Source organism: Silene latifolia, chromosome 7, assembly GCF_048544455.1.
Source record: "Silene latifolia isolate original U9 population chromosome 7, ASM4854445v1, whole genome shotgun sequence".
In the NCBI taxonomy this organism is placed as follows: domain Eukaryota; kingdom Viridiplantae; phylum Streptophyta; class Magnoliopsida; order Caryophyllales; family Caryophyllaceae; genus Silene; species Silene latifolia.
In genome coordinates, this window is record NC_133532.1 from 122260205 (window position 1) to 122387641 (window position 127437).

General features: G+C 38.6%; 5 protein-coding genes and 1 long non-coding RNA gene across 6 annotated transcripts in view; all 6 read right to left on the reverse strand.

Moving 5' to 3' along the window:
- The window catches only part of LOC141591338 (uncharacterized), a 3222-nt gene extending 3189 nt beyond the window's left edge, over window positions 1-33 (reverse strand). Inside the window, exon 1 of the long non-coding RNA XR_012520813.1 lies at window positions 1-33. This exon is cut by the window's left edge and continues 29 nt beyond it. This is a non-coding gene — a long non-coding RNA (uncharacterized LOC141591338).
- Window positions 34-63497: 63464 nt separating this feature from the next.
- Window positions 63498-79177, reverse strand: LOC141592885 (putative sesquiterpene synthase). Its single transcript, XM_074413767.1, has 7 exons — window positions 78601-79177; window positions 75526-75796; window positions 74741-75110; window positions 72677-72889; window positions 70714-70852; window positions 64211-64468; window positions 63498-64064 (listed from the first exon to the last, which is right to left on the reverse strand). Exons 1-7 carry the CDS (start codon window positions 78886-78888, stop codon window positions 63765-63767), a joined length of 1839 nt encoding a protein of 612 aa, XP_074269868.1. The 5' UTR covers window positions 78889-79177; the 3' UTR covers window positions 63498-63764.
- A 7902-nt stretch (window positions 79178-87079) lies between these two features.
- LOC141590676 (protein LATERAL BRANCHING OXIDOREDUCTASE 1-like) lies at window positions 87080-90788 on the reverse strand. Its single transcript, XM_074411245.1, has 3 exons — window positions 90310-90788; window positions 88846-89173; window positions 87080-87340 (listed from the first exon to the last, which is right to left on the reverse strand). Exons 1-3 carry the CDS (start codon window positions 90786-90788, stop codon window positions 87080-87082), a joined length of 1068 nt encoding a protein of 355 aa, XP_074267346.1.
- A 10955-nt stretch (window positions 90789-101743) lies between these two features.
- On the reverse strand, window positions 101744-105555 carry LOC141592867 (cysteine protease XCP1-like). Its single transcript, XM_074413738.1, has 4 exons — window positions 104918-105555; window positions 103415-103614; window positions 102370-102996; window positions 101744-102098 (listed from the first exon to the last, which is right to left on the reverse strand). The coding sequence occupies exons 1-4, from the start codon at window positions 105357-105359 to the stop codon at window positions 101964-101966; spliced, it is 1404 nt and encodes a 467-aa protein (XP_074269839.1). The 5' UTR covers window positions 105360-105555; the 3' UTR covers window positions 101744-101963.
- A 3363-nt stretch (window positions 105556-108918) lies between these two features.
- LOC141590677 (abscisic acid receptor PYL12-like) lies at window positions 108919-109416 on the reverse strand. Its single transcript, XM_074411246.1, has one exon. The coding sequence runs from the start codon at window positions 109414-109416 to the stop codon at window positions 108919-108921; it is 498 nt and encodes a 165-aa protein (XP_074267347.1).
- Window positions 109417-118699: 9283 nt separating this feature from the next.
- Window positions 118700-119176, reverse strand: LOC141590678 (abscisic acid receptor PYL12-like). The gene has a single exon (XM_074411247.1). It carries the CDS (start codon window positions 119174-119176, stop codon window positions 118700-118702), a length of 477 nt encoding a protein of 158 aa, XP_074267348.1.
- Between the last annotated feature and the right edge of the window lie 8261 nt (window positions 119177-127437).

Genomic DNA, 127437 nt, shown 5'->3' on the forward strand with positions numbered 1-127437 from the left:
GGAAATTGATTGAGGGGTTGGCAGGTGTGCGTGACGACGGGTAGATAGGGATTGTGGTGGCCGGATAAAGAGGAGGCGACGACCACAGAGCGTTGGTTTGTGTTGTGGGAACTGTGAAGCAAAGGGTTTTCGTGGGTGAAGGGTTTTGAATTGCGTGGGAAGTATGGGGGTAACTGAAAGGTCGGTCATACTATTACGTATTTGTCGCGTGAAGGACTCGTTTTAGTAACATCGGTTTCAACCGATGTATTTTAAAGATCCTTAAAATAATTGTTAATGGTTATTACCTCGGTTTTAAGAAAACTGATGTAATGCCAATATATTAACATCGGTTTTCATATAACCGATGTTAATATAATATAAATAACATCATTTTGATTTTTAAACCGATGTTAATAACTCTATTATGAACAATTACATCGTTTTTATTAAGAAATGATGTAACTAAGGCGATGTCAATAGGACTTTTTGTACTAGTGAGTTTTATGTTGGTTGTTGTGTCGGGAGTGTGGTAGTGTGTTTTGTTTTGTTGTGGTTTGAACTTCGGGGACGAAGTTCTTTTTAAGGAGGGAAGACTGTAATACTACGGTTTTATGAGTCTCTAGGTACTCTATCGAGTGGGCCTTACTCTGTCGAGTAAGGGTGTTTTGCAGTTTAAAACAGTTTCTGACCTGTAGGGTACTCGATCGAGTAGGCGGCACTCGATCGAGTAGGCGGCACTCGATCGAGTACGTCTGTTACTCGATCGAGTAGCCCGGTTTATGGGTGATGTTTTGTCGGGTTTTGTTAATAATGCGAATTAGTATTTAAACCTTTCCGTCACTTTCATAATACACTTTTTACAAACTTAATTACTTTGAAAAGAGATTGCAACCTACGTACTTCGCATCCTTCGCATTATTGACAAATCCCGGAGCTTGGGAGGTCGGAATTCATCATTCTTTACATTCTTGTGATCCTTGCGTCGAGGGTAAGATCTACGTACTGATTTTATGTTATTTTGTTAAGGTTGTTTAAACTCTAATTTGGGGGTTTGGGGGTTTTGTTGTCTTTTATGACTGTTAGTAATTGTATGATCGTATGTTAGGAGGAGGATTCGTAGAGGAGGTCTTTTGATAACAGCTGTTGAGACCGTCTGATTGTATTGCATTCCAGGTAGGGTTTCCCTACTCAGTATTAGTCACATGATGTTTTGGTTGTGTTTTGTGATTGTTGAATATTATCATACGAGCATTGTGACGGTTGTTTGTATTTCTTGTTGATAGTAGTTGTGGTTGATTGTATCTGTCTGTGTTCTTCGGGGTGCGTCCCTGGCTGAGTGGAGTCACTTGCGGGAGTGGCTTCACGCCCATTACTCGCCTTCTGTGGAACCCGCCACAGAAGGGATGTGCACATTAATGGATTTGGGTTTATCGCTCGACGGAGATGAGCGGGGCTTAGGTGGGAACGACTGCGGTCCCCCACTGGCGGCGAGGAGTAACCTGTTGCGATGGGTACTCTGGCAGGGCTACACACTTTAGTGTGTAGTCAGTATTGGGGAGTTGATGATGGAGTTCGGAGTATATATGTGACGATTGAGCTGTGTTGTTTGTTGTATCGTTGAGTTATATAAATTGTGTGATTAGTACTGACCCCGTTTATTGTTTTAAAAACTGTGGTTATCCATTCGGAGATGGTGAGCAGTTGCTGAGCAGGTATGAGTCGAGATACATGGGATAGCTGGGATGTCTCACCATCAGATGATAGAGTCTTCCGCTGTAGCTTGAGTAGTTTGTCAGACATTTCATTTAGTTGATTAGACAGATGTTTTGAGAATATGTAACCCGTATTTTGGGCATTTGGTTTTGGATTGTATTTATTCACTAAACTTATACTATTTAAATGTTGTTTCGTTATTGTCTTATGATTATCATTGCCTCGGGAAACCGAGATGGTGACATCTTTATACCTGAGTGGTCCTGGGAAGGCACTTGGAGTATGGGGGTGTTACACGTTTTCTAATTTTTTCTACAATCAAAATCAAGGTGTGAATCATTGGTAAAACAAGATATATGACTATAAAGAATATGTAATCTATAGTTTTATTGCTAATGTAGATCGTGCAAGGAAAGATAGCTTGGATTGAGATGTATGACTCCAAAAGGCAAACCATTCAATTGTTAAGTATTACAAAATTGTACTTCCCAAATGTTGAACTATTACTTCTCAACAAAATATCAAATGCGACCTAATATTTTTTTCTTCATATTACTACACTGCATTGGCCATCAATCATAAAGTAAATGGGTAAAAAAAGATAGATATACAAGAAAATATGATTGTAAGAATAAGATATTTACATACCCGATGGGTTAAATACCTTACATATGAAAACGGGATGGCGCCCGTGTTGCCTTCATCAGCATAAGATGCTGTCAATATATCGAATGCTACATCAGCATCATCGATCATCTTGTCAAGATTGGAAACCATAGCCTCCTGCATTTTGTCAGAACTCTTACAATGTTCAAAATACAAGTTCATAGTCTCATACAAAGCTCAACGTGAACAACAATTATAAAATGTTTTCCAGCTTTAAACCATTTCTAAAAGCCCTTATCAAAATTCTGACAAAAGTGAGCTTCGGCTTATTTACGCCAGAATTTATTCAACACATTACACATATATAACGAAGCAATCCTTATCCATGACATCACAAACCCGTAAATCATTTATATGAGTATGTACTAGTAATTAACATAATTAAACTAAACACTTTTGTTGAAATTCAAGCATGTTAAAATTAAGGTAAAACTAATGAAAAGTTCGGGATTTCACCAATAATTAAGCACGAGAGAACAAGACGGCGAAAGGAAGTTTTAAAATTAGCATAAACAATTATTCAAGTTTTAATTACTCTTGTCCAAAATGATCACCCTATTTTAAGACGACATCAATTAAAGCATGTTAACAGAATAAAACTTTGCTATCTTAATCAACCATAGAAAAAAAAAGGATCATTAAGAGGGAAATTCATGTTAGGGCGCATGTCAGTTGCATCGAACACAGGATTCAGAAAATTTGCCAAAAATCCCCTCGCAAAGTTATCGTCAGGTCGGTAAGACCCACCTTCGAGCCACCCAAACATCTCGTCAATCTTAGTAAAAGAGAGCTCATGTTCTATATTGAAAAATAATCATTGTCTTCTACAGTCATGGAACCAGGTCATATTTAGTAGGGCGTCATTGCCAGAATTCGAAGTGGACCGTGACAAAAAGCTAAAATTAATGGAAAAATCGATCTTCTATAAAATTTTAAAGACGCCTAGTCGGAAGAACAATATGCCGATTATTACACTATTGATTGAAGCTTACGATGAGAAAAAACAGGCTTTTTATATTGGCCAAAAGTGGTGCAAGTTATGTGTTGATGAGGCGGCATTTCTTTTGGGAATGAAAGTCGGAGGGAAAGTTTATATATTGAGTGACACATCACCAGCCCACGATTTCGTTCTGCAATTCATCACAGATATTGCTACGAGTACTCCCATAGTGCAAAAAGAACATCAATTGATGAATAAAAATGCTTTATATAAAATGCTTCGAGATATGACAATCACCGAGGAAAACACTGAAAATTTTAAGAAGTTGTTGTATCTATATTTGCTCTCGTTCTTTGTCAACATACACGATGACGGAAGGAACGGCGTCATCAAAGTTCATCCCTTTTCTGGACACGTGTCAGCATATCGAAGAGACGGATTGGGTGACCTTGATGGTTGATAATATCATCAAAACAATTGTTGAGGTGAAAAAGAAACCAGCAAACAGGAAAAGGGGGAAGAAAGCAACCATTACTGAGACCAACAATGCCACCACCACCACCAACAAGGAGAAAAAGGGTAAGAAAAAGGATAAACACGAGAAGAAGGTATATTTGAAGTTTTATACTCTATTACTTGAGGTAATTAACTAAGTACTAAAGCCTAAACTCTATATTTTCTTGTTTACGAGCTACATCAAATTTTGTTTTGACGTGCAGGCATGGTTGTTTTATAGAACAAACATCAAAGAACAGATGAAAAAAAGCCCAGATGAAATCCCATTTACTTTCTGCCACTTCACGAACGTGAAAACCCATAACGCTGCTTCAGAGATTTTCAGAAATATAAGTCCTGAAGATGTATGTTTTATTGTCCTAATTATTTTTCAAATAATTGTTGCATATTATTAAAAATAAATAATGATTATTGTGCAGGTGAAAATGTGCACAAAATGTGAGCTTTCTTCTCATTTTGGGTACTTGGATGTATCCATATCGTTTAATAGCATAGGGTTAAGAATGCTTCAATATTGTTCGGAGGCTGTTGAGTTGAGCTTGGAGTCGGATAGTAAAGCACTTCTTAATAGTATGAAAAAGGAATTATTAGTAAGTTCATTGTCTTTTAAATTTCAGTTGTTGTTAGTAAATTCATTGTCTTTTAGATTTCAGTTGTTGTTGTTGTTGTTGTTAATTGTTGCTTTTAACAAAGTGATGAGGCTCAGTGGCTAGATGGTTGGCCTTGGCTCTTACTCGATGTCTTGGCTAAGGGAGATTCAGAATACCTAAGAACAATGGAGCTTGAAATTGTGACAAACGTTGATCTTGAACATGAAAGTTCAATGGAGCAGTTAAAAGAGCCACACGTACAGGCACGGGGAGAAGAAGAAGTAGAACAAGAATAACCACACGTAGAGGCAGAAGAAAAAGATGAAGAAGAAGAAGAAGAAGAAGAAGAAGAAGAAGAAGAGGAAGCATAACACCTTGTGCCTCTACGTGTGGTTCTTCTTCTTGTGCCTCTACGTGTGGTTCTTCTTCTTCTTGTTCTACTTCTTCTCCTCGTGCCTGTACGTGTGGCTCTTCTAACTGCTCCACTGAACTTTCATGTTCAAGATCAACGTATGTCACAATTTCAAGCTCCATTGTTCTTAGGTATTTTGAATCGCCCTTAGCCAAGACATCGAGTAAGAGCCAAGGTCAACCATCTAGCCGCTGAGCCTCATCACTCTGTTAAAAGCAACACCCAACAATAACACAACAACAACAACTAAAATCTAAAAGACAATGAATTTACTAACAACAACAACTGAAATTTAAAAGACAATGAACTAACTAATAATTCTTTTTTCATACTATTAAAAAGTGCTTTACTATCCGACTCCAAACCCAACTCAACAGCTGTTTGCATAACAGCCTCCGAACAATATTGATGCATTTTTAACCCTATGTTATTAAACGAACTGGATACATCCAAGTACCCAAAATGAGAAGAAAGCTCACATTTTGTGCACATTTTCACATGCACAATAATCATTATTTATTTTTAATAATATGCAACAATTATTTGAAAAATAATTAGGACAATAAAACATACATCTTTAGGACTTATAATGCTGAAAGTCTCTGAAGCAGCATTATGGATTTTCACGTTCGTGAAGTGGCAGAAAGTAAATGGGATTTCATCTGGGTTTTTTTTCATCTGTTTTCGGTGTTGTTTGTTCTATAAAATAACCACGCCTGCACGTCAAAATAAACAAACATTGATGTAGCTCGTAAACAAGAAAATATAGAGTTTAGGCTTTAGTACTTAGTTAATTACCTCAAATATTGGAGTATAAAACTTCAAATATACCTTCTTCTCGTGTTTATCCTTTTTCTTACCCTTTTCTCCTTGGTGGTGGTGGTGGTAGCAGTGTTGGTCTCAGTGGTGGTGTTAGTAATGGTTGATTTTTTCCCCCTTTTCCTGTTCGCTGGTTTCTTTTTCACCTCAACAATTGTTTTGATGATATTATCAACCATTAAGGTCACCCAGTCCGTCTCTTCGATTTGCTAACACGTGTCCAGAAGAGGTATGAACTTTGATGACGCATTTCCTTCCGTCATCGGGTTGACAAAGAACGAGAGCAAATATAGATACAACAACTTCTTAAAATTTTCAGTGTTTTCCTCGATGATTGTCATATCTGGAAGCATTTTATATAAAGCATTTTTATTCATCAACTGATGTCCTTTTTGCACTATGGGAGTATTCGTAGCAATATCTGTGATGAATTGCAGAACGAAATCGTGGGCTGGTGATGTGTCACTCACTATATAAACTTTCCCTCCGGCTTTCATTCCCAAAAGAAATGTCGCCTCATCAACACATAACTTGCACCACTTTTGGCCAATATAAAAAGTGTTTTTTCTCATCGTAAGCTTCAATCAATAATGTAATAATCTGCATATTGTTCTTCCGACTAGGCGTCTTTAAAATTTTATAGAAGATCGAGTTTTCCATTAATTTTAGCTTTTTGTCACGGTCCACTTCGAATTCTGGCAATGACGCCCTTGCTTCAAAACATACGTCTTCCATGTCTTTAATTTGAATCTGTAGACAAGAACAAACTACCACAATTTCAGCAAACATGAAAATCCTCAATTGTAAAAAGAACAAAATTGGATATTGGCGGAAACATCACTCAAAAGAATAGTAAGAATAAACCCAAACAATGGCGCACATCACGATATCATACCAAAACAATAAGCAATAACGAAATCAAAACTTTGCTTAATTGCAGCAATCATACCTTGATTTGAGTTCATTTTAGAATGAACCAAAACAATGGAGGTAGAGAGAGAGAGAGGGAGAGGTGCGTTTCCTAGGGATCAACCGCTTCAAATTTTATTTTTTGAATTGTGCTGTGATGACTGATGAACAAGGAACTCAGCCGTTTCAAATCTTGTTTTGAATTTCAATTGAGAATGGTTGGTCATTATCCGGTTAAATCAGGAGTCAGGGTCAATTTATTGTGAAATAATTCCTCCCTCTTTTTTTACTGGTTGTTTCTCTGTGGGCCTTGGGCGTTAGTGAATTAGGGCTGTTAATGAGACGAGATAGCTCGCGAGCAATTCGAGCTCGGCTCGGTCAAAAGCTCGCTAGGGTTTTAAAGTGTATTTTTTGAGATTTTGGACTAGTTGAGTGGCGCTCGCCCTTGTTGCCTTTTATCCTCTTCCAACCTCCAAGGTTTTTAAAACTTAGACTAGTTTTTGTACCTGTGCGGCTGTTTTTAATATTAAGGTGAAACTAGGTTTGATTTCGTTATTAAACTATTTTGGAAACTATTTAAATAAGTGATTACTATCATACTAGTATTGGTGCCTGGTCCCGCCCGAGCTACCTCTATTAGCATTTAAATTTATTTTCAATTAAATAAAACTATTTTACAGTTGCATAACTCATAAATTTATCATTAATATATTTTTGTATGACATATCTTAAAAATTACGATAAATAAATTATGAGACAAATTCATTACTCCCGTCTCCTGCTATTAATATTTTACTTAAATCGATTGGTTAACTAATTGTTCATATATACTTTCTTTTGTTGTTAGTATTGTTACTTTTATTACATTCGTTATTATTAGTGTTACTGTCACTACTTCCGCCGTAATTATTGTTACTTTCACTACTGCCTCATTAATATTGATAAATTCACTACTAATACTGTTACTTTGATTATTCAAATGAGTGATTACTATCATATTACTATATCCAATAATACAATTTTTTTCACTACTAATAGAATTACTTTTACTATTTACGCATGTAATTTTAGGAGGCTTATATTAATACTAGATTGAATCCCGTGCTTCGCACGGTAAGTTTATATATGTTTTGTATATGTCTTAAATTTATAAAATCATTACTTTCACTATCTAATTAAAGATAAAAATTGATCGATTTTTATAATTTTTCAAAATTATTCCATCCATCTCAATCATTTGCTTATCTTTTATTAAAATATCCCTACAATAAATATAAAAGATAAACAATAATTGACAAAGAAATAAAAGTACTAAATATTAATATTAACTAGTATTGGTGCCCGGCTTCGCCCGGGCTACCTCTACATACCATTAATTTTTTTTTCCATTAAATAAAATTACTTAAAGCTGCATAACCCATAAGTTATGACATATTCTAAAATTACGATAAAATAAATTTTGAGACAAATTCACTACTCCCGCTATTAATATTTTACCCATATTAATAAAACAATAGTGATAACATTTCACTAGTTGCCCGTAATCATTATTAATTTCACTACTCCCGCCGTAATTACTGTTACTGTCACTACTGCCGCATTAATATTGATAATTTCACTACCCTCGCCGTAAGTATTGTTACTTTCACTATTGTCGCATTAATATTTGATTATTTCACTACTCTCGTTGTTGTTTCTACGCCTTAATTATTGCTACTTTCACTATTGTCGCATTAATATTGATTATTTCACTACTCTCGGTGTTGTTTATACCACTTTCACTAATCTCATTGATAATATTGTTACTTTTACTATTCAAATGAGTGATTACTATCATATAACTATATCCAATGTTACTACAGTTCTTTGTTTATTTACGAAATTACTTTTACTAATTAGGCTAAGGGTGTTCATTGGATGGTCCAGACCAAAGACCGGATCAGACCGCTCAATTTGGTCTGGACGGAACCGGACCATATTTTATTTGGTCCGGTCCACGGTCCACCTATTTACATAAGTTTGGTCTTCGATCCGGTCCTGGACCAAACCGAACAGACTGCGGACCATGGACCAAACTTTTGTAAGGAATATCTTTGAAATTGTATGATATACAAATATTTCTCCAATCTCGTAATATTACTTCGTAATATATTACTTTGACATTTTCTACTACTCGAACAAAAAAAAAAATCTAGGTTATTAATATAAATTAAAGTAATCGTCAAAATAATAAGGTAACAAAAAATATATTATTTGGTCCATATGGTCCGGTCCGGTCCATACATTCTTATGGTCCGGACCGGACCGGACCATTATAACTATGGTCCGGTCCGCGGTCCACTATTTTACCCTTATTTGGTCTTCGGTCCACTAAGTTTGGTTCGGTCCGGTCCTAGACCGATGAACACCCCTAACTTAGGCATGCAATTTTAAGAAGATTATATATTTATATTACATATATGCATTAAATCAAATCGAAAAAATTATGCAATATTATATATTATGGAATCTAATTTGAATTATTTATAACCTACTTATTATATTTTGGTATGTTAAATAACATCTCTATACATCTAATAAACTATAAAGTTTAATAAAATTGCATAGATTTTAAATTTAGTATATAATTTTATGATGATAATAATTAATAACATATTTATACTAATTAATTATTTTATTTTAAGGAAATTGACTATCTTCTAGTCTTCTATAAATATTTAGTAAAATTACCAAACATCTTTTTTCTTGTAGTCTCCTTATTGACCATCTTAGTTAATTATTTTATTTTAAAGAAATTGACCATCTTAATTAATTATTTTATTTTAATGAAATTGATCATGTTTTAGTCTCTTACAAATGTTTAAGAAAATTACCAAGCTTCTATTTCATTTAATTTTAAGACAAACTATACAATATTTGCGTTGAGATCTCTTAATCGAGTCCATCAGACGGTATTATTGATTTAAAACTATATAGTATAATTAATTTTTATAACTTTCTTTAATTCCATTGGAGTCCCTTGGTTTCTAAAATTAATATATAGTATTGATATGACAAAATTGTTTTCACCAACTCCGCTTAGTTTGTAAAATGTTACTCCCTTTATCCCGGTCATTTGTTGTCTTATTCCATTTTGGGATGTTTTAGTCAATTGTTGTCATTTGTATTTTAGGAATGCATTTGATGAGCAATGTGTTCCTTCACACTCAATTTTGTCAACTTGTCATTTAATAATTGGGTTGGTCCCCTCCTCTTTCCTTAGTCTATGTGCCAAACCAAAGGACAACAATTGACCGAGACAAAAGAAGTATATTTTGTTACAAAAATCTTGTTGTCTTCCATTCGTAAAACTATTGATTCGCTCCACATTTATGCAATAACATTTTGTATGTAAAGTACTACGGTGTATTATATTACAATGTAATATAACAATGTAAGAATTGTTTCGAAAGAAAAGTAGAGTCATTACAACATAAAAAACTAGAAGTGCATAAAAATAATTTATATTTTATTTTTAACGCACTTTACTATTTCATGTGTGTTTATATAAATAAGTCAATAAGTAAAATATTGGGAAACCCCAATTCTTATTTCAGACCAAGGTATCCGTCTTATTAATAAGACGGATACCATATTCTCTCACAAAATACCCATTTAGGGTGAGTGGAGAAGCACATGGGGGGTCCCACCTTTGTCCCCTCTACTCATTTCCTCTCACACAATGACCCGTCTTAAAATCCGACCCGTTTTAAGCAAGATACTCATTGGGAAAACGTTGGCACACATAGAGGCATCATTTTTCATCTAAACTGATATAGTGCATCTTTAAGCACATTATGTGGGGTTGGACATACATATGGACATTATTTGTAAGCTCAAATAAGTTATTGTCTATAATTCATAACTTGACTACTCAAATGAAAAGAAGTTTTGTATGATTTGTTGTTTTAATTCTATACTTGTTTCGTCTAGGTTTACAAAATTGTTATTCAATATCGTTTTAAAATTCATTTATTTTATCTATTCAAAATTACTAATTTTACATTATTTTTTTTGACAATTACTAATTTTATATTTCAAGAAGTTAAAGTGGATGTTTTCCCTTTATGTTTGTACATCAATATAAATAAAGGTGCTAAATCCTAACGTGTTTCAATTTTTACTCAATGAAAGAGACAATCTCATCTTAATGAATATTTGTATTCATTAATTTTCAAAATGCATCTATTTGATCTTTTTAATTTAAGAGTTTGAAAATGAAGTTGCATTAGCTTATGGGGAAAAGTTTTAAACACCTTCCATTTTATTGTGTATACAAACTTTTGTTTTCTAAGAATTGTATGTGAATCATAAAGATAACAAAAAGTTATCAGCAAATTAAACTTTACTCATCCTATATAGCTAATTTGCCTAATTCACTCTATTTTATAATGATAGAAAACGCCTAATAATCGTAGAAAAAAATTATGTTAACTATTTAGATAGATAGATAGATAATCCTACGTATTTTTTTTGTCTTCAATACTGAGTCCAATTAGTCATATTTTTATAAAATCGATTCATTCTTTAATTACCACGGTTATTGAATAAAATAAAATAAAACATTGTTCAATTGTAAAACAAATGGAAATAATTTAAAAATAGGAGCTTGTTTTTACCTTTGTAGTATACTAGTATTGATGAACCCATAATCTATATGGACGTCAAAAATCGTTTCGGTTGGTTTCCGTCTACACACGGTAAAATAAAACGGAGAAGGAAAAAAAGTTGTGAGGAACAAATTTCTTTTTGGATAATACTTCAACCTGCATGTATCAAATATTTATATAAATTTTTTTTGAATGTACCAATGATAATATATAAGGTTAATGTGAATAAATGCAAATTCGGTCAAAGGCTTTGCCTTGATAATTGAAGACACTTAATTACTTACCTCTATTTGGTTAATGCATTTTAAACTTCTATGCATATAGGAAAATTAACACTTAATCGTTTACGAAGATGAACATATACTTTCATCATAAATACATCAACGAATTGTATGCATATACTTAACTTAACTAATTAAAAGATGACAAATGTCGAATTCCCACGCTAAGTCACCTTGTTTGATATTTATTTTGAGATACATTTTTCAAAGGATTTGACATCCTTTATATAGTCACGTGAAAGTGACGTTATAACTACCCATCATAAATCACCTTACGTTATACACATATGAATTAAAACAAATTCATATGTTTTTCACTTTTCCACACGTAATGTTAAACAAATGTTTTAACATTCATTTAACATCACTAAATATAAAATGTTACATGTTCAACATAAATCCTTGTGTTGGATAATTGGGTGTTACCCAACAAAGTCAACAACTCAGCAGGAATCGATACAAGCTCCGTGAAAACAAGGTTGTTGACGTGCCTTCAAACTTATTCCAAGGATCAGGTAGTCGCCCCAAGAAAGTTGATAAACAGTAGCCAAGCCATCCACTTCAGATTTCCTCATTTGCTTAGTTATGATATCATAGTTTAGTCAATTGGTCTCCCTTGTGACGGGTTACCATTTATGACGGATATTTTGTGAGATAAAATGGTAACAAAATGGGTTAGTGGAGAAAGGGGACCACATGAATAGTGTTGCAGAGAGAGAAAAAGTGGGTACTTTGTGAGGTAAAATGGTATCCGTCTTCAGCTTGTGACGGATATGTCATTGCTTCAATGAGAATTTGTGTAGTTTAGTAGCCTGTGGTTTCTCTTTCAATTGTTAATTAGTAAACTCACTTGAATTCCTCGTCAATAAGATACACCAATAGCGAATATAGAAAAAATTCTTTCCGGGGTCCTGATTAATATTTAAAATCTATATACATATAAAACAGTTATAAATTTATTTTTTTAGCCTGAAAATTAGACAAAAAGCGCAAAAAAAAATCTGTTTCGGGTGTCTGCGCACCCCGGAATGTTATTAATAGATCCGCCGCTGAGATACACCCGACATTGACTAGCAAGGTAGCCTAGCTAAAAGGTACATTGGGCGATCCAAGTGGAAAGCCTCCATGAAGAGTTGTCATAAGTAAAACAATCTCCAACCCATCTTCCAGTCCTTACAAGCATGGTTTTAAATCTCGGTATCGGTCGTAGTCGCGGTATCGGTATAATCGCTCCTTAATCGGTCGTCACGGACGGATCGCGGAGAATCTCGGTGATTTCTCGGGCGATATCTCGTATCGGTAGAGTGAAAATCCGATACAACTCGGCCGATACGATACAACTCGGCCGAGATTTTGAACCATGCTTACAAGTTCATTCGTTTCATGAAGTAGCTCAAGTGCATCTTCTTCCCCTGCTCGTCCACTGGCCTTCCAAGATGACACTTGCACCGCGCTGTAAAACAAGAAGATTACTACCAATTGAGCATCTCAAAAGATACGTTACTAGCAATGATGGCAATAAAATGATCTATTTTACATACTCCTGTTCAATTTTTATCTCAATCTAAAGAGCACCCGACTTCTTAATAGCATTCAAAATTCCATCGGTAGTCATCACCCTCAGTCTAGTAAAGAGACTTTTACACGCCCTCCTCAAATTCTCGATCATATCATAATCAAACACTCCGCCCTGATACATTAAAAACCCGATCCGATCTAGTGGAGTATTATTATCAGTAAATTATCCAAGCTGCTAATTGACGTCGATAAATTACTAAAAAACGTCGATAATATATAATGAATTACAATCAAATTATCGAGAAACAATTTAATAGACAAATCGAAACTAACAACTAATATCAAATACGGTAACAAACAATTGAAGAACATTAGATTTGATCCACAAATCGAAAAACGTTAAACCAATCGACGGAAAACGAATCGTTTTTTTCTAAAATCAAAACAATGAATTACTAAGTGAAACAACATTATTAAACTACTCGTCGTAAAACGAATTGATTATTTAAAATTCATACAACGAATTACTAATCATGTCAATATAACTAATCGACTCAAAATGAAATCAACGTCAAGCAAACGAATCAATATTAAGTAACGATCAACTTTAAACGGTCCTAAATTAAGTTCTAGACATGATATCATCATATATTATATTAAAGCAACAACCGGTGCCTCTTTGATTACCATGTGTCATGTGCCACATGTCATTTGCAGAAAATAAGTCACACATTTAGTAAGATTCTAACCAAGAGTCACCATAATATAAATTTAAATTTAAATCTGACTTATATTCTATTCTCAATATATTAACTCCTAAAATCTCGACTATAATATCTTTTTTTTTTTTTTTTTATCTTTTTTCCAACTTGGTGATCAAAACGAAAATCATTCTCCATAAAATCTCCATTAATAAATGGAAATGATTTAGATTGACCATTTATATATGGTTTTTCTAACGTGTGCCCTTTATATAAATAATGTCATATATTTAGCCGATTCCATTTATTAATTTCTTTTTTTTTTCAATTTTGAGGATTTGAACGTTGATTTTTTTTATTGTGGCACTAATTTTATTTTGTTTAATTTTATTCAGCATAATCTATCTTTCATAACTTCTACATATTGGTACTTTGTGCTAAATACTCCATAGGTTTGTTAACAAAATCAGACTTTTTACCATGATATTGTTTGATGTGCAGGGTTTGCCTACCAAATTCCAATCCCAATTATCTTTTCTTTTATCTCATTATATAATACGGAGTATGTTGGTTTGAAATTTGTAAATTTAGAATGTAGAACCCCGGATCTCTCAACTCCGGCATTTCTGGAAGTTTCAAGGTTTAACCCGGCTACCACTGAACTAACACCACTTGATTAATTCCGTACCTCTTTTAAAAAACAAATACAGCCATTTTATCTTTAACCATCATTCATCCTTTCTCTGATCAGTTATCAGTCTATCATTAATACTATTTTCACTTGCCTAGATGATAGTTCTAGACTCCTAGTTCAAGTACATATGACCATCCTTGTTGAGCTGGTCAAATAACCTGGCCAATGAACCCAACCTAGTCCTTTTTTTGGGCTTAGGTCGCTTTTCTGGCCCAAAAAAGACCATGGGTTAATCCTGAGTATTTTCGGGTTGAGTTTAAGCCAAGCATCTGGCTCACACTTTTCCGGCATTGTGAAAAAAAAATACTCCCTCTCATTCACAATAAATCTCCCATTTCATTTTGGCACAAAAATTAAGGAAACACACTACCCCACCATATAATTAAATTTGGACCACACAAATACACTACCCCACCATACAATTAAATTTGGACCACACAAACACTTACCAAAAAAGGAAATAGGGAGGTTATTGTGAATAACCGAAAAAGAAAATGGGGAGGTTTATTGTGAATGGGAGGGAGTAGTTTTTTTGTCAAAAACTACCTAATATTTACCTCATTTTCATAAATACTACCTAAAATTTTTAATTTTGCAAAAAACTACCTAATTTATTTTTTTACTTTTGTCGAAAACTACCAAATTGAAATTAATGAGCAAATTCGACAATTTTTTTTTTCCAAATTAACTAAATTTCCGACAAATAAGTCAAAATGTCAATCGAATTAATCATAATTTTGTCCAAATTAGCCACAATCTCGGCCAAACTAGTCAAAATTGTAGTAAAAAAAATGAAATAAATGTGTTAGTAGCTAATCAAAACAGTTGGCCGTGGTTAAGTATAGTAAATAGTGTATGTTCAATGCCAAAAATAATGTTTTCGAGTTAGAATTTTGTCTAATTTGACCGCATTTTTCAATTTGATAGTGTCCGACAAAAGTAAAAAAAATTTAGGTAGTTACTCGCAAAATTAAAAACTTTATGTTATATTTATGAAAATGAGGTAAATATTAGGTAGTTTTTGACAAAAAACTGAAAAAAAAAAAAAAACCATAAATTAAAAGTCGATCTCAATCAATCAAGTTGTACATAAACCATGTTTTTCCTTATTACGAGTCCTTCGGCCACAAATCACCGCCGTTGCATCCTTATTTTTATCCTTATTTTTATTCTTATACTTATTCTTCTTCTTCTTCTTCTTCTTATTATTATTATTATTATTATTATTATTTAATTATTACAAAGCTTGAAGTGGATAATCTTTTGCGGACTGTTAGGTTTTGTGATATTTCCCTTGAGAATCGACGCACGAAATGTTCCAAAATTAAACTCTTTATATCTGGCAGGGTTTCGTTCATCGACCAACTCCTCCAAAGGCTTGACATTGACGTAGAATCCTGGGCCGAAGCTAGATGCAACAGAAAGCCTCGACTTCTCAGGGTTCAAGATCACTCTATGCTCTACACTTTCATACTTGTCATTGCTCCAAACCTACATTATTGATAATTGCATGTTTACCCAACATTATAAGATCGAATAATAATGGAGAGGATATGACTTGTAATGCGGTTATTTTAAGGTAAAACATAAAAAATAAAAAAAATAAAAAATAAAAATAAAAGTAGCTTGATCGTCCCGATAAATTAAATGTCACCAGTAAGTCTACCGAGAGCCAACCAATAAATATACTATAAAAAATAAAAATAAAAAATAATAGGATATTCTCTCGTGTACTCCTAAATTTTTTCGTTTTCTGAAGTGTATCGCTCATTTTTTCACATAAAAACTTTAACCTACAATAATACTCTGTTACGAGTTCAGAAAACGGTAATTTTTTTTTCAAACCAATTATCTCAAGGCCTTCAATTTGAAAAAAAAAAAATTCCCCGCTTTTTGAACTCGTAGCCGATACTTATGATTAGTCAAAACTTTTTTAACGAATAAACTTTAACCGACCATAATTCCCGACTATGGATTGAGACGTCGGTGAATTTTTTTTCAAGCTGAAGATCTCTTAAAGACGGTCAATTTAAAAAAAAAATTATCGTATTCTGAACTTGTAACCAAAAGTTATAAACGGTCAAAGTTTTTTTCGAGAAAAGAGGATACACATCTTAAAAAATGCAAAAATTAAGGGGTACACCGAGGTGGCAATCGGGTCACTCGGGTCGGTTACGGGTCGGGTCAAGGCGGGTAGGGTCATATGGGTTCGGGTTATGTCGGGTCAGTGATGGGTTCAGGTCGGTTTGGGTCATGCCGGGTCATCTTCGGTTCGGGTCATAAACGGGTGGCAATTCGGGTCGGGTCAGTGTCGGGTCAGGTTATCAACATATATTTTATCTTATATATTTAGTTTTAGACGGTAATTTTTTTTTTTTTTTTTTGAGAAAAACACCCGTAAGGGTATTAACTTAATAACGATAAATCAAAGATTACAGCATTGTTTGCGACAGTAGGTAAAACATTCGACCAAAACGAGCTACCAACAACCCGTGGAGTGATATGCGCTAAAGCGTGCGCAACACAATTGTTAACTCTAGGAGTATAAGACCATAAAACAGAATCAAACTCAATACAAAGATCGGAAATATCGTCCATGACTTGCGAGAAAATGCTCCTTCCTTGCTTCCGTTCCCGCAACGTATCCACAACCTGTAAGCAATCGCTCTCCACAACCAGGCATCGATGTCCCCTGTCCCTTGCAGCTTGAAGACCATCGAGCACAGCTACTGCCTCCGCCATACATGGTTCCCACTGTTGATCCCGTACAATCGCGCCACCCCACAAAACATGTCCTCGACCATCCCTGCAAACGAACCCCGTACTTACTCCCTCACTCTCTTTCACTCCGGCATCAACATTAACCTTTACATACCCTTCCGGTGCCGCAGCCCATCCACCGTCATCCCTCTCTCCCCTGTTTTGCCTCTCCATGCGTCTCCCCTCCCTCTCAGACCCCATATCTCCTACACCCTCGCTCATCACATCACACACCCTTCTAACAATTCTGTCCGGTTCCACCTCCACCTCATCAAAAACGACCTTGTTACGATGCTCCCAAATAGCCCAGCAGCCCACCATGAACTTGCCACATTCCCCTTCTCCCAGCTCTCTCCATCTAGCTTCCACCCACTGCGGTACGTCACTCTCCCCCTCTTCTTCCCATTCAAACCCCAACCCCTCCCAGACCCAGCGTGCCACTTGACAATCACGAAACAAATGGAGACTCGACTCGTTAAAATTATGACAAAAAGGACAAGAAGAAGACTCACCTCCAATTCGAGTAATGATGTTCGATTTCGTTGCCAAGGCCTCCTTACACAGCTGCCAGAAGAAGAGCTTGACACGGGGCCAGACCGGAATTTTCCAGAGCTTATTCCACAGCCACCTCCCCCTCTCACTATTCGATTGTTCCTCCATATCCATCCCCTCTCCTGCAAGCATTTTATACGCCGTCTTTACCGAGTAATTCCCATCCTTCTCCAATCCCCAATACCACATATCCGGGCCACGCCTCGAGCTCAATCGAATATTGAGAACTCTCTCCCTCTCAAAAGGTAGAAATAATTGAGTCACCTTCCCCTCGTCCCATCCCGTCCCAACACCGTTCAATAAATCCGCCACCAGCATGTTCGCATTCCCATTCGCACAAGGAGAAATAATCCTACCCGTTTGCGTGCTTGGGAGCCACGCATGCTGCCACACGAACGTACTCAGACCGTCTCCAATGCGTCTTCTCATCCCCTTCTCTAACACACTTCGGGCCTCCACAATGCCACGCCACGCATAACTCGGGTTATACCCAATTCCCGCATCCATAAACTCCCCCTGCGGATAATACTTAGCCTTCATGATTCGCGCCCATAACCCGTTCGTGCAAGTTACTAACCTCCAGGCCTGCTTGGCAAGCAATGCAAGATTAAACAAATGAAAATCTCGAAAACCAAGCCCTCCCACTCCCTTCGGCGTGCATATCTTCTTCCAAGCTACCCAAGAGATGCCTCGTTGTCCTTCCCCATGCCCCCACCAGAAGCGCGATACCATCGATCTAAGTTCATCGCAAAAGTTCGAAGGAATTTTGAACACACTCATCACATAGGTAGGAAGTGAATTGGCCACGGCCTTTATAAGAACTTCCTTACCAGCCCTCGACAATATTTTCCCTCGCCACCCTTGGAGTCTTTTGCTTAGCTTATCCCGAATGATATCAGTAATCACTTTTTTAGACCGTCCAATAACAGTCGGTAATCCCAAATAGCGCTTCTGTTCCTCCACCACATTTACCCCAAGTCTCTCGGCCACCCTATCCCTCTGTCCACCTGGAACTCCTTTGCTGAACGAGACAGACGTTTTATCAAGGCTCACTAGCTGACCCGAAGCAGCTTCATACCGGCGCAAAATATCATTAACCATATCAGCCTCTCCCAAAGTGGCCCGAACAAAGAAAATGCTATCGTCTGCAAATAGTAAATGAGAGATAGCAGGTGCATTATTTGCCACTCGAATCCCGTGAAGAACATTCCTCTCGACCGCACGTCGCATCAAATTTGATAAGGCCTCCGCACACAGAATAAAAAGATAGGGGGATAGTGGATCCCCTTGTCGTAGCCCTCTCTCCGGACAAAACTCCTCCGTGGGTGACCCATTAATAAGCACCGCGAACTGAACCGTAGTCACACAATCCATGACACGCTTCACCCAACTCCCATCGAAGCCCATCGTCTCCAAAACTCGTTTCAAAAATTCCCACTCCACTCTGTCATATGCTTTCGCCATGTCCAATTTAATTGCTGTTAGGCCCAGTTTAACCTGGTCTGACCATAACCTGGTCCGACTCAATGAAGCTGAATGGTTGAGACACAGACCGGACAAGACTAACTACTATCTGACTGGTGAAGAATATTGTGGCAAGAAGACTACTAAATCCTGGAAGAGAAGCCTGATAATCAGTATATCATAGCTTGGCGGACTCCTGAACATAGCCTGGATTAGGCAAGATAAACAAGAAATACGATTGTATAAGCTAAATAATCGTGCCCTATTCTCAAGGAAGACCAAGTCCAAACCTAGAACTATATAATCCATGAATCTGGACGGAAAGAAAGGAAAAGGCTAAGGATTGGTTGAGTTGAGAACGGGTCAAGCAAGCTAATAGGAAGCATGCCCTATTATTCCGGTGACAGTTCCTACAATTTGGGGAAGAGGTTGCTGATTATAGACGTTGCTCAATATAAACGTTAGGAGGGAGAAAAATATAAATAGGAGATTTCCAACAATTGTAAAGTCATTCATTATTGCTTAATTTTATCTATACTTTATCTTTTTTACTCTTGAGCATTTGAATATTCTTTCAACATTGTGCCCGGTATATCAAAACAATAAAAACGTTATCCTTTATACTCATTTCTTTCTTTGTCATTTATTCATACCATTCTAATCTTATTGAACTAGATACCCCGATCACTATATAACTAAGCCGGATCCCTCCAGAAAATCCTGCTAAAACAATTGGCGCCCACCGTGGGGCATCTAGTTCTTCAACCAATAAAATTCTCCTTATTATCTCTCAATTAATATTCACACACAAAAATGGTGGAACTCACCACGAACAACAATTAGCGGCTGCTCTGGCCAAAATCAAGGAATTGGAAACAATCCAAGAGAAAGCAAATCAGTCAAGCGTAAATCAACAGTCAAGGAATCGAGTCTAGCCTCAAGAAGAAATTGGAAAATCAGGCTTCGGGCTCCAAGACCAGATTCAACCAGAACCCCATTCTCATCCATCATCAAAAACATAGACTTCTCTAATTTTGGAACCCGGAGAAGGATACATTATCCGGACTCCAACTATTCCCAATGATGAGACAAACAAAATCAAGCCGCAATAATGATGGCTATGCTTCAAGAAATCCAAAAACTCCACAACAAAATAGAAAATATACCCGAGTACCGGACTCGTGGTCAAGTAGAAGTTGACAACTTTGGGATTCACCCTTTGCAGATGAAATTGCAAAGATTGATCTACCCAAGAAATTTACTTGTCCCATCCATGAGAACCTATGATGGAACTTCGATTCACAAAATCATGTTGCCATATTCAAACAAAAATGTTGGTCGCCTCAATACCCAGTGAACTCAGCAAGTCTCGTATGTGCAAAGGCTTTGGCACAACCCTGATCGGGGCAGCATTACAATGGTTCATCAATCTCCCAAATGGAGGTATCAAGAATTTTGCAGAATTGATCAATGCCTTCAATCAACAATTCGCAAGTAGCGAGATATGGCCAAGAGACCAAGCAACCTGCTCGTGATAAAGCGACTTTCAAGAATCTCTCAAGGAATTCCTGGCCAGATTTGTCAAAGAAAAGGTGACCATTCCAAGATGTGATGAAGAAACAGAGAGAAGCATTCGGCAAGGAGTCCCGCTCGATGTGATATTTATGCGGATCTGACCAAGAAAGCATGTCCAACCTTTGCCACCGTTCAATCCATCGCCTTAGAGCATGTCGATTAGAAGAAGACCTCAACTTCGGACGAACTCATCCGGAGGAAAGCGGGGCTATGGACATACTAACAGAAAAGCTCCTACCGAAAGGAAGCAATCCCGGATCGGCACCATATTCCGGACCAACGATCCGAAGTCAATATGGCACAAGAACATAAAGGTAACCTCTCTAGCCTCCCAACTATTCCTGAATATAACTTCTCTATTAATACTTTGCGGGATTAATCAAACGCTGAAAACCTGGGAGATGCAATCGATGGCCAAAGAAGTCCGACAATCCCAGAAGGATCCAACAAGATGGTGTGACTTCCATCGGACATCGGACACACCACGAAAGAATGCATTCACTCGGAAACAAGTGGCATATCTTCTAAAGAAAGGCTACTTGAAAGATATAATCCAACACCAAAGAATAAAGATGAAGGACAAAATAAGAGAGACCCGGAAGCGGAGAGACCCTCCTCCTCCTCCTCCCATCTATGAAGTCAAATTCATAAATGGAGGATCAGAAATCTGTGGCCTGACCAGCTCTGCAGCCAAGAGGATATCCAGGGAATCCAGATTTCAACCTCCTCCCAAGCCCGTGTCATTGCCTATCACCTTTGATGACTCGGATCGCAAGGAATATCAGTCTACACCATGACACCGGTAATCACTATGCAAATCGGCACGACCAAAGTATCAAGAATCCTGATAGATGGAGGAAGCTCAATCAACCTGGTGATGCTTGACGTCCTTAAAGCTATGAAGATAGACGAAAGCAAGATCATAAAGAAATCCACCGTCCTGGTTGGATTCAAGGAGAAACAAAAAACACCCAGGAGAAATCACTTGCCTACCTATGTGGAGGGCGTGGCTTCATATGAGAGATTTGGAGTAATGGATTGCTTATCCTCGTATAATGTAATCCTGGGCAGACCATGGATCCACAATGTCAAAGCAATCCCATCAACATATCATCAATGCGTGAAAATTCCAACAGAATGGGGATAACCACCATCGAGAGGAGAACAAAGGACTCGCTCGAATGTTACACTCATGCTTTGAAACCCTCAAAGTCAGGTAAGTCCCTTGCATAGCAATTAAAGTCACCTGTCAGGGAAGAATACATAGCACAAACACAGATGGAAACAGGAGAAGTCATATTAGACCCAGAATTCCCCTGACAGAAAGTACTTGTAGGGTCGGATGCACCCGACTCAATCGGACCAAATCTGGTCACTTTTCTTAAAACTAAAATGTCTTGTTTTGCTTGGTCACATTTTGATATGACTGGTATAGATGCTGATGTTATTACTCATAAGTTGAACATTGACAAATCCTTTAAGCCTCGTACAAAGAAAAGAGAAGAAAATTTGCTGCAGAAAGGCACGAAATTATCAACCAAGAAGTTGACAAGCTCATCGGACATGGGAATGATCAGGGAAGTGATGTACCCTGACTGGCTTGCAAACGTGGTAGTCGTCCAAAAGAAAAATGGCAAATGGAGAGTCTGTGTAGATTACACCGACTTAAACAAAGCCTGCCCAAAAGATCCATTTCCCCTACCACACATCGATGCAATGGTAGATGCCACCGCAGCCACGAAATGTTGACATTCATGGATGCCTCAAAGGATTCAATCAAATAAAAATGCATCCAAAGCAGACCAGAAAGCACAGCTTTCATCACCGAAAGAGGTATATATTGTTATACTTTGCTATGCCCTTTGGATTAAAAATGCAGTGCAACCTACCAAAGGCTAGTCAACATGATGTTCAAAGATCAGATAGGAGACACCATGGAAGTCTATATAGATGACATGGTAGTCAAATCAAAAAAAGCAGAAGACCATGTCAAAGACCTGGAAGTAGCCTTTCAAATATTGGAAAAATTCAATATGAAGCTCAACCCACAAAAATGCCACTTCGGAGTCTCAGCAGGCAAATTCTTGGGCTACATGGTGACAAAGAGAGGAATAGAAGCCAGCCGAAGAGCATCAAAGCTATCCTGGAGCTAGAACCACCAAAGACAGTCAAAGATATACAAAAACTGACTGGAAGGATAGCAGACCAAAACAAGTTCATTTCAAGATCATCGAAAGATGCAAATCGTTTTATAACTCGCTAAGGAAAAACAAAGACTTCCAATGGACCCCGATCATCAGTGCCTTTGAAGACTTGAAAATATATCTATCCTCCCCCTTTACTCGGCAAAACCAGTCAAAGATGAACCCCTGACAAAGATATACCTGTCGATCCACAAATCTTTGTCGGTGCGAGTCCTGGTCAAAGAAGCAGACGGACAACAAGACTCACCTGCCTACTATGTAAGTAAAAGTCTACTGGATGCGTAAATCGGTATGGATTACTAGAAAAATATGTTTTAGCTTTAATAATGAGTTGCACAAAATTAAGACCATATTTTGAGAGTCACCCTATAATAGTTAGAACAAATCTTCCTATTAAGTCCGTACTTAGGAGACCGTAATTGTCCTGGACGAATGTGCAAATGGTCATCCAGATTAAGCACATACAATATAACGTTTGAACCAAGGACAAAGAATTAAATCACAAGCACTAGCAGACTTTGTGGCTGATTTTAGTCCAACCCTAGAACCCGACCTAATAAAAGAAGTAAATAAACCGACCAACCAAACAGGACCTAGAATGGACCCTATTTGTCGATGGAGCAGCCAATACAAGGGGCACAGGCCTAGGTGTAGTACTAAAATCACCACAGGGGGATAAAATAGTACAGGCTATAAGTTGTGCATTTGAGGCCACCAACAATGAGGCAGAATATGAAGCCCTGATAGCCGGATTAAAGGTATGTATTGATCTTGGTGTGCAAAATTTAAAGGTACGCACTGATTCCCTTCTCGTCTCCAACCAGGTAAATGGCATATATACTGCAAAAGACCCCAAAATGATGCTTTATCTAGATGTTGTTCAAATGCTAAAATCAAAGTTTAAAAACTTTAATATTGACCAAATTTCCAGGGACTTAAATACCCAGGCCGATGCCTTAGCCGGCCTAGGGTCCAACTTTAGTCCCCTTGATTTTGACAAAATACCCATTGTGCATTTATTAGAACCTGCAATAAACAAACAAGATGAAAGTTTCCCAATCTACATTGCTAATTCTTGGACGAAACCTTACTATGATCACAACTACAACAGGGAATCCTACCCTTAAATAAACAAGATGCCAGAGCACTGAAAATAAAAGCTGCTTCGTATACTATTATTGACAACGTGCTTTTTAAGAAATCGCAGGCCGGACCTTACCTCAGATGCCTGGAACCACAGGAAGCTGAGCAGATATTATCAGAAATCCATGAAGGATACTGTGGAAATCACAAAGGTGGAAGAAGCCTGGCAAGCAAAGTACTCGAACAGATATTATTGGCCCACCTTAAGAGCCGATTGCCTGGATTTCACTCTAAATGCAAAGCCCGTCGATTCACGGACCATATATCCATCAGCCATCTGAGGAACTACATTCCATATCCGCACCCTGGCCGTTTATGAAGTGGGGCATGGATATAGTAGGGAAACTACCTCAAGCACCCGGACAGAAAGTTTTCATGCTAGCAATGACTGATTACTTCTCCAAATGGATAGAAGTGAATCATACAGCAAGTCAAGGAGAAAGATGTCATAGCATTCATCAAACATAATATCATATGTAGATATGGCATCCCCTCCGAAATAGTATGCGACAATGGCACACAATTTGTGGGAAAAAGAACAAAGACCTTTCCGTGCTCAATGGAACATCAACTGTAACATCCACGCCAGGATATCCAAAAGCCAACGGTCAAGTCAATCCAAGAATAAAGTGGTGATCACCGTATAAAGAAAAAGTGGAAAGAAGAAAAGGTAGATGGGTCAAGAGCTCCCCTGGTCCTTTGGGCCGACAGAACCACGCCTAAAACATCCACCGCCAAACCCCTATTCCCTGGTCTATGGATGTGAAGCGATATTCCGGGCCGAGGTGGACATTCCATCACCAGTGTAGCCTAAACACAACAACAAACAACATACCTCTAATGGAGGATAGCCTGGACTTAACGGAGGAGCTAAGAGATGCAAAGAAGCATCGATTAGCAAAGATACCAAAGAAAGAGTTGCGAGAAGCTACAACAAAATCACAAAGCCAGGGTATTCAGGGTAGGAGATCTCGTTCTCAGGAAAGTTTTCCAAAACACAAAAGAAAAGAATGCTGGCAAATTGGCCCCAACCTGGGAAGGCCCCTATCTGATTGATTCAATTGTTGGCCAGGGAGCTTATAGACTACAAACCCTGGACGGCGAAATGATCCCGAGAGCCTGGAATATTACACATTTAAAACTATTTCACATATAGAATATATCGCACAATCCAGGTATAACTTTTTACTTCAAATACTTCTTGCCTGGAACCTACATGTATGATACTTGCAATTACATGAATAAATGCCGTATATGATTTCTTCAATTTATATGTCCAAACACTTATTTATATTCTCATATTCATTTAGCGAAATCTTCAACACTTGTTTTACATATTGCATTTTAATTAAAACAAATCTCAAAGATTGGGGGCCACCCCCACCAAATATCCAACTGATACCCAAAATTCAGTTGCAAAATAGGCCTTTAAATACTGAGCTCAACATACAAGCCCGGAAAATCTATTCCTGAATTGTATGACATAGGTGGGTCATAAGCCCTCCAGACAGGCAACAACCCCACCCATAACACATTAAACTGGCCTGATCCAGTCGAATAACTGGCCTGATCCAGTCGAATAATCGCTGATCCGATCGGATAATCGCCCGATCCAAAATCGCCTGATCGATCGAATAATCGGCCAGATCCAGTACATATCCAACATCAATACCTTATCAAAACACAAAAAGAAACAAAACAAAGACCAAATATTTATTCACCCAAAATACTGGTCCCACCTGATAACCATCCATCCCAGGGACATTCCCCCTGGATGGGCCAAAAAAATTCATTAAAACTCTAAAAATTCATTCCAGGGACATTCCCCCTGGATAGACCAAAACCCAAAAGAAAAAACTAAGTTATTTTTGAGCCAGTAACCGACTCACAACCATCCACCATCTCCTGATCACCAGACTTTGCCTTGGAAGGAGGGGAATCCACTTCTTCTTCTTGACCCATATTGGCCAAATCAGGATACTGAGCATCCAGAGCTGTCTCATCTCGGTCCGGATTCCAATCAGCCCGATCAGATTCTGGGTCCCTCATAGCATCAACCCGACCTTTTCCGAAGAAGTACTGAGCTGCATCAGCCAACCTCGCCTCCACTAACTCCTTTTCAGCAGCAAGCTCTTCATTCTTTTTCAATTGATCCTGCATTGCCTGCTTCTCAGCCTCCAACTCCAGCCTGACAGCCTTCTCAGCATTTTTTGCAGCCACCTCACAAACTATAGCAGCCCTAGTTGACTCCTTAGCTGCCGCCAACTGAGATTGGAGCACCACTTCGTTACCCCTGGATGAGTGCAGGTCACGGTTTAGCTTATCCAGCTTTTCCTCCAAGCTGGTAACCTTGGCCTGGGCATCCCTAAGCTGACAAGCAGTAGCCAGCCCAGCATCCAACCCCTGCGTACATACAAAATCAATTAGGCAAATACAAGGTAAAACAAAAAGCATATAAACTATAAAATCCAGATACAACTAACCTCTCTAGCCTGAGAAGCGAGTTCAGCAGCCCTTGTTACAAGAAGAGTCAGAATAGAAACCACCCTGGTAGACGAATCAAGAGTACTAGCAGACAACAGTTGGTCGCTCATCCTTGCAGAAAACTCATCTATCCGAGCCCGGGCATCATCCATGTCATCAATCCTAGCAGGCACCTGCCTTATACTCCTGAGCGGCTGAGCCGGGATAGGCTGTTTCCCTCCTTCCTCCTCTTCCAGAATATCATCCTCTCTCTTCCTTTTTTGAGCCTGGACGATCTCTGGTGACACTATCCTGGGCGGATCTTGAGGAGGCTGGACATCAGAAATCAGGATATCCAAAGTCTTGTCACTCCCACTAGTTTCCTGGCTCTTGGACTGTTCAGCAATCCTAGCCACCCCAGCCTTCAAATCCTTGGCGTAAAAAAGCTAGCCAGCCTAGCGAGAAGACCTAAACACCGGATACATAAAAATATACGTAAATATCAAACCAAAAAGCGACAAGAAGACAACAGCCAAAATAAAAGCATGCGAGAAGACGTACAGAAAGAGCGAGAACTAGGCTTGCCTTTGGGTACTCGACCCCATCGGCTTGGTCTTCATATACCGGGCAACAATTCCCCGCCTGCCAGCTGGCAGTCCTCTTTCCTCGGAATGGCAAGGAAAGCATCTATCCTTGCAATAGCCTCTTCATCCAGAGGATCGTGATTCCAATCAGGAGCTACAAACATTACAGAAACAAAATATACAGGTAAGATTTATATACCTCACTCTCACTCAATATAACTGCAAAATAAGAATACAGAAACCTACCACTCTCCAAAGGAGGATATCTCGAGTAATCAAAGCCCGATCCCGAGTCTCGGTCCGGATAAACAGAAAAGTCTTTGCCCAACTCTTGTCGTCTCCAGAATCCAGGTTAGTAATTAATGGAGTCATCTTTGACTTAATTCTCAAATTAAAACGACCAACAGAAGGATTTTTAAAATGATATAATGCCTTAATATCATTAAGAGTAATCACAAGATTGTGTTTAGCACATAAATTTTCTATGGAATGAACAAGTTTCCAAACCATCGGCATAATTTGAAAAGGTGACACTTCCATAGCACGGATGGTGTCAATCATTAAGGGAGTAAAAGGTAACTTACGGCCGCTTTGAATGCCCATTCAAAAATACAGAACCAACCAGGTGATACCCGATTAGCCCTAATCGGACAAGACTCGAGAATCCATACCTCGGTCGATTCAGAATTATTTTCTTCTCCCTTAATATCTTGTCATAATTTGTTTTCAACAAGTTCTCTTCAGAAAGTAAGGATCCAAAGATTGAAGGGCGGTGAAAATGGAATCCTGGTACTTAAAAGCAACAACAGCGAGGAGGATCAATCTCCATCACTTCTTCTTCCGGACATTTACGAGTTCGGGCTCGGCAGCAGCAGCTTTCTGGGATGTAGGGCGTTTCTTTGCTCCCATGTTCTTAAGTGTTTGATTTATTATAGAAATTGTTGAGAAAATACGAAAGATTACTGAGAAATATGGAAGAATTCCGGGAAGAATTTTAGAAGAATATTTAGCAAAGAAAGTGGAGGAAATTTGGTGGAAGATAATCTTGCCCTAAATACCGAATTTATAGAAAAACCTATAACGGTGTGAAAACCCTAGGGATTGTAAAACACTCAGCATGACATCACCTAGCCGTTATAGTGTTCAACGGTAACTAGGAGTCTAAGAGTCATTAATTAAGTATAAGTCTCTTTATTGTTTAACCGGTACAAATTGACATTTCACCCCGGCCGACCCGACGGGTAAAATGTCAAGGGGCAATTGTTAGGCCCAGTTTAACCTGGTCGACCATAACCTGTCCGACTCAATGAAGCTGAATGGTTGAGACACAGACCGGACAAGACTAACTACTATCTGACTGGTGAAGAATATTGTGGCAAGAAGACTACTAAATCCTGGAAGAGAAGCCTGATAATCAGTATATCATAGCTTGGCGGACTCCTGAACATAGCCTGGATTAGGCAAGATAAACAAGAAATACGATTGTATAAGCTAAATAATCGTGCCCTATTCTCAAGGAAGACCAAGTCCAAACCTAGAACTATATAATCCATGAATCTGGACGGAAAGAAAGGAAAAGGCTAAGGATTGGTTGAGTTGAGAACGGGTCAAGCAAGCTAATAGGAAGCATGCCCTATTATTCCTATGATTCCTACAATTTGGGGAAGAGGTTGCTGATTATAGACGTTGCTCAATATAAACGTTAGGAGGGAGAAAAATATAAATAGGAGATTTCCAACAATTGTAAAGTCATTCATTATTGCTTAATTTTATCTATACTTTATCTTTTTTACTCTTGAGCATTTGAATATTCTTTCAACATTGTGCCCGGTATATCAAAACAATAAAAACGTTATCCTTTATACTCATTTCTTTCTTTGTCATTTATTCATACCATTCTAATCTTATAGAACTAGATACCCTGATCACTATATAACTAAGCCGGATCCCTCCAGGAAAATCCTGCTAAAACAATTGCCATATGTCCCTCGCTTGACCTGGAATTCTTCATATAATGAAACATTTCGAAGGCAATTAAAATATTATCCGTGATTAATCGTCCGGGCGTAAAAGCACTCTGATTGTCTGACACAATCTCTCCCAAGAAAATCTTCAGTCTGTTAGCAAGAACCTTTGAAACAAGTTTATAGACCACATTACACAAACTGATTGGTCTAAATTCCCTCATTTTATCCGGTGCTTTCTTCTTAGGGATCAAGACAATATTAGTCTTATTATACTCAGCTGCGGAAGACTCCCCACGTAAAATACCGAGAACAGCACTCACCACATTGGGGCCAATAAGGTACCAGTAAGATTGATAAAATAACCCGTTCATTCCATCCGGTCCCGGAGCTTTAAGCGGATGCATTTGATTAAGCGCTTCCACCACCTCCTCCTCACGGTACGCAGCTCGCAACACCAAATTCATACGGTCAGACACTCTTCCCTCCAACCCTTGAAGCACATCATCAAACTGTGACGGTCTCGATGTAGCAAAGAGTTCACGGAAATAATCCATAGCCACCCTCCCAATAGCCTCGTTCCCAGTCCGTGTCACCCCCGTCTCATCGACTAGGCTCCCAATAAAGTTCTTACTTCTCCTCTCCCCAGCTCTCATGTGAAAAAATTTTGTATTCCGATCACCATCCCGAAGCCATAGTGCACGCGAGCGTTGCCGCCAATATTGTTCCTCTTGTCGACCCAACTCCGCAATTTCCGCCACAAGTTTTCGCCTTTGCCTCACTTCGTTCTCAGTTCGAGCCCCCTCATCCAGCCGAGCCAATTGTTTGCGCTTACGCGATATCGACCATCCAATCTTCCCAATGCTAGTCTTTTTCCAAGCCTGGAGCTCCCTCCCACACTCCCTAAGCATACCCCCTAGATTGCCGTTCCCTTTCTCCATTCCCCTAATCACAGCTTCCTCGCACCCCTCCTCCCCTACCCATATTTGCTCAAAGCGAAACACCCTTCTCGGCCCACTATCCTCCTCCACACGGTCAAGAACAAGCCGGATTGGCGCATGATCCGACCACTCACGAACAAGATGAAACAGCTTAGCATATGGAAACATCTCGAACCAGGCACTCGTCCCCATTGCTCGGTCCAGAACACATTGTCTATTAGCTTCCCCACTTTGTCCATTGTCGAAAGTAAACTGGTACCCTTCCCAAAGCACATCCCTCAATCCACATTCATCCACCGCTGCATGAAAATTATTCATCTGCCACTGAGGTCTACTCCCTCCTTTCATTTCAGTCGAATACAAAATCTCGTTGAAATCTCCAATACAAAGCCAAGGTAAATCCGATTTAGTGTGAAGCAAACGAAGCAAATCCCAAGACAGATGGCGATCAGAAGCATCTGGCCATCCATAGAAACCCGTCACACGCCACTCTCTATTCTCCTCTTTCACCGAGAAGTCCATATGATGGACTGAAGCCGACATAAACTGACACTGATATCACGACGCCACAAAAAAGCGAGACCCCCCGACCGACCCATACTATCCACTTCCATCCCATTATACCCATCCAATCGCTCCCTCACCCTCCTCATATCACGACCACACAATTTTGTCTCGCAAAGAAAAAGTATGGCCGGGGCTTCCCTTCGCACAAACTCACGAAGGGCACGAACCGTGTCGGGGTTGCCCAATCCCCGACAGTTGAGGCTTAAGATATTCATTTTGCCGGGCGGGGTTGAGCTCCCTCAACCTCCGCCTCAGGTATTAAGACGCCCCCGTCTATCAGCAGCCTTGATTTCTTTCCCCCCTCCATCTCGTCCCCTTCCTCTCGCCCTCTTTTTCCACCACTTATTCCAGCAATCTCCGCAGTCTCCACCATCCCAACCCGTTCAAAACGTCGCCAAGTCTTCCCCACCACCCCACGGTTTCTCCCCTCCACTCCGTTCTCCTCCATCTCCCTCTGTGCTGCCTGTCCCTCCTCATACTGTACTTCGCCTTCCCCTCCTACTCCCTCCCCGACAATACCTTCCCCAGCGCACCCATGCAACCTCCCATCCACCACCCTGCTCCTTTGCACCTGCTCCTGCTCAACATTCATAACCCCCCTGTCCTCCCTTCTGCCCAGTTGCCAATTACGTACCTCCTGCATCTCCATCATCTTCTCTCCCCCCCCCCCCCTCCACCACTCTGTACCCCCTTGTCTTCTGCAGCCTCCCTCATCGAAGCCAAATGCTTACTTCCATCGCCTTTCCCACCCTTCTTGTATTTAAAGTTAAGAGCAATCGACTGCAATTTTTCAATCATTCTATTGATATCAGATTCCTCCTCCGCCTTCCCCATCTTATCAAACTCCGCATTTAAGTCCCTCCTCGCTTTCCCAGATCCCTCCGTAGCAGTCTTCGTAACTTTCCACGGTGAGGCCCGAAGCCATTCCCCGAACTTCAGGTCGCCTTCATCATATGGTCCCTCATCACAATCTTTCTCCCCATGCCCCATTACCCCACATCCGTAACAAAAAATAGGAAGTCGTTCATATTTCACAGTGAAGTCCACCACCTTTCCTTCCTTCATTTTTATTGGGACCGAGTCCTTTAAAGGTTGCCTTACATCCTGGAGTATGCGAATCCGTATAGCTCTATCGATATCAGGATTAGGGCCAAACTCAGCATTGATAAAAGTTCCAAGACACGAACCAATATTTCGAGCATTTGTCACACTAGTTCTTCCGCCGACAGGTAAATCATACACCCGAGACCAAATAGGGAAATGAAATAGAGGCACGTCTGTAAGTTTACCTTGCTCGTTAGGTTCATTAAAACACCACACAAACTTGTCGAAGTGCCATGGTTGCCCCTCCAAAACCCTAGCTTTATCTTTTTCCGCACCAAATTTGAAGACGAACAACTTCTCTTTAGCATCGACCACGTTCCCTATAACCGGCTGTGACGGATTCCAAAGGCGAGTCATGGTATCAATTGCCGCTCTCACGTTAATCGATTTCGACGCCCAGATCTTACCCACCAATAACAGCTTACTCCTATTCTCCACCGTATCTGCATCATCATCCCACTCTATTGCCTGGCTGCCCCCCTCCCCCATAGGCTCTTTCCCATTCCGTGTCCGACCCGATGAACCACTCCTCTGCTGGCCCTGCATAACGAAACAACAAACAACAAAAAAGAACAAAAGAAATCTAATCTCACGATCAAACAATCGTGAGAGGAGACCTCGAGAAGAAGGAGAAACTAAGAGCAAAGGTAGACGGAAGCCCTAGGAATTTCGTGAAACCCTAGACTACTCGCCCTATACTTTTGGATTATTTTGAAATATCCAGTTTTAGACGGTAATTTTATGTTTAAATAATTAGTAGGTGTATTAATTGTAGTTTTAAGTGAAAATAATTAAGATGAATGTTAATTTGGTGTCATTTAAACCTTTATTAAGCTAGTTCATCTATCGGGTTGAGAAAATATCGGGTCACGGGTCGGGTCGGGTCGGGTCGATTCAGTTTGGGTTCGGGTTGTAAAAAATAGGACGACTATCGGTTATCGGGTCAGGTTTGGTTCGGGTCAGTTCGGTTTCGGTTCACCCACTTTTCGGGTTGTATCGGATCGGGTTTCGGTCAGGTCGGATTTCCCAGGGCGGGTCAGCTTTTGCCAGCTCTACATACACGAGAGAATATCCCAAAATAATAATTATCTCTTATGAGATTATTGTGTCCCAATGACCTTAAGATTATTGAACTTATTTCCATACCTGAATAGTGTCACCAATGTTGACAATAAAAGCCCCGGAGACGGGTTTGACGGAGATCCATTCACCATCAGACTTTCGCCTCACTTGTAGACCGCCAACGTCGTCTTCACTAATGACAGTGAGACCTGCGGAATCATTGTGTGCGCCGATACCAAGTACCAGATCAGGATTAGGGCATGCCATATAAAGATTGAGTCGCATAAACAATGCCGGATCCTTATAGAAGTCTGTCAAACGATTTGCACGCACTCCAAGAATTAGTTCTATCAACTCCAGAAGCTTATAAACCATTTTCGTCATTTCCGTAGCATAATCTTGTGCCACATCCCTGATTATGTGGTATATTAGTCCACATCCATATTTAAGACGGACACTATAGCTTAAGACGGATTAAATAGCTGTCACTTTTATAAATAAGACAAAAATAAAAATGACTAGGTATTAGCAAAAAAGATTTGTCTTTAACTATGCAAGTAGGCATGTATTTGACCTTGGTAACCCCACGATAAAGTCCTTGGTAACCCAACGATAAACTCCATAGAGATCGACTCCCACTTCCACTCAGGTATCTCAAGAGATTGAATCTTACCATGTGGTCTCCGCTGCTCACCCTTGACCCTCTGACATGTCAAACATCTAGCCACGAACTCAGCCACATCCCTCCTTATATTAGGCCACCAAAAAGTTTTCTTGAGATCTTTATAGAGCTTGTCACCTCCTGGTTGAACCGAATAAGGAGTGCAATGCGCCTCTGTCATGATTACTCTCCTCAAGTCTGCATCATCAGGAATGCACCATCTCCCATCGAAACGAATTAACACTCCCATTTGTGTGGATAGAAAACCTGAAAATTGTGCCACGCACTCTCTACTCTCGACTTCCACTCTTGGATCTTAGGATCAAGCTCTTGTTTTCTCTTGATATCCTCATACAAATCTTGCTCGATCATCAAATCCCCGATGGTATCCCCTTTCTGAATTATATGGATCTCCATCTTGAACATTTCATCCCTCAGCTTCAGCAAAGACATAGTTGTACACAGCGAATGAACACTTTTCCTACTCAAAGCATCTGCAACCATGTTAGCCTTACCCTCGTGATAGATGATCTCCATGTCATAGTCCCCGATCAGCTTCATCCATCGTCTCTGTCGCATGTTAAGCTCTCTTTGAGTGTAGATATACTTCAAACTCTTATGATTTGAAAACACCTTAAAGGTTGCCCCGTAGATATAATGCCTCCAAATATTAAGAGCAAAGACAACTGCACCCAATTCCAAATCATGAGTAGGATAGTTCTCCTCATATAGCTTCAACTGCCTCGACGCATAAGCTATAACCTTTCCATTCTGCATCAGAACACATCTCAACCCATTCTTTGAAGCATCAGTTTACACTTCAAAGTTCTCACAACCCTTTGGTAAAGCTAGGATATGAGCTGTGGTCAAACGCTCCTTTAAAGCCTGGAACGCCGTCTCACAACTCTCATCCCATCGAAATCTGGTCTCTTTTCTCATCAAAGCGGTCATAGGTCGTGCTATTGTAGAAAAGTCTTTCACGAACCTCTTGTATAACCAGCTAGACCCAAGAAACTCTGAATCTTAATTAGCAACATTCTTCGGTGATTCCCACTTGGTCACTGCCTCAATCTTACTAGGATCCATGGACACACCCTTTTTAGATATCTTATGACCCAGAAAAGCCACTTCCTCTAACCAGAACTCGCACTTGGATAGCTTGGCATAAAGTTGATTATATCGCAAGGTCTGCAAAACTAACCTCAAGTACCCCTCATGCTCTTCCTTAGTCTTAGAATAGACTAAGATGTCATCAATGAATACGACCACAAGCCTATCCAAAACCGGACTAAAAATCCGATTCATCAGATCCATGAAAACTGCTGGTGTATTCGTCTAACCAAAAGGCATCACTACATACTCATAGTGACCATAACGGGAGCGGAAAGCTATCTTGGAAATATCCTCTTCTACTATCCTAAACTGGTGATAAACTGACCTAAGATCGATCTTAGAGAACACCCCTGCACCACTAAACTAGTCAAACAGATCATCAATCCTAGGTATAGGATACTCATTCTTCACCGTGACACAATTCACCTCCCTATAGTCGATGCATAGCCTCATGCTCCCATCTTTCTTCTTCACAAACAACACTGGTGCTCCCAATGGTGACACTAGGCCGGATATATACCTTGTCTAACAGATCATGTAATTGTTTCTTCAACTCTTCTAGTTCTTTATGTGCCATACGGTATGGTGCTTTAGATATAGGACATGTTCTCAGTTTAAGCTCCACATTGAAGTCGATATCCCTCTTTTGTGGTAATCCCGGTATCTCATCTGGAAAGACATCACTAAACTCTCCTACTACATGTATATCGGATGCTGTTAGTTGTTCCACGCGTTGATCTCTCACCTGACAAAGAATCAAGGGACACTTTTTTTCTCAAACATGACTTTAAGGTCATTGCCGCGATGAACTTACACTTAGGCCTCACAACTAACCCCTTATAAGACACTCTTATACCCTTAGGACCCTTTAAAGACACTTTCTTTTGTCGGCAATCTATCCTAGCATCATACTTACCCAACCAATCCATCCCGACAATGACCTCAAACCCATCCATAGGGAACTCTAGCAAGTTGACCGGTAAGTCTACCCCTCCAACCAACATGGACACATCCCTATACAACTTGACACAAGACACCGACTCCCCGAAAGGTATAAACACATAATATTTTACAAGCTCAAACTCCCCCAAACCCATAGACAAAGCATGGCCTCTAGACACAAAACAGTGTGTTGCCCCAGAGTCAAAACAAAACAAACGACGGTGTATTATGAACAAGAAAGGTATTGGTAACTACATGAGCATCATTCTCAGCTTCCTGCTTGTCCATCATGAAGAGCTTTCCACTGCTTTTACGACCTCCACCCTGGACCGAGGTGTTAGAAGTACTCGGCTTAGCTGCCGAATTCTGAGTCACATTGTTGTTCGGGCGCTGATAAGATCCTCCACCATTGCGGTTGAAGGCGCCATTGATGTTCTGCCCTCCACGGTTACCCTACGACCTAGATGGCCTAATGCTAGCAAAGCTCTGACTCAGACCCTGTGAGAAACTTCCTTGATTAGCCCCTGAGGCTTCTCCAGCTCTGGCACTAATACAGTCATACCTCTTGTGGCCCATTCTTCCATAGTTGAAGCAAGTAAGATTGGAGTTATCACTAAAACTCCGTCCACCACCCCTTCCCCATGCTCGTGATCCTCTAGATAACCCAGCTCCTCCTGAAAAAGCCCTTGACTGGCCAAAGTTGCTCTTCTTGTGGCCCGATTGGTTTCTACTCCCACTCTCTACTTTCCTCTTCTCGGTAGCTGTCCTCTGTAATACCCCGTAATTATAAAGGTTTATAAGTGAATAATTTATGTAATTCAAATAATTAATTAATTAGTAATAATCATATTTATAATAATAATTGTTGTGAGACGAAAATTAAACGAATTAAATAATAAGGTAAGACGGGCTTATTGCTAGTGTCGAATTGGGCACGTGGAATATGGAGTAACAATGACATTAGTAAACTAATTTACATAATTTATTATAAGGAAAATAATATTGGTAAAATAATAATAATAATAATAATAATAATATGGTAATTAAATATTTTTTTCTTAATTAATTTCCATATAAGCTTAACCTACCTATATAAATAGAAGATAACCTACAATAATAGACTTTATTCTTCATAAGAATCTGAAAATAATTTATTTAAGAGAGAAAGGAGACCTAAAGACGGAAAGAAGGAGGAATTTAGCGAAATCAATTTATCGCCTCAAGGTAATATTCTAAGACCGTCTTAGGTATACACCTTTACTTCCTTATAACTCGTTAAATAGACAACCGTTGACCGACCCGATACCATGACATTGACCGTGGGACACCAGGGATTGACCGAACCCACTTTAGACCACCTTTGACCGACTGGAAGGAGTTGTTTTCTGGGTGTTTACGAGGGTGGTTTAAAGGGGTTGTAATATGGGTTTACACGGGTTTAAACCCTTATTCGTGACTAGTATTGACACAGACCTGGGTTGGTTGGTCATGGTGGGAGGATTCGACCACCGTGGTGGTGTCTTGGTGGTCGAGGACGGTGGTTTGCGGCGATGGTGGCTGGAAACAGACGAGAACAGGGGAGGTTGCTTGTGTTGTTGTTGCCGGTGTGGGGTTGTTGCTGGGGTGTTGTTATTGGGTCGGGTTTGGTGATAGTGGTTCGTGGCATGTCAGGGGCATGATGAGTGGCTTTCGTGGTGGCCGGAGGTAGCGTAGAGTGGTTGATAAGAGGGCTGCTTTCTTTGAAATGGTACCCACAATGTGACGGAGCAGTAATGATGGCGGCAACATGACGTCGTGGTGGTGTTGACGAACGATTGAGCAAGTGAGTGACGGAGGCGAACGATTGAGGGATACAAACTTGGGTGTTGTCGGAAGTCATGGAGGGCGGTGATGGTGACTGAACAGTGCTGAAGGCCGACCACGGTGGCGAGTAAGCGGCGGTGGCAGAGCTTTGCGTGATTTGTAGATGGGTATTAGAGAATAATGAGTGAGAGAGTAAATTGAGTTTGGGGGTAATGTTCTAGTATGAAATATGAATGAAAGCGCTAAATGTTGGAGCTTGTGTCCTCCAGTTAGTGCGGATAACGTCATTGCACATACACTTGTACGGACAAGTGGGAGCTTGTTGGGGTTGGTGTCCTTAACAGTTAGTGCAAGGACTTATAAATCTCTAAAAGGATCAAAGGGCATACTTTTGGTATTATTATCAGTTGATCCACGTTTATCAATAACGGTTGGCTTGCTAGATAAGTTTGACGTTATTGTCATACAGATGGCGGTGATCAACTGGTCCCTAAAAGTCACACCTATAGGATACGTTTGAGAGATGTGACAGTATGAAAATACAGTCATGTAGATGCCAATTTTGACTAACCAGTTAGTCCGAGTTATTTGACTAGTAATTAGTCAAAATGTGATGTTGAGATATTATATTTAATACGGATTAAATAAAATGGGCTAAGGCGAATTAAACGGTTAATTCGCAAATTAAATATAAACGGTTATATTTAATTAATGTATATTGAATAAGTTATACAATATCGTCTTTGTCGGACATGTATTAATAATTCAACTAACCCGTATTATTAGTTGATATTTTAATAGCCGATAACCGATGACGATTTATAATGAAAATCGCGTCATATACATTTTAGCGGAATTGGTCGGACTACGAGTTAAAAAGAAGGAGGAAGTGAAAGCCCACTCCCTCCCCTAGGGCTCTCGGTTTGGCCGAACCAAACAAAAGGAGAGACTCCCTCTCCTTTTGACCGTGAAAATTTCATTTTACAGAAAACTAGGGTTTTGGAGATCATTTCTCTCTGAAACCTAGATCTCACATCGGTAAAACCTCACAATAGCTTTCTCAATATTGCAAGTCAATTAGAAAGCATTTCTAGCACAAGGGCATAGTCTCAGACGGTCTTGGGTGCAACAATTAGGAGGAAATCTCTGTTGATTTCTGTTCTTTACGCCGCACTACAAAGGACCCGAGGTTGATTCTTAATCCTTATTGTTTCTTTGTTGTTTTTCGTTTATGACAATATTTCACATGCTAAATTTACGTTATAATCCTAAATTTAGAGGGTCTTATATGGATATTACCCCACAAGTGGTATCAGAGTGAGGCCACGTAAATTTTCATTGTGATTTTTCATAAAACGATTTGAAACGGTTGTTTTTGTCTCGAAAACCGTGCCTTGTTTACACGGCTGAAATTTTTTTGGAAACCGTGACATGTTTTACACGGTTGTTTCATCTTATTTTCGATTTGTTTTTTTTTTTTGCATATTGTTGTTTTATACGGAGATTATAACAATATGTCACGTTTTGTCAAATTGTAAAATTGTTTTGATGCGGTTTTGATCAAAATTGCAGTAGGTTTTGTTTTGTCAAACTGTTTCACGAGGGTCTTAAGTTTTCCAGAAATTTTTGTACTCGATCGAGCAAGTTTTTAAATCGATCGAGTGGTTTTTCTGTCTTGTTTTACTCGATCGAGTCCTTGCACGCACTCGATCGACCGCTTAGAACCTCGATCGCTTGATCGAGACCTCCTCGTACTTTCGATCGAACGTGTTGCCAATAAAGTACTCGATCGACCTCCAGTGTAGTCGATCGAGCACTTTCTGTTTGGCAATCCTCTCGATCGACTAGCGTTGATCGATCGAGCTCTTTTATTCCTCGGTCGAGCACTTATGTCCCTGGATCGAGTGATTTTTGGATTGGCAGCTTTGAAAATTTATTCTTTTGTTTTAAATTTTCTTTTGGCCTTAATATGTACTTTATACGGATATTGTACACTCGCTATGATTGTGAAACGGTTCACACACGTACCATTGAGTTATTTTAAAGCGTATTTAAAGTAACGGATTGTAATGGATTAAAATTAAATTGATAGAAGCGGTTTTATCACATAAATTTTAATCGGTAAAAGGTGGTTTGGATAAATTTAACATAATTACGGAATTATGTCACGAATGAATTTGTTTTAGTTGATGCATTTTCTTTTATCGTTGTTTTGAATGACGTGAATGCTTTTTATTACGTATTTATTTATTTTACAAACAGTTGTAACTTAGTGTGGCCTTAGTAGAACGTGTTACCGTAATGATGGAACACGGACTTGGTTGTATTTTGAGATCTCGTATCTCCGTTTTGGTTTTTTCACTTGTAATTACAGTTTTTAATTAGAATGTAAATAGGTTTATATTTTGTAATTTTAATTGTATTTTTTGAGAAGACCAAAGATGGAGACCGGATGCTCACTCCCGCTACATGGATCAAGATGGAACATCAAGACAAGCTTCTCGGGTCCAACGGTGGATTCCAAAGTTGTTTTATGTTCTTTTTATTAGGATAGGCCACACTAGGAATTTTATTTACGTATTGCATTCTTTTATTTATTTTTCGCAACGATAATATGCATCATATTCCGCCTAAAAACCAAACCACCTATTTATTGCATGAAAACTGACACATATAGAGGTCACGAGTTAGTTTTCTTTGGCATTCTCATGTCACACGATCTATGCTAAGCCATCACCTAAATTAATTCATTCACGCAGACGCTAGTTATTCGTTCACTTAATATGAATTGTAATTAAGTTGATGGGATCTTCCTCGTATAAACCAAAATTGAGAACGGTCTTTATAGGTCAAACTCCAATGAGTCCCTTCTTCGTCGGTAGGCATAATATGACCCCTTCTACGTCGGGTAAGTTGGAACCGATTGACCTATTTTATCTCAACACTATGGTCACTCGTACGATCCAGTGATCATGGTGGACTATAGATAGGATTTACGGAAATCTATCGACCAAGAGTTCTTACGGAAGAATTAGCTAAACAGTTGGCTTATCAATTTACAGAAATTGAGTCTTGGGATCACTTGTATCATTCTTGAGGGAGATCAATTATGCAAGTGCAAGAGTCTACACATTAAAATGAATTTTTAAATAGACTTAAATCACCTCGATGAGTTGCTTATTTCGTTTTTGTTTTTCTTTCTTTTTCAGTGTAGAACACGAACTTTTAAATCCGCTACAAACAAATGGTGGTTCTACCGATAACCCAATGCCAAGTGCCACATTGGACCGTGAGTCCTGGCTTCGGATCTTCATGAATCGGATGAATCACTCTACTCGATCAAGAATGATGGATCAAACTTCGCGGACCGGGAGGCGGCATTACGAATGCTTTGCCGCCGGCCGACGGAAGCTCAAATATCTATTAGAGCCCATCCCGGCAAACCCAGGTCCCACGGCTAGAGCTGCTGAAATCACCAAGTTTAATGATTTCTGTTTGGAAGCGGGTGCGATTAAAAACGTACTCATTTTTGCAATGGAACCCAATTTGCAGAAACGCTTCATAGCCCATGGTGCAAACAAGATTTTCACCACGCTCACTAAGGAATTCTCGAAAGCACCGAGAATCGTGACCTATGAGCATACCACTCGCTTCTTTGATGCGAGACTCCAGAAGGGCCAACCAATTAGCCCACACATTCTCAGCATGATTGAGAATGTCGAGAAGCAGGAGACCTTTAATTGTAAGATCAGCGAGAACATTGTGATCGACCGCATGCTTCATTCACTCCACGATGGTTTTGCGCTTTTTAGAGCGAATTACTATATGAATGATTTGAAGAAAACTCCCCATGAACCGCACTCCTTCTCGTACAGACCGAGAAGGACATGAAGTTCAGTGGGAGCATGAAACAAGATGTTCTCGTTGTGTCAAACAAAGGCAAGGGTAAGGGCAAAGCTAAAGCGCACCTAACAGAGGTAAGGCGAAGTTTAAGAAATCGGGTTCAGGTAAGAGTGGTCCTGGTGAGTCGAGCAACTCATCAGGCGCGACAAAGAGCAAGGATGGTAACATGGAGTGTCACCATTGCCACAAGATTGGGCATTGGAGGCGTACATGTCCCGTATACCATGAGGACATAAAGGCAGGTCGTGTTAAACCTGTTGGTATGTTTTCTTCCTCTACTACTTTTATTCATATGATTGAGATTAACCACGCAAGTTACGGAACTTGGGTACTTGATACTGGTTGTGGTTCTCATCTGTGTAATCATGTGCAGGGGCTCCGAAACATCGAACCCCTCGTAAAGGGTGAGGTGGACTGCGTGTCGGGAATGGAGCACGAGTGGTCTGCCGTCTCGAGGGGAACATACGTGATCCAAACTTCCTAGCGGATTTGAGTTATTTTTATATAACTCGCTATTATGTACCCAGTCTTTCGAAAAACATTATTTCGTTTCGCACTTGATAAACTTGGTTTTTCATTTGTAATAGAGAATAATACTTGCATTTTCTCATTACACGATATGATTTACGACAAGGCGAGTCTCCATGAACGGAATTTATGTTTTAGATCGTACCACCAAATATTACACGTAATGAATAAAAAGTTAAAGGTTGGTGACAAAGATCAAACGTATCTATGGCACTGCCGTATGGGACACATTAATGAGAAACGCGTAAAACAGCTCATCAAGAATGGAGCTATCTCGGCCTTTGATTTTCAATCATTTGGCACGTGTGAATCATGTCTCATCGGTATGATGACTCGTATTTCCTTCAAAGGTGTTGGAATGCGCGCTGCTGACCTATTAGGACTCATACACATGGATGTATGTGGACCTATGTCAATCACCGCACGAGAAGGCTATAGGTATTTCATCACTTTCACGGACGATTTAAGTAGATATGGCTGTGTCTATTTAATGAAGCACAAAAGTGAATCCTTTGAGAAATTCAAAGAATACCGAACAGGGTGCGAACCTCACTGGGTAGAAAGATTAAAACACTACGTTCGGATCGTGGTGGCGAGTATCTTTCTCACGAGTTTGATCAACACCTTAAAGACGTGGGATTGCCCTACGCTTAACTCCACCTGAACACCTCGGTTGAACGGTGTGTCCGAACGGAGAAATCGAACTCTACTTGATATGGTTCGATCCATGATGAGTCACACGGTATTACCCGATTCATTATGGGGTTATGCTCTTATGTCACCGCTCTAATACTTAAATCAAGTCCGTCTAAAGTCATGTGACAAGACTCCATATGAACTATGGAAGGGAACGGTCCCTAACTTGTCCTTTATACGGGTTTGGGGCTGCGAGGCTTATGTCAAGTGGAGACACGAGGATAAGCTCGGCCCGCGATCGGTCAAGACATACTTTATAGGTTATCCTAAAGGAACACTTGGTCATTACTTCTATTCGCCAACCGAACAACGTGTTTTTGTTGCGGCTAGTGCGACATTCTTAGAGAAGGAATTTCTCGAGAATGCAAAGAGTGATAAAACCTTCGAACTGTCGGAGATTCCAGAACCAAGTACCGAGCAACCATTGGAGGAACCAGTTCCTTCAATCCCTACCGCGTTAATATTTCGAGGAACCTAGGAGGTCGGGAAGAGTCTCTATTCCTCCAGACAGATACATAGGTATGGTCGAGGAACATGACATAGATGACGTCCTACTCTTAACGAGTAGTGAACCCGCAACCTATAAAGGTGCCATGACTAGTTCCGACTCAAAGCTATGGCTTGAGGCCATGCAATCCGAGATGGACTCCATGTACGAGAACAACGTGTGGGATCTTGTTGACTTACCTGCTAAGGTTCGTCCCCTTCAATGCAAATGGCTTTACAAGATAAAGCATTCTGGGAAGGTCGAAGATATCTACAAAGCACGACTAGTTGCTAAAGGTTTCACCCAAGTGCCAGGTTTGCACTACGATGAGATTTTTGCACCCGTAGTCATGCTGCGTTCCATTCGGATTATCTTAGCGTTGCCGCCTTTCATGACTATGAAATTTGGCAAATGGACGTGAAAACCGCCTTCTTAAACGACTTTTTGGAGGAAGAGTTGTACATGGTACAACCCGAAGGTTTCATCGATCCACAAAATCCTAAGAAAGTGTGCAAGCTTAAGCGTTCCATTTATGGACTTAAGGAAGCATCAAGGAGTTGGAATCATCGCTTCGACCAAGTGATAAAAGAAAATGGATTCACTAGATCGGTCGAGGAACCATGTCTGTATATCAAGTCGAGTGGGAGCAAGATTGTCTTCCTAATATTGTATGTTGACGACATACTCCTGATTGGGAATGACATACCTCTCTTAACTTCGGTGAAAGTATGGTTGAAAAACCATTTCCGGATGAAAGATCCGGTGAGGCACAAAGAATTCTTGGCATCCGTATCTATCGAGATAGATCACGTCGGATGTTATCTCTCGCCCAGAGTCTTACATAGACAAAGTCCTAGAGAGATTCAGGATGACTAACTCCAAGAAGGGGTTTCTTCCTATGGCTCCAGGGGTGCATTTGAGCAAGTCTCGGCACCGAGACACCGGAAGAGAAAGAGCGCATGACACGGATTCCTTATGCCTCGGCTATAGGATCAATCATGTATGCCATGATATGCACACGTCCGGACGTGGCATATGCATTGAGTATGACAAGTCGATTCCAACAAAGATCCAGGTGAATCACATTGGATGGCTGTCAAGAACATTCTTAAGTACCTACCGAGGACTAAAGATTGGGCATTGACTTATGGAGGCGATCAAAAGCTATGCGCAACCGGTTCCGCAGATGCTAGCTTCCGAACGGATCGAGATGACTCGAAATCTCGATCCGATTCGTATTTACTCTTAATGGCGCCGCAGTCACCGGAAGAGTTCCAAACAAACTGTTACAAAGAGATTCTACGACCGAGTCCGAGTACTATGCCGCGTCCTGGCTACAAAGGAAGCGATATGGATGCGTCAATTCTTACATGGACTATCTGTAGTGCCTATTTCGAATGACCCGATCACCATCTATTGCGACAATAGTGGTGCCATCTTCCAAGCTAAGGAGCCAAAGTCTAGCAACAAGTCTAGACATGTACAACGGAAAGCTCATCTAATCCGAGATTACGTGGAGCAAAAGGAAGTAGTGATAGAAAAGATTGCTACAGATGATAATATAGCAGATCCTCTCACTAAACCATTACGGCAAGATAAGCATGAAGGGCACGTTAATTCCATGGGAATTAAACGTGTTCCTAAGTTGTAGTACTCTTTTATGGATTAGATTCATTTCTTGTCTACTCTATACGACATCATCGTTTTGATATTTATATATTTTGTTTTTCATGTGGAATTGTACGACAATTTTGAACACCACAAAGTGAACTAAACAAACATTATATTTTTAGTCCTTAATTGCCCACATGAGCTGATAACTCTGGCAATTATTTTGTGACGTTGGTTGATGGTGGGTTCAACGAGCCATAAGTCAACCGGTTGACTGACCAATCACAGAGGCGAGTTATACGGATATCTCGTAGGACACCATTGTGACATCGACGTGGAGTCCTAAATGTTTTATAACATTCGCTGCCCGGTCGTGGATAGGACCTCCATGGTGATCCTAAGAGTCGATTCTTTTGACTATCGACCTCTCTTGAGACTACGGCCGATTTTGGGTGACTTTGGTTTCTTTCTCACGGTCATCCGTAACAGGGGCCAAGTAGATTTTTTCTGGGTCATTTCATGTTGTGCTTAGATCGGAAGGAGTCGAGTTGAAGGAAATATTCAGCCTTTATCGTGTACTCGATATTTCTCGGGGCCACTCGAGGAGTCAGAATCGAAATGCATGGCCATGCTCGGATACGGATTCGTTTTATCGCTTATGTTACTCTCTAGTCGGGGAAACCACTCTTGATACTGATCGATTGTAAAATACGACCTTTGCGGATCCGGATCTGCAAATTGTTTTACATTGAGTGGGAGAAATTTTAAATGAATATGAGAATCGGTTATCGCACATACACTTGTACGGACAAGTGGGAGTTTGTTGGAGCTTGTGTCCTCCAGTTAGTGCGGATAACGTCATTGCACATACACTTGTACGGACAAGTGGGAGTTTGTTGGGGTTGGTGTCCTTAACAGTTAGTGCAAGGACTTATAAATCTCTAAAAGGATCAAAGGGCATACTTTTGGTATTATTATCAATTGATCCACGTTTATCAATAACGGTTGGCTTGCTAGATAAGTTTGACGTTATTGTCATACGGATATGGCGGTGATCAACTGGTCCCTAAAAGTCACACCTATAGGATACGTTTGAGAGATGTGACAAAGATGAAAATACAAATATGTAGATGCCAAATTTGACTAACCGGTTAGTCCGAGTTATTTGACTAGTAATTAGTCAAAATGTGATGTTGAGATATTATATTTAATACGGATTAAATAAAATGGGCTAAGGCGAATTAAACGGTTAATTCGCAAATTAAATATAAACGGTTATATTTAATTAATGTATATTGAATAAATTATACAATATCGTCTTTGTCGGACATGTATTAATAATTCAACTAACCCGTATTATTAGTTGATATTTTAATAGCCGATAACCGATGACGATTTATAATGAAAATCGCGTCATATACATTTTAGCGGAATTGGTCGGACTACGAGTTAAAAAGAAGGAGGAAGTGAAAGCCCACTCCCTCCCCTAGGGCTCTCGGTTTGGCCGAACCAAACAAAAGGAGAGACTCCCTCTCCTTTTGACCGTGACAATTTCATTTTACAGAAAACTAGGGTTTTGGAGATCATTTCTCTCTGAAACCTAGATCTCACATCGGTAAAACCTCACAATAGCTTTCTCAATATTGCAAGTCAATTAGAAAGCATTTCTAGCACAAGGGCATAGTCTCAGACGGTCTTGGGTGCAACAATTAGGAGGAAATCTCTGTTGATTTCTGTTCTTTACGCCGCACTACAAAGGACCCGAGGTTGATTCTTAATCCTTATTGTTTCTTTGTTGTTTTTCGTTTATGACAATATTTCACATGCTGAATTTACGTTATAATCCTAAATTTAGAGGGTCTTATACGGATATTACCCCACACTAAAGTACTAAAAAGTTGCCGCCTATAAATTTTTAGATTAGATATACATCGGTTTTTAAATGCTCTAATGTATACTTCCTCCATTCTCATATGATGTACCCATTTTATTAAAATACTACACTCGTATATTCAACAAATGGGTACATTATATAAAAACGGAGGAAGTATAATGTAAGTTAAAAATACATAAATGAATAGGCATGGGCTTTTCCAAAAATCAGATGTCTACATAAATGAATAGACATTAGATATTTGCAAATATCTGATGTATAAATATATACATCAGACTTTTTGAAATATCTGATGCCTATTAAGAGATGTCTATTACGTGTTTTGTAGTAGTGCGATATAATTATATTAGCAAGTTAGGGCTCCCATGTAGGGTGCAGCTAGTGTGGATCGGGTCTGATGACCACCGTGGCGGGTAAGGAGGGGTGGTGGCCACAGTTGTGGTGGGGTAAGTGGGACTGCCAAGGGTGTTTGTGAGGTATGTATGGATGTGTTGCATGGAGGGAGTCGTGCGTGTATGGTGTTGGCTAATAAGATGGGTTTTAATTTTTGTTAGACGGTTTGAGCACAAGCTATTCATAGGTTTGACCACAGACCCGGGTTGTTGATTTGAAATGAGTTTATACTTATTAAGTTACGTAATAATATAATTAATATAACTAGATTTATAATTAGTTTAATTTATTTATAATAAGTGAATCGAGTAATTAGTAATTAAATTATAAATATTATTATTAGGTGACGGATTTGTTGAGGAGCATTCCTTATTGGATTCGCTTTGCTAATTACTTGGATTTGCTTTACATTTATTGGACTTACTGATTAGGTAGGATAACTACTCAACTGGTTGTTATTATTGTATTTCACATGAGTATTGTGGCTGGAAGTATACTTGTTATATCGTTGTTGAGTATTGTGGATTATATCCGGCTGATTATTATTATTTATCTTTGCATTCATATAACCATGACATTTACTTTAATTATCAGATTTATTCTAGTAGACATTATTTATAGTAATGTATAGTGGTTAACAGATTTATTCTGGCAGACGATATTTATCGTGTTTACTCGAGGCAGGCCCCAGATTGGTCTGCAGGCCATCTGATGGATATTACTCAACTATGAGTTGTGGCAGACATTACCTTATGGTAATGTAGTGTGTGGTTACTCACCTTCGGGTTGAGGCTGCCCCCGCCAGGGATTGGCGGGATGATTAGTGTAACGAGTAGAGCTCGACTGAAGTGTGCTAATAAGTAATATTGCGGAGTTATATTGTCGTTGTTATTTACTGTTGTTTAGTTTCCTACTCAACCTCGTGGTTGACCGTGTATTCGTGAACACCTGTGATGAACCATAATGGGGAGTACATTTGACAGGTACTAAAGATTAACTGACTTGGGAGCTTATGGGAATGCGTGAGGACTTGGCCAGTCTACCTAGAAGTCTAGATCACATAGATAATTTAATCACTTTATTTATTTCCGCTGCGAGTTGTATCTTATTTTGTATTAAGTTTTAGTTGATTAATTTGTAATAAATATGTAATCGTTAAAATTTTAATTAAAGTACTTTGATTTGTTGTACTTTGTTATTCACTACCTCGGAAAACCGAGATGGTAACAATCCTATTTATTTGGGAATGTCTTGCTAAAGGCTCTTTAATAAATGGGGGTGTTACATCATCTCCATAGCTTCCTTGGATAGGTCTACTAACCTCTCCATTTGCCTAGCCCTCAAGTACACATCCTTCAGATCGGTAATAACCCCGGATGGTAACCGGTTCATGATCTTGGGTGTCAACCCCCTCTCAAAACGAAGAGCCAAACCCTTTTGCCCTAACTGCATGTCTTTCGCATAGAGAGATAACTCCAGGAACCGGTGATAGTACTCTGTGACCGTCATGTCATCAGTCATGGTAAAAGAATCGAACTCGGATCTCATCTTGTGATGGATGTGTTCCGGCACAAACTGTTCCCTCCTAGAGCTCTTCAAACCCGACCACGGTATATTACCGAGCCTCTCATCCTTGTAGTAAGCTCTGACATCTTATTTTACATTATGCCACCACACATCAGCCTCACCCCTGATGTAGGACACTACCTGCTCAACAGCTAACTCTGGCGGACACTTCACCACTTCAAGGAGACTCTCCATCTCACGGTGCCAGTTATCGAGCAACTTAGGCTCCTCGGTGCCCTCATAAGTTGATGGGTTGACGCGGGCGATGATAGTGCTCAGGTGGGTAGCATCCACCGGTTTCTCAGCCCCCTTACCCACATTCTTAAGAGCTTCAAGGAGTGCATCCTGCTGCTCGATCATACGAGCTACCTCATCTTTGGTCATCTCGGATGCTTGAACATACAAAGCAGACCTCTTTGGAGGCATTTTGAGCTGATAAGAAGTAAGGAAACGTAAGCACAAAAGTCTACGACTCAAAATAAACATGACCCTCCGCCAAAGAAGCACTCGGCCGAGTATGGTGAGATAATCGATCGAGTACGGATTACTCGGTCGAGTATCACTAATACTCGGTCGAGTAATCCACTCCAGTAGCCAACGTCAGAAACACACAAAACACACTCGGTCGAGTATGCATGATACTCGGTCGAGTAGTCACAACCAGAAGCTACTGCTTCGTACCCTCAAACAACACTCGGTCATGTGCCTGGTTACTCGGCTGAGTACCCCCTACTCAGTCGAGTACCCGCCCTGCTCGGCCGAGTCATGCCAAAACGAGCTACTACTAACATAAGCATACTTTAATTTACACATGCTTTTCTACAAAGATATATACGATATGTCACTACCCTTTTGAAAGCCACATAATAAACACCTAACATGCCAACATATTCCAATCTCAAAGTTTAACATCAACAAATTCTCGATACATCTTTCAACTACTATTACGTTTCACTTCTTTCACCATTTCATCCAACCATGCATAAGATTCAAGTTACATGTACCACACACACATGACTCGACATACAACAGTTTCCCCCCATGTGACCGGCTTGAGATCGTAAGGGCCTTAATGCGACTTCGGGACGTCTCCCAAGTCTTTGCGGTAGCTCCAAACAACTCTCCCCGGGTTCATTTTATTTAGATTCTCTATTGGGTTCATTAGTTTTGGTGCCAGAATCGTTGCTCTGATACCACTTTGTGACACCCGCGCATACCAAGGTGCCTTACCAGGATCACCCTAGCATGAGAGACCGTCATCATCTCAGTTGCCCGAGATCAGTAGATCAAAGTTAACAATCCAAACACAATTAATAAAGTATAAATGATTAAAGTTTACATGTTCTCCAAACCAAAACCAAAGTGCAACTGTGAATGTTTAACAACTAAAAATGAAAGCAAAGTCTCTTGACGGCGGAAGCTAGACTCGAGTGATGACTCCCCATGACTGTCCCATAACTAAAGAACTGCATCACCTGTCACAATCTGCTCACTATCCCCGAATGGATCACCACAGATTTTATAAAATAACAACGGGGTCAGTTACTGAATAATCAAAGTAAGACAAGTACAAAAGGCAACCAGTTGATCATCATCCACCTCCGGTCTCCCGATCTCACACAGTAACCAACTACACACCGAAGTGTGTAGCCCTGCCAGATTACCCATCGTAACAGGTAATCCTCGCCGCCAGTAGGGGATCGCAGCCAATCCCCACCTAAGCCCCGCTCATCAACGAGCGATAACCCTGTTCATTAATGTGCACATCCCCTTCTAGGGCGGGTTCCATAGAGGGCGAAATTAGGGCGTGAAGCCACTCCCGCAAGTGACTCCACTCAACAACCATCACCACAACCACACCAACACTCCAACAATGATAAGTAGACAATCAATAATCCTACACAATACAACATAATCTCAAATCAATTAAACATAAACTGAGTAGGGAAACCCTACCTTAGCACAACTACAAGAGACACAAGCAAGCTAATCTAGAACGGCTTCTCTGCGAAGTCCTCACCTAACAACAATAACATAAACAACAATCACCATATACAAAATCCATTTTCCCCAATTCACAATTCAAGTCAAAGAACAAGTGAAATCAAGGACTTACTGACACCGACAATAGAATGAAAGATGAAGAAACTTGCTAACAATCACGCACTAGAGAGAGATTTGGAGAGGATTAGAGCGTCGTTGAAATGTTTAGGTTTTGTAAAAAGTGATTAGAAATTGATTAACGTGTTTTATATAACTTTAACCATCTCTAAATCAAACCGCGGAAATAACACTCGTCAGACCGGATACTCGGTCGAGTATAGAGTATACTCGGCCGAGTACCCTCTACTCGGTCGAGTATTCCACATACTCAGCCGAGTATTTCTGGGCAGTAACCTATTCAGGATACACGACACCCCTTACTCGGCCGAGTAGGCCATACTCGGCCGAGTACCAGCTTAGGAAATCCGTAGTATTACAGAGAAACCGGGTCGAAAGTCTAACTGGTTTCTTATCAATGATCTCTTTGATGTTTTTTGTATTAGTGAAAGTCAATTGGAATTTTTTTATTCGGTTTGATTAAATAGAAAAACATCTTAAAAATATTATCAAACGACATTTTCAAGGAAATTTTAAGATAAACAATTTCAAGTTAGCTCTAGCTTTTCATAAATATTCCAAATTTTAACAACCCATGCGATCGCACGGAACATAAGATTAACTTGAATGTCAAGTAATACACTAAAAACGGCCTCTAAATGATCTCGGGTAATAAAACCAATACACACCAAAAGAGCAGACAGTTACATTCATGAGGAATAAGGAGGGGCGTAATAAATTGGGTTAACAAGTGTTTGAGGTCAAGTTTTAAGAGTGTTGGCAATAGTGTAACACCCATGTACACCAGAATGCCTTACCAAGGACCATCTCAGTATATGGAGGTGTTACCATCTCGGTTACCCGAGGTAGTAGATCAAATAGATAATAAAAGAACATTAATAACTATAACATAACATTATCGTACTCTTTACAACTCGATACAAATCTAATTACATATACTGATATAAACTACTATAACTCGTGATGCGGCACTTCTAAACTGGTAGAGTGATGACTCGATCCCTCAAGCCCAACAGCTACAAACCAACAATACCTGCTTAGCCAGCTGCTCACCATCCCCGAATGGATCACCGCAGATACAACAACATAGCAACACGGGGTCAGTACTGACTAATCAATTTAAGACAAGCAAACAAAGTAACCAGCTGATCATTCTCCACAGTAACCGACTTCACAACGGAGTGTGTAGCCCTGCCAAATTACCCATCGCAACAGGTAATTCACTCCGCCATTGGGTGACCGCAGCCCATCCTCACCAAGTCCAGCTTCTCAACGAGCGACTAACAATCCCTGACCCTTAATGTGCACATCCCCTCCCGTGACGGGTTCCACGGAGGGCGAACTAGGGTGTGAAGCCACTCCCGCAAGTGACTCCACCACAATGACACACACAAAGCATCACAGCTGTCACAGCACCACAATCGTCACAACACATCCACCCCAACACCGTCACCACAACACCCATCCTCCGATAATCAGCAGATAACAACAATTATGAAACATATGCAATCTCAATCAATTAACAGTACTGAGTAGAAGAAACCCTACCTCGTCGCAAATCATGAAAGACATCCACACACAGCCAAGCAAGACTCCAATATGCATCCTAATAATGCGAATCAACAATGACACGGACGACGACCACGCACGCAATGTGGATGATGCTCTTAGAATGATAGTGACGCATGCTAAAAAAAGGTGAAACAGACAAACCTCAAGAGGAGAGGCTAACATTATGTAGGAGTATTCCCCCACCAAGCAAGCTACAAGAAAAGAAAATTACGATGCTTGGTACATGTGGAACATAATCATTTAAGGTTGGCCATGAAAATAAGGGTAAGGTGAGTGTAACACCCCCATACTCCAAGTGCCTTACCAGGACCACTCAGGTATAAGGATGTCACCATCTCGGTCGCCCGAGGCATGATAATCAAATAGACAAAACAGAAACAACATTTATTATAAATAGTTTAATGAATAAATACAATCCTCAAAACCAAACCAAAGGTACGGTACATTATTTCAAACTGACTGTCTAACTGAATTATAAATAAACTAAAGGCTACAGCGGAAGACTCCTATCATCATGTCGTGGCATCCCAGCTATCCCAGTACTCATCTCAATACCTGCTCAATATCTGCTCACCATCCCCGAATGGATCACCGCAGGTTTACAAAACAACACCGGGGTCAGTAGTAATCACACAATCATCATAGATAACAATAACAAGATACACAGACAGCTGAACTGTCACACACACACACCAACTCCCATCATCTCAATACTGACTGTCCACTGGACCAGCCCTGCCAGTGGGGGACCGCAGCCGTTCCCACCTAAGCCCCGCTCATCATACGAGCGATAACCCTGTCCATTAATGTGCACATCCCCTTTCGTGGCGGGTTCCACGGAGGGCGAAACTAGGGCGTGAAGTCACTCCCGCAAGTGACCCCACTCAGCCGAGAACGCATCTCGAGAGCCACAGACAACCAATCACAATCACAATCACAATCACAATTATCAAACCAAACAACTAATTACAGCACATCACCAATATCCCATTATGGGACTAATACTGAGTAGGAAAATCCTACCTGGAAAGCACAACACGCAGACGGTATCTACAGCTGTATCAAAACGGCTCCTCTACGAATTCTCCTCCTATCATACAGCACATAAAGACTACCAATCACTCACTATTCATAAAACCCCCAAACCCTAAATTAGGGTTTCATCAACCTTAACAAAACATTATAGAAATTATATTAAAAGCTTACCCTCGACGCAAGGAATCCAACGACACGAACTACGATACGAACTGTAATACCCCGTATTTTATTATTGTTCGGGCGAGTTTTATTATTTTATGGTAGCGTAAAGGTAATGGTAAAAGCGTAAAAAGAATTGTTTAATTTATATCGCGAGATGAGTCGGGTTTATAATCGAGTGACATTTTGGGTCGAGAGGTCATAGCCCATTTACCCACTTACTACCCATTTACCCACCTACCATTTTACCTCACCAAACCCTAAAAACAAACCCTAATTCACCTTTAAAACCCTATCCCTTCCCCCTACCGTCATTTTGACAACACAAAACAACAACCCTCCTTCCTCTCTTGTTTAAGCTTTGTACACGGCCAAAGAGGGCACGCCAGTGAGGGTGGAGGTAGTAGGGTCCGCCAGAGTCCGGGGAGTCTTTACTGGTGGTCGTTGGTGGTTGTTCTGGCCGGAAAAGCTCAGGTCGACGGCCGTCATAGGTAAGGGTTCTCGTTTTTTTTTATTTACATCCCCTTTGTTTTGTTTTGTGTTATGCGTCTTTTAGGGCCTGTGGTGGTGGTCGTGGGGTGGTGAGATGTGTTGTGGGTGTAGAGTCGAGTCGGGTGGTGGTGGTTAGAGTGGTGGTCGTGGATGGTGGTGGTTGCAGTGGTGGTGTTTAGGTGTCGGGGTCGATGGGGTGTTTTTTGGGTAGCATTTCGGACATAGGAAAGGGTGGCACCACCGTGGACTCGGGGAGGTCGAATCGGTGGTGCCACGTGTGTCAGAGTCGCCATGCGACGGTGGTGGCAATGGTGGTGGTTAGTAGGGTGACGGGGAGTGTCGTGGTGGTTGTCGGGTTAGATAAGGGGGGTTGTTTCGGGCGTTTGGTGGCGGCAGGGACGCAGGCAGGGGGGTTTTGTGGTGGTGGCCAGGACCGCCGGCGTGGGTCGACCACGTTGGTGGTGGTGGGTAGTGACCAGGCCAGACCTGGTGTCAGGCCTGGTGGTCGGCGGTGAAGAGTGGTGGTTGAGGGGCGGTTTGTGACGGGTTGGAAAAGGGGGGTGCGTGTGTCTTTGTTTTCGAATTAATTTTGTTGCGGGTTTTATTTTAATGAGTCGGGAATGCGTATACTTATAATATTTATATTATTAGTTTTGATTATTAAGTTAATTTTAAGTAGCGGTGACGGAATAATGTATTTAAGCTTTTGAGTCGGGATTTTATTTTGGGAAAGTTACTATTTTTAGTAACTTGCTATTTTGGTAATCGCTACTTTGGGAAACTTCCCATTTTAGGAAACCTTCTATTTTGAGTAACTTATATTTTTAGTAATTTCTAAATTGGGAAGGTTTCTACTTATAGTAGCTCTTGAGTATGGGAACGGGAATAGTCAATTGAATTAATTATATTATATATATGTTTAGGTGGCGAGTTTCGGGTGGAGTACTTCTGATCTGCAGTTAGCCTTTATCGCTATTTGAGGTAGGGGAATACACTGGACTTGATATCGTGTTATGTGATGGATTGGTATCAATCGGTGATTTACATGTTATAATATGATTGTCTGATTTAATTCCGTTAAGTACTATTGTTGAACTGTTTTATTATATTATTACCGTGGAGTTGGTGGAGGTGGAGATGATGACGTTGTGATAAGGCCCAGGCGGGTTCTGCAGGACTTGCCCTGGTGTCCTCAGCTGCGAGCTGGCAGATCGGCTACGGTCGATATTTATAGTCTACCGGGGATCGGTATGGCTGGGTTGTCCGGGTTGTGAGTTGTGATGGCGGTGTTGGTGATGGAGGAGTATGTGTTTTGTGTTACTGTTTATCGTATTACCTACTCAGCTTCGTGGCTGACCCCGTGTATTCGTGTACTGTGATGATCCAATTATTGGGAGCAGATTGACAGTATTCGAGACTGATGGGAGCTGGCCGGGAAGAGAGCTTGGATGACCGACTTAGTGCCTAGCTCACCTTAGTCTTTTGAGTAGTTTTATCAGACTTATTATTTGGTCGTATTTGGAGACTTGTTTTTATTTCAGTTGTAATGTCACTATAAACATTATAATAAAGTACTGTGTTTCTTTCCTTTGTTATCTACTGCCTCGGGCTTCCGAGATGGTAACACCATTATTTATCTGAGGAGTCCTAGTCCAGGCCCTTAAATAAATGGGGGTGTTACAAAGTGGTATCAGAGCGAACGATCTTCAGGCCTAAACCAATGAATCCAATGAATATAGGAAGAGTCTAAATAAAATGAACCCCGGGACAAAACTGTTAGGAGCACACTAAAGGTAAGGGATGAGTTAGGGGCCCCCTCACACCGAACCATTGGCCCTCTCAGTTTGACCCGGGAACCCTGAGTGCATATGAGAGGAAGGGTAGAGAAGTTGCATGATACTGAGCATAACTCCATATATTATTGCCTAAGTATTAACTGATTGATATGATAATTGTTGCATAAAAGTTGATAGGAGGTTGTGGCATAATACTTGGCATGTTTTAAGATTGATTTATACTTATACATCTATTAAGTTGTGTCAGAAGGCTATGCCTAGTGATATGCGGTTATGTGATCCCTAAGCCATGCTAGATAGACAAGTAAGATAAGAGTAAAAGAATTGGCTAGAATTACCAAGTGTTTTGTGTTGCAGCTAATCCCTAAAATTCTCTTGTAGTCATGCCTCCAAGAAGGAACACGGCTGTAAACATCACCCATGAAGAGTTAGATCAACTACTGGCTGAGAATGAGGCCCTAAAGGCCAAACGGTTGGATCCGGGAAAGATGAGTACCATTGTGGCAAGGCATAACCCCACAAAATTCACTGGAGAGGGGGAACCACAGTTGCTGGGGGAATGGTGTAGAGAGTTCACCAATCTGTTTGAACTGTTAGCATGTCCGGAAGAGCTGCAGGTGGACCAAGCTGCCCACTATCTTAGGGCCACCGGTGGAGTGGACCAGGAACAAGGTGGAGATACGAGAGGTTGCTAGGGATCTTGAGACGGGACATGTATCTTGGTTGGAATTCCAAGAGCTTCTGAAGAATGAGTTTATGCCCGAGTTCAAAAAGCCAAACTTCGGGAGGAGTTTGACACCTTCAAGATGACAGAAGATATGACGGTGGAGACTTATCATCGGAAATTTCGACAGTTATCCTCATACATTGATGACTTTGGGCAGAATGAAGCTATGATGGCTATGAGGTTTGAGCGGGGACTCACTATGGACATCAAGAAGAGGCTCACGCAGCTCCACCCACTACGATTCAGGACATTTACTTGAGGGCTGGTCTTCTTGAAAGACTCTCGGAGCATCAAGGGCCGATAAGAAAGGCAAGGCCGAGAAAAGGAAGTCGGAGACCACAAGTGATAATCTTTCAAAGAAGCGAGTTCGGGCGGATATGGTGGGTACTCCACTAACAATGCCCCGGGGGTATGAGAGCTCGAGTGGAGGTGGCTTCGGGGGCACGGTGGGGAGGTAGTTACGCGGGGCTTACTTGTTTTGGGCTGTGGAAAGACAGACACAAGAGGTTTGAATGCCGATCATCCGGGGCGAATCGGTCTGGTGGATACAGGGCACCCGTGTGCGGGTTCGATGGCTCTCGTTCGGTGGGGTCCGGGTATAACGATTTATCGCACACCTATGTCTGGCTATGGGGGAGGTGCGAGGTGCGGCTAGTAACGACTACCAAGGAAGCTACAACAACTACAAGAACCGTAATCAGCAGAGCCAGCAGAGTGGGAGCACCAACTTTGTTGCAAATGAAGGGAACAAACAATCTGGAGCGACTTCTTCAAACCAGTGTGGGGCTAAGTCCGGTGGCAAGCTCTTCGCCATGGGCAAGGAGGCGACTAAGAATGACTCTCATGTGGTGACCGGTACATTTCCCGTTAACTCTAAACCCACCTTTGTGTTGTTTGATTACGGAGCTACACATTCTTTTATATCGGGAACATGCCGAGTCTTAAACCTTAAGTCATATGATAGAATTGCTGATTCGGTAGTGGTACCTTCGGGGGAGTCGGTATCTTGTGATAGAGTCTACACTGGGGTACCAATTCAGATCGGAGAGGTTGTGTTTCACTGTGACCTTATAGAGTTTCCCTTGGGGGGTTTTGAGGTGATTACGGGGATGGACCGGTTAGGGAAGTACAAAGCTTTTATCGATTGCCATCGAAGAAGATCTCTTTGAGGGGACCTAAGGGAGCTAGGGTGTCTTATAAAGGGTATGTGGTCAAGCCAAGAGTCAAATTCATATCTGTTAATACCCTCAATCGAGTCGAGGAAAGGGGACCGATTAATCTTGTGTCAGATGTGGGATAGTGAGTCGGAGACCCCTAAGGTGTCTGAGATTCCAGTGGTGAGGGAGTTCGAGAATGTATTTCCGGAGGACATTCCAGGGTTACCACCGAAAAGAGAAGTGGACTTTTCCATTGATCTAAAGCCAGGAACTGGGCCGATTTCTAAACCACCTTACCGTATGGGGCCGAAAGAGATGGAGGAATTGAAGAAGCAGTTGGATGAGCTAGCAGAGAAAGGTTACATACGGCCTAGTGTTTCACCTTGGGGAGCACCAGTGTTGTTTGTCAAGAAGAAAGATGGAAGCTTGAGACTTTGCGTGGATTACCGTGAGTTGAACAATGTGACCGTCAAGAACCGTTATCCTTTGCCAAGGATCGATGATTTGTTCGATCAATTGAGTGGAGCCGGAGTTTTCTCTAAGATCGATTTGAGGTCAGGTTATCACCAGTTGAGAATTAAGAACGAGGATATACCTAAGACCGCTTTCAGAACAAGATATGGGCACTATGAGTTCGTGGTCATGCCATTTGGGTTGACTAATGCGCCAGCCGTGTTTATGGACCTGATGAATCGGGTGTTCAGTCCTTACCTGGACAAGTTCGTGGTTGTATTCATCGATGATATTCTGGTATACTCCAAGAATGAGGAGGAACATGAGGAACATTTGAAGTTAGTCTTGAAAACCTTGGAGGAGAACCAGTTATATGCCAAGCTGAGCAAGTGTGAGTTCTGGTTGAAGAAAGTTGCTTTTCTGGGCCATGTGATTTCCAAGGAAGGGGTGTCGGTTGATCCTAGCAAGATTGAGGCAGTGACGAGATGGCAGAGTCCTAAGAATGTGGGTGAGATCCGAAGCTTCTTGGGGCTAGCAGGTTATTACCGAAGGTTTGTCAAGGACTTCTCAAAGATCGCAAAGCCATTGACGTCATTGATGCGGAAGGAGAACAGGTTTGTTTGGGATGAGAGTTGTGAGGAGGCGTTTCTAACCCTCAAAGAACGACTCACTACAGCTCCTATCCTTGCACTACCAGATGGGAATGATAATTTCGAGGTGTATACCGATGCTTCCAAGAAGGGTCTGGGGTGCGTATTGATGCAAAACGGGAAGGTAATCGCTTACGCTTCTCGACAATTGAAGACCTATGAGGAGAATTACCCTACTCATGATCTGGAGTTGGGGGCAGTGGTGTTCGCGCTCAAACTATGGCGACATTACCTTTATGGGGCTACCTTCAAAGTGTTCTCCGATCACAAGAGTTTAAAGTACATTTACACACAAAAGGAGTTGAACATGAGACAGAGGAGATGGATCGAATTGATTGGCGACTATGACATGGAGATACTTTATCATGAAGGGAAAGCGAATGTCGTAGCCGATGCCTTAAGCAGGAAATCCATCCATGCTTTGAGCAGTGCTAGATCTAGAGTGAGGATGCATAATGAGCTGCGAGGGATGGGAATCCACGTGATCCGGCAAGGAGAGACTCTTGGGGACTTGACCGTTGAGCCAGAGTTATATGAGGAGATCAGAGAGCTACAGAAAACCGATGCTAGAATTCAGAAGTGGCGCAGCACAGTAGAAACAGGAGAAGGCCGGGGTTGATTCCGGGTTTGTTATCCATGCGATGGTAGTCGAGGTTTGGGGGACGGTGGTGTGTTCCGGATAATGATGAGCAAGAGGAAGATTCTTGCGAGGCACATGCCACGCCATACTCGGTTCATCCTGGGGAGATAAATTATACAAGGACCTCGGGAAGACCTTTTGGTGGCCGAATATGAAGAGGGAAGTTCTTTGAGTTCGTAGCTCGATGCTTGACATGCCAGAGAGTGAAGGGTGAACATAAGAGGCCGCAAGGGAAGGTTCAACCACTAGAGGTGCCAGAGTGGAAGTGGGAAAGCATTTCCATGGATTTCATTGTTGGGTTGCCTCGAACTCAGAAAGGTAACAATATGATTTGGGTGATCGTGGATAGGCTAACCAAGTCGGCTCACTTTATTCCCATGAAGGATACTTGGAGTAAAGCGGAGTTGGCCAAGGCTTATGTTCGGTATGTGGTGAAGGCTGCATGGTGTACCCAAGGACATCATTTCCGATAGAGACTCCAGGTTTCTATCCAAATTCTGGCGGGAGTTACTGATCACTAATGGGTACTCGATTAAAGATGAGCACCGCTTTTCATCCAGCTACAGATGGTCAGACAGAGAGGACTATTCAGACGCTCGAGGACATGTTGAGGGCTTGTGTTTTGGAGTTCGGCGGGTCTTGGGAGGATAGACTGGGGTTGATTGAGTTTTCATACAACAACAGTTACCACGCTAGTATTGGGATGGCTCCATTTGAGGCTTTGTATGGCAGGAAGTGTAGGAGCCCTGTGTGTTGGGATGATAGAGCTGATGCGGTAGTTTTGGGACCGAGAGATGATTCGGAGATGGTTGAACAGTGCGAGATCATTCGACGAGAAGATGAGGGCTGCCCGGGGCCGTGAAAGAGCTACGCGATGCTAGGAGAAGCGACATTTCTTTCCAGGTGGGGGAGAAAGTACTTCTTAGAGTGTCTCCGATGAAGGGAGTGATGAGATTCGGGAAGCGGGGAAAGTTGAGCCAGAAGTTTATTGGGCCATATGAGATCTTGGATAGAGTTGGAGAAGTGGCATATCGACTAGCTCTACCACCAGCTTTAGCCAGGGTACATAATGTCTTCCATGTTTCTCAGTTGCGGAGATATATGAGTGACCCTTCGCACATTTTGAGCCATGATGTGGTCGAGGTGGACGAGCAGTTGACTTACATCGAGACGCCTAAGGAGATCTTGGACAGGAAGGTTAGAAAGACCAGGCACGGAGAGACTGCCTTAGTGAAAGTGTTGTGGTCTAATCATAAAGCGGAGGAGGCTACCTGGGAAACCGAGGCCGCGATGAGAGAGAGCTATCCACATCTGTTCGCTTGAGGTAAGTTACGGGACGTAACTTTCTTTTTAGGAGGGTAGAATGTAACATTTCGTGTTTATGTAGTCTAGTAGTGTGCTTGACCGTGTTAGTTATACGAGATGTCTTTTATATTTTCGTATGACATGTTTGGTATGGGGGCGAACTTCGGGACGAAGTTCTTTTTAAGGGGGGAAGACTGTAATACCCCGTATTTTATTATTGTTCGGGCGAGTTTTATTATTTTATGGTAGCGTAAAGGTAATGGTAAAAGCGTAAAAAGAATTGTTTAATTTATATCGCGAGATGAGTCGGGTTTATAATCGAGTGACATTTTGGGTCGAGAGGTCATAGCCCATTTACCCACTTACTACCCATTTACCCACCTACCATTTTACCTCACCAAACCCTAAAAACAAACCCTAATTCACCTTTAAAACCCTATCCCTTCCCCCTACCGTCATTTTGACAACACAAAACAACAACCCTCCTTCCTCTCTTGTTTAAGCTTTGTACACGGCCAAAGAGGGCACGCCAGTGAGGGTGGAGGTAGTAGGGTCTGCCAGGAGTCCAGGGGAGTCTTTACTGGTGGTCGTTGGTGGTTGTTCTGGCCGGAAAAGCTCAGGTCGACGGCCGTCATAGGTAAGGGTTCTCGTTTTTTTTTATTTCTGTCCCACTGTTTTGTTTTGTGTTATGCGTCTTTTAGGGACTGTGGTGGTGGTCGTGGGGTGGTGAGATGTGTTGTGGGTGTAGAGTCGAGTCGGGTGGTGGTGGTTAGAGTGGTGGTCGTGGATGGTGGTGGTTGCAGTGGTGGTGTTTAGGTGTCGGGGTCGATGGGGTGTTTTTGGGTAGCATTTCAGACATAGGAAAAGGGGTGGCACCACCGTGGACTCGGGGGAGGTCGAATCGGTGGTGCCACGTGTGTCAGAGTCGCCATGCGACGGTGGTGGCAATGGTGGTGGTTAGTAGGGTGACGGGGAGTGTCGTGGTGGTTGTCGGGTTAGATAAGGGGGTTTCGGGCGTTTGGTGGCGCGGGGACGCAGCGGGGGGTTTTGTGGTGGTGGCCAGGACCGCCGGCGTGGGTCGACCACGTTGGTGGTGGTGGGTAGTGACCAGGCCAGACTGGTGTCGAGCCTGGTGGTCGGCGGTGAAGAGTGGTGGTTGAGGGGCGGTTTGTGACGGGTTGGAAAAGGGGGGTGCGTGTGTCTTTGTTTTCGAATTAATTTTGTTGCGGGTTTTATTTTAATGAGTCGGGAATGCGTATACTTATAATATTTATATTATTAGTTTTGATTATTAAGTTAATTTTAAGTAGCGGTGACGGAATAATGTATTTAAGCTTTTGAGTCGGGATTTTATTTTGGGAAAGTTACTATTTTTAGTAACTTGCTATTTTGGTAATCGCTACTTTGGGAAACTTCCCATTTTAGGAAACCTTCTATTTTGAGTAACTTATATTTTTAGTAATTTCTAAATTGGGAAGGTTTCTACTTATAGTAGCTCTTGAGTATGGGAACGGGAATAGTCAATTGAATTAATTATATTATATATATGTTTAGGTGGCGAGTTTCGGTGGAGTACTTCGATCTGCGCTTAGCCTTTATCGCTATTTGAGGTAGGGGAATACACTGGACTTGATATCGTGTTATGTGACTGGATTATGAATCGGTGATTTACATGTTATAATATGATTGTCGATTTAATTAGTTAAGTACTATTGTTGAACTGTTTTATTATATTATTACCGTGGAGTTGGTGGAGGTGGAGATGATGACGTTGTGATAAGGCCCGGGCGGGTTCTCGGACTTGCCCTGGTGTCCTCACCGCGAGTGCGATCGGCTACGGTCGATATTTATAGTCTAGGGATCGGTATGGGGGTTGTCGGGTTGTGAGTTGTGATGGCGGTGTTGGTGATGGAGGAGTATGTGTTTTGTGTTACTTGTTTATCGTATTACCTACTCGGCCTTCGTGGTCGACCCCGTGTATTCGTGTACGCTGTGATGATCCAATTATTGGGAGCGCGATTGACAGTATTCGAGAGACGATGGGAGCTGGCCGGGAAGAGAGCTTGGATGACCAACTTAGTGCCTAGCTCACCTTAGTCTTTTGAGTAGTTTTATCAGACTTATTATTTGGTCGTATTTGGAGACTTGTTTTTATTTCAGTTGTAATGTCACTATAAACATTATAATAAAGTACTGTGTTTCTTTCCTTTGTTATCTACTGCCTCGGGCTTCCGAGATGGTAACACCATTATTTATCTGAGGAGTCCTAGTCCAGGCCCTTAAATAAATGGGGGTGTTACACGAACCGACCGTCTGAACTCCGGGAATTGTTAAGGATGCGATTAGGAAGATGACTGACTGCTTTCTCTCTTAAACAGGTTTTAGGTTTTGGTAAAAGTGTTTTAAAACAATGACGATTATGTTTAAATACCTTAATCGCATAATTAACAAAACCCGCGAAAAACACCCCGTAAACCGGACACTCGATCGAGTACCCAAGGTACTCGATCGAGTACCACCCTACTCGATCGAGTGCCCCAGCTACTCGATCGAGTACCCAACAGGTCAGAAACTATTTTATTTCGCAACTTACCCTTACTCGACAGAGTAAGGCCTACTCGATAGAGTACCCAAAGACTTATAAATACGGAGTATTACAGTGAGTGTAAGAGCCCTCTTTAGAATAAGATATGTCTAAGGAGAAACTTTTAAAATAGTACCGAGAGTTGATATAACAGTCACAATAGGGTAAAAAGAAATTGAGTAAAATGAATATTTTGATGATGAAAAAAGAGCACATTAAAGTCACTGTCAGAAACATTTCAAGAGACATTGACAATAATAAAGATATGAACATGGTTGCGGTGGGGAGGATAGGTCCAAAAAGAAGGGATTTAAGAGACTTAAGGGTATAATGGATGACTGCATCTATATTAGTTGTTTATCATACTTTAAATTTAAAGATCAAAAGTGAGGAGGCGTATACATGTTTTATGTAACACATGCAATGTTAAACGAATTAAAGTAGAAATGTATTGTCATCTTTTGCTTTATTTTACCAATTAAACCTCTACAAACTACTATCTAAGGGAAAAATGTGTTATCCAATAAGTGTCGATTAGTTTAACATTAACTACTATCTAAGCAATATTTATTGTTAATCAAATATGGTAGTATTAAAATTGATCTAGAGTCCCCTTTACACAATAAAGGCTTAAACATCCTTACGAATTTTACATTTATTTAGACAATTATTTTAGAATCGGTGCAAAGCATAAGACCCGTTATAGTGGGACAGGGTCAATGAGGATTGACGCAATCTTTTGTTGTATAGTTTCGTTGACAAAAGTGTATCCATCGGTTCTTCCTTTGTAAAAGGTATCAGTTACACGAGCCAAGAAGAGTATCCGCTCTAATAAAGCCTTCGGGATTGCATACGGTTTAAGCATACCTTCATTTATATCCTTCCAAGCATCCTTCACATGATTCTCTAACTCATCATAAACTTGAATTTCATTTGAAATACCATGTTGCTTCATGTAGCATTCAACGGAGGATGCAACATGTTCTCTGTCTTGCTCAAACTGCAAATGTTAAATCTTATTTATGTCATTGTCGTTGAACATACAAGAAAAAGGAAACGTAAATAATCTATTGAACATAAGAAAAAAAATGTAAAAAATCCGATGAACAAGATAGGGTAGCATTTATTGAGAGATTAGACGGGTACCTTATGTCCTCCAATATCGTTCATCAGCCTAAGGATAATGCTACAAGCTTTTACCACTTTAGGCATAGGACTATTCTGAGACACCCATTCATATGCCTCTTTTGTTGCTATTTCGCCCATGCCGAGATATGCAGCGATAATTATTGTAGTTTGAGCGACAGATACAAGAGCAACTTCAATATACTCATCATATGTAGGAATGTGGTTACTTTTGCACCATTTTGCTTCTTGGAACCATGCCTCGCAGTTTATCTTCATCTAACAAGTCAAAACTCAAACAATTAGCATGACAAGTGAAGTGAGATGGGGTCACTAGCCTTGATACCACCCTCTAATATTTAAGATGTAGAGTCGTCCATGAGGGCATGTGAGAGAGATTTATCTGCTATGTGTACCACCCGATGATGTCCTATCATTGTCCTTTTATATACTATGAGAGCATGACTTACCTTAGTGGTGTTAGTTTCAGATAAATCTTGAAAGTCTCTTGGTTTTTTTTAGGGGGTGAGGGGGAGGGAATGTAAGTATTTTCATTAAAATCATAATCTCTATACAAGCAATTTTAAGGCAAAGTCCTCAGAATTTTTATCCTTAATTACTCCTAATTACATTCAGCCAATCTACTACACTTACGTTCATGCAATTAATCTTACAATTCTTCAGTCTAGCTTTTACATCATACCTAACTTGATCAACCAGCTTCTCGGGTCTTAGCATAACCTGATCAATTCTACACTTATTTCGACACATCCATAGATGATACATCAAAGAGGCAAGGATAAGACCAAGGACTTTCTTCTGGGTAAGTGTTCTGAGGCACAATCTCGTCCACCAAGAAATGCAGTTCATTAGTGGGAGGTGAAAAGAGCACCAATCAGAGATCAACCTGCAACATCTAGCACTGTAGGTACATAAGAAAAATAGGTGTGCGTGATCCTCTGGCAGTAGTCCACACAAGTAACACCTATTCTGCTGCGTAATGCTCATGTTCTTCAATCTGTCTTGAGTGAGAAGCCTTTGTTGTGCAATAATCCAGCAAATGAATCTATGTTTTGGCAAGATCCATCTGTTAAGTTTCCGAGGATACCAATCCACATTATGAATATCATGGAGCAGCCAATTATACCCAAGATTGATGGAAAATGTGACATTCTGAGACCAAATGCAATCCTTCATTATATTCTTAGTTTGACAGATTTTGCGCCATGCGTAACTAGAGTATGAAGGAGGTTCATAATCTTTCCATAGCGCACCTTTGATATAAATGGCATGGACCCACTTGACCCAAAAATGATATTCTTTCTTCTCAATCCACCATACATATTTGGCTATGGCAGCACAATTCCATAATTGAAGATCCTTAATGCCTATAAATCCCCTTTTTTTCTCAGCTCTGAAAATCTTAATCCAAGCTACCAGAGCAGGTCTGCTACCACCTTCTTTACCATGCCAAAGGTAGTCCCTACAGATGGCTTCAATATGCTTGATCACCGTTTTTGGGAGGATAAAAATACGAGCCCAATAACTATGGAGAGTGATAAGTACTGATTGAATGAGCACCACCCTCCCAGCATAAGAAAGCTTGTTGGATCCCATACCCCTTATTCTATCAACCACTTTGTCCATTAAACAGTTACAGTCCATTACTGAAAGTCTCTTGGGAGAAACACTTACTCCAAGATATCTAAATGGAACATTTCCTCTGCACATACCAGTAGCTCTCTCAACTTCCTTCTCCAACCCTTCATCCACACCATTATAATAGAAGTGTGATTTACCTCTATTCAACTGAAGACCTGAAGCTTTGGAGAAAAAGTTAAAAGCATTCACCATTAATTCAATTGAGGCTCTATCACCTTTACAGAACAGGATCAAGTCATCTGCAAAACACAAGTGAGAAATCCCATTCCTTTTGCAGAGGGGGTGGAACTTGAACTTATCATGTTTCTGGACAGTCATTAGTATTCTACTAAGGTATTCAAGACAAAGGGTAAAGAGGAGAGGGGATCCCCTTGTCTAAGGCACCTTTGTCCCTTAAAAAACCTAAACACCTCCCTATTTAAGGCAATTGAGTAAGATGGGGTGCTTACACATTGCATTATTAGTATCACCATCTTCTCAGGGAAACCCATAGCTTTCAGCATCTCTTCTACAAAAGACCATTCTATGGAATCATATGCTTTTTGCATATCCAACTTCATCAACATTTCGGGGGAGCATGTTTTCCTTTTGTATAACCTGATCAGGTCTTGACAGATTAAAAATATTCCCAACTATATCCCTACCTTTGATGAAAGTACTCTGGGAAGGGCTAATAACATCAGGTAGGATAGCACTCAGTCTATTGCATATTACCTTGGAGATACACTTGTAGATAGTGTTGCAGCAGACAATTGGCCTGAACTGCAGCATATTGTCAGGTAGAGCAGTCTTGGGCACCAAGGTTATAACAGTATTATTACACTGTTTCAGTAATTTACCACTCTTGAAGACAGACTGTATGGCCTCGGCCACCTCCTGGCCCACAATGGTCCAGTTGTCTTTGAAGAATTGGCTGCTGAAACCATCAGGGCCAGGTGCTTTAGTACCAGGGATAGCGAACATTGCAGCCTTAATTCCAACAGCAGTAACAGGAGCCAATAATATCTCAGAATGGGATACAGTTAAACAATTGCCTTGCTTCACCACATTCACCTTGACGTGATCCACTGGCTTGGAAGTACCCAAAAGTGATAAGTAATACTCCTTAAAGGCAGCTTTTATATCATCATAGTGGGTGCACAGCTTACCCCTCAAATCTCTCACTTGATACACCTTGTTATGAGCTCTTCTCTTTTTTATACTTGAATGGAAAAAGGAGGTATTGTCATCCCCCTCTTTTAGCCAAGCTTCTTTAGATTTTTGCCTCAAAAACTCAATCCTAGCTTTTGTAAGGAATTCTAGCTCCTTAGAGCAAGCTTTCTCAGCATTACAAAGATCCTCATTTAAAGGATCCTCTCTAAGTTTAGTCTAGAAATAATGCAGGGACAGCTCATTAATTATGGTTAGGTTTTCAATATAACTGAATTGGTTAGCATTCAATTTTCTAAGTTCTTTTTTCATGCCCTTGAGCTTAGAGACAACTTGATACATAGGTGTCCCCTGAACATTCTTCTCCCATCCCCTGATTACAGCATCCATAAACCCTTCAGACATGGACCACATGTTATAGTATTTGAATGGAGCTTTGCTCCTCTCCCTAGTCTCCTCAAATTGGATAAGACATGAGCAATGGTCAAATAACCCCTCAAGTAAGAAATTGACATAACTACTTGGGAAGATAGTTAGCCAGTCCTCATTATGAAACACCCTATCAATTTTACTATACACTTTTTCATCAACTTCATGCTTGTTGTTCCAAGTGTAAAAAGAAACACAGCCTTTCAATTCATAGAGTTCACACTCCTAAACAGTTTGAATCAGGGGTTGAATATCAGCATTTGTGACTGAAGCCCCACCAATTCTCTCATTAGGTGCCATGATGGCATTAAAGTCTCCAAATACTATCCGTGGCCCCAGGCACACCCTGTAATAATGTCTCATTTTCGGCCATAATAATCCTCTCTCAGCAGCTTTGTTGAAACCATAAACTACAGTCAGCCCGAAGGTAATCCTCCTTCCTTTGTCAAACACTTTAGCATGTATGCAGCGAGCTGTGATGTCCTTCACATCCACACAAAAGGAGCTAGGGTCCCATAGCAGCCAGATCCCCCCTCCTTTATGTAGACTAAAGTTAGTGCAAATTGCCCAATGCTCACAAATATTATTTTTCACCTTAATCCAATTACTACTTCTTATTTTAGTTTCTAATAACCCAAATAAACCTACTTTATTATGGTTAAGGAACCATTTTATTTCATTCTGCTTATCAGTACTATTCATACCACGGATATTCCAGAATCCATAGCTACCCATTATCAGGTGTCTGTCTGCTGGATTCCCCTTTCTCATACATTACTCTCTCAATCGATCTAGCCTTGGAATTTTGAATAGAGAGTGACAAAGCTTCCATGAAAGATAGGCTACCACGTGTAAACACCTTTTTCACCCAATTATCCCCTTCAACATTTTTGAGATGAATCTCCTGGCCATAGACTGAGTCACCACTGGTACTCCATTCTCAGATACTGGAGGAGAAGCATTCCTTGATAGTAGGGTCTGCTGAGTTGGAGTAACTGGCTGACAAACAGGCTGTGGAGCCTTGTCTTTCCTCTGCATCTGTTGTTTCAGAGGCTGCTGAACCTTTTGAGGAGCAGGTCTAGGCTTCTGAGTTTTCTGTGCAGGAGCTTTCGGCTTCCACACTTTTTGTCCCACAGTAGTCCCTTTCCTTTACACTTCAGCAGTATGCCCCATTCCTTTACAGCTATAACACGTAGTAGGTAGCCAGTCATACACTATCCAGGACCTCTGAGTACTCCCATTCTCATTAATGAATTGAACAGATGTGGGGAACTGTTGGCCAATTGTGACTTCAACCATAATCCTGGCATAACCCAAGAAAGTTTTGTTGGTTGTAGCCTCATCACACATGATGTATTGACCCACAGACCCACGGATTTTTTTCAAACTTTTCTCACCCCAGAACTTGATATCCAACCCATATATTTTCATCCACAAAGGAATTCTCGACACATCATGCTTTAACAATTCTGAGTCAGGTTTCCATTCATTAATAATGACGGGTTTGTTATCAAAGATCAGGTGTCCATTTTGTAACACAGTTCTATGTTGTTCTTTAGTTTTGAATCGAACCGGGAAAATTCCATTCGGGAGGAAAGAAACCCTATCAACACCATTAGCCGACCAAACGCTCTTAACAAATCCACTATGTGGACCGAACAAAAGTTATGTGGACCGAACATATCCAATATTTATTTGGAGGGTCGAATTTCAACAAAAGTTATGTGGACCGAACATATCCAATATTTATTTTTATTTTATGCCGAAAGGAATAAATGAGTGTATTAAGGTATAAATCGATTTATCAAGCGTAAAAAAGATGTAGTTTTACGAAATTACTTTATACAAGACTAATTATGTTAGTAATACATTAAGAGGTCGTTTCGTTCAATAAAACGGAATAGAATGGAGTTTGATAGTACGAGGGTATGGGGTTTTTACTAAAACCATACATGCTAATGTTGTTGGTTCACCGTAAATTCGTAGGAGGGAATGGAGTTTGATTCCAAGGGAGAAGGGTGGGCATGGATTTCCAAGGAGTTGAGGTGGAGTTATAATCCATTAAGTACTCCCTCCGTTCTGGTCAATTATTGTCCTTTTATTTTGGCACAAAGATCAAGGAAGGATGATGGAGCTAATTAAAATAGAAAGGACAACAATTGACTGAGACACTCCAAAATAGAATAGGACAACAAATGATCGGGCGGAGGGAGTATCTAACTTCATTCCAAATCACCTGAACCAAAGAATGAAATGAATCAAATCCATTTAATTCTATTCCAAAGTAGCTAACCAAACAATCCCTAAAATAATTTGACAAGTGGTGTTTTAAGGATGCAGACCTGCCAGGGGCGGATTTAGGGCTAGGCTACTCGGGCTTAAGCCCGAGTAGTTTTCTGGAAAAAAGATAAATATTATATCCATTACTAGAATATCACTTATGTCATTGTGGTGTGGTGGTTGTGTACATGTTTTTCACATAGGAGACCTGGGTTCGAAAACCCATAAATGAAAGCAGTTTTTGGCTTTTTGCTATTAATTAATAGTTAAAGATTTTCTTTATATTTATTGTTCCTTAATTTGCGTTAAATATTTTCTTTAGTGGAAGTTTTTGCTATTGCTGTGGTGAATATTTTCCTTATATTGATTATTGATTGTGTCTTCCTTAATTTATGGTGGAAATTTTCATTACTTTAATTGTGCCTTCTTTAGTTTGGTTCTTCCTATTTCCATATCCATTTGTTATAACATTAAAACTTAGGAGAGACGGTCTCTCAATAAATAAGTTATTGAGAGACCGTCTCTCAGGAGATCTACTCATTATGGTATGAAAAAAACTCTTCCATTACAATGATGTTTATACATTTTTTTTTTCAAAGATTCCGTCCTAATTTAAATATTTGTTTTTAGATTGGAGTATCACTACATCAATTTAAAAGAATTTTACTAAAATCTTTTAGGAGTACAATAAATAATTCGTCACTAAAAAATTGTTAGAAGAATAAAAATTAGTTATATTCAACATACATAAATAAATACGTAGTAGTATAATATGAATAAAAATTAGTGGCTTGTGCTTAATATTTTTATATTTGGCTCAAAGAGGAGTGAAAAATATTATATATCCACAAAATCTTTTATAAACTAACATCTTACCATTTTTTATACTTACCTTATATTTTAAACGTCAAAAGAATTATCTTTTTTTTTTTACTCGATCTCACTTCGCAATATTGTACTATTTAGCCCTAGGTAAATTGAATTCCTGGCTCCGCCCCTGAGACCTGCTCTTTACAATAACGTATACCAAATGATTCTCCTTGTTTTTCAACATCTTGCTCAGCTTCAACAAAAGAATCCAGAAGTGTTTTATAACACTCATTAAAATATTTGGGCAGCTGATCCACATAGCTATAATCCCACCTGTAAATTTGGATGTTTAATAATTTACTGTGACTGGTTTTACTAATTATAGTCCAAGCACTAATTAAATTACACATTGACGGAGTAATAAGTAGTTCATCATCACTCAACTACTCAAATTACCTATTTAATCTTGGAAAATGAGATGGCGACACTCGCTATCACAAGATTTCGGTGACACCCATGGCATATTGGTAAATTTACCATCAAATTTCAATATCTTTTCATATTTTTCAAATTCAAATTTATTTAATCAAAAAAGGTATTGTTGGAAATTCATTATTTAGTTTTGGAAAATTCAAACACCGACAACAAAGAATCAAAAGATATCTAATTTATCACCTCAAAAAAAAAAAGATACGAGTATCTAATTTATAGTTTGCAATTTTCATAAATTAGGGTACCATCTTGGTGTTAATGTGGATGAACATAAATTGTTGTGTCATCAATATTTTGGTTTTTGTGCCTATGGTAGATGGCCATTGCACTAAGATGGAGGAATTAATAATTGTTCATCCAATTAAGCAAACACGCTTTAGATCGTTAGCGGCTAGGTATGTAAAATATTAAGGTTCATTGTTTACCACCAATAGTCACCATAATCATATGTTTTCTTTCATCATCATGGTTCATGGCCGATATTTTTTTTTTTTTGATTAGGTAATAAAACTAGATTGATTATCTAAGGTAGGACCAACCTATCTCATCTTTTCGAATGATAGAGGTAAGTTAAAGCCACCGGCTTTCTAACCACTCGAAAGAGTTGGACATGAATGTACAATAGAAGCCATAAAGTTGGCAACTTTGTTGGTTTCACGAAAGCAATGTTTAATTATCACTTCATATCTAATTTTACATTCTTGATAATAGTAGAAATTTACCAAGGAATTTGCATATTACTTCGGATTGAGTTGATAACACATAATTTATCACCTTCTACAATTAACTTCGAGATTCCTAAGTAATTAACTGCTAAATGCCTTCTTTTAAAGCGAGAGCTTCAGCAACAAGAATACTATTAGATCCGCACTTTTTTGCTCCTAGCAAAACGACTTTACCATTATGATCTCTTATAAAATATCCTAGAGAAGCTTTATTATCATCTATTTTTGATCCGTCAAAATTTAGCTTTAGAAACTCATTTTTAGGTTTCTCCCACCAAATTTCTTCCTTACTAGTAGTATTTCTAACTGACACGTCTTTATCAGGATTGTTAAGATCCTTATGTCTTAGTCTCATTCCAAATCTTGATGCTATTATTACATAAAAGGATAATTTTGCTAATATCAAAATGAACATCATTAAAAATAATGTCATTTCTATGGAACCATGCATTCCACCAAATAAATACAATATTAATGAAATTGGCTTGTGGAATTAAAATTTTAAAATGATTAAGTTTCTCCATAAAGCTCTGACTTGCAATATTATCTTATATTGCCAAAATTTGTTAAAGCTAATGATATTCATGTCTTGGATGACCGATACAATCAAAGAACACTTGAAAAAGAAATGATTTCTATCTTCAATTGGATGATTGCACAAAACACATTGAGGTGGAACTCATGACCGATGATTTAATGGGCATTGAGGTTTAATACTCTAAAATCATTTTTAGGGAATCAAAGGATTTTTCCCTTTATTTCAAACCTTATGACATTTTTACCCCTGTGATTTTGGCAGTAAAACCAAAATACTTAGCTTTAAATCAATTACTTTTTTAATTTTTAATTAGTGATTTATATCGTAGGAAAGTAAATGAGATGAGAAAGTGAGACAATGTAAATAAGAAAGTAAATGTTAAAAATGTGTGGAATTACGAACCTATAAACTGCTTGGACAAGGAGTTGTTTTTCTTCAATAGTGCCATATGAATCAAAGAAGTCGTCAAACATTTGCAGTATCATGTTCATTCTGCTCAGTATTTTTCTGGCAAGTGCGTACTTGGGTTCATAATAACAACCCACTACCCAAAATTGGCATTCGACCGACCTGTCTCTTGTAAATGGTAGCTTTGCATGTACCCCTTTCCACCAACTAAATTTGCACGTAAACAACATGAAAATGGTCAAACTTGTGGGAAAATCATGTTCGTTGACCTTTGTTCAACTTGGTCAACATTAATATTTAATAATAGGAAAAAATTTCTACACTATATTTACATGTTTATTTGACCAGTATGGTATAAAAATTAAAAGTAAAATACTATGGAGAATTGAAGAGGTCTTAACCTAGTGGTTAAGACAAAATATCATGACAATAGGATCCGTGTTCGAATCCTCCAACCCTTTGAATTACACAAAATCTCATTGAAGACGGGCGATATCCGTCACAAGCTTGTGACGGATACCGTTTTCTCTCACAAAATACTCATTGAGAGGTAAGTGGGAAGCACATGGAGGGTCCCCACTTTGTTCCCTCTCCCTATTTGTGAGAGGTCCTCAGCTTGTGACGGTCCCGTCACAAGCAAGACGCTTTGTTTGAATTATACCGTCAATAAACTATACAACCAGTTGTAGTAGAACTGACAGTGTAGAATCTGAGCTTTATAATAATGTTTTCGAGTTTTAAATTTGTTTAAGTAAGTCGAGTTATACCATAAAGTTTATGCACTCACCCACTTAAACATTTAAAAAAAAAATTAAGAAAGCTCATAAAAATTAATGATAAGCTCAGTTAGATATTGATTGTACGATGTTATTGTACTATGGGAGGTATAGTGTTATTTGTGCTGAAATTATATTGGGCTTGCGTCATTTGATGCCAAAAGAAAAAAGAGTAGTACAAAGTAAAATTTTACAAAATTAAGGGGGTGTTTGGTTGGAGATCTATAAGAAAGGAAAAGGTAAACAAAGTTATTGATTTTCTTTTTTTGGTTTTTGTTTGACAAAAACAAAAAGAATGCAATTTCTTTCCTTACCCTCAATTCATCTAATTCATTACCCCCCACCCCTCTAAGATATGAGATTTCATTACCCTTATTACCCTTCAACCAACTTATTTACCCACCACCATACTTACAACTTTCATCACACTAGTCACCATCAAGACGCCATCGCCACCACCACCACCACCAAAACCACACCACAGTCACCCCACCTAAACCACCATGATGCCACCACCGTCCACCGCCACAACCACCATGACGCCACTGCCACTACCACCACCACCACAGCCACCCCACTGCCACCACCATGACGCCATCGCCACCACAACCACCAAAACCAGGCCACCACCACAGCCACCCCACATAAACCACCACCACAACACCACTGCCACAACCACCATGGCAAACCTACCTGAAAAGTTAGCTGAAACTTGAAAATGTAGCTGAAAACTGAAAAGCTAACTGAAACCTGAAAAGCTAACTGATAAGGTAGCTGAAAATTAGGAACTGATAAGGTAACTGATTATATAAAAATGTGTTTGGCAAACTAGTTGAAAAGGTAGCTGATTTTGGTAAAATGACGTCAAAGGATATGAAAATTATTTAATATTACAGAATAAAGGGGTACAAAATGCAAAATAAATCATTTTAGATACCTGATTTCTCAAATGCTACCTGAGGTAGCATTTCATTTCAGGTACCTTATTTGACCAAATAAGCTACTTACCAAACATTTGCAAAAAAATCAGGTATCTGAAATTTTGGTCAAATAAGCTACTTTGGTCAAATAAGCTACCTGAAGTGTCGTGCCAAACGGAGCCTTCATTTTCTTGATGTAACTAAACAACTAGTTAAGTTTTAGGTAATCCCTTACCTTTCCCCCTCTTACCCTTTCTAATTTCCTTTCCCTTTCCCTTTTTCTAACCAAACGCCCCCTAAGATTCTAACTAATTACAAACAAAATGAAATAGAGAAATAAAAAGACGAAAAAAAAAACTTACCGAACGAGCTCTCTGAGTTCCATCTGGTGCAAAGATTGGATTAAATTGTAGTCTAACTTAGCAAGTCTCAAAAGAGTTTTATTATGCGTAGGATTTTGTTGATAGAAAGAAATGAAATGCTTCGATTCGAGTCGGATAATTCCTTTGTGGAGAGGCTGATGAAGGGCATGTTCTATTTGATCGGCCATGGGAGACTTGAGTTGATCGACCAAAGATCTAAGAAGAGTAGTTGTAAGCTCTAGGGCTTCTTGTAGAATATCATCCTCATGTATCGCAACATGGCAAGCTTCGTACATGCTTAGTATGCCCTCTATATCGTTGGATATGTTGTCTTGAAAGCCTTCGTTAGACATAAATCTTTTGAAAACATCTGTGTTCAAATTACATATAAATAAACAATTCTATGAGTTTTGTGTCACCGGTAAAATCGTTGTGTGAAATACAAATTGATCATATTTTGTATAACCATAAGTTACTTCGCACAACGATTTTACGATTTTACCAGCCAGAAAAAATGATCAATTTGTTTTACGGGTTTATGGCTGGTAAAACCGTAATTTACTTCACAAAAATAATCAATTTGAAATGATTCTATGTGATGACCTTTACTTATCACCTTGTTAAGAGAAATACACATCAGATGACTAGTGTTCTTCTACAATACAGACACCAATTTACCAAACCCTATTATGACTTCTTTTTAAAAAAATCGCAACACAAAATAACCAGATGACTAATTTTTTTCATCCACCTTCAAAATGACTAGAAAAGGGTCTGAATTTTACCGCATGACACATTAAAACCATGTTGCCTAAAGATACGAAATCCCAACGAGACGTGATGTAGATTATACTTGTCATTTTCCTTGAGATATGTCTTGTAGAGTTGATCTAAAATTTCTTCAATATTTGTTTCGAAATGGTATGCCACCCCAAGACGTTCGATTGCATCGACAAGCTCCAATTGCTTTGTTGGTTCCTCAACGGTTGCCAAAAGCTCTTTTTTCACCTCCTCTCTCAGATTCCCAATTTCTTCCTCCATTTCTTGCTTAGTTGCCTACCAATTCCCAATTTCATAGGGGAAGTAGAAATAATTAACAATCAATCTTGTGTAATAGGGTTTACGTAATTAACGTAAACAGTTGACGATATATTAGAGGGTACTTACAGAGAAGAGAAGTGTTATGCTCCCTTCGTCCTAATTTATCTTTTCTATTTTTTATAAGGGGTATTTTAATCAACTGTAAAAAAATAACTACAATAAAGACATTATTTTAGTAGTAGTGATCTACTGAATGAGATTGAAATGTAATAACTACAAATAAAATACACGGTTCAGTTTTAAAACTATGATATACCTAGCACTCTATTCACCCGTCAATTATATTATGTGTATAGATTTTCCATCACTTATTTTAAATTGTATGATGTACGCACAAGTCATAATGTTTTGTATTTTTTCTTTTAGCCATCATATTCGACGAGAAGCTCTTAATCTCTCACTCTCTCTAAATTCTAGCTCGCATTAGATGAATGAGCTTTAGCCTTAATTATTTTGTCTTTTTTTCTTTTAATTATACTTTTTATTATTGACACATTGTAAATTTATAATGGTTTATTATTTTTTTCAATGACTATGAAATTAAATTTTTAGGAGGCAATGGTATTTAAGTAGGTAAGTTTAAAGATCATATCAATTTTATGGAGTTTGCAGTGGGTGGCAAATGCTCGAAGCACTTCATTTTTTTGAAGTTTATGGCGAAGGTGGAGAATTTGGGGAGATGACATATATAACACATTTTTGTATAATATCGTTTTAATAGATGAAGTAGTAAGCCTTAATAATTCAGTTGTTGTTCGAGTTGTTCCTTTAGAATTCTTAGTATAGGAATTTATTAGTTTATTAGCTACAATATTATGGGTGGTGGGAAATGTTAGTTTTGTCATAACAATTCTAATCGCGTGTTTTATATTATTTCCGGAATTGTTGATACAATTTTATGCTTCATCTTTGAGATCTTTATTTGACAATATTATGCTTTTGTGTAGCAATTAAATTGTTGTACAAAAGATTAACTGACTTTATACAAGTATACAACCCTTAAATGTTTTAATCAAAAATATAAAACCATAAGTTGAGTTGATCGATGTATGTTGTGATATAAATCACTAAAAATATTACAGTAGAAACAAAACATGAAACATCCCGTGAATTTCACGGATCACAAAACTAGTTAAACATAATAAAACAAATCATTTTAACTTCAAATAAAAATCTAATTAAATACATAATCTTAATAGTAGAAATCACGGATACGTCTTAATAATGTGTTAAATCTGAGAACAAGAGTTAGCTCGAGTGGTAAGGGTTCTCCTACTCCAACTATGAACTTGGGAGTTCGATTCTCATCTGCGACACAAGTTCGCTCATTTGAACAAAAAATAAAAATAATGTGTTAGGACTACTATATAAAATAGAGAAAATTTCAAAATGTATATTTTGAAGATTTACTAAACTGTTTTATATGAATCTAAAAATTACTAGCTAGAGTCTCATTTTAATTATTAAACTATAGAATTAGAGCTTAAAACATAAATAATAAAAAAACAGATAAAAAATTAGTTTTGTTTTACACCAGTAGAGAGAAAAGTCCAAAATACAAAAAAAAATATGTGAATTTTTAAGAAATATTAGAAAAAATAAAGAACAACAAAATCTTACTTGAAGCACACAAGTTTAGAGTTAATAGTGTCACAAAAGGATGGATGCAACTATGCAAGTATGCAACTACATATCTTGCATTAAGTCAAAACCAATTGAAGATTTAGTGAAAAAATATAAAGAGTTTGAGAGTGGTGGACGGTGGTTGATGGTTATGTTGAGTGAGCGGAATTTTTCTGAACTTATAGGATTTGAACGAACTGAATTTATAGGATCTACAATTTTATAAGCTGAGCTATAGAATATGAACTAGATTATAAGGGGTGAATTTATAGGGCTTAACTATCTTTTGACAAAATTATTTACTTTGACAAATATATAGACATATTGTGCATTTTTTTTTAGTAGTAAAGTCCGTATTTCTTTTGATAAAATTCGTGAATACTTGTGAAAAATATTGTGATTTTCTTACGTTGTTTTCTAGGGTCCTAATTTAAGATTTTGTCCGGACCCCCAAAATCTCAAAGACGACCCAAGTTTTAAATAAGAATTTGTGTAATTTGTATGGGTTTAGTTTTCATTAAGATTCTCTCCATTTCCTAAAAGAAATGGAGAGGTCATTTCCTATAAACGGTCTAGATTTCATCTTGCAACGATCTAACGGACCCGATTTTAGTATGAAAAATAAAGGTAAAAGCAAGTGGAATCAAAACAACAATATTAAATTGCGTTGTGAGAGAGAAATGGACTCTCCATTACTTTTAGGAAATAGAGAGGATCCTTGCTCGTTTAGTTTGTAACAATTTAACTATAATCATACATCATATTCTTCTGTTATTTGTTAAGAAGAACTTCATATTGAATTATATTTGCATTAGTTAGTCAAATATCCAAAGCCTTTTACTGAGGACAAAGAACACAGACACATAACAGAGTTTTTAAAAGTAGATCCGTACATTTTTATACGGGTATAAAACTACTTCAATGGAAAGAAAAGTATTATTGTACGGAGTATCGTTTTACGAAGACATAATCCCTAGATAATCACCTCTTGACTTCCGAACAACTACGAAGTAATTCATACAAAAAGGTTCTACTAGAACATTAATTTTTTTCTGCATTCAAGTATATATAAATTAAAAAAAGTATTATATGAATTCACTTTTACCAGAAGAAAGCAATAAAACGAAATGATGCACCTCATCAAGGGGAATGACATGAAGAAAATAATCACCCCAGCAACTTGGTTGAAAATCGACTGAGGCTTGGGTAGACCTGGCAAAAGCAACCGGATTGGATTGAGCCGACCTAAAAAGGCTGACCCGAGACCCGAAATTATCCTGAACTACAGCATCCGAATGTGACCCGAAACCCGAATTGACCTGACCTGGTCCGAAAATGACCCGAGCTTTCTTGACCCGTAACAGACCCGACCCAAAATGACCCGTTCCGAAACCACCCAACCCAAGAATAACCTGACAAAACATAACTTTAATTGACCCAAAAAAAACTTAAAATAATTTTTCCTCTCTTAATCATTGACCCAACCTGACCCCAAATAACCCGAAAATGTAACAAACCCGACATAAACCCGACCGTTTGCCAGGTCTAGGCTTGAGAAACATCAAACATTCCTTATTGTTGTAGACGACATGTTCTGACGTTTATCTATGTGCGTTCAATTGTTGGGCTTGTGCAGCCCTATTTATAGTTAAAAAAAATTCTTAGGCTCTATTTTAGTGGACTTTATTTTGCCGAATTTTACTGAATTTAATTAATAGAATTTAAATTTTTCTGAAAATCAGAACTTTTCTGAACTTAGATCTGAACTGAACTGAAATTATAAAATCACTGAATTTACAAGATCTTTGTTTTTATAAACTAAACTTATACTATCTAAACTTTTCTAACTCAACTTAATTATAAAATCTTAATTAATTTAACTTAACTTTATCACCTTTTAATCTTTTATCATCTATTGAAAATATTCATTTTAACCACTCATTCCTACATACTTCGTAGTTTGTTAGATACACAATCTTACTTCATCTGTTAACAAGTATTCCATATAATCAAGTGTGTTACGTAGGTGTTAACTTTGTTCTAATGTTTTTCCAGTTTGAAAGTGCAAGTTTGTTATGGTCTTTCACTCTTTGAAATTGGAGCTTTACTTGAGAGTTCTTGAAATCTAGCCTAATCAACCTAAATATAAAATTTTAGGGTAGCGAATTATTGTCATATTATTTTATATTTATGCTAACGTCTCATATATAATCATCTTAAGGTAACAAAAATTGATAATCTTAACCGCGCTGTCATTTATAAGACCTTTCAGAAAAAAGGCTAAGGAAGTTCATCGACCGAGCCTAACTCCATACAAATTCAAAGAGAGAAATCAAGAAACTTGCAAATAAAAATTCTAACAAGTCATTAACAAATTACTATAACGTGTATTAAGACAAGAAATTGAGGACAAGGCTAACAAACATTTTACTGAACTACTCCCTCCGTTCCGGTCATATGTTTACACTTTTTTTTATTTTGTGAAGGGAAAATAAAGGAAGTGCAAACTAATGACTGGAACGGAAGGAGTTAAAATTAAGGGAATTGTTCAGACAATGCCAAAGGAATCAACAGACAACAGTAAATAATGGAAGCTAACAATTACGGAGTAGAATGTATTCTGATAAGATTATATAAGATTTAAAAACAAGATAAAATGTGATAAGAGAACCCTTAAAAGGGTACATTTGGTAAAATGTACTTAAATCTAGATAAACTGAATTTTACGAAATCGAACTAAACTTAGATGAATTAACTAAATAAAACCAAATTTATTGGATAATAACTACACTGAATTCAACAAAATTAATTTTCTAATAAGACCAAAACAAGCAAGGCTTAAGTAAAGACATTCATATACCTTAGTTTTCAATATCGAAAGTTTATTGTTGTCAAAAAAAAAATATATATATACCTTAGTTTTGAAAATTATTAAATATTAATTCCATCCATACATTGCACAGGAATCAAAACTAGTTATCTTCGAGAAGTGTCTAAATAGTCGACAATCGACATTGGACAAAAATACAAAGGACAGCTAATTTTTGAGAGAACCATGATGCCAACTAGTGACCCAAAATAGGCCCCGATTCTTTGACAGTTTGTATAACTTGTTTAACGTACGAGGAGTATTTAATAGAGTGAAAACAACATTTTTTTTATTTAGAGTATTCCCTACCGATAGTTGGAGCATCTTTTGATCCTGAAGGCAATTTAAAGGGTTGACTCTCTCAAATTTGGCTTTTCATTCGCAAGAGCCAGGTATCAAACCCTAATCACTTATTTAAGAGATGAAAAACCCTTAGCACTCACACCAGCCAACTTTAGTTGAAAACAACATTTTGTAGGATGCTTTTTTGCCACTTAATTAGCCCTGAAAAAGGCCCTAGTGTCTTTAATAGGGTGAAAACAACATTTTGTCAAATGCTTTTATTTCTTTTAAAGAAAACCGCACATGAAAAATTGTTAAGTTTTCGTTAACTGAGAAAATATGAAGCAGGGAAGTAATAAGATGAATGTTTTATTCTACTTGCCATGAACATCGTTACAGGGATGCATATATACACCTACACCAAAGATATGATCCTATGAATATCTTACAATAAAAGGCAACTATATAATCTACTTTACTTATATTTACATATCACCAAATCAAAGAATATCATGTAAATCCCATAGTATATTCCATGATATTCTTATACTCCCCCTCAAGTTGGAGCACTTGGAAGTCCGAGTCCCAACTTGAACTGTAGATGGTCATAAGTCTCTCCTCCTAAAGCCTTTGTGAACAAATCAGCTATTTGCTCTTTACTCCGAACATGGAACATATTAATCGTATTAGAAACCAAATGTTGACGCACGAAATGACAATCAATTTCAATGTGCTTCGTCCGATCATGAAAAACGGGATTTCTTGCTATATGGATAGCGGCTTGGTTATCACAAAACAATCTCATGGGTCGAGTATGAAAGACACCTAACGATGCCAAAAATGCTTTTATCCATATCATTTCACTCGTGACGGCCCCCATTGCTCGATACTCAGCTTCCGCAGTCGATTTTGCTACTGTCATTTGCTTCTTTGCCCTCCACGAGATGGGTGACTGTCCTAGGGAGACAAAATAACCACTTAATGACCTTCTAGTCAACGGACAACTCGCATAATCCGAGTCACAATATCCACGAACATGTAAATCCGAATTCCTCTTGAATGATATGCCTTTACTCGGATTTCGCTTGATGTATCGAACCACCCTTAAAGTCGCGTCCCAATGTTCCTTGCGCGGTTCATTCACGAACTGTGACAACACATGGACTGCGTACACAAGATCCGGTCTCGTTATAGTCAAGTACACCAACCGTCCTACCAACCGACGATATTTCATTATGTCCTTTAAGACATCTCCGTTAGCCAAGGCCAAACTGTGTCGTTGCTGGATCGGTGTTGAAGCCGTCTTTGCTCCCTGCATACCCGACTCTTCAATGATGCTAATTGCATACTTTCGTTGGTTTAGAAACAGCCCAGTTGCTCCATGGGCTACTTCTATTCCTAAGAAATATTTTATTTGTCCCAAATCTTTAATACCAAAGCTCGTATCAAGAAAAGCTTTGAATTTTGCACATTCTTCTTTATGGCTACTGACCACGATCATGTCGTCTACGTAGACGAGAACTCCAATGAAAACTCCACCTTGGTTGTATGTGAACAAAGAGTAATCGGCTAATGACTGTATAAAACCATAATTCTTCATCGAAGTAGTTAATTTGGCAAACCAATTTCTGGACGCCTGTTTTAAACCATAGATCGACTTAAGCAATTTACATACCTTGTTCTCTCCCTTTCTTTCGAAACCTTGTGGAATTTTCATATATACTTCTTCGTCGAGATCGCCATGTAAAAAGGCATTGTTAACATCCAATTGTTCAATGAACCAACCTTTGATGACCGCCACTGCAAGCATACATCTGACACTAGTCATCTTTGCCACCGGCGCATAAGTTTCATGAAAATCGATTCCCTCAACTTGAGTAAATCCCTGCGCTACGAGTCTTGCCTTGTACCGTTCCACCGTCCCATCTGCTCGGTACTTGATCTTATATACCCATTTACATCCAATGGGTTTCTTTCCTCTAGGCAGTGGAACCAATTTCCAAGTTCCATTTTTTTCCAAAGCATCGATTTCCTTGCTCATTGCTTCTCGCCATCGTCCGTCCTTAGCAGCTTGGTGATAATATGTGGGTTCAATATTTCTGTCGATTGCTGCTAGGAAAGCTTTATGAGAGTGTGAGAAACAATTTGTTACAACATAATTTTCCAAGGGATAGCGCGTACCTGACCGGGAGGACTTAGCTTGGTCGTGGTGAGCATTTGAATTCGGGGTAATTACTCTTGTCGATTTGCAATAGTAGTCTTTCTTCCATGCCGGTTCGAATCTTTGTCTCGCTCCACGACCCATGTTTTCCTCAGTCATGCTTATACCCGTCATCTCCTCCATTGGTTCATTTTGTACCTCATGTCGTTCATTACGTATCACTCCCCCCAGTATCCATGCTTGGTTGTTCATCAACAACCTCATCCAATTCATTAATTTCATTTGTCTCATCCCCTGCTCTTTCATCGCCCTTTAACATATAGGGCACTTCCACGCAATCAATGAAACCATGTGTGGTATTGCTGGATTCTTGTTGTGATACTGACTCATTATTCGAAATAGCATAAGGAAAGACATGTTCATAGAAATGGACATCTCGCGAGACAAAAACTCGTTTTTCCTTTAAATCATACATTTTCCAACCTTTTTTACTATGTGGATACCCAATGAAAATACACCGTCTTCCCCGTTCCCCAAATTTGTCTCGTGGCTTCTCTTTATTGTGGGCGTAACACAAGCACCCGAGTACTTTTATATTGTCATATTTGGGTTTCTTTCGGTATATAATTTCATAGGGTGTTTTTCCGTCTAGTAAAGGTGTTGGCGTTCGATTTATCAAATAAGCTGCAGTTAAAATGCACTCTCCCCAAAAATCTAAGGGTAAACCCCCTTCAAAACGTAAAGCTCTTGCTTTCTCAAGAATGTGTCGGTGTTTTCTTTCAACTCTACCGTTTTGTTGGGGTGTGTCGACATTGCTAGTTCGAAAAAAAATTCCATTCTCTTCATAATAACGTTGCATAGGCCCAGATAACAATTCCGTACCATTATCACTTTGGATGATTTTAACGTGTTTTTCAAACTGAGTTTTCACCATTTGACAGAACATTTTTATCAAGTCCCCTGCCTCACTCTTATCTTTCATTAAGTAGACCCATACACCCCGGCTATGGTCATCGACTATAGTAAGAAAATAGTGTGCACGTGTCAAACTAGCAACCCGATATTTGCCCCATATATCACAATGAATAAGACCGAATAAAATATCACACGTTTTATGATTAAGCTTAAATGGAGTACGTGTTTGTTTTGCTCTATTACACGAATCGCAAACATCATCCGAATTCCAAATCAAATTGCTACCAATTAAATTAGTAAAACGAGAAAAAATACTCTTTGATGGATGTCCAAGTCTTTTATGCCATAATCGACTTTCTTTCGATACTGCTACATGATCCACCACCTCGGTTTTCTTCGACATGTAGTAATATACCCCTTGTCGATGCTCACCCCGTCCAATCTCCGTCCTCGTAATCCGGTCCTGTATTTCACAATGATCAGAAGAAAATGTTAGCAAACAATTGTTTTCATGTATTAATTGTCCCGACGGAAATTAAGTCACGTGTAAGCGAGGGCACATAAAGGACATCTTTCAAAACAAAGTGAGTATCCAGTCTGACTTCGCCATGTAGCGTCGCCTGTACTTCTCGTCCATCAGGTAAACTAACCGTCGAAGGTTCTTCGACCCAAGTTTTCGACAAATATTCTTGCTTTCCCGTCATATGATGCGATGCTCCGCTATCTATCAACCATTCGACATCTATAGTTAGTTTCATACCTTGTAATTTTTCGTTGCCATTCGGACTCGCATTCAACAAGGTTCGAAGTCTTTCGATTTCATCATCAGTGAACGGGATATTCTGTTTTGTCGACTCTCCTGCCTTCGTTCCTGAACTGCTTCCCACGGCATTGGCTTGGTAACCAGTTTGTCCTCGTCCTCCGTTTTTGACAGCACCGGCCCACAAATCATAATTATTGCCATCAAAAATAATTTGTGTAACATTCAAATTCGGATTGTCGGAAGGATGAACATAAAGCGGTGATGTTATGGGAATTGTCTTTGGACCACCCCCGTTTCCTTTCTTTTTGTCGTCACCTGTCATGGTGAATTGCTCGGATTTTTTTTTTTTTTTTTTTTTGTTGTTATTTTTGAAAGAATTTGATGTGTCTGGATCGTTTTAAGGCTCACGATACCATGAGAAAATATGAAGCAGGGAAGTAATAAGATGAATGTTTTATTCTACTTGCCATGAACATCGTTACAGGGATGCATATATACACCTACACCAAAGATATGATCCTATGAATATCTTACAATAAAAGGCAACTATATAATCTACTTTACTTATATTTACATATCACCAAATCAAAGAATATCATGTAAATCCCATAGTATATTCCATGATATTCTTATATTAACGCATCTGGACCGCACTTGCACATAAGAGAAAATTGTTAAGTTTTCCTCCATTTGAGTGAGTGTGACCCACCCATTTACATGATTTAACAAAAATAACATTAATTCTAGTTAATGTTGATCAAAAGGCCTAGTTAGATCCAGGGCGGCCAATGAGGTGTGCATTTCGGTTCGTTGAACCGGGGCCCAAAGGGGTTAAGGGCCTCATAATATGTATTTTCAGACTGCAAATTATAACAAGACAAGGATAGTGGCATAGCGGTTCAGTATGTTCGTTTGCATGGTTGAATGAACTGTGCGGGTTTGAACCTTGTTAAAGGCATTATTTGTATTAAATTTTCAGGGATTTCCTTATTATGTTTAAGTTCCAACATTCTCAAAATTAGTCTTGTTTAGAGTCGATCCCTCTACCAAAGGTTTAACAAAAATTGAATTTTATATAATTCGTACATTAGCCTACTATTAATACACTAATGACCATTTTAAAACGTGTAGAGTATGCATTTTTTAAATAAAATTACATAGAAAATAATATACAATAAATTGTTAATTATAAAAATATGCAATTGATAAAATTTAATGGTCAGTAAAAATAAAATAACATGTTTATTTTGTACGACCATATTATATAGGGCCTCTCAAGGAAATTTAGAACAGGGCCTCGAGATTTCATGGGCCGCCCCGGGTTAGATCTCAACATACATCAACTTTGGTTAAAGTGGAGTATTATCAATAAATTATCCAAGGTGCTAATTGACGTCAATAAATTACTAAATAACGTCGATAATATATAATGAATTTCCTAATTTACCTCTCATAACCCAAACATTTCAATCAAACTATCGACAAACAATTTAATAGACAAATCGAAACTAACAACTAATATTAAATACTGTAACAAACAATTGAAGAATATTAGATTTGATCCACAAATCGAAAAACGTTAAACCAATCGAAGAAAAACGAATCGTTTTTTTTAATCAAAACAATGAATTACTAAGTGAAACAACGTTGTTAAACTACTCGATGTAAAACGAATTGATTTGAGGGGGCCTTTTACGATTAAGTTCATAAATTAAGTTCTAGACATGATATTGAAGTAATTCCAAATGGAGGTGATGGCTTATTATCCTTTTACGATTCTAACACTAGGTCATACGCTCCAAACAGACAAAAAACGAGAGAGATATGGTTGTTTTATGAAATGCGACGGTGCATTTTCTTTCATCAATTTAGAATCATAACCAAAAAAATTTATCCAGATCAAAATCCATCTTCGTTTAACATGCTTTAATTTCGGCAACAAATTAAATCATAACTAAAAAAACCAATGAGAAGCAAGAAAAAGGGACTTCTAGTATGTTCATCAATAGAGCAATAATACCCAGGCCATAGTGCAAAACTAAATACCATAATAGGAATAAATATAATTGTTGGGTCTCAACCATTATCTTAAGGTTTTGGTTGAGATGGTTCAAATATCATGGTATGATTGGTATCAGAGCCAACGTGACCACGAGGTCACGGGTTCAAATCCTGACAGCCTCCAATAACTCACGAAGTGGAAATTCAGCACTTGGTATGAGGGGGTATGAGCACTAACCACTCTTCGAGCTCAATGGACACTCGAGTGAGGGGCATAATAGGAATAAATATAATTGTTGGGCCTCAACCATCACGTTAAGGTCGCTTTTCTGGCCCAAAAAAAGACCATGGGTCAATCCTGAGTATTTTCGGGTTGAGTTTAAGCCAAGCATTTGGCTCACACTTAGCCGGCGTGAAAAAAAAAAAAAAAAAAAAAAAAAAAAAAAAAGAATAATTATAAGTCGATCTCAATCAATCAAGTTGTACATAAACCATGTTTCTCCTTATTAAGAAATCAAGCTTATATTTCCACGACTCTTACAACAAGACTCTTCGTATTATGAGTCCTTCGGCAACAAATTATCGCCGTTGCATCTTTATTCTTATTCTTATTCTTATTTTTATTTAATTATTACAAAGCCTGAAGTGGACAATCTTTTGCGGATTGTTAGGTTTTGTGATATTTCCCTTGAGAATCGACGCACGAAATGTTCCAAAATTAAACTCTTTATATCTTGCAGGGTTTCCTTCATCGACTAACTCCTCCAAAGGCTTGACATTGACGTAAAATCCTGGGCCGAAGCTAGATGCAATAGAAAGCCTAGACTTCTCAGGGTTCAAGATCACTCTATGCTCTACACTTTCATACTTGTCATTGCTCCAAACCTACATTATTGATAATTGCATGTTTAGCCCACATTATAAGATCGAATAATAAGGGAGAGGATATGACTTGTATTGTAATGCCGTAAAAAAAAAAAAAAAAATAGCTCGATCATCCCCATTAATTAAATGTCACCTGTAAGTCTTCTGAGAGACCGTTTTTCACTACACTAATGAGATACAAGTCATATAGACAATAAATATACTAAAAACTAACTAAAAATAAAAATAATAATAACTCTTAATAGTAGAGCTGGCAAAAGTTGACCCGATCCGCTTGAAACCTAACCCAATACAACCCGAAAATTGGGTGAACCGAATTGACCCGACCCGATACCGACAGTAGCCTTATTTTTTCCAAACCGAACTAACCCGTGACCCGATATTTTCTCAACCCGATAATGAACTAGTTTAATAATGGTTTAAATTAGACCTGGCAAAAGCAACCTCACCCGAGATCCAAAGTGACCCGAATGTGACCCGAAAACCCGAATTGACCCGACCCGAACTTTCATAGACTCGTATTAACCCGGCTCGAAATGACCCGACCCGAAACTAGCCAACCCGAAAATGACCCGATAAAACATAACTTTAATTGGTCCCAAAAGACTTGAAATGGCTTTTTCCTTCTTAATCATTGACCCGAAAATGACCCGACCCGAAATTACCCGATCCGCTTGACCCGAAACAACCCGAACAACAAACCCGAAACAGACTCGTAAACCCAAAATGACCCGACCTGAACTAACCCAAATATTTTATAAACCCGAAATGACCCGACCCGAATTGGCCTGACCCCGACCCGTTGTCTCAATTTGTCAGGTCTAGTTTAAATAACACAAATTGACATTCATTAATTATTTGAACTCAAAACTACAATTAATACACATACCAATTATTTAAACATAAAATGACCCAACATAAAATGACCCAACATAAATTGACCCGCTAATGGCCTGATCCCACTTGCCACTCGTTAATGACCCGACCCGAAGATGACCCAACATAAACTGAACCGAAGCGAAGCGAACCCGACATAACCCGAACCCAATATGACCCAATTTGCTTTGACCCGACCCATAACAAACCCGAGTAACCCGATTGCCAAGCCACCTCTATCTCTTATAAAAGAGATCTCTCATTAATATTTAGTGAAAGAGGTCTCTCACCGTCTCTCTTTAAGAATATATGAAATGTCACATTTAAGTATCACAAGTTGAGTTAATTCATGGGAGTACATCACTATTTTCTTAATTCAAATTTTATTAGTACATACCGAGTACCTTTTTTTTTTTCTTTTTTTTTTTTCTTTTTTTGTTTCACGAAGAGCGCACATAGTCGCATTACAATTAAGGGGAGGAGATTCGAATCTGAGACCTATTGACCACAATACCTCCGTGGCTCCGTCTTAACCACTAGACAACAACATCTTCGGTATATACAAAGTACTTTGTGTGCACCGATATATACCAAGTACGTACCTTAAATTATTGAACTTATTTCCATACCTGAAGAGTGTCACCAATGTTGACAATAAAAGCCCCGGAGACGGCTTTGACGGAGATCCATTCGCCATCAGACTTTCGCCTCACTTGTAGACCGCCAACGTCGTCTTCACTAATGACGGTGAGACCTGCGGAATCTTTGTGTGCCCCGATACCAAGTACCAGATCAGGATTAGGGCATGCCATATAAAGACTGAGTCGCATAAACAATGCGGGATCCTTATAGAACTCTGTCAAACGATTTGCACGCACTCCAAGGCTTAGTTCTATCAACTCCAGAAGCTTATTAACCATTTTCGACATTTCCGTAGCATAATCTTGTGCCACATCCCTGATTACGCGGTATATTAGCCCACATCCGTATTTATAATGTATCTAACTATATCCAAATTCTTATTTAAATAAGACAAAAATAATATGTCTAGTTATTAGCAAAATATTTGTCTTTATCTATACAAGTAAGATGTATTTGACCTGATTTAATTTAAGAAGGATACGAGAGGCGTATTTGTTAAACGTATTATGAATACTACGTAGTATAGAACCTGTGAAATGCACAAAAATTAATAAAATACTATTATTTACATAGTATAAAGATGAGTTCTTTAAAGAATTCGGATTGGTTCTCCAAATCTTTTGTTGTGGGGTCCACTACAACATTTTTTTTTCTAACGTATCCCACCCACGTTCTATACACCATTTTATTCACTTAATCTAATACACATCAAAATCTGATAAATTCTAAGTATAATTTAATAGGTTTATCACATCTCCTTATACAATGATATGCTGAAAATATGTAGGATACAAAAAATTTGATTAAATCTGATGTGATGATGAAATACGTATGTGTATTATTTTTGCTACCTGATATTTTTACAAGTGTTTGTCAAATAGCTTATTTGGTCAAATAAGGTACCTAAAAAGAAATGTTAACTCATATAGCATTTGAGTGAAATCGGATAACTGAACTGACTTAATTCCCATTTTTTACCCCTTTATTCTATATTATATTAACTAATTTTCATATCCTTTTACGTCATTTTATCAAAATCGGCTAACTTTTCAGCTAGTTTGTCAAACACATTTTTATATAATCAATTACCTTATCAGCTTCTAGCTACCTTACCAGTTACCTTTTCAGGTTTCAGTTACCTTTTCAGTTTTCAACTACCTTTTCAAGTTTAGCTACCTTTTCAGGTAGTTTTGTCAAACAGAGCCTAATACCCTATTCTTTTGGATTTATTGTCGAAGTTATTTCAAACTATTTTACGTATCTAGCCAAAGACTCATCGTTATATAATTACAAGTCATTACTCCGTATATATTACTCCAGCATGAGCAACCAAACGTATGTATTATTGCAATTCACGTGAATTTTAATGTAGAAATTAAAATTACGTGCATTACAAATTAACACGTCAATTTAATTCATGTATAAACCAAACGAGGCCTAAAAATTCATACCGCAGTTGAGGTGGGTATTGCGGCCAACGATTACGAATTTGGAAAGAATTAAGATGATGAGGCAAAACAAGACCAAGAGCATCTTCATTCACGGCAAATTCAAACCCTTGTTTCCAATCCTTTACATGACCGGTATGCTCATCGTCCGAATACCCCATCGGGTTCATTCCACAATGATTAACCTTCCTCTTTTCGTCCTTCGACTGTCCGAAGAATTTCACTGCTGCGTTCTCAAGGTTTTTTACCGTCTCAAAGGGTACCCCGTGGTTAACAACTTGGAAAAATCCCCATTTCTCACACGCGCTCCCTATTTCCGCGACTAGGTTATCTATTTTTTGGTCGCGTACACTTACGGGTACGTGGTCAAGGTACGCAATTGGTGAAAGGTCGATTATCGGGATTGCATCGTCCTCGATTTTAGACAGTTTGGGTCGAGTTTCAATGGGATTGATGAAGTCTGTGTCAATTACTTCTCCCATTTTTTAAGTAATTCACTACTGCATGCAAGATTTTGGCCTAGATTTTAAAGAAGCGTGGAAGTAGTTTTATCGTCTCATGCATGCAAGGAATGAACAGTTGCTGTTGATCCTGTCCTTTGATTTTGGTCCTAGACGTGTCCCTAACGATCCAACAAGTGTTAGGTTAAGCAAATCTTGGGTGACATGTATCCCAAACCACACTACTTTGGCCACAGTAGTAGGCATGCTGCATGCATTGGATTTCTATGTCAAAACCTGATCCGACCAGAAAACCGACCCTAATTAATCCAACTCATAGATAACCTGAACCCAAAAGATACCCAAATCCGTTTATAGCTGGTTGACCGATTGGTCAAGACAATATATATATCTTTCTTAATTAAAATAGACAATGTAAAATAAGTATTGACTTATAAAATTTAAAAGAAAAATATGTATATATGTTACCACTTACGTCATCACCTCAATGTCCTCAAACCACATGCCATAATTGTGGATGGCGCTTGAGGAGAAAAAAGAACATAGATCGGATGTACTACCTCCAACTATTTTGTTTTTTGAGCATATATGTATTTTTTTTGAGCTTATTAGCTCAAACTTTATTTGTTTTCGAGCATATGTGTATTTTTTTGAGCATATTAAAGTTTATAAGTTAGATTTTAATATTTTTTCCGTCAAAACTAAAATTTAACTAAACTTATATGTAATGTTTTTGAGTTTTATTGTAATTTTTTAGAGTTTAATGTTTAAGTGAATAAACTCAGAAACTTCATAGTGAAACTCAAAAACTTTAAAACAAAGCTCAAAAACTTTATTATAATGCTCAAAAACTATAGAATTGGAGGTAGTACATCAGATGTATAATCCTCTTATTGGCGCTTGAAATCTCTCCAACCTCGATTTTTACCTCTCGCCCTTCATCTCCACCACAGTCCTTGTCATCTCGCTCTGACCGTGCTATTTCCTCTCTTAGTTCCTCTAAGGGCTTCTCCCTCGGCCTTGCTTATACTACCACCCTTAGCCCTGAACCTTCCCCCATTTCTTCTCTGGAACTTGTCTCTGTTGGCTTTGGCGAGTTCCAACCCAACCCCGTATATCTTGTTGGAATTGATGGCTGTAAAGCCACTTGGTTTTTCCAAGTTTCCATTTCTTTGTCCCACATCGGTGGGTGAAGGATTGTTTGGTCAGTTTATATTAACTAGTGTCCTCCAATAGTTAATTGTGTGGACCAAGGAGGCTTTTGTTGGGAGTATTGGGCCAGTGGGTTTGGGTCCAAACACACACACGCCAGCCCGGCCCGGTTTGGGCTCGGGCTTGGGTTTGGGTAGAGCACCTGCAGTGCGGGCCAAAGGCCCCTTTTTTACCTTTTTGCTCTTGTGTGTTAATGGGCTTGTTTTTGTGTTAACAGTCAGTCAACATGACTGTTAGTGGGAGAGAGTCTTACTCCCACTTTCTCGGTTTGTTGCCTGCGGTTTAGGAACACGTTTTTGTTCCTCTACCTGATCTTCTTTCCTATAAATGAGAGCAACAGGAACACATTGCAGAATACACAAAAACAATCACTCTCCTCTCTTCTTTCTCCTCTTCTCTTCTTATATTATTTCTGGGCAAAGACAATTATTTTTCGTTCCAAGTCTCACAGTTCCGAGTGGGCGGGATCGCGTGGGACCGTAGTGTTAACCTTGGGGAACTACCCAGGCACTAGCCGATCGCCACCACGGTCGTCACGAGAAATAGTTTTCAAGGCAAAGTGGGTTCTACCACTCGTACTACTTACGGGTTCTAATTTCGATCGCTTCTAGTTCGTCCTGTATTTCTATTCTCCTTCATTTCGCATCTTTCGAATAACAATTTGAAAACTATTTGTTCTTTGCAACATGTACATTATCTCGAAAATCGTACCTAATATGTCGAAACTTGAGTCGTTGGATGGTCACAATTATAAGCGTTGGTCCCAGAAATTGTTGATGTATTTTGAGCAGTTAGAAATTGATTATGTTTTGTTTAATGACCCGCCTAAGCCTATCACCCCTACTGATGTTGAGACGACCCCTCCTGCTACTAAAGATGTTAAGTCCAATGAAGAGGATATTGCAAATTTGTGAAGGACAACAAAACTGCTAGGTGTCACATTTTGAATAATATAACAAACACCCTATTCGACTTATTTGCTATGAATAAGTCGGCTAAGTTTATTTGGGAGGCTTTAGAAACTAAGTATGGGGCTGATGACGCGGGGAAAAAGAAATATGTTGTGGGAAAATGGTTGGGATTTCAAATGGCTGACGGGAAACCTATCATGGATCAAGTCCATGTCTATGAAAACTAATGTGCTGATGTTGTGAATGAGGGCATGAAACTTGATGATATCTTTGTAGCTAATGTTCTGCTAGAGAAATTCCCTCCCTTCTGGTCTGATTACCGAAACCAACTTAAGCACAAAAAGAAAGACATGTCCCTTAAGGAACTTATCGGACATATGAGGACTGAGGAGGCTAATCGCCTTAAAGACCTTCTTGCTAGTCAATCTGTGGATCGTTCTCCCGTTGTTGCATTAAAAGCTAATCTGGTTGAGTCTGGTGGTCCGTCTTATGCTGAGAAATATAAGGGTAAGGGTAAGGCCAAGGTTCACTACAAAAAGAATTAAAACAGGCGACTGATTTTGGCGACTGAAATCAGTCGCCAAAATCAATTTGGCGACTGAATTCAGTCGCCAAAAGTCAGTCGCGGACCTTAGTCGCCTTTTCTAGCTTTGGCGACTAAAGTCGGTCGCCAAATTTGGCGACTGCCAAATCAGTCGCCAAATGCCAAAAATGGCGACTGATAGGGTAGTCGCCAAATTGGCGACTGATTAAAGTAGTCGACTTTTTTGGGTGACGTAGCCAATTTGGCGACTGATTTGTGATTTGGCGACTGCTATTCAGTCGCCAAATTGGCGACTTCCTTGAATCAGTCGCCAATTTGGCGACTGACGTGCAGTCTCCAAATCACAAATCAGTCGCCAAAGCTACTGTAAGTTTTGGTGGTTTTTTTCGTTTTCATTGCTAGCCAAATATTTACAACCTGCATACAAATCGATGTTCCACAACACCATACATCCCAAATTTCAACACACACAACACCATACATTTCAACCCAACACCTCCCAATTTCTCAAACTTCATTTCATATATTGAAAATGAAAGTTTTACAAGCTAAGCTATTCTAAATGTTCAAGTCTAAAGTGTTCAAGTTTTACAAGCTTACATGCTAAAATCATCTTACTTGGAAGCCAACACCGGCTCCACTCCCCCCATATGGACCATGCGGATCATTTGGATCGTAGTTGGGTCCAGGTCCGGGGTTACAACCTTGCCACCAAGTCTCAAACATTGCCATTCTTTCCTTCATTTGGCGCAATTCTTCATCACGTTTGGCATCACGTTCATCACGCTCTCTTATTTGACTTTGAAGTTGACTAATAATTCCCGGTTGATACGTGTTCTTTGGGAATTGTTGAAGTCGATCTCCTACGCGTTTTCTCATAGAAAGCCGGTGTTGAACTTCCGGTACCATACACGTGCCCTTTCTTGAAGCCATCCACCAACTTATACCATATGTCATTATCCTGAGTTTCTGGATTGGCGGCTTTTTCTTGTTCAAATGCTTCCTACAATATTAAACAAATGGTTGTAAGTTAATATGGTAACCACCTTATATACGACATTTTAAAAGAGAATAAATTAACAAAAATTAAGTGTTACGGAAACTTACATATAATTGCTTGTCTTTTGGCTTAGTCCAAGTTCTAACCCCTTTGTGGTCAACCCTGAATGCGTGTCCGAAACAGCGCTTCTGTACCGTCAATCGGGCCGTGACTTCTTCTTTCCTCTCTGAATGAAAAATAAAACATACATGTTAGAAAATCAACAAAAAATCTAACATAAAATAAACATGTTGCATTGAAAACAAAAAAAAAGTGTGAAGTAATAGACAAACTTACCCCCAACATACGATTCCAGAACGATCGTGAACCCGCGTAATGAGTAGGCTCGTTCACGGCGTCTTCCTTTCCTCCTCTTTTGTTGAGGGATGCTTGCTTAGACTTCTTCCTAAAAGCTTCGCTTTTGGTATGCTTTATTAAGCCTTCATACTTGTCACCCCGCAATTACACATATGAAATCATAACTAATAAGTTACTGATATTATTTATAATATAAGAGAGTATATACTAATTAATACAAATAACAAAACAAGTTAATTAAATACCTTTCATGTGGTCTGGTTCCTTTGGGCGCCTAACTACCTTCCAAATCACGTCCCGATATCGTCGAGTACCGACGTCATTGTACCTGATACGGACATTCTGTTCTTGAGACGGTGACCAAGCAAATGCTTGCTACAAAAAAAAAGCGACAAAAAAAGAAGCAACAGCTACCGCGTACGGTGGTGCCTAGCAGCGCGGTGACAACCCTGAAAAGAGAAAAGAAAAACAAAAATAACAAGGTTATTCTACCTCAATTCATCAATAACATGAATTATCAAACTAAATTTATCAAAATCAAGTCCTAAAGAAGGTTCTACTTAGCTAATAGATAATTTCTCTTAATACAAAAGACGGTTCCACTTAGCTATTTCCATTAATGCAAAAGACGGTTTCACTTAGCTTAATATTAATAATAATAAGGCGGTTTAATTAGTAATAATAATAATAATAATAATAATAATAATAATAATAATAACAATAATAATAATAATACTAATAATAATAATAATACTAATACTAATAATAATAACAATAATAATAATAATACTAATACTAATAATAATACTAATACTAATACTAATAATAATACTAATACTAATACTAATAATAATAATAATGAGACGGACCACCGCCACCCTTCCCCCACCGCCACCCACGGACCACCGCCACCCTTCCCCCACCGCCACCCACGGCCGACCAAACCCCCACCCATAACCCTAAACCTAAACACAAACCCCCTTAATCATTCCCTTTTAATTCAAACACAAATTAAACTAAATCTAACTACAAATTAATCTAACATACTAACTACAAATAAATCTAACAAACTAACCACAAATTAATCAAACTAACTACAAATTAATCTAACAAATTAAACTAATTAAACTGAAATTAAACAAAAAAAACTAACCTAATTAAAGAGAGTGATGGAGGCAATGAGAACGGTGGTCACGGTGGTGGAAGTGGTGGAAGTGGTGGTGTGGTTGTGTGGTTGTTGTCGTCGTCTGCTTTGTTTACTACCGCCTTTCCTCTCTTCTTTTTTTTTTTTTTTTGTTTCGAAAGAGTAAAGCAGGAGAGAGGAGTTCCGTTTTTCTATAAAAAAATTTGGCGACTGAAAAGCCATTTGGCGACTGAAATTCAGTCGCCAATTTGGCGACTACTTTTAAATCAGTCGCCAAATTTGATTATCGGTCGCCAAATTAGATTCCCCTTTTTAAAAAAAAGCGTAAATTGGCGATCAATTCGAAATCGCTAATTTGTTAATCAGTCGCCAATTTGGCGACTACCAATTTCAGTCGCCAAATTTCGGTCGCCTGTTTTAGTTTTTCTTGTAGTGGTTGGTCAGGGTAAGAACCAGGGTCCTGCTAAGAAAAATGGTCCAGGGAAGCATACCAAACCGGTTCCTAAGATTCAGAAAGCTGCTAAGGGTCCTATTGTCTGCTATGTTTGTAGAAAAGCTGGTCACAAAGCCTACCAATGCTCTGAGAAGAAATCTGCGAGGCCAATGTTGTTTGGATCGATGATGTTATTGCACCGTGGTTGTGGAAGCTAATCTGGTGGGTAATGTTGCTGAATGGGTCTTGGATACTGGAGCTTCGAGACACCTCTGTGCTGATAGGGGGTTATTTGCTGAGTTCGAGTAAGTTGCTGATGGAGAATGCGTCTACATATGGGTAACTCTTCATCTGCAAAGATCACATGCAAAGGCAAGATCTTTCTCAAACTCACCTCGGGGAAAACACTTGCTCTCAGTAATGTTTTATTTGTACCCTCATTGCGTCGAGACCTTGTGTCTGGTGACTTGTTAAACAAAGCTGGTTTGAAACTTATTTTTGAGGCTGACAAGGTGGTAATGTCGCGTAATGGAGAATTTCTGGGCAAGGGTTATCTTTCTGGGGGTCTTTTTGTATTGAACACTGATTCTGCTATTAATAATATTGCATCTTCTTCTGCTTATATCGCTGAGTCTATTGATGTTTGGCATGGTAGGTTAGGTCATGTGAATGTGGATTACATTAAAAAACTTAGAACTATGAGTTTAATTCCGAGTTTGACGAGTCAATAATTCTCTAAATGTGCTAGCTGTGTTGAGGCTAAGTTTACAAAGAAGCCTAGTAAACATGTGACTATTAGGAACACGAGTCTTCTTGAGTTAATCCACACCGACCTGGCTGACTTTAAAAATGTTGCAAGTAGAGGTGGCAAGAATTATTATGTTACGTTTATAGATGACTGTTCTAGATACACTCGTGTTCATCTGCTTAAGACTAAAGATGAAGCAGAACAATCCTTTATAAACTTAAAGAATGAAGTTGAGAACCAACTTGACAGAAAAATTAAAAGGGTAAGGTCTGATTGAGGAGGCGAGTATAAGTCTAATTATCTAACCGATTTCTGTGCTGCAAACGGTTTAATACATGAGACCAGTCCACCTTACTTACCCCAGTCTAATGGTGTAGCTGAACGTAAAAATAGAACCTTAAAAGAAATGATGAATGCTATGCTTTTAAGTTCTGGCCTATCTGACGATATGTGGGGAGAAGCAATTCTTTCAGCTTGTCACATTCTTAACCGTGTACCTCATAAGAAAATTGACAAGACACCCTACGAGATTTGGAAGGGCTATCCTCCTAACCTGAGCTTCCTTAGGGTATGGGAGTGTTTGGCTAAAGTGGGTTTACCTGATTTTAGGAGACCTACCGTTGGACCTAAGACCTATGATTGTGTGTTTATAGGTTATGCTCAAAATAGCTGCGCTTATAGATTTATGTCTTTGAGTGACCGTTCTATATCTGAGGCTAGAGATGCTGTATTTTTTTAGCATGTTTTTCCTTTTCAGAAAACTGTTGTACCACCTCCTAGTTTATCTGTTGCATCTTCTGATTTGTCTTCACATTCTAGTGCTAGCACTTCTATTGATGTTTCTGTTGAACCTAGAAGAAGTAAAAGACCTAGATGCCCAAAGAACTTTGGTGATGATTATGATACAACTATGTTGTCTGAACTTGGATACACTGTTTGTGCTAGTGATGAGTTTGTTTCAGCTTTTTTAATAGAAGATGACCCAAAAACCTATAGTGAGGCAATGAAATCCATTGATGCTAATTTTTGGAAAGATGCTATTAAAAGTGAACTTGATTCTATTGTGTCAAATCAGACTTGGGAGTTGACTGATTTACCAAAAGGTAGTAAACTCACTACAAGTAAATGGATCTTTAAAAATAAAATGAGACCTGACAGTACAATAATAGAGAGGTTCAAAGCTAAACTTGTAGTTAGAGGCTTTACACAAAAGAAGGGTATTGATTATTTTGATACTTACTCTCCCGTGTCCAAAATTTCGACTATTAGGACTCTTGTCGCCTTAGCTGCTATTCATAACCTTGTTATACATCAGATGGATGTTAAAACTGCTTTTTTGAATGGTGAACTAAGGGAAGAGATCTATATGTCTCAACCTGAAGGGTTTGTGATTGAGGGTCAAGAGAGTAAAGTGTGTAAACTGAACAAGTCACTTTATGGACTGAAACAAGCACCTAAACAGTGGTATGAGAAATTTAACAACACTTTGATAAGTAATGGCTATGCGATTAACAATTCTGATTCATGTGTTTATTCAAAATTGATGGGATCTGATTGTGTAATTATATGCCTATATGTTTGACATGTTAATACTTGGTAATAATTTGGAGGTGATAATTAGAACCAAAGAATTTTTGTCATCACAATTTGAGATGAAAGACTTAGGAGAAGCTGATGTTATCCTAGGAGTTAAGGTCATCCGAAACCCCAATGGAATCTGTCAAAGTCAATCTCATTATGTTGAAAAAGTGTTGAGGAAGTTTAACTCCTGTGATGATGTGCCTGCTAGAACACCCTGTGATCCTAGTGTACCATTGTGTAAAAACTTGGGCAAGAGTGTTTCCCAAGAAGAGTATGCTAAAATCCTAGGTAGTGTGATGTTTTTAATGAACTGTACTCGACTAGATATTGCTTATGCAGTTAGTAGACTGAGTCGTTATACACATAACCCTAGTAATGAACACTGGAATGCTCTTCGTCGTTTACTAAAATACCTAAAAGGAACAGTTGACTTATGTTTGCATTATGGTAAATTTCCTGCTGTGTTAGAGGGATATTGTGATGCGAATCAAGGTTGCAGTAACGATGAGATCTGTTCTACTAGTGGTTATGTCTTTACCATGGGTGGAGGTGCTATATCGTGGAAGTCCTCAAAACAGACTTGTATCGCACGCTCTACCATTGGAATCTGAGTTCATAGCTCTTGAGTTGGCAGGACAAGAGGCTGAATGGTTGAGAAACCTTTTAGCTGATATACCAGTCGTATGGGGCGGACGGCTAACACCGGTCTCCCTACACTGTGACTCGCAGGCTGCTATTGGTGTTGCAAAGAATAGTGTCTACAATTAAAAAAAGAGACACATTCGAATAAGGCACGCTGCAGTTAGACAACTCCAAGACAATGGATGGATTGCTTTGGACTATGTGAAGTCCGAAAACAATCTTGCTGATCTCTTTACTAAAGGGCTGGCTAGGAGACTAGTCGTTGATACGTCGAGGGGAATGGGGCTTAAGTCCTTAGGTCAAGAGTGAGACTTGACTAGGTCTAAAGCTTCTATTCCTATGGCGTTGTATGATTCATAGCCTTTATGGTGGTGCTTTTGAGACGCACTTGATGGATAATACACCAGGTTGGACTTAGGTCCTTAATGACTCATGTGAAAAGTGCTATTGAGAAGCACTTGAGTCACCTACGTAGGTGTAACGATCATTAGACTATGAGAAGTCTTCTGAACACATCTATTAGTACCGAGGTAAACGCATAGCTCTAAAAGAGCGCGTTGCACTTTCGCGGAACGATCTTAATCAAGGTATGATATGTGTTGTGGGGGTATCGACCAAGCTCACCTAGGAATTCAAATCGCAAGATATTCTCTCGTTGTAAGTAAGTTGTTTCCTCATTGCACTAAAGTGTCAATTCAAATCGAAAGATATTGATACCTAAGTATCCAATCCTTCCTTTACCCAGAAATTTCTTTTCTTTGCTTTTCTTCGCCATCTGTGGGGGATTGTTGGAATTGATGACTGTAAAGCCACTTGGTTTTTCCAAGTTTCCATTTCTTTGTCCCACATCGGTGGGTGAAGGATTGTTTGGTCAGTTTATATTAACTAGTGTCCTCCACTAGTTAATTGTGTGGACCAAGGAGGCTTTTGTTGGGAGTATTGGGCCAGTGGGTTTGGGTCCAAACACACACGCGCGCGCGCGCCGGCCCGGCTCGAGCTCGGGCTCGGGTTTGGGTAGAGCACCTGCGGTGCGGGCCAAAGGCCCCTTTTTACCTTTTTGCTCTTGTGTGTTAATGGGCTTGTTTTTGTGTTAACAGTCAGTCAACATGACTGTTAGTGGGAGAGAGTCTTACTCCCACTTTCTCGGTTTGTTGCCTGCGGTTTAGGAACACGTTTTTGTTCCTCTACCTGCTCTTCTTTCCTATAAATAGAGCAACGGGAACACATTGCAGAATACACAAAAACAATCACTCTCCTCTCTTCTTTCTCCTCTTCTCTTCTTATATTATTTCTGGGCAAAGACAATTATTTTTCGTTCCAAGTCTCACAGTTCCGAGTGGACGGGACTGCGTGGGAACTGTAGTGTTAACCTTGGGGAACTACCGGCACTAGTTGATCGCCACCACGGTCGTACCGGAGAAATAGTTTTCAAGGCAGTGGGTTCTACCACGGCACTACTTAGGGGTTCTAATTTCTGATCGCTTCTAGTTCGTCTGGTATTTCTATTCTCCTTTTGTTTCTGCATCTTTCGAATAACATATCTTTCTTCTTGCGTGGTTGATCTAGTCGGACAAAATTCCCGACAAAGCCACTCTTTTCTCCCACTCCATCACTCCCTCCTCTGTTGTGACCTTTGTAGCCACTCCCTTGAAAACTACATTCACCTCCTTCAGAACTGCCCATCTTCTTTTGCACAAAAAGAGGGGTACATCTTAAAAAGCGAATAAGTTGAGGGGTACAAGCGAGAAAATCCCTTAATTTTTTTTTGTAATACCATTATTCTACTCCATATACTTTTTTTTTTCGTGTAAACCGGAGTGTCCACCGTCAACAACAGTGTATAATCCTCTCGCCGCGGGTGCTCTTACGAAGAGATAAACGGCTGACCAAACACCAAAGAGTCTGCTTCATTCCCATGGACAGGGATCGAACCCTGATCTCATGATTTAAGAGAGAAACACATTTGATTTCTACTCTATACACTTTTGTATGTGTTTTTCATTATCCTTTCATAGTTAATCTTCACCTACAGTGACTAATTTCATATTATCATTTTCGCTCATGACCCAACTAAGGGACAGTCCCGGTCCAAGTACTTATACGTTCATCCTTGCAGTACCTGTTCGAATAATCCAGCCAATTTCATTGGTCTAACCCAATCTAGTCCGCTTATTTTTGGGCTTGGACCTCCATTTTGGCCCATAAAAGGCCATGGGCCGGCCCAAAGTATTTTTTCAGCCGAGTTTGAACCAAGCGTTCGGCTCAAATTTTGCCGGCATGGATCTTGGTTACATGAATTTGTCAATTGTCAATCACCATTTGTTCATTGCCTCCAAAAAGGCTTCCACTCTAAGAAGGTTATCAAAGTCGGATATACGTAATCTTTCCCTTGTGCTTACGGGAAGACACTGAAGACATTGTTTCATTACCGTAAACAGAAAGACAGTACGAGACAGTGTGATCTTACCTTCAGACTGCATTCTGTACAAACACCCTTAATCCCATTTACACATCATTTTGCTCCTAATCTTCATAGTTCATCTCAACATAAATTTTCAAGTACAATGAAGTATAAGATTGAGAATGCAAATATTAATAGAAGAATTTATTCGCCATCCTAAACATTAGCGCATTGCCGCCTTTCTCCATTGCAGGGGCTCGTAAGTCATTTCCTTGCGTTCTTCAATCTTTCTCCAAGGTAACTTGAGTTTTGCCAGATTCTTTTTTCTTGCCGGCACACCAAGGTAGTCTCTTGATTTCTACAAGACATGAGGTTGATCAGGATATCAGATTATATTTCTCCGACAACAACAACAACAACATCAGAGCCTTAATCCCAAAATGATTTGGGGTCGGCTGACATGAATCATCCTTTAGAACCGTCCATGGGTGAACGCACACCTCAAAAATGCGGAAAAAAAAAAAAAAAAAGTGAAAAACAAAAGGGGAGTGAAACATAATATGAAAGCCAAACATCTGGCAAGAAAATGAATCGGAAACTAGATGAAAACAATAATGCAAGATGAGTACCTTGAGACATAAATTTTCATCGGTGTCACAAATAGGATACTCTCGAGGACAGCAGTAGTCGGTTCCAGAACAGCACACACCATCGACATAGTCACAGCAACCATGTATCATGCAAAACCCGGAAAACTTATAGAGACAACAACACGTCTGCCCTTGGGTACAGTAAGAGTAATCACCACAGTGGTGAGGCGAGGGAGGAGGTGGAGACGAAGGATGATATGGCGGCGGTGGAGGAGAAGATAGAATAGGCGGTGGTGGTGGAGGAGAAGATAGAATAGGCGGTGGTGGTGGAGGAGAAGATAGAGGAGGAGGAGGTGGTGGTGAAGAGGAGGGTGGAGGAGGTGACGGTGATGGTGGTGGAAGTGGAGGAGCAGAAGATGGAGATAGATTAAGAGACACGATCGAAGGTGTCCGAGTTGGATAAGAAGCTTGGGCATTGATGGCACAAAGACCGTGTGGTAAGTTGGTATTCCTTCTTATGTACATGTAGCCGTCCATCCCCCAATCGGAACCCCATGAGTTTTTTACTATCCAGTAATCTTTCCCGCCTTCAGAGTTGTAGCCGACAATCAATACTGAATGGTCAATGTCATCTGGATTGCTTGAGCATTCACCGTCAAAAACTCCCTAAGACAAACATGTCAAATGTGCATTCAATACGCTATTAATAGTTCCTGATTAAAATGAAAAGTAGGATCCAACAACGGAACTGAGCTAATTACTGGTTATCTTAAGGGCTGATGTCTAAAGTCGAAGCATTTTCAGAAAAAAAAGAAGTACTCGTAAAATTACTGATAAACAATGAGCACATATACTTATATAGGGTCAACAACCGATATAATTGTGATCTTTATTAACCTAAATGTCCGTTTAACACATTAGCAGTTTCACCGACTTTGGGTTCAATTTCCTTTCTTTTTCTAAATAAGCAAACCGTCAAGTTCATAAATCCATCGAAAAGCCAAGTTATGAGATATGACTGAAGGCATATCGTACTACAAGTATATAAGATTATAAGCCATGAGGGCAATTACTGATTACTCACCCCGGTATAAAGCTGAAAGTCAACAGATGATCCATGGATACCAACTCTAATGGGCTGGTTAACAGTCGCACACAGTAGAGCGTTCTCCGATATTTCAAGATTTTGAAATGCATACTCATTGTTACCACCATCACAACCATTGTTGGTCTTGTCAACAAGTTCTTCGTTGTTGATCGCAGTTCTTCCTTCGATGTCCCTGACTGAAGAGAATGCATAAGAATCAAACGCATCAATGAGGAGTTAGTGGTAAATAGGGCGGTCTCTAACAAATTACCAAGAAACCGTCTTCATTTGAGAATTTGACAGAACTGCTAGATATTTAGCATGATGCAGAAGGAATGATGAGAATAACTACGGCACATTGATTATTATCCAAATAATTAAAGCCGTTGTACTTGACCCAATTACGGAATTTCACATATGGACCAAATATGCAGTACAAGCTGGGATAAAAAAGAAACTCGGTTGGTGATTACTGAATGTATCCGATCCTTGGAGCAGGACAACGGACTATCAGTATGCCATGCTCAGAGGATCATGATTAGACTTTGATGCACGACTCAGTCACAAGATTAGCGTGGTATCTTAGGAGTATTAATACAGGACAACACGAAGGACGTACCAGCAATACAAAAACACACATTGATGGTCCAAGAAAACGTATAGAACTACTACAGGACAGACTGTTAAACGGGCACTATCAAGGCGTGAGGCGATATGATTTTTGGTCGTGTTGATCTGTAATGATGACAACATATTACCGATTGATAAATATTTTGAAGACTCACACAATTCACAACTGCATTACTGTATTTTAAGGTGATATCAACCGCATTTTAGAATATAAAGATTTTGAAGACTATCACAATTCACAATTCACCAGTTCTTTTCGGCTGAAAGGAGCTGAATTGAACTGAATTGAGCCGAGCTGTAGTGAACTTAATTGAATGGAACTTAGCTGAACTGAATAGAGCTGAAGTAAGAGTTAATTTGTGAAGAGATGAGTTGAACTAAACTAAATGAAACAAAAATAAACTGCAGAAATGAAACGAGCTGAAATTAAGCCAGAAAAAACTTATAGTGAACTGGTTAAAAATTGAACACCCTTACAAACTTTCAAATCGGAATTACAATGAATATGTACAAGATTACAGTTAATAAGTTAGAACTATGTTCATAAAGGCTATGTTAGCAAATGCAAAAAAACAGCAAGAAACTTTCTAATTAAGTCCAGTCCCGGGTTTTTGGGTTGATACTATCCGGACTTAAAGAATTTGAACTAATCTCCTAAAACCTGAACTGAAACTAAACGGAACTAAACTAATTTTAACTCCAGCTCAAACTGAATTAAACTAAACTAAATTTTTTTATTTTTGTAAATAGGAGCGGAACTAAACTAAATTATAACGGAACTAAAATTAAGGCCAAAAATGCGATGACTAAACTCTAGAGTTGACAAAGTACAACTAGTAATAACAAATTAAGTTGAAAAAGTGAAATTACCATAAACCCCATGATCCTTGACCGGAGCTCCCATACGCTTCTCCCTCCAATCAACGTACAAGGGTCCGTTACACGTTCCGACTAAACCACCTAATTGACTCAACCGAACCGGGCTCTCCACACCCCCAAAATACCTCTCCCTAAACTCTTCATTACTCAAATCCGCAAACCGGTTCAACCCAACCGAAAACCCCCGGTCCAACTTACTTTCCGCTACATGCCTCAAATTCCTCTTAAAATTCTCGAACCGTTTGCCGGTTTCCTCATCATGCTTGTATTCTACTCCGTGGGTTTCCCGCCATTTCCTGAAAAGCTCACTGACCCGATTCTCAGATCGCATAAACCCCGGTTCAAATCCGGTCCAGGATATCGATGGTCTAACATTGAGTGTACAAATCAAAATGATTAGAACACAAATACGGGTGGGTTTTCGGGTACCCATTTGAGGATTATGCAATGAGTTTTGAAGATTTGTTGATTATATTGATCGAATAGCGTTGATTTGGTTCATTTTTTCTGGGTTTTTATTAATGTGTAGAACGGTTCAATATTTTTAAATGGTTGAAATTGAAATATTAATGTAGCATAGGAACATTTTTATTTTAATGTTCTTTAAGCTTTCAGATTGACGTACAGGTAGGCGTAATTTGGAACGAGTTTAGTTTTTTTTAATTACAATAAGCACACCCTCTCAAAAAAAAAAAAAAAAAATACAATAAGCACACAAAAAAAAGTTTTTTTAAAATTAATCACTTTTTGGATCTAGATCATCTAGTTGATGTTTTTAGTTGATAGATCTAGCGTATGATTTTACACAAAATCTCACTTTTAAACGGATATCATCCGTTTAAAGTTGTAAACGGGTTAAATATATTACTACTTTTATAATAAGATAAACAACAAGTGATCGTCAATAAGACTAATTGATGTTTTTATATCACGCAATAAATAGCGATGTAAGCTCGATCCACATTTTGGTGGGGCAGATTTGAGTCTATATTCGGACCTGACGTTGGTCGGTGGATCGAGTTTTGTCAATTCTAATACCATGTGTACACCCCCATCCCCCACCCCTACCCCCGGCCCCACACGGATATTTTGTGAGATAAAATGATAACAAAATGAAAACGGGTCGGAGCAAGTGATGGATAATGACACTCACAAAACGGATAGGGGGACAAGGTGGAGCACCCTCATGTGCTTACTTCTCTCCTCTATTTGGGTCATTTGTGAGGGAAAATGGTATCCGTCACTCCAAAGTGACGGATACGTGCCGTCACAAATGAGACTTTGTGTTTCTATTGTAGTGCTAGTTTTAAAAAATTGTACGTTCATTTAAATGGCTAAAAAATAATCCCTCTTATTCTAAATAACTGCCCCATTTGTCATATTTGTCATAACTATTTAAAAAAATTAAAAGTAATTACTAGTGTTTATATTTTTTTTTACTCTATAAATAGAGAACACATTTGATGTACTTTATGCTCATTTATGATATATTATATATTCACAAAATTAAGGTGACATATTCACATGTTGTAACTTGTATCTAGTGAATATGCAATAATACTCTATGAATGTAAAATTTATACGTTGTAAATATGTGATTAGTGGAAGTAAATTTTTTTTTTTTGACGAAGTGAAAGTAAAATTTATACATAGAATATTTATTGTGTGAATATGTATAGTTTTATTAAATGAATATCTATGATTAGCTTAGTGAATACATTTTTTATTCTTATGAAATGATAAGTTGTGAATATGTGAGCTAATTTTAAGAATATGATTTTTAATTTACGTGAATATGTTAATTATATGATGTGAAAATCTCAGTCTTATGAATAGGTTACTTATGTAATGTGAATAAGTGAGTGTTATTAATATAATATAAACACAAATATATATCAAATATGATCTCTATTATAGAGAAAAGAAAATTATGAATAATGGTATAATTTTCATATTTTTTCTAATTTATAAAATTTAAGATTTAAAAGTATTAAAAAGTTAAATTTGAATGAGAGAGTACCATGCATCATACACCTGGGTGCATGGTATAATTTACCGAGTTTTGTCGACAAATTTTGGATTGGGTGTAAATTTCTTGCTAAACATTACTTCCCCTGTCGCGGGCATTTGTATTTTCATATTGAGGTGTCTCAGTCAAATATTGTCCTTTTTATTTTATGAATAATTTGATCATTCACACTCAATTTATTCCACTTGTCATTTAGTAATTGACATCTTCCTCTATCCTTTATCTTTGTGCCAAAATCAAAGGGCAACAAATGATTTGGCGGAGGGATGGAGTAGCTATGACCGACCTATTTATAAAGACTAGTCATCATCATCTATGTTTTAAACAAAGATAAATAAATAATTAAAACGGATGAGTTATTTATTCGTCACTGGGAAAAAGAAACATACATCAGGGTACTACCTCAAATTTTATTTGTTTTTGATCATATGTGTATTTTTTCTCAAGTTTACTACTACCTCAGACTTTATTTATTTTTGAACATATGTGTATTTTTTATAAGCTTATTAAAGTTTATAAGTTTAATTTTAATTTTAATTTTAATTTTTTTTCTTCCGTCAAAATTCAAATTTAACTAAGCTTATATGTAATGTTTTTGGGTTTTATTATAATTTTTTGAGCTTAATGTTTAAGTAAATGAAATGTGATAATTTTCATATTTTTCTAATTTATAAAATTTAATATTTAAAAGTATTAAAAAGTTAATTTGAATGAGAGTATCATGCATCATATACCTGGGTGCATGGTATAATTTACCGAGTTTTGTCGACAAATTTTAGATTGGGTGTAAATTTCTTGCTAAACGTTACACCCTCTATCTCGGGCATTATTTGTGTTTCCATATTGAGGTGTCTCAGTCAATTGTTATCCTTTCTATTTTAAGAATAAACTTGATGAATAATTTGATCATTCACACTCAATTTGTTCAACTTGTCATTTAGTAATTGACCTCTTCCTCTTTCCTTGATCTTCGTACCAAAATCAAAGGGCAACAAATGATTGGGACGAAGGGAGTAGGTATGAGTTATGACCGACCTATTTATAAAGACTAGTCATCATTATCTATGTTTTAAACAAAGATAAATAAATAATTAAAACGGATGAGTTTACTCGTCATTGGGAAAAAGGAACATACATCAGGTGTACTACCTCAAACTTTATTTGTTTTTGAGCGGATATGTGTATTTTTTCTGAGTTTACAACCCCAAACTTTATTTATTAACTTTATTTATTTTTGAGCATATGTGTATTTGTTATAAGCTTATTAAAATTTATAAGTTAAATTTTTATTTTTCTTTTCTTCAGTCAAAACTCAAATTTAACTAAGCTTATATGTAATGTTTTTGAGTTTTATTGTAATTTTTTGAACTTAATGTTTAAGTGAATGAACTCGGAAACTTTATAGTATAACTCGTAATTTTTAAAACAAAACTCAAAAACTTTAGTATAATGCTCAGAAATTATACAACTGCTGATAGTACATTATCAGATGTACACTCTACTTACTGTTCGTCACTGTCTTCTCGTATAATTAGTGATCATTTGATAACCATGAGTTGGTAGTTTACATATTACAACTTAGATAGGTACAACCTCGTACAAAAAGATGGAGAATAAATGATAGGTTTCCCTAGAAGTCAACGCAGAGTTAGTCATGCATGCATGGAGCCATGAACACGTACATGGAGTAAAAAGACTTCAAACTTCCATAAATTCTCATTTTATAACGCTTCAAAAGCTTAAAAGAAAAATGTCCTTTATATTCGACAACTATTCGTAATAAGCAGGAATAATTATCGACATAAACAACGTAAAGAAAACGTGTACGTACTACTGGAGTATTCGTAGTCGAATCTCTTTCTCTCTTACATTTCTTTTACCATTGTTTTTCTCTTTATTTATCGTCATCAGATCACCGTTAGATGAAATCTTAAGCATACGTAATTAGAAAATAGAGAGTATTTTAACCGCCAGGTATCATACCCTCAGCAATCCGAGCCAAAGACTTAAGATTAAGTCCAACAATGGTATCAACAAAGACACGTACATCTTCCACGTCACCACCTTCCGCCACGTCAACAGTATACTTCTCTCTTACAAGTGTACTCTTCGTACGTTCATCTACATGCAACGAGATAACGCCTTGATAATTAACAAGTCTACGACTTTGGTCACCACCAACAAGGCTAAAAACCATGACATGCATGTCATCATCTAGCTCATCTAGCCTCTCCACACTCGTCGTCGCCGGAAAACCCGTTACATGTGCTATATTACGATAAACGCCACCATCTGAGGCCGATGTCGACGATGAACATGACCTAATGAAAATTTTATACGCCTTTGGGTTATTAAATTGACGTACTATTGACCATACGAGATCTAAGGGTGCGTTTATTGTTTTTTCTAAGGTATAACTACACTTTTTTGAAGGTTCCCCTTTGTTCATAATATTGTGCATTTTTTTTTTAAGGGTTGTAATTTGTTCGAACCTATTTTTTTTTTCCGGGAGAAGTTTCTACATGCATGTAAAATTTAAGCTACGAAGCTATGTGTTTATTTATACTGGTTTTGTCTTTTAATTATATTACGATTTGTTTTTATCGAGACGAGTCTTTAATTTTAATAATTACTATAAAGATATATTTGTTTAAAAATTATAAATATTACCGTTAAATTTTATATGAGTATATATATATATCATGATATTTAATCATAAATTTTGAGAGATATTGAAGAAAGAAATGAGTGTCTCAAAATATGAGAATGATATATATTAAAAAAGGGTTTTTCTAAAATGTTTAGGTTCATTAAGTTCAGTTCAGTTCAACTCAGATCCATTCAGTTCAGTTCAGCTCCATTCAGTTCTGCTCATCAGTTCAGTTGATGTCTCCATATCCTTCGAAATTAGTCATTAAAATCTTACTCTCATAAAATATTATTATTATTATTTCAACTTTCGTATAAGAATATGGTGTTTCCAAAATACTTTCCAATGATATCTATTATTTTAAGTACCTTATAAAAATAGAAAAGAAAAACAAATGAATGAGACGGGAGCAGTAATAGATAATAAATAAAAATAACCAATAATATTTAGGAATCTATGTAAAACTAATAAGAGACCTAATTTGACATAGATAATACTTCCTCCATTCAATTCGACTCTACCTATTTCCATTTTCTATACTATTCACAAGTGCATGTTCAATCTTAATTTTCTCTCAATACATAAGTGAAAATATATTCATGTGACATCTTGTTTGATTCGTCTTTACGAGTACATTAAAAATATCTAACTTTTATAATTTTTGCAAATACGTAGCTAACGATATTTACTGCATAAAATACGCGTTGGTGAACGTGAAAAAACAAAGTGGTAGAGTGGAGTTGAACGGAGGAAGTACAAACACATCTTATAGCATGTATATGACGATCTGAGTCACTATAAAATTTCATGTATGGACGTATGGTATATTAGATGTATGTTTATATATCTTGAACAATAGCTATATACGGAGTAGTAGTTAAATAAATACAGTAGTTTGTTATATATTGATGTTTATTCTTTTTACATTTGCTATTTATAAATCGGATTTTCAAACATGTGTCCTTAGGGCACATGATAAGAAGTTAATAGAGACAGTTTGTTGAGAATATAATATATTATGATAAATTAGAGTTAAAACTCATATCTACCATAATTAGTAATATAATGTTCAAATTTTTTCCCTACTTAACTTCTTTATAAATACATTCAATATTACAATTTACAAGTAAGGCGATTGTCATTTAAATGTTAATTATGTTTCCGAATACCGTGATCAACCCTAGCTAAATTGCAGACACCAAACATAGGCAACGTACACACACTAATTTGACGTGTACTCGTGTAGCATACTTGAATCGCATATCCAAGAACACCACCTTTAAAAATACATTCATTCTCCCTTTAAGGATAATCTTCAACTTTACTTTCATTGTGCACTTCAGTACAACACTTTAATAGTAATTTTATATACATATTATTTTCTATGTTGAAAGCCTAACTTCATAAAAGATATTTTGAACAATAATTGAGAGTCTTCTTCTCAAAAAATAAAATAAATAAATAATTGAGAATATATTAGTATCAACTTTTTCTGTTTTCTCGAAAACATATTTATTGGAATAGTTTTTTTTGGTCTAAACCATCCGGTAATCCGAACCACATTTGGCCGACTAATCCGGATTTCGGGGCGTGTCCAAAGATTACGGTATTTAAACCCCTCCCAATCGCAGTTGTGGGATCGATCCACGACTTCTCCTACCAAGCAACATTTTTGCACGCTACCACTCACGCTAACCAACGATTGGTATATTTATTGGAATAGTTCTACTATATGACTATCCATCAAAATTACATAAATTATACTCCTCTGTCCCTATCATTTGTTGTCCTATTTTATTTTTGGGTGTCTCAATCAATTGTTGTCTTTTCTATTTTAAGAATGAACTTGATGAGCAAATTGATCATTCAAACTCAATTTGTTCCACTCGTCATTTAGTAACTGACTCCCTCCTCTTTCCTTGGTCTTTGTGCCAAAACCAAATGACAACAATTATTGACCGGGACGGAAGGAGTAGAATAAGACGAGTTCACCCGGTAAAACGGTTTACTTTTGTAACATAACTATTCACTTATTGCTTTATTTTTTTTATACAATGGAACCGTCTCATAGTGTAATACCATCTTACTTAATATCCCCAATTTTATCTGCCGAAACCATCAACTTTGCTGACAAATCTTAGAATCCAACAAAACTGCCAACCATCAATTTGCTGTAATTAGTAAAAACAATTGGAGGGAAATTCATTGCTATTAACAACAACAGTTTCCATCACTAATCAACACCTAGGACAAAGAGACGTCAGTTTGTAACGGCACCCGTCTTATAAGTTGTCTGGACAAATTCATGAAGAGACAATAATTAAAAGCTTCAAAGTCGGCCAAAAGATACTGATGCCCAAGATGATGACATCCTCGGATACAAAGATCTCTTTCATACTAAAGCGAAGACAATATCAATTAAGACCATGTTATGCCATGACCATCAATAAGTCACGAACAATCGCTGATCGAACCATGTTGATTGGAGTTTATACGCCGAAATCATTTTTTGTCGTGGTCAGCTTTACGTAGCTACGTCAAGAACAACGTCACCCAAGGGATTTAAAGTTCTACATTGATGATAGGGAACATACATACAAACGCCACACGAGAAATATTGTCTACAAAGAAGTTTTCACAAATTTAAATACTCTTAAATGTAGATAGTCAAGGTAAAGTTCTTTTGTTAGAGATCTAACTTTTTCTCCTAACACACTAGATACATGTAATTATGATTCATGTTGTTTTACGTAACACCATTCATTTTTATATTAAAATGACAAATAATTTATCGGTCATCAACTACACCAACCATGAAATTTTATTTCATCTCGGATTCAGCTTACTTGGACTTTTTGATCAACTTAATTATATATTGTTATAGATGATCCTAATGTGAGCCCCCTGCATCTTACGGATTTCCAAACTAGTACTCCCTCCGTCCCGATTATTTGTGGTCCTTTGATTTTGGCACAAAGATCAAGGAAACAGGAGGGGGTCAATTACTAAATGACAAGTCGACCAAATTGAGTGTGAATGATCAAATTGCTCATCAAGTTCATTCTTAAAATAGAAAGGACAACAATTGACTGAGACACCTCAAATAGAAAAAGACAACAAATGACCGAAACAGAAATAGTAATAGGAATTGAAATAGAATTATTACCTTAATTAGGGTTAGGAAAGTAAACAACTATAAATATAAATCTCATGTATTTTTATTATTATCATACAATTAATAAGATGACAAAATTAATATGGACAAATTAATAATTAACTAAAATCATAGCATTATAATAAAGTAGCCCCAATAAAAGGAAATTAGTTTATGAAAATTGATGATGCATGCAACGTTGCAACCATGCAAATAGTTCCAATTGTGGATACAATCTCTTTGCCTTCCCATGCACTTTGCCTTCGCATGCACTTTGTCTATATGACACGTACGTTTAGAGTTTCATACTTTCATGCAAAAGTTGTTAATTCGAATTACTTATTTACGCATTTACTAGGGCCGTCTTCGATATTTTGGGGCCCTGTGCGACATCGTAAATTTAAACCCTAATTAGTATACCTTTATTAATGTATAAATATAAAATAATTTTTAGTACATACCAAAAAAAGTTGGTATATCTACTATAGATGAGTAACCTTAAAAAAAAAAGTTGGTATAAAAAAAGCCAATATAACTCTCTAAGATGCTTGATTGACTTCTACAAAAGCTCACATAATAATATAATATACATTGCCCTGAAACCATTTCCTCTAACTTTTGATACAAAATTAATGGTAAAAATTAAGGTTAAGGAGAATCTATTAGGATATTAGGCCCATTAAGGCTGGCTATCATCTAGGGTTTGAAAGTGACGGCTATCGTCTAGGGTTTATGCTAATAGGTTTATTATATATACACCATACATGTATTCAATCAGAAATATCAATCAATAATACATTCTCCCTTATTATCGTCTCCCCTCTATAATCTTAACATGGTATCAGAGCCTCGATCTTGAGGTCTCTATAAACCGCTTCCGCATTCTTACCGGTGAGTGGCCGGAAATTTACACCCACCGGTAGGATTTTCAACCACAAATAATAATTTCTAGTTTGAATTCAAAAAAAAAAAAAAAAAAAAAGTTTTGATCTTTGTTTGTTTGATACTGCGTTTCAATTGTCAGGACGTAGTTTTTCTTAGCACTGCTTTCCTCATTTTCCATCTATGGTGTGGATATTTTATACTTGCTTTGTTCAAGATATCCACATCTTGTTTTTTTGATTTTGACGAGGGATTAAGAATTTTCTGTCTCTTTGAAATTTACAAGTCTTCTACTTCGTTTAATATGGTACAAATTAAAAACTGACTGGCGAGTTACGCAATTTTAATCACCATGATGGTGATTTAGATCTATATGGAGTTCGAAAAACTTAGCGTTCTCCATATTTTGAAATTGACGGATAATTTTCCGTTTGACTGAAATTTGTTTAGGTCCGATTAGTGTTCCTAGCAAATTATTTGATATTCGACAAGTCCGAAAAGCTTAACGTTCTTGTTCGAATAAATTTTCTACCTTTGAAAACGAAAAAGATTACTGAAGATCGAAGAAATTGAAGATTTCATTTTTTTTTCCTTTTGTATTTCTCCAATCGTAAAGTTAAATACTATGTATCGCGCTTTTACGATTGCGGGAGAAATGATTAGGATATTAGGCCCATTAAGGCTGGCTATCATCTAGGGTTTGAAAGTGACGGCTATCGTCTAGGGTTTATGCTAATAGGTTTATTATATATACACCATACATGTATTCAATCAGAAATATCAATCAATAATACATTCTCCCTTATTATCGTCTCCCCTCTATAATCTTAACAGAATCAAACCCCGGTCGTCCAAGCAAAACATCCAGACAAATACCGCTAGGCTACATCATGTTTGATGAGTTGTAATTGCTGAAAATGGTATATGTATCTAAACAGCTGCTAGCTGGGCATTTATGGGGCCCCAAAATTTTGGGGGTCTTGTTCAGTTAAACGGGTTGAACACCCATAAAGTCGGCCATGACATTTACTAAACAGTAATTATTGTGTAAAACGATCATATAAACTTAAAAAACGCATTTGTTAACAATAAATGAATAATTTTTATGAAAATAAACCGTTTCATGATATAAAAAAACGTTTTATTTTATAATTTGTGATCACCAGAATCTTTGTAAACCATCAACACTTTAATTGACAAATTGTCTCTTCTCCCTTGTCTTCAATACAATGTACTGTCGATTTAGGCCATGTTCTTTTGAATTGAAATTGTCTTAACTAAATTTAATGGAGCTGAAATGAAATGAACTGAACTGAATTTAATATACCTGAACTGAACTGAACTGAACTTATCTGAACTGAACTGAAATAATAATAATAATAATAATAACAACAACAACAACAACAACAACAACAACAACAACAACAACAATAACAATAATAATAATAATAATAATAATAATAAGGGTTTTTTGATAACTTATACCTTGAATAACTCGTTTTTTCAAATCTTATACCTAAGATAATTTTCTTTAAAATCTTATACCTAAAATAACATTTTCTTCCAAAGTTGATACCAAATCTTAAAAAAATGCCATAAATTGACGATTTTGCCCTTACTAATTTGATGGTTTTTAGTGGTGGTAATTGTGGATGTGCGGGTTAATAGGTGGGAAAAGGATGATGGTGTTTAATTAGTAAGGAAAAGATTGTTAATTCAGAACTTTTTTCGATATTTGGTATCAAGTTTGGAACAAAATTTTATTTTAGGTATAAGATTTTAAGGAAAGTTATCTTAGGTATAAGATTTGAAAAAGTGAGTTATTCAAGGTATAAGTTATCAAAAAACCCTAATAATAATAATAATAATTTGGATAATTTGTGATTTTGGATAAAGTATTGTGCTTGAATCCATCGAGATGTGGGATAATTACATTCTTGTGGTTTGTAATTTTGTATTATGCATCATTATATTGTTCTTACAAGCATGTTTTGGATGAATTTGGGACGAAAATTTGGTAGAAATCGACTTTGGGAAAACGCAGGAAATTGTCGTGCAACAGTCTGGTACCAAAGGAGAACCGCAGATTGCGGCCCCCACCGTAGGTTGCGGTTTCAGTCTGACAAGTTTTCGTAAAATGGTTATAACTCCCTTATTTCTTGCCTGTTTCGAGTTTATGACCTATCGTTAGAACCGTAAGAGGATAAACTATCACCTCCAATTGGTTTCACCTTATTCTCATGTCTAGAACTCAAGTTATGACCGTTTGAGATTGACCTATGTTAGTCGAGTTCTAAACTTGTTGTTTTGAATTGGGGTTTAAGTTCCTTGTTGGTTATTCATTTTAACCTTGGTTCTAATGCTTATGCATGGTATTTTAGCACTTGTTTAATATTAAATAACTTTAACTAAGTCTCATTTACATGTTTAATGACGGTTTTTGGATGTTTCACCCATGTCTACCATGTTTGCTCTTATTGGTCATTTGAGTCATGTTTATGGGCTCTCATTTATTGTTGGGTATGTTGCCTTCTTACGGTAATGTCACTATGCATTATATACTTGCTTGACATTGTTTTATGCCTCTCTCGTGTCGTTGTACCGAGTTTGGTTTGCTCATACTCTTTCCGTTCCTTTTGTGCCGTTCTGCCGAATTCGGGGCACTCGACTTCCGTTCTGTTGCTTCGAGTCTTGGATGCGAAACGTTTATTACATGTCAGAATCGGGAAATGTCCATCCCGAGAGTCTGGCCAAGTAAGTTTAGACTAGGACCGTATTATTATCGTCGTCCTACCAAGAGGAATTGAGTCTAGAGTGGTATGTAAAGTCTTGCATAAGTTATGATTTTTGCATATGTCATTCACTATGGGAGTCGTTCTTGTGCTTGAATAAGTAGGTTAGCTAGGAAGGTTCATATTAGAGGTGATCATGGGCCGGGCTGAGCCGGGTTTGGGTCGGACCTAATCATTAAATTAAGCCCAATCATGCGGGCTGGGCTGGGCCGGGTCGGGCCACACATGCTGGCCTATTTTGTTGGCCCAAACCCGGCCCATGCGGACTAAAAGCGGGCTTCGGGCTAATTCGGGCCGATTTGGGCTTATAACCTTTACTCTTCAAATAAATTTGAAAATCCTCAATATGTAATACTTTGTGCATTTGTTAGCAAAAGTTTTGTATAAAACTATATAATTTTTCCTAGTATTGTCAATATAAGGAGTAGAAACTTAAAGTAGCTTTCATGTACCTTTTGTTTATGGTGACTCATACAACCAAGTGCACAATTTTTAGCTACGTCATAACGCGTATTTCAGCACCTTGCTCACTTTACGTTGTTATATTGTTCTACTTAGTACTTAGTAGAGTATATGTTGTTCTTAGGCTCAAAATCAATGACTTATCACACTAATAATGATATCACATAAATATTGGTAAGCAAATTAATAAGGCTTGTAACACTAATATAGGTAAAAAAAATTAGTACGGCTCATGAACTACATATATAGCAATTGATTTGTTATTTTTTTTACTAACACTGATTTACATCCTTAAATCATACATGAAATCGAAAGTTTTGTATATATTCGGGCCGGGCCGGGCCAAAATTCGGGCTTTAACATCGGCCCAAACCCGGCCCAATTAAATGAATCGGGCCATGGGCTTTTTGGGCCTAAAATCGAGGCCAATGCCCGTGAAAAAATCGGACTGGGCCGGGTCGGGCTAGCGGGCCTGGACCATTTGATCAACTCTAGTTCATATGTATATATTTATGTTACATTCCTTGTCTTTGTGACTTAATGAATCTGTATCTTCAATAATCATCCTTGTTTCTCATGTCAAGTTCTCTATATTGTTGGATTGAAATGTATTTAGTTAATATCGTTCTTAATTATTACGTTTGTTTTGATGTAATATGGCTAGCAGAATTTTGAGTTACTCCCCACTGACTGTGGCATTCATTTTAATGAATGACAGGTATAAGTTGGTGCTTCATGGGGTTGAGGTTTGTGTGAGCTAGCGAGCGTCAACACTTTCGATGTTTACCTTATTTGTAGCTTAGACTCACTTGTTTTGGACCTTTATTTGTATGTATGTTTTGAGGGACTTAATTTCCCCTTTGTAGACCCTTTTACATCTTTGTGGGTTTGTAGCTATTTTATTTACTTTACCGATGACTTCGTTTTAGTGAATCCGCGTGTTTGAAATAATTTTTTTTTTTAAAAAAACCCGCTCCGATCCAAATTACTCTCCACAAAATGCCTCAAGTTCCTCTTAAAATTCTTGAACCGTTTCCGGCCGGTTTCATCATCATGCTTGTTTATTACACCATGGGTTTCCCTCATGGTTTTAAATCTCGTTATCGGTCGTAGTCGCGGTATCGGTATAATCGCTCCTTAATCGGTCGTCACGGACGGATCGCGGAGAATCTCGATGATTTCTCGGGCGATATCTCGTATCGGTAGAGTGAAAATCCGATACAACTCGGCCGATACGATACAACTCGGCCGGGATTTTGAACTTTGGTTTCCCTCCATTGCCTGAAAACCTCACTCACCCCGCTCTCAGATAACGGAAAACACGGTTCATGTCTGGTCCAGAGGGAGCTTTACTTTCTCTCGATGTTTAACATTATACTACTAGCGGTATTATTTTGAGCCAACTATTACTCCCTTCGTCTTGACCATTTGTTTACCTTTGTTAGAGTATAAAATCGATCTTGGGACTCCAGTCATCAACTTAAGCTTAAGCTTTTAGTTGAGATGGTTTCTAGACATTTTGGTCACACTGGCTCTGATACCATGTCAAGAAACCATCTGAACCAAAAGCCTAAGCTGAGTCCCAAGATCGATTTTATACTCTAACCAACTTTGCTTTTGGCACAAAGACCAATTATTAGATAACAAGTGGACCAAATTGAGTGTACATTTCCAAAATAAATAAGTAAACAATTGACTGAGACACTTCAAAATGAAATAGATAAACAAAATAACAAGGACGTAATTATATTTAATACCTAGCTACGTATAGTAAACAATTGAACTACTAGATCATACATTCATACTACTCTTGGCATTCGGCAACACGAGCCAAAGACTTAAGATTAAGACCAACAATAGTATCTACAAAAACACGTACATCCTCCACGTCATCATCTTCTGCCACGTCAACAGTATATTTCTCTCGTACAACAGTCTTCTTCGTATATCCATCTTCATGCACCGAAATAACGCCTTGATAATTAACAAGTCTACGACTTTGGTCACCACCAACAAGGCTAAAAACCATGACATGCATCTCATCATCTAGCAAATCTAGCCTCTCCACACTCGTCTTCGCCGGAAAACCCGAGACATGTGATATTTTACGATAAACGTCGTCACCGGAGGCCGATGTCGACGATGAACATGACCTAATGAAAAATCTATAGGCTTTTGGGTTATTAAATTGACGTACTATTGACCATACTATATCTAAGGGTGCGTTTATTGTTTTTTCTAAGGTATAACTACACTTTTTTGTAGGTGCCCTTTTGTTCATTGTATTGTGCACGTTGTTTTATATGTTTTGGTTTTTAAAAGAGAGTTTTTTTCTTTTTTTTTTTTTTTTCTTAAAATGTGAAATTTAAGTTAGAAAGTAATGATGGAGATTATTTATATTTATAGTACGTATGAAAGTTGCATGTATGTAGGGACTAGGGAGACAAAAATTGTTGTTTGACTTGTTTCTACACGTGTACGTAATTTCATGACTTCATGTAAATATGGTCCGTGTATTAAATTCCAATTCGTGTTGTAGACGGATAGTGACTCTCTCACAAAATTACCGACCCACTTGCACTATCCAGTGAAAGAGACACTATTTGTCTACAGCTTTAGACGGATAGTGTCCGTCTAAATAAAGTGAGAATTTGTGATTTTGGTATTACATTTCACGACTAATAAGTAATTATCGACACATTTTCTAAATGTACGTACAAGTATTTCAGTATTTCAACTCGTAAAATTTTGGTTCGTTTATTTCATTAAACAAAAAATTATAAAAGAAAACAAAACATATATAAATACTTTTATATATATGTAAAAGTATTCCAATCCGACGATATTAGATATTACAATTAACGTAAGTTATTCACTTCTACAGTAGTTCTACTCCTTTCATCTTATTTGATATTGAACCTTTGATTGATATTTCTCAAAATATATACTCCGTATATCCAACAGTCACGAATTACATGTATTGAAAATATTATTCAGAGTGGTATAAAACTGGTAATCTCAAAAACCAACTAATATTGAATGTTTTACGAAGTACTCGTAGATGATATTCATATCAATATTTATTATGAATTTAAATATTTAATTATTTAATGGTCAAAACTTAACATACAAGTTTGCAATTTTTAATTACTAAAATTTTAATGGCTATAAGATCTACAACAAACTTTTATAAGAGCAACGGCCACGTAATGATTGTTTTTCTGCCCTACTTCCACGACGCATTTCTTACTCCTAGCTCGTACGTACTCCTATGAGGAGAAAACTTGACGTCATAATCCCATAAATTTTAAAATAGCCATGACAATTTACAAACAGACGGTCTTGCTTAAGACGGTTACGAGTTTTGTGACCTTTCAGGCTTTCACAGTGTTCCTTCCACTTGCCCTCTCACTTACTCCCCTACTTGTTCCTTGTGAGAGGTTATACGCTTGTGATGGATGTCAGACGGTATAATACGATATAATGAGGTGATTTTATTAATGAAATAATTACGGTATTTATAATACAATAATTGAGTAATATTTCTAGCATATTCCGGAGATACATTCTATCTTTTGCTAAATTGATTTGTTAGGTTAGACTATCTTTATTTCCTTCACCAAAAAAAAGGAAAAAAAAAAAACAATATTTATTCCCAAATTTGAAATGTTTCTTAAAATCTGATATTTTATTATTAAAATCCATAATTCACATATAGGGCGTCACCGGGTCCGGATGGCGTCGAGATTGAGTGTCACCCTCTCACATGCATCCATTATTGTAGGATTCCTCACTTATAACATGTGAGAGGATGACGCCGAGATTAGGTGTCATTCGGTGGTGCCAACTCATTTTCAATTAATTATACTCACTGATTAATTCTCATGAGTCGTGAAATTTTCTACAATAATATATGAGATCCATTTTCCCACTTACGAAGTAGATTTTACCAATCACGAATTTTAAATTGAGTCTTAAATTTTTAAAATTTAATTAACAACAAAAAAATTATAATTTATCCTCAATCTGTTATTTACAGTCCTCTAATCAACTTGAACTTTGGTGTAGAAGACGCACTACATTACGTCAAAATGCACATAAGATGACAACTTGACAAGAAATAATATACAAAATTTACTTAATTAATTAAAAGTATATAAAGTTAACGTTTGGACATAAATCATACACCAAACTTCGTTCTACAAAATATGAGGCAAGAAAATTGGCCACGATCAAATTAAAGGAAATTGTGTTATGCACTATGCAGGTAATAGAGTTCATCCATGACGACGATATACACATGCAAAGATGCAATAATCCATGCATCGTTGCAGGGCGGATCCTGGAATCAAAAGTATGTAGGGCTAGGTCGAAGTAGGTGGTCGTTCGTCTTTCGTCCTGCAATGTCGTGAAGGCTTTTTTTTTTATTTAAATGAAGGCGCTATGTCGCAAGTAAGAATCGAACCCCCAATTTCAAGGTTGAGGTAGGAGAGCTCTTATCACTTGAGCTTCTCTTGTTCTTTGCAAAGTCGTAAAGTTGCAGGCTTAACCAAATGGCGGAGCCAATTTTTTTAGAAATATACGATATTGAGCTTATAAAAATATACGAGTTAGTATTACAAAATCTATACTCGTATACATATATTTTTCAACTCAATCCATAATTCTATCAAAAATTACTTTAAATTAATCTAATAACCATCTTAACTTATGATCCCTCCCTTTTTAAAATATGCGAGTATATATTTTAAAATTCTCAAAATGACGGATAGCTTAATTTTTTTGGGAATTCAACCTAGTGATACAAGTACTTATCATTAACTTTTTCTACAAAGACCAAATTATTAATGATCATCCTTATTGCTTTACAATTTATAATTTACATTTGGCTATATAATGAATTAATGATGAACAATCAAAGGGACAACTAACAAATTACAATAAATGCATAAAGCTCTTAAAAACCAAGAACTATTTCATAAAACGTTGAAACACTCAAAATTGCATTTAAAACATACAGTTTTAAGAAACAAAAAAAAAAGCCCATTCAAAGTACACTATGGGATTCATACCAGGGATCTCATGGCCTTTAATAACCTTCCGTGTCTTTCTTCTGATACCAACTATGCTACTTTGTTTTTTTGAGTAAAACTATGGTCTACTAATTTTTAACTCTTAAAAGAGGTTGGGTTGTAGCCCATATAGCCCATTAGCTAGATCCGCCCATGCACCGTTGGCAGAGTTAGGATTTGCAGTTAGGGTGCAAAAAAAATTAATGGGGACAAGTGGCGGAGTCAAGAGCAAAAAATTTCAGCGGGGGCGAACAAGTAACGCCATAAGATAAATTTGAAAAAAATTCAAAACTTTTAACTAAAACTTGCGAGATTTTCTTTTTTTGAGCGGGGGCGAACGTGTCTGCTAATCCCCCTAAATCCGCCACTGGGGACAAAAAAGTAATGTCATAAAATAAGCTCGAAAAAAATTTAAAACTTTTAACTAGAAATTGCAAGATTTTCATTTTCCGCTAACTCCTCTTAAATCCGTCACAGCCATGCAACCATGCAAGTAGCGTAAGTATAGTTGGGTGAGCAAATTGAATGCATTGCAATCTCTTTATCTTGGCTTATATGACACGTAGGTTTAGAGTATCATGCAAGTTATAAATTGGAATTAGCAGGCTATATACATACATCCACTGGAATTTTGTAAACCATCTACATTTTAATTGCCAATTTGTCTCTACTCTCGTCTTCAATACGAAGTACGTGGGGAAATTAAAGGAGTCGGAGTAATATAACACATCCCATTCAAAGCTGCCTATTCTCCTTGGCTCTTTTCTTCTTTTGGAACAACATCAAGTTGGTGTATATCTTTGACAAACAAAGAGATTGCAATGCATTGAATTTTACCGCTACTATATTTCTTGGGCACAAACTCGAGACCTCTGATTAAGCTATAGGACCCTTACAAGGTAATCGAAATATTGCATTTTGATAACTCAATGAGCCAATGAGAAAAATTAAAGGTTTTTTACCATATAGAAAAAAAAAACTTCAGACAATATAGAAAAAATGATTCAACTGCATCATTACCATTACATAGTAAACATCTTGCCAACAAAATTACAAATTACAAGGATTTGATGTCATCCCACAAGTGAAAAATTATCTTTTGAACTATTGAGTTTTTTTAAATTAAATTAATAAAAAGGGTGTATTTCTCTCTAACTTGTGAGCACTACCAATTGAAGGTTTTTTACGTGTGTTTTTTTTTGTGGATTTAAAATAAAATTTTAAACTATTGTATTTTTCTACTTCACAACATGCCTCAAGTTCCTCTTAAAATTCTTGAACCGTTTCCGGCCGGTTTCTTCATCATGCTTGTATATTACACCATGGGTTTCCCTCCATTGCCTGAAAAGCTCACTCACCACACGGTCCATGTCTGGTCCATCCAGAGGGAGCTTTACTTTTTCTCGATGTTTAACATTATACTAGCGGTATTATTTTGAGCCAACTATTACTCCCTACATCTCGACTATTTGTTTACCTTTATTAGAGTATAAAATCGATCTTGGGACTCCCGCCATCAGCTTAAGCTTAAACTTTTAGTTGAGATGGTTTCTTCTGATACCATGTTAAGAAACCATCTGGACCAAAAGCCTAAGCTGATGGTTGGAGTCCAAGATCGATTTTATACTCTAACAAGTTTTGATTTTGACAAAAAGACCAATTATAAGAATATAAGTGGACCAAACTGAATGTGTAGGACAAAATTTTAATTTCCATCAAATGCATTTCCAAATTAAAAAGGTAAACAATTAACTGAGACACTTAAAAATGAAATAGATAAACAAATAACAAGGACGTAATTATATTTAATACCAAGCTACGTATAGTAAACAATTGAAGTACTAGATCATACTACTCTCGGCATTCGGCAACACGAGCCAAAGACTTAAGATTAAGACCAACAATAGTATCTACAAAAACACGTACATCCTCCACGTCACCACCTTCCGCCACGTCAACAGTATACTTCTCTCTTACAAGTGTACTCTTCGTACGTTCATCTACATGCAACGAGATAACGCCTTGATAATTCACAAGTCTACGACTTTGGTCACCACCAACAAGGCTAAAAACCATGACATGCATGTCATCATCTAGCAAATCTAGCCTCTCCACACTCGTCTTCGCCGGAAAACCCGAGACATGTGATATTTTACGATAAACGCGATCACCGGAGGCCGATGTCGACGATGAACATGACCTAATGAAAATTCTATAGGCTTTTGGGTTATTAAATTGACGTACTATTGACCATACTATATCTAAGGGTGCGTTTATTGTTTTTTCTAGGGTATAGCTACATTTTTTTGAAGGTGCCCTTTTGTTCATTTTATTGTGCACGTTGTTTAAATCTACGGTTTTTGATTTTTGTAAGAGATTTTTTTGTTTTGTAATTGTGAAATTTAAGTTACGATGGAGATTGTTTATTTATAGCCGCCGTATGAAAGTTGTAGGGACTATGGAGACAAAAATGTTTTGTTCGACTTGTTTCGTATACGTACTTTCATGTAAATTTCGTCCGTATACGTAATTGTTAAATCCTACACACATTTTACTCAATCCCACCCAAAAATTTCGACTTTTTTCAACTTTGCGCTTCTTATTTCATAATTAGTGTAACAATCTTGAAAATCTTCCCCTAATTTGAAATGTTTATGGGTGATTTCCGTACATAATGTTGTGAGATAAAATAATTCTCACTATATGGTTACTTGAAAAATAATTCCCACCATATAGTTTGTGAGAAATAGAATGTATTTGTGAGGCCATAGATAGCCTTAGAGAGGCGGCATACATGAGACGGGAAGGAGGTGTTCACAAACCCGGGTGGCTGGGACATGTAAACGGTGTCAGAAAGGGAGCCTTGGAGAAAGGCATTGTTAATATCGAGGTGTCGAAGTGACCAGCCACGAGTAAGTGCTAAGGAAGGAACAAGGCGGACAGTAGCGGGTTTGACTACGGGACTAAACGTCTCAGAGTAGTCAATGCCGGGCCGCTGATTAAATCCTTTTGCGACCAGACGAGCTTTGTATTTAGCAATGGAATTGTCCGGATTATATTTGATTCGGAAAATCCATTTGCATCCAATGATATTATAGGAGGATTGTGGGGGAACTAGACTCCAGGTACTGTTTTTGAGAAGAGCATTGTATTCATGAAGCATGGCTTCACGCCATTGTGGAGAAGCAAGGGCCTGTTTTATTGTTGTGGGCGTGTCAGACGGGGATAAGATTGCAGCCAGTTTTGCATACTTGGGATTTGGCTTGCGGATGTTGTTTGATAGGCGAGTGCCATGGGAATGAAGAGGAGGAGGAGGAGGGGGAGGAGATGTGTCAGGGGGTGTGGAGGCCGTAGGGGGGGAATCTGGTGTGGATGCAGCAGAGGATGCAATGGAGGGTTCAGAGGAGTTGGTGGAGTCAGTGCGAAGAGGAGAGGCAGGTGGTGTTTGGGGCGGATTAGCAGGCGGGTCAAGAGGTGTGATGATGACAGGAAGGGAGAACGCACACCACGAAGCAGGGTCGGGGATGGGTTCTGATGTCGTGGACAGTTGAGAGTAAGGGAAGACATTTTCAACAAACTTGACGTGACGAGAAGTGTAGACACGATTTGAGGTGGGGTCAAGGCAGTGATACGCACTTTGTGAGGATGAGTAGCCCACAAAGATACACGGTTTGGAACGAGGATCCATTTTATTTGTAGTATAAGGGCGAAGCCACGGGTAACATAGGCATCCGAAACTTCGAAGTTTTTGATAATTCGGGCTTTTGTTAAATAGTTTGAGAAAAGGGGAAGCATTGTTGAGAGTGGGGGTGGGTAATCTATTTATTAGATAGGAAGCAGTAACAAAAGCATATGACCAAAAGGAGGGAGGGAGACCGGCTTGAGTGAGAAGCGAGAGACCCGTTTCGACAATGTGACGGTGTCTTCTCTCGGCATAGCCATTGTGCTCGGGTGTGTGGGGGGGAGAGGTGAGATGAGTGATGCCCAAGGATGCGATAAGGGGTGTGAGTTTGGTGTACTCACCACCATTATCTGAATACAGTTGAAGGAGAGGTTTGTTAAAGTATTTTTCGACAAGAGTGCGGAAGCGAGTAAACACAGCGAGAGTGTCAGATTTGCGTCGTAAGGGGTAGAGCCAAATATACTTGGTGTAATGGTCTACAAATATGAGATAGTATTTGAAATTGTCAAGTGAGTAGTGAGGCGATGTCCACACATCGGAAAACACGAGTTCCAAGGGAGAAGAGGACGAGAGAGTAGATAAATTAAATGGCAATTTGTGACTTTTATTAATATTGCAAGGGTTACAATGAGTAAAGTGCGATGGACTAATAGAAAGACTAAATTGCTGATTAATTGTAGTGAGAACGGAGGAAGACGGGTGGCCTAGACGATGATGCCATGTGAAGGAGGAAGGAGCGGCAGCACCTAGACACGCAACAGGAGAGGAGGAAGGAAGCCACTCGTATAATCCAGAGTTATTGTGGCCGTGAAGAAGAATCAGTCCCGTGTTGCGATCCTTAAGAAAAAAAGAGTTATGTGAGAAGAGTGCAATTGCATTATTATCTAAGCATAATTGAGAAATAGACAGAATGTTGCGAGATATAGTTGGGACATGTAACACATTAGTGAAATGAATAAGTTTAGAAGAAGGAGAAGAGATAGAAAAAGAACCAATGCTTTGGATGGGGAGAGATGAGCCATCACCAATGATCAATTCATCAGTGCCATCGTACGGGGCATGAAGTGCAAGGGTGTCGAGGTCTTGAGTAATATGGTTGGTGGCTCCACTGTCAAGAATCCAGGGACGTGAAGCAGGGGATGAAGTGGTGGCAATGGTGTGTGCTTGTGGCGTATAATTGGTGCGTGGTTGGTATGGAGGGCGAGGGGGGGAGTGATGTGTGGGAATTGTCTTTTAAAATCAGCACACTTCTCGAGAAAGTGTCCTTGGTGATGACACCATTGGCACTTTCCTTTGAAGGGGTTTTGGGTGGTTTGATTTGTGGGGTTTGGTTGAGTGTTGGGAGTAGGAAGAAGGCCTGCCGTGTTGTTGGGTTTGGGGGAGGAACGGGTGTAGGGTTTGTATGTGGCAGTGAGGGCCGTGGTGGGAAGAGAGGTTGCAGCTGGGGTGGTGGGAGGGTTGAGTAGGTCATGTTGCAAGAGTTTCTCGTGCAAAGCTTCAAACGTGATAAGGGTATCACGGGCACGAACAGCTTCAATGACGGGTCGATAAGTAGCAAAGTCGAGACCGTCAAGTACTTGAGCAATTATATCTTCATTATCCATGAGTTTCCCCATATGAGCCAATTCATCAGTAGCGGTTTTTATGGATTGCATATAATCCGTGATATCTTGGGTCGTCTTAGTAATGCTTTTAAGACGATTCTTGACTTGTAAATAGTGGCCACGAGAAGGGTTGGCGTATGTGGAGGCCAGGGACGCCCAGATTTCCCTAGAGGAGGTGGCTTGG

Coding starts and splice junctions, on each gene's coding strand:
- LOC141590677 (XM_074411246.1), bottom strand. CDS start 109,416: ATGCACAATATTATGAACAAAGGGGAACCTTCAAAAAAGTGTAGTTAT.
- LOC141592885 (XM_074413767.1), bottom strand. CDS start 78,888: ATGTTTTGTCAGGTTATTCTTGGGTTGGGTGGTTTCGGAACGGGTCAT. Junction 70,853..72,676: donor CTTGTCCAAGCAGTTTATAG/GTTCGTAATTCC, acceptor CCAAATTTACAG/GTGGGATTATAGCTATGTGG. Junction 64,469..70,713: donor TACGTTATTGTAAAGAGCAG/GTCTCAGGGGCG, acceptor TTGACTTGTTAG/ATGAAGATAAACTGCGAGGC.
- LOC141590676 (XM_074411245.1), bottom strand. CDS start 90,788: ATGGGAGAAGTAATTGACACAGACTTCATCAATCCCATTGAAACTCGA. Junction 89,174..90,309: donor CAATACCCACCTCAACTGCG/GTATGAATTTTT, acceptor CCGCGTAATCAG/GGATGTGGCACAAGATTATG. Junction 87,341..88,845: donor ACATTGGTGACACTCTTCAG/GTATGGAAATAA, acceptor TCAATAATGTAG/GTTTGGAGCAATGACAAGTA.
- LOC141592867 (XM_074413738.1), bottom strand. CDS start 105,359: ATGGGTACCCGAAAACCCACCCGTATTTGTGTTCTAATCATTTTGATT. Junction 103,615..104,917: donor CAAGGATCATGGGGTTTATG/GTAATTTCACTT, acceptor CATTCTCTTCAG/TCAGGGACATCGAAGGAAGA. Junction 102,099..102,369: donor ATGAAAATTTATGTCTCAAG/GTACTCATCTTG, acceptor CATGTCTTGTAG/AAATCAAGAGACTACCTTGG.
- LOC141590678 (XM_074411247.1), bottom strand. CDS start 119,176: ATGAACAAAAGGGCACCTACAAAAAAGTGTAGTTATACCTTAGAAAAA.